Source organism: Oncorhynchus clarkii, chromosome 32, assembly GCF_045791955.1.
Source record: "Oncorhynchus clarkii lewisi isolate Uvic-CL-2024 chromosome 32, UVic_Ocla_1.0, whole genome shotgun sequence".
NCBI lineage: Eukaryota > Metazoa > Chordata > Actinopteri > Salmoniformes > Salmonidae > Oncorhynchus > Oncorhynchus clarkii.
This window is the reverse complement of record NC_092178.1, coordinates 26,946,940-27,090,436: the sequence shown is the minus strand read 5'-3', so window position 1 is coordinate 27,090,436 and position 143,497 is coordinate 26,946,940. Positions and strand designations below refer to the sequence as shown.

Below are 143,497 nucleotides of genomic sequence, written 5' to 3'. Positions count from 1 at the left end.
CTGCTCGGCCTCTGACCGTAAGGCACTACAGAGGGTAGTGCGAACAGCCCAGTACATCACTGGGGCCAAGCTTCCTGCCATCCAGGACCTCTATACCAGGTGATGTCAGAGGAAGACCCTGAAAATTGTCAAAGACTCCAGTCATAGACTGTTCTCTTTGCAACCACACGGCAAGCGGTACCGGAACGTCAAGTCTATGTCCAAGAGGCTTCTAAACAGCTTCTTCCCCCAAGCCATAAGACTCCTGAACATAGATGGCTACCTAGACTTTTCACATTGCCCCCCCCCCCTCCCCTCTTCACACCACTGTCACTCTCTGTTGTCAGCTATGCATAGTCACTTTAATTAACTCTACCTACATGTACATACTACCTCAACTAACCGGCACCCCCCTGTATATATATATATTTTTTAAACTGCTCTGTTGGTTAGAGGCTCGTAAGTAAGCATTTCACTGTAAGGTCTACTACACCTGTTGTATTCGGCGCATGTGACTAATAACATTTGATTTGATTTGAATGCAGTTTTTCCCGCATGGCTGCTGTTTTATTACATCAGTTGGCATTTTTTTCAAGGCATAGCGCTAAACCTCAGGAATGCTCAAACAATTCATTTGAGCAGAGTAGAGCCAGCAGAGCTATCTGACACGCTTTTTGAAGAGCCTCATCCGAATTCCATGGCACTCGCTGGAGTGTTCCACACATGGATGGGGGGGTGATGTCAGAGGGAAAGAAACAGAGGAGAGAGGAGGAGGGGTGGGAGGAGGGGGGAGAATAGGGGGGTGATGTCAGAGGGAAAGAAACAGAGGAGAGAGGAGGAGGGGTGGGAGGAGGGGGGAGGATAGGGGGGCTTTATATGGTTTTGGGGATTCTGTTGCTTTTAGATCTTGAATTATGTTACAATTAATTTGACTCATTTAACCCCTAGGATTATGAAAAATTGTGCATGAGCTGACTAAATTAGGATTAAGGTTTACATCCCTTTAAAGATTAGATTGAGGAAAGCCATCAAATCACACTAGACAAATCCAGGGCTGAATATCTACATCATTAATACCAATGCAAACCATTTAAATAACAAGTAAACACGGCTAGGATACATGGTTAGGGCTATATATCCTCCCACCTGGGTAAAGAGACTGTGTTGATCTGGGTTGAGCTGTAGGCTTTCAGGTTCAGAATGCTCTGGTTAGGACTTGGAGAGGCCTGTAGGGTGTAGGTCTGTAGGGTATATTAGGTTTAATAAAGATTACACGTGTCATCACATAAAGCACTGACTGCTATTCTACATCTAGTAATGCAGGGCAACATAAATATTAGGTTAGTTCTAACACACGACTACAGCGCCAGGTTTGACACTTAATTTATCCATGGACAGATATAATTAGCTACTCTATGTCTAAAAGGTTCATTATTTTCTCTTTCCCTCTCTTGCTCCCCCTCTCTCTCATTCTCTCCCTCCCTCTCTCTCATTCTCTCTCTCCCTCCCTCCCTCCCTCCCTCCCTCCCTCCCTCCCTCCCTCCCTCCCTCCCTCCCTCCCTCCCTCCCTCCCGCCTCTTTTCCTCCCTCTCCCCCGCCTCTTTTCCTCCCTCTCCCCCTGCCTCTCTCTCTCTAATAGTAAATGTTTATTTGCATTTCAAAGTGCAAGTGTTGTGCATTTGTTCAAATTATTTACATTGATATATTTCTGTACAGGCAAGATACACACACACGCACACACACGCACACACGCACACACGCACACGCACACACACACACACACACACACACACACACACACACACACACACACACACACACACACACACACACACACACACAGTATGGTTACGTCAGTGTGTTAAGTGCAGATGATTAGTACTAGGGTCTGAACGGCCTGGGGTTAATGATGATTAATTAACATTAATTAACTTTGATCTTTTAAATCACCTCCAGATGGATAAATGAGTATTAATGTAGTACTAAATGATCAACATATGCATAAAGAAGCATATATATTTAGTAGTGAAAGATTGCTCTGCACATACATAGAATGGATAGAATTCTGCCTCCTACTGCAGCTCTTGTTTGCCTCAGCTAAGAAAAGCTCTGGTTTCAATGGATGAGAAAGGGTAAGCCTTCAAAAAATAACCACATTTATATAGAAAACAGATTCATTCAATTTATAGAACTCATAATAAGCCACTGACGTATGCACCTTCAAAGGAAAGGTGGGAGTGTTCCTCTCTAGGAAAGGTGGAGTGTTCCTCTCTAGGAAAGACTGGGAAGTGTTCCTCTCTAGGAGAGACTGGGAAGTGTTCCGCTCTACGGGAGACTGGGAAGTGTTCCTCTCTAGGAGAGACTGGGAAGTGTTCCTCTCTAGGAGAGACTGGGAAGTGTTCCTCTCTAGGAGAGACTGGGAAGTGTTCCTCTCTAGGAGAGACTGTGGAGTGTTCCTCTCTAGGAGAGACTGGGGAGTGTTCCTCTCTAGGAAAGACTGGGAAGTGTTCCTCTCTAGGTGAGACTGGGGAGTGTTCCTCTCTAGGAGAGACTGGGAAGTGTTCCTCTCTAGGAGAGACTGGGGAGTGTTCCTCTCTAGGAGAGACTGGGAAGTGTTCCGCTCTAGGGGAGACTGGGAAGTGTTCCTCTCTAGGAGATACTGGGAAGTGTTCCTCTCTGGGAGAGACTGGGAAGTGTTCCTCTCTAGGAGAGACTGGGAAGTGTTCCTCTCTAGGAGAGACTGGGAAGTGTCCCTCTCTAGAAGAGACTGGGAAGTGTTCCTCTCTAGGAAAGACTGGGAAGTGTTCCTCACTACGGAGAGACTGGGGAGTGTTCCTCTCTAGGAGAGGCTGGGGAGTGTTCCTCTCTAGGAAAGGTGGAGTGTTCCTCTCTAGGAGAGACTGGGAAGTGTTCCTCTCTAGGAAAGACTGGGAAGTGTTCCTCTCTAGGAGAGACTGGGGAGTGTTCCTCTCTAGGAGAGACTGGAAAATGTTCCTCTCTAGGAAAGGTGGGAGTGTTCCTCTCTAGGAGAGACTGGGAAGTGTTCCTCTCTAGGAGAGACTGGAAAGTGTCCCTCTCTAGGAGAGACTGGGAAGTGTTCCTCTCTAGGAGAGACTGGGAAGTGTTCCTCTCTAGGAGAGACTGGGAAGTGTTCCTCTCTAGGAAAGACTGGGAAGTGTTCCTCTCTAGGAGAGACTGGGAAGTGTTCCTCTCTAGGAGAGACTGGGAAGTGTCCTTCTCTAGAAGAGACTGGGAAGTGTTCCTCTCTAGGAAAGACTGGGAAGTGTTCCTCACTACGGAGAGACTGGGGAGTGTTCCTCTCTAGGAGAGGCTGGGGAGTGTTCCTCTCTAGGAAAGGTGGAGTGTTCCTCTCTAGGAGAGACTGGGAAGTGTTCCTCTCTAGGAAAGACTGGGAAGTGTTCCTCTCTAGGAGAGACTGGGGAGTGTTCCTCTCTAGGAGAGACTGGGAAGTGTTCCTCTCTAGGAGAGACTGGGAAGTGTTCCTCTCTAGGAAAGACTGGGAAGTGTCCCTCTCTAGGAGAGACTGGGAAGTGTTCCTCTCTAGGAGAGACTGGGAAGTGTTCCTCTCTAGGAGAGACTGGGAAGTGTTCCTCTCTAGGAAAGACTGGGAAGTGTTCCTCTCTAGGAGAGACTGGGAAGTGTTCCTCTCTAGGAGAGACTGGGAAGTGTCCTTCTCTAGAAGAGACTGGGAAGTGTTCCTCTCTAGGAAAGACTGGGAAGTGTTCCTCTCTAGGCGAGACTGGAGAGTGTTCCTCTCTAGGAGAGACTGGGGAGTGTTCCTCTCTAGGAAAGGTGGAGTGTTCCTCTCTAGGAGAGACTGGGGAGTGTACCTCTCTAGGAGAGACTGAGAAGTGTTCCTCTCTAGGAGAGACTGGGAAGTGTTCCTCTCTAGGAGAGACTGGGAAGTGTTCCTCTCTAGGAGAGACTGGAAAGTGTTCCTCTCTAGGAAAGGTGGGAGTGTTCCTCTCTAGGAGAGACTGGGAAGTGTTCCTCTCTAGGAGAGACTGGGGAGTGTTCCTCTCTAGGAGAGACTGGGAAGTGTTCCTCTCTAGGAGAGACTGGGAAGTGTTCCTCTCTAGGAGAGACTGGGAAGTGTTCCTCTCTAGGAGAGACTGGGAAGTGTTCATCTCTAGGAGAGACTGGGAAGTGTTCCTCTCTAGGAAAGACTGGGAAGTGTTCCTCTCTAGGAGAGACTGGGAATTGTTCCTCTCTAGGAGAGACTGGGAAGTGTCCCTCTCTAGAAGAGACTGGGAAGTGTTCCTCTCTAGGAAAGACTGGTAAGTGTTCCTCTCTAGGATAGACTGAGGAGTGTTCCTCTCTAGGAGAGACTGGGGAGTGTTCCTCTCTAGGAAAGGTGGAGTGTTCCTCTCTAGGAGAGACTGGGGAGTGTTCCTCTCTAGGAGAGACTGGGAAGTGTTCCTCTCTAGGAGAGACTGGGAAGTGTTCCTCTCTAGGATAGACTGGGAAGTGTTCCTCTCTAGGAGAGACTGGGAAGTGTTCCTCTCTAGGAGAGACTGGGGAGTGTTCCTCTCTAGGAGAGACTGGGAAGTGTCCATCTCTAGGAGAGACTGGGAAGTGTCCCTCTCTAGAAGAGACTGGGAAGTGTTCCTCTCTAGGAAAGACTGGGAAGTGTTCCTCTCTAGGAGAGACTGGGGAGTGTTCCTCTCTAGGAGAGACTGGGGAGTGTTCCTCTCTAGGAAAGGTGGAGTGTTCCTCTCTAGGAGAGACTGGGGAGTGTTCCTCTCTAGGAGAGACTGGGAAGTGTTCCTCTCTAGGAGAGACTGGGAAGTGTTCCTCTCTAGGAGAGACTGGGAAGTGTTCCTCTCTAGGAGAGACTGGGAAGTGTTCCTCTCTAGGAGAGACTGGGAAGTGTTCCTCTCTAGGAAAGGTGGGAGTTTGCCTCTCTAGGAGAGACTAGGAAGTGTTCCTCTCTAGGAGAGACTGCGGAGTGTTCCTCTCTAGGAAAGGTGGGTGTTCCTCTCTAGGAGAGACTGGGGAGTGTTCCTCTCTAGGAGAGACTGGGAAGTGTTCCTCTCTAGGAGAGACTGGGGAGTGTTCCTCTCTAGGAAAGGTGGAAGTGTTCCTCTCTAGGAGAGACTGGGGAGTGTTCCTCTCTAGGAGAGACTGGGAAGTGTTCCTCTCTAGGAGAGACTGTGGAGTGTTCCCCTCTAGGAGAGACTGGGGAGTGTTCCTCTCTAGGAGAGACTGGGGAGTGTTTCTCTCTAGGAGAGACTGGGGAGTGTTTCTTTCTAGGAGAGACTGGGAAGTGTTCCTCTCTAGGAGAGACTGGGGAGTGTTCCCCTCTAGGAGAGACTGGGGAGTGTTCCTCTCTAGGAGAGGCTGGGGAGTGTTCCTCTCTAGGAGAGACTGGGGAGTGTTTTTGGTTCTAGGTAGAACCGTTTCGAGTTCCATGTCAAACCCTCTGTGGAAAGGGTTGTACATGGAGCCCAAAAGGGTTCGACCTGGAACCAAAAAGGGTTCGACCTGGAACCAAAAAGGGTTCTTCAAAGGGTTCTCTTATGGGGACAGCCAAATAACCCTTTTAGGCTTTAGATGTCACTTTTTTTCTAAGAGTGCAGAATGGAAGGGGGAGTGTGCCTCTAGGTTTGAGTCCATCAGTCTCTTTCCATGTGTCTTTGGCGAAGCCTCCTGCCGGCTCAGTGAACACGCTGTGTCGGATTATTACAAATCAATATGGCTGCTCTCTGTGTTTAAACCGGACCATGTGTGAATTAGAAATGGGGAGGGGACCCTGACCTCCTGTGCTAAGCCCTAAGTCACATGCGGTTTGTCAAGCTTTGTCAGGAATAGAGAAAAAGCAGAAAGTTGAGGGGATGTGTGTTGCATAGCGGTTCTGTCTCCATGGTGATGATGCTAGTTTGGCAGAGAAGGCCTTGAGAGACGTGACAATACAAGCTCTGTGTGTGTGTGTGTGTGTGTGTGTGTGTGTGTGTGTGTGTGTGTGTGTGTGTGTGTGTGTGTGTGTGTGTGTGTGTGTGTGTGTGTGTGTGTGTGTGTGTGTGTGTGTGTGTGTGTGTGTGTGTGTGTGCGTGCGTTTGTGTCAATTGAAGGACTTAGAGACTGATCTGAAGAGGATGAATTAATTACATGTTTTACAGTTATTATCCCGGCCCATTGCAGTGAGCACACACACACACACACACACACACACACACACACACACACATGCTTATGCACTTCATAAACAAACAAATAAACAAAGACACAGAAAGATGATGACCCTTAGATCTAAGCCTCCAGTAAGAGCTGTTGTTGTGGATGTGATTTAACTGTATTGTTCATTCTCTCCTCCTCCCTACTCCACGTCCTTGCTTCCCCATTCTCTCCCCCTCCCTACTCCACGTCCACCCACACTACTCCGTACCCTCCTACCCCTTAAACCCTCCTACCCCCTATTCACTCCTACCCCCTATACCCTCCTACCTCCTATACCCTCCTGCCTCCTATACCCTCCTACCTCCTATACACTGCTACCCACTATACACTCCTACCCCCTATATACTCCTACCGCCTATACCCTCCTACCTCCTATACCTTCCTACCTCCTATACCCTCCAACCTCCTACCCCCTATACCCTCCTATACCCTCCTACTGCCTAACCCCTCCTACCCCCATATCATCCTACATCCTAAACCTTCCTACCTCCTATACCCTCCTACCTTCTATACCCTCCTACCCCCTATACCCTCTGACCTCCCATACCCTCCTACCTCCTATACCCTCCTAACTCCTATACCCTTCTACCCCCTATACCCTACTACCTCCTATACCCTACTACCTCCTATACCCACATACCCCCTATACCCTCCTACCCCCTATACCCTCCTACCTCCTATACCCTCCTACCCCCTATACCCTCCGACCTCCTATACCCTCCTACCCCCATACCCTTCTACCTCCTATACCCTCCTACCCCATACCCTCCTACCTCCTATACCCTCCTACCCTCCTAACTCCTATACCATCCTACCCCCTATACCCTACTACCTCCTATACCCTCCTACCCCCTATACCCTACTACCTCCTATACCCTCCTCCCTGCTCCATCCATTTTCATCAGTCCATTTCTTGTAAAACAGGGAGTTTGGGTCCTTTAGGCCTCTCTGACATTACATGACCCCTGGAGGCTAGAGAGGGCAAAGGGCACAACCCCTGTCGCCGTGACAACGTTGTTCCCAGGGAGAAAATTCCCACCAGTGTGGGTTTACAGAGCTGCTGTGTATTAACCCCCTAGAGTCTATTGACGCACTGATGCGTCAATCTAAGTAACATAATAAAATAATCCCCATCAAAATTGGTCAATTTAAATCCCATAGGGCGGCGCACAATGGCCCAGTGTCGTCCGGGTTAGGGGAGGGTTTGGCTCGGGGGGCTTTACTTGGCCCATCATGCTCTAGTGACTCCTTGTGGCGGGACGGGCGCCTGCAGGCTGACTTTGGTCGTCAGTTGAACAGTGTTTCCTCCGACACATTGGTGTGGCTGGCTTCCGAGTTAAGTGGGCGGGTGTTAAACAAACAAAAAAAAGGTACATTTAATCTAGAGATATCTGCGGTGGAAGGTGGCTGAGCTACAGCCGTGGTTGTCAGACTTTGAGACATCCTGAGAATCTGTCTTCTCATGAAAATGTTAGTAGTGGCCAAACAGTTTGGCCTACAAAATAATATGACCACTCTATGGAAAGCTGACACATTCACGATGGTGGTCTCAATTTTGCTTGTCTGAAGGTAACCAGTACCGGTTAAGAAAATGTATGGAAGAGTGGAGGAAGGTGCTTCTAAATTTCATGATCTGAAACACTTTAAACAAATTCAAACTAATGAAGGCTTGATAAAGCATACATAAAGTCTTCATAAGCTCTAGTTTCTTCACAAATCATCTATAAGCATATCATACTCTATAAGGGGTGACATAACAGCACCCTGCATATGGTGCATTGCATGCTAGTCAGGTGGTCAGGGGGGACTCTCGCAATCATCCTGTCCCTGTTTGATGATGTATCATATCTCCGTAACCTGTCACAGCCAATCAGTGGCCAGCAGTAACAACCACACTGTGCCATGATGAATGTTCTTCTTTCATGTCAGCCTTTTGAACATAGATATCAACTCTAAGAAATTAAATGATGAATTGTTCTGGAATATTAAAAACCCATGTCAGTCTGAAAGTCTAGAACTATTCATGCTGTATAGGACTAAAGAAACATATTAAACAAACTCCTCCTCCACCTCTTCCTCTTCCCCCACCTCCTCCCCCTCCTCTTCCTCTCAGCACTTGGGTCTGGAGTGAGGGGAACAGAGGGAGAGAAAATAGCCTCACAACAGTCCCGTTCCGCCGTCTCTCTCCTCTCCTCCCTCCCTCAGCTCAGACGGGGCACCACATCGTGCCTCAGACACAGTACAGACATGTTAGACACAGAGGTGACATAAAGGTGAACCCTGAACTGTACAGAGGCAGAGAGAAACCTAAAACCCAACGCTGTTGAAACAGGTCAAACCAGAGGAGAATGAGAGGAGGGGCTGTGGTTCTGTTTTTGTTTCTTACACTGTAAATTCTAGAGGAGAATATAGCAAATGGCTACACTGTCAACTGCGATTTATCATGTTTGTTTTGACTCATCGGGAGCTGAGTGGAGTCAGAAAGAGCAGCACAGTGGTGAAACAATATGGCTCTGAGTGGAGGAGGTTAAGAGAAGCACCAGCATGACTGCCACGGGCACCAGCATGCCCGATCACTGATAAAGACTGATGCAACCCAGCACTGAGAGGGCAGAGGGATCCGGCTCCAGCACAATGAAACACAGCTCCAACATAACTGCACTGGATCCTTTGTGAAAAAAGGACAGTCTGTGACTCTGAATCCAGTTGTCAATCATTATGAATCCTGTTGTTGGTGCTGGTCCATGTTCCATGATGCATTGTGAGAGTCCTCCCACAGATAACCCTCCTTTTTTCCCATCTATTCTTGGTTTCTTCCTTGTTTTCTCTCTCACCTCAGGCCAGAGGAACAGTGTAGCAGGGCAATAGTAACAATGTGGATTGTGTAAATCCGTTTATGTTTTCTATCCGGTATGTTCTGTCGTGGATTGATCGGTGGAGTGATCTGCTGCCGATAACAATAAATGAATTGCACTGAGAATGTTCCGTCAGGGAGTATTATATTGTCATACAGATTAGTGGTGTGTGTCTGCTCTGTCTGCTGCCTGGTACATGGAATGATATATCCTGTTGGTTTGTCGAAGGCAAGCAAGAAGCAGCTCTGATGGGTTGCTCCTCTGACTTTCTCTTTTCCTCCATCCATCAGAAAGTATTCGATTTACCTCTGTTCCTCAGCCTCTAGTCCTCTGGCTATAGCACTGCTACATCACTGCTGAGGAAGATCACATTTGACAGGAGAAGCAACGGTAATACGAACTGAGATTCATCATTCTGAACTTTCGGTTGCTGAGGCGAGAGTTTGTGTTGATAGTGTTATGACAAAGCTTAAAATCGGGGGAAGAAAATACTTCCGTGACCTGAAGGTTTGGTAGTAAATGGATGGGGATGAAGCTTGGGTGGTTTAAAGACAGTGAAGAGACATTCATATTTACTGTTTAGTGATAAAAGTGTGTTCTGTCAGGGCTGATGTCAGTAACCTCTAACCCAGTTAAAAAGAAAACGGATGTCCTTACCATCACAGGACGAGGGGAACAACACACACACAGCTTCTGTCTCCAAACAGATCCGCTTTCATATCAGTCTGTCTACAAGGCTGTTCTTATCTTGTTGGTTCAGAAGGAACTGAATATTTCAGCTAGGCTGCTGCATTAGTTATATCTCTGCAGTGATGAGTGAAGTAAAACTCTGTGGTTGACAGTCAGTCTGCTTCTTCTCCCAGGTATCTATCTACACCAGGGCTCTCCAACCCTGTTCCTGTATAGCTACCTGCCTGTAGGTTTTCGCTCCAAACCCCTGAAAGCTTGGCCCCTGAAAACCCACAGGAGGGTATTTCTCCAGAAACAGGGTTGGAGAGCCCTGACCTATACATTACCTGCAGGTATGTCAGTGATGCATCTGATGTCATCCAACCATTGGACACCAAAAGGGTTGGGTAGGTTACTTTATAAATGTAATCCACTACAGTTACTAGTTACCTGTCCAAAATCTTAATCACTAACGTAACTTTTGGACTACCCAAACTAAGTAACGTAATCTGATTACATTCAGTTACTTTTAGATTACTTTCTATCAGGTATGAAGGTAAGACCCAGATGCAGACAACATCGAATTAACAATGGTTTAATAATACAACAGGGGCAGGCAATAGACAGGTCAAGTTAGGGGTCAGTAAACCAGAGGTGGGGCAAGGGTACAGGTTGGCAGGCAGGCTCAGGGTCAGGCAGAGTGGTCAGGCAGGTGGGCTCAGTCAGGACAGGCAAGGAACAAAACCAAGAGGGCGAGAAAAAGAGAGACTGGGAAAAGCAGGAGCTGAGACACAAACAAGCTGGTTGACTTGACAAACAAGATGAACTGACAACGGACAAACAGAGAACACAGGTATAAATACACAGGGAATAATGGGGAAGATGGGTGACACCTGGATGGGGGTGGAGACAATCACAAAGACAGGTGAAACAGATCAGGGTGTGACACTTTCCCCTTAAGAGCCATTAGAAGAAGACAACAATGTATGTTACCAATTGAACAAGATCTATTGCAGGATAAATCAATGTTAAAGTTCACATAGCTGGCCATATATGGATGTTAAATTTTACTTTATGGCTTGGTTATGTAGGCTTCTTCTAACCCATTGCTTTCTACTACATATAACAATATGATTAAATATATTTACATTAACATGTATGTAGTAACTACAGATTGCCCCTTTAAGTCTGTCAAAAGTGTGCGAGTCAGCACAACGCAGCTGTTGCAAGAGCACATTTTTCACTGGCTGTCCACTGGTTTCAAAAACAATGATGGATAGGCAGCTTAAACTTCTTGAATTCAACCATTATTTGGTTCAAATACACATTTAGATTTCTGAACAGCCATTCACAACAACCACAATCCGTAAGTAGCTAAATGAGAGAGCAGCAGTGTGATTCACATCAATGCGCTAACGTTATGTAGATATCAATAATGAGTGATATCCGTATCACCGTAGACTACACCACTGCTGTCGTCCTTACTTCCCAGCGTTTATTCAAGTTGGATAATCTTTGGATGCCGACAGCAGTCGTACCATTGGAAGACATAGCTTGGACTGGAGCCTACAAAAGAATATTCCTGCTCTTTTCCCGCGATCCATCAAACACATTTGGTGTGTCATCATAGTGGTCTCTGACTTGTGGTCTGACTCGCTCAGGTGGAACAAACTTAAATTTGCGCCTTTTTTCAATGCTGATTTGAATGTCATTGATAAAACAGAGTGTATTTTTGCTGGTAACATAACTGATTACAGTTACTGTTTTTTTGTAGGCCTAATCCCTTACATGTAATTACATGTAATCTGGATTTCAACATATCTACTGTACATCCCTTTTTCTCCCCAATTTCGTAGTATCCAATTGGTAGTTAGTCTTGTCTCATCGCTGCAACTCCCGTACGGACTCGGGAGAGGCGAATGTCGAGAACCTTGCGTCCTCTGAAACACAACCCAACCAAGCCGCACACATTCTTGACACTTAACCCGGAAGCCAGCCGCACCAATGTGTTGGAGGAAACACCGTACAACTGGCGACCTTGTCAGCGTGCACTGCGCCTGGCCCGCCACAGGAGTGGCAAGTGCATGATGGGACAAGGACATCCATGCCGGTCAAACACTCCCTTAAACCGGACGACTCTGGGTCAATGGGTCTCCCGGTCATGGCCGGCTGTGACAGAGCCTGGACTCATTTGTCCTGCCCAGCAACCAACAAGCAGAAGCCACCTGATAAATGTGTTGAATATTCTATTGGAGGTTAAATGTACAAATCAATATGTAGGAAATAGGAAACGGTGTTGCTAATTTATGCACATTTCAACAGATGTCACACTTAGGGGGGGAAAAAGAAAGAAAAATAGTAAATGTGTTGTAATTGTATTATAATTATAGAAGGAGGTAGAAGAATAATCTGTCTATTTGCGGTGCGGCTCTAAAAGGAGTGTCTGAAAGGTGATAGATTTGAGCGTGGTCACAGGGGCCAGACAGACACAGAGCAGAAGGAACCAATGATCAATGTTTGCCTCCCAGCCAGCCAGGCTGTAGGTATTAACATCTTAATCTCCACCCTGAACCAAATGAACTCTACTCTAATGCGGATGAATGGAGCTGGATGGAAGACTTGAAACAGACAGACAGAAACAGAGCATGGAGAAAGGGCAAAGCTCACCCAGAACCCACAAAATGGCCCCCTGATTTGTATGCACTATTCTTTACCATGAATCTTTTTTTTTTAAATGTTGAACATTTTAAAGATTTGAAACAACAATGACCATTGGCCTTCTCAGTGTTTGGGGTGCCTGGACATTGTCTTTGGCATTTTTAAGTATTTTCTCAGCAGTTCATTGTCTGCTCAGCATTGACAGATAAACGTGTTACTTTCATGACTGTTTCAGGTTTATGTCTGTGGGTAAAACTGGTGTGTGTTGTTGTTGATGTTTTTGTTGTTGTTGTTACACAGGGTGCTTCCAAGGCACTGTGATCAACCAAGGTCCCCTTGGAGGAACAGTAAGCTGAGAGAGTTTTTATGGGACCAACTGACTTATGTTAATACCATAATAACGTATTAATTCCATTGAATAGTGTCGACCAGATCAACTGAGGGTATAAGGGTTACACAATAGAATCTCACAGCCTAAGCTGTTGTCTTACTGTGTATGAAATGGGCTAATGGACATACAGTATATGACAGGGCTAATTGAAGTGTAGTGTAGGTAGGTTTTTATTCCTATAGTAACTAATGATGGCAAATGAAATCATTAAGCCCCAGAGCATACAGTTTCATGTGTACAGCATCTAAAGACCTGCATCACTATACTGAGAGCTTTTCTGTTTCTAAAAGGGCATATTTGTTGTTTTTTTAGCTTTTGTTCATGTTCTTTTCAGAGCCCCCGTACTGCACAACGAGGATAAGGAAGTGAATCGCTGGTTGGGGTAAGTTTCTCAAAGACAAGTGAAATCAACACAAAAAACTTCTGGACACTTCTATAACATTCCATTTACATAACAACTAGAGATGTGGTTGTAAAAAAGCTACATTCTAATTTAAGACAAGCACTTTCTTTGCACCAGTTAGAACTGCTAACCACAGTTTTTTGTTTTGTTTTAACGACAAAAGCATTAAATTGACTAAAATAACTTTCTGTGTGCCTTTAAGATGAGATTGTGTGTTTGTGTGTGTGTGCGCGTGTGTGTGTGTGCATGCGTGTGCATGTGTGTGCGTGCTGCATGCGTGCGTGCGTGCGTGCGTGCGTGTGTGTGTGTGTGTGTGTGTGTGCATGCAAGAGAATGCAGTATAGGTGCAGCAGAGAGAAGTAGAGAAGAGAGGGAAACCTCACTCACTGTCTGCATTTATCTTTTACCTTGTAGTGGGCCTCTCTCAACAGTGTCTTTAGCACATACAAGCGCACACACACACACACATACGTACACACGAACACACACACATATGAAAACATAAAGCCTCAGAAGCAGCCACATCCTGAGGCCGGGTGGGAGGTGAGCTGGTCTACAGAGGCTCTGTGAATGTCAGGCGTAGGAAGACACTGCGGTGTGTGTGTGTGCGTGCATGTGTGTGTGTGTGCGTGCATGCGTGTGCGAGCGTGCGTGCGTGTGTGTGTGTGTGCGTGTGCGTGTGAAAACCGAGCCTCACAGAGACTGAGCGGCTGTAGGCTTCAAAGGCTGCAGACAGAGACAACCTGAGAAACAGACATACAGAGCAGAGCCAGTGAGAATGCTGGACCTCACAACAACCAACACCCCAACCAGACAACATCCTGTTGACACTAACAAACCTCTCTACAGTATAGGACTGAAACCAGAAAACTAAACCTACAGACGTCACTTCTCTACAGTATAGGACTGAAACCAGAAAACTAAACCTACAGACATCACTTCTCTACAGTATAGGACTGAAATCAGAAAACTAAACCTACAGATGTCACTTCTCTATAGTATAGGACTGAAACCAGAAAACTAAACCTACAGACATCACTTCTCTACAGTATAGGACTGAAATCAGAAAACTAAACCTACAGACGTCACTTCTCTACAGTATAGGACTGAAATCAGAAAACTAAACCTACAGACGTCACTTCTCTACAGTATAGGACTGAAACCAGAAAACTAAACCTACAGACGTCACTTCTCTACAGTATAGGACTGAAACCAGAAAACTAAACCTACAGACGTCACTTCTCTACAGTATAGGACTGAAACCAGAAAACTAAACCTACAGACGTCACTTCTCTACAGTATAGGACTGAAACCAGAAAACGAAACCTACAGACATCACTTCTCTACAGTATAGGACTGAAACCAGAAAACTAAACCTACAGACATCACTTCTCTACAGTATAGGACTGAAACCAGAAAACTAAACCTACAGACATCACTTCTCTACAGTATAGGACTGAAACCAGAAAATTAAACCTAACCCAGCTGTCTGTACTGTAGAGAAGCTCCGTACTAATCTAGGCTGGCACTGGTCCACCTCCGGACGTGCCTAGATGTGATGAAGACGCTTTGTCATGGTAGCGTCAGGGTAACGTCAGGATAACACCTCACTAACAACCACTGTCTCCACTGGAACCTGCCCTGGACTCAGTCACAGCACTCAATACTGCCTCGATAGCTAATAGCACATATTTCCACAGCACCTTGTTCTGCCTGTGCTGAATAATCCAGACCAGCAGATGGTGAAATGGAGACCTGGGGGATTCTGTCCAGGACCCACACAGTTATATGACAATCCAGGACCAGGACAGATCCAGGGATGGAAGGCTAGAGGACTGGGGCTGGGAGGAGTGGTGCTCTGGGCGTCTGGGTTGACTTACTTTGTGCTGCTGCTGCTAATGTGAACCAGATCTGCCTCATCCGTCTTCAACCGCTGACACCTTGTAACACTGGAGGGTTTCAGGTGGAGGGGGTGTGAGGGAGGTGTGTGTGTGTGTGGGGGGGGGGGTGAGGAGAGGGGAGTGAAGGGGGGGGGGCGAGTCCATATGTTCCTGCAGGAGACAGGGGGGAAGGAGGAGAGGAGAGCTGAGTCGGCAGGCTCTCCTCTTCCTGGGCTGGTCTAAACCCGGTGCCATATCAAATCAAATCAAGTGTAGACCTTACCATGAGATGCTTACTTACAAGCCCTTAACCAACAGTGCAGTTCAAGAAGAGTTTAAAAAATAAACGAAAGTAAAAAATAATAAAGAGTAACACAATAACAACAATAACGAGGCTATATACAGGAGATACCGGTACCAAGTCAGTGTGCGGGGGTACAGGTTAGAGGTAATTTATACATGTAGGTCGGGGTGAAGTGAATATGCATAGATAATAAAAAGCAAGTAGCAGCAGTATACAAAACAAATGGAGGGGGGGGGGGGGGTCAATGTAATAGTCCAGTGGCCATTTGATTCATTGTTCAGCAGTCTTGTGGCTTGGGCGTAGAAGCTGTTAAGGAGCCACTTGGTCCTAGACTTGGCGCTCCAGGTACCGCTTGCCGTGCAGTAGCAGAGAAAACAGTCTATAAGTTGGGTGACTGGAGTCTTTGACAATTTTATGGGCTTTCCTCTGACACCGCCTATTATATAGGTCCTGGATTGCAGGAAGCTTGGACCCAGTGATGTACAGAGGGCTGTACGTACTACCCTCTGTAGGGCCTTACGGTCAGATGCCTAGCAGCTGCCATACCAGGTGGTGATGCAGCCAGTCAGGATGCTCTCGATGGTGCAGCTGTAGAACTTTTTGAGGATCTGGGGACCCATGCCAAATCTTTTCTGTCTTCTGAGGGGGAAAGGTTTAGTCGTGCCCTCTTCACGACTGTCTAGTGTGTTTGGACAATGATAAATCGTTGGTGATGTGGACACCAAGGAACTTGAAACTCTCGACCCGCTCCACTACAGCCCTTTTCCTGTAGTACACGATCAGCTCCTTTGTCTTGCTCACATTGAGGGAGAGGTTGTTGTCCTGGCACCACGCTGCCAGTTCTCTGACCTCCTCCTTATAGGCTGTCTCATCTTTGTCGGTGATCAGGCCTACCACTGTTATGTAATCAGCTAACTTAATGATGTTGTTGGAGTTTGGCCACGCAGTCGTGGGTGAACATGGAGTACAGGAGGGGATCAGCGTGGCAGATGTGTTGTTACCTACCCTCACCACCTGGGGGCTGCCCGTCAGGAAGTCCAGGATCCAGTTGCAGAGGGAGGTGTTTAGTCCCAGGGTCCTTAGCTTAGTGATGAGCTTTGTGGGCACTATATTGTTGAACGTGGAGCTGTAGTCAATGAACAGCATTCTCTCATAGGTGTTCCTTTTGTCCAGGTGGGAAAGGGCAGTGTGGAGTACGGGTGAGATTGTGTCATCTGTGGATCTGTTGGAGCGGTATGCGAATTGGAGTGGGTCTAGGGTATGAAGGAGGATGATGTGAGCCATGACCAGCCTTTCAAAGCACTTCATGGCTACTGACGTGAGTGCTACGTGGTGGTAATCGTTTAGGCAGGTTACCATTGCTTTCTTGGGCACAGGCACTATGGTGGTCTGCTTGAAACATGTAGGTATTTCAGACTCAATCAGGGAGAGGTTGAAAATGTCAGTGAAGACACTTGCCAGTTGGTCCGCGCATGCTTTGAGTACAGGTCCTGGTAATCTATCTGGCCCACAGCCTTGTGAATGTTGACCTGTTTAAAGGTCTTGCACACATCGGCTACCGAGAGCGGTACCACACAGTCATCCAGAACAGCTGGTGCTCTCGTGCATGCTTCATTGTTGCTTGCCTCGAAGCGAGCACAGAAGGCATTTAGCTCGTCTGGTAGGCTTGTGTCACTGGGCAGCTCGCGTCTGGGTTTCCCTTTGTAGTCCGTAATAGTTTTCAAAACCTGCCACATCCGACGAGCTTCAGGGCTGGTGTAGTAGCATTCAATCTTAATCCTTTATTGACGCTTTGCTTATTTGATGGTTCGTCTGAGGGCATAGCAGGATTTTTTATAGGCATCCGGATTAGTTTCTCGCAACTTGAAAGTGGCAGCTCTAGCCTTTAGCTCCATGGCTTCTGGTTGGGATACTGTGGGGAACACGTCGTCGATGCACTTATTAATGAAGCCGATGACTGAGGCAGTATACTCCTCAATGCCATTGGATGAATCCCGGGACATATTCCTGTCTGTGCTTGCCAAACAGTTTGGTAGCGTAGCATCCGCAACATCTGACCACTGACCACATATGGACTGTTACTCCAGTGGACCCAGCGGACTGGTCTACAGCCTGACAGAGACAGAGATGCACACATAGCCAGGCCTCATACTCCTCCTCCATGCAGATATGCTGCAGATGGTTTGAATATATTGATATACCATTTCTATCTCGTTGAATGCTTTATGACAAAATTCAAGTCGGGTAACACCTAAATTCCTAGCAAAGTTGGGTAACATTTTCAATGAGGTCCTGAAGTGTTAATTCAGGAATAAAAAGGGATTATGTTGTTTTGGAGAGCCCTGTCCCCTGCGGCCCCCTGCTACCAGCTCTTTGATGGAGTGTTTGTGTGTGTGTGTGTGTGTGTGTGTGTGTGTGTGTGTGTGTGTGTGTGTGTGTGTGTGTGTGTGTGTGTGTGTGTGTGTGTGTGTGCCTGCGTGCGTGCGTGCGTGAAGGCATGAGTGCATGCATGTGTGCAAGTGTGTGATGGAGTGTGTTTGGGCCTGCATAATGAAAGAAAATCAGCCAGCAGCCTTTTTAAATGAAGGCAGCACTGCACTGAGAGTGAAAGAGAGGAGAGAGAGAAAGAGAGAGAGCGAGAGTGAACGAGAGAGAGAGGGCGAGAGAGAGAAAGAGAAAAGGGGATAAGAGAAAGAGAGGAAAGAATAGGGAGAAAAGCGGCAGAAGAAATGGGGGCATGTTCTCTAGAGGCCTCTGCTCAGTGCCCTTACTTGGTGGGAGTAAGGAGGGATGAGAGGCGGGTGAGGAGGGGTGAGGGGATTTTCAGCTCGTCTCCCCAGGCCTGTTGTGTTCAGCAGGGTTTTCCGTAAAACACATTAAGAGAAGCCAGATCAGTCCCCAGTCAGAGAAAAAAAACACACTGCACCCTTCTGCCCCCACCAGCCTCCTCCTTTCACTCACTTCTACCCCTAGCCCCCCCCCCCCCCCCCCCCCCCCCTCCTTTACACACACACCCAAAAACCCCTGCCAACAATGAGGGGTGAGGGGAGGGGTAACAAAAAAAGCACGATAGAAGGAGAAGAAGGAAAACTCACGCTTTACTAAGTCCTGCATTCAGACTCTGTGGTTCTTTCTCTTTTCTCTAGTTTGGAATGAAAGCAGCATTACTTCTCTGAACAGGACCACTCTCTGACCTTGACATCAACAGCACACACACACACACAGGGGTCTGAGAGGACAGAGGGCAGTGAAAGGTTCACTGGCCCTGGGCTGCTGATCAGAGATTGATGTTGTTTTGGTTTAATCAGAGAGTCAGAGAGCTCCAGTCTGCAGATAAACACTGACTGCTGAGGGCCTGCTGCAACATACACACAGCACCTCTGTCTGTCTGTCTCTCGCTCTCTGTCTCTCTCTATCTCCCTGCCTCTCTCTCTGCCTCTCTCTCTCTCTCTCTCTCTCTCTCTCTCTCTCTCTCTCTCTCTGCCTCTCTCTATCTCCCTGCCTCTCTCTCTGCCTCTCTCTATCTCCCTGCCTCTCTCTCTCTGCCTCTCTTTCTGCCTCTCTCTTTCTCCCTGCCTCTCTCTATCTCCCTGCCTCTCTCTCTGCCTCTTTCTCTTTCTCCCTGCCTCTCTCTCTCTCTCTCTCTCTCTTTCTCCCTACCTCTCTCTCTCTCTCTCTCTTTCTCCCTGCCTCTCTCTCTATCTCCCTGCCTCACTCTCTCTGCCTCTTTCTCTTTCTCCCTGCCTCTCTCTCTCTCTCTTTCTCCCTGCCTCTCTCTCTGCCTCGCTCTCTCTCTCTCTCTTTCTCCCTGCCTCTCTCCCTGCCTCTCTCTCTGCCTCTTTCTCGCTCTCTCCATCTTCCTGTCTCTCAATTCAATTCAATTTGCTTTATTGGCATAATGTAACAATGTACATATTGCAAAAGCTTACTTTGGAGATTTACAATATAATTAAAATAATAATAATCACTATTGTCAACGGGACAAAAGTAACAACAAAAATATATGTTTCAAAATAACCATACATTGAACAATAACAATAAGCATAGAGGACATGTGCAGGTTGATTGGTCTGTCAGACACTGTCCCTCAACTTATGGCAGCAGCAGTGTAGTGCGCTGCCTACCCACAGCTCTCTGCGTCCTCCCCCAACAGGATGGGTAGCCTACTCTCATCAGAGAGGTCTTTGAAACCTTTAATAAGGGTTTCAAATTTGGGGAAATGACACTCTCTAGTTGTTTTATATTTTTTACATTTTGCCAGGAAATGCTGCTCTGGTTCTGCTGTGGTGCAGTGGTTGCACAGCCTTTCCTCTACAGGGAGACCGGTTTTCCTTGCCTATGGCAAGGCTGTGCTCACTGAGCCTGTACTTTGTCAAGGTTTTTCTAAGGTTTTGATCAGTAACCATGGTCAAAGAGTTAGCCACAGTGTACTGCCCATTTAGGGCCAGATAGCACTGCATTTTGCTTTGTGTTTGTGCTTGTGTTTCCCAATAAGTAATGTAGTTTTGTTTTGACTGTGTTGTAATTTGGTTTATTCTGATTGATTGGATGTTCTGGTCCTGAGGCTTCAGTGTGTTAGTAGAACAAGTTTGTGAACTCAGCCCCAGGACCAGCTGGATGAGGGGACTGAGGCTTCAGTGTGTTCGTAGAACATGTTTGTGAACTCAGCCCCAGGACAAGCTCAATGAGGGGACTTTTTTCTTTGCTCAGCTCTTGGCATTGCAGGTAGCCTAGTGGCTAGAGCATAAGGTCAGTAACCGAAAGGTTGCTGGATCGAATTCCTGAGCCAACAAGGTAAACATCTGTCGTCCTGCCCCTGAGCAAGGCAGTTAACCCACTGTTCCCTGGGCGCCGAAGACGTGGATGTTGATTAAGGCAGCCCCCCGCACCTCTCTGATTCAGAGGGGTTGGGTTAAATGTGGAAGACACATTTCAGTTGAATGCATTCAGTTGTACAACTGACTAGTTATCCCCCTTTCCCGTAATGATATGAGAGGAGGTCACTGTATTTTAGATGTTTCCAAAACTTAATTGCTCTTTTTTGTGTTGTTATTATTAGTGGATATTGGCCTAATTCTGTCCTGCATATATTTTTTGTAGTTTTCCTCTGGACATGTAGGACAATCTTACAGAACTCTGCATGTATGGTTTCAATTGGGTGTTTGTCCCATTGGGTGAAATCTTGTTTTGCAAGTGGACCCCACACCTCGCTGCCATAAAGTGCAATTGGTTCAATGACACATTCAATTAATTTCAGCCAAATTTGAATAGGTATTTCAATTTGAATAGTTTTTTTAATGGCGCAGAATGCCCTGCGTGCTTTCTCTCTCAGTTCATTCACTGTCTCATTAAGGTGTCCAGTTGAGCTTATTTTGAAACCTAAGTAATTGTAGTGTGCGCTGTACTCAGTATATTTTGTACCAATTGAGGACTTTGGTCTAATTCCCTGAGATCTGGATCTTCTCTGCCAGGGCCCAGGTCTGGCAGTACTGTTCTAGCAGTTCCAGGCTCTGCTGTAGGCCATGTGCTGTGGGTGACAGCAGGCACAGGTCATCTGCAAAGAGTAGGCATTTAACCTCTGAATTATGGAGGTGAACACCAGGGGCTGAGGATTTTTCTGGACTTGTGGCCAATTCATTGATGAAAATATTCAAGAGTGCAGGGCTCAGATTGCAACCCTGGCGAAGGGTTATGTTATTTTCTTGCCAATTTTGATGCTGCACGTATTACCAGTAAACATTGATTTAATTATGTCATGGGTTTAACCCCTTACACCACTTTCAATAACTTTGTAGAACAGTCCTGTATGCCAAATAGAATCAAATGCTTTTTGGAAGTCAATAAAGCAAGCGTACATTTTGGTATTATTTTGGTGGACATGTTTATCTATCAGGGTGTGTAGGGTGTAAATATGATCGGTTGTGCAATGTTTTGGTATAAATCCAATTTGGCTTTTACTCAAGACATTGTGCTTACTAAGGAAGTTTAGAACTCTTACATTTATAATACTACAGAAAACCTTCCCCAAGTTACTGTTCACACAAATGCCTCTGTAATTGTTAGGGTCAAATTTGTCTCCGTTCTTAAAGATTAGGGTTATGTCCTTTGTTCCAGATGTCAGGGAAATAACCTACACTCAGGATCAAATTAAACAGATTTAAAATAGCCAATTGACATTTTGTACTAGTGAGTTTGAGCATCTCATTTAGGATGCCATCAGGTCCACATGCTTTTTTTTTTTTACATTTGAGAGCCTGTATTTTCTTATAGAGCTCCTGGTCAGTAATGGATTTGGATTGTCCTTTATCGTTTTTTCTAATCCATTCAACTTCTCATGAATTTGGCCTTGTTCTGTGTTTGCATCCATTTGAATGGTGTTGTAGATTGTTTTAAAATGGGCTGTCCATATGTCACCATTTTGTATCGCTAATTCCAATTTTGCCAGAAGTTGTTTGTGTTTATGGACTCCTTAATTAGTGTCAGCTGCTTGCTGTTGCCCTGTGCTATTTTTGGTTCGGAGTGTATGTTTATAGAGTTTTAAAGTCTCACAGTAATTAAGGCGTAATTCACCATTATTTGGGTCTCTGTGCTTTTGGTTTGATAGTGTTCTACATTTTGTCCTTATCATTTTACAATCTGCGTCAAACCAGTGGATGTGGATGTGGTGGTGGTGGATGTGGTGTCCAGAAGAGTGTTTGGATTTGTTGGTTCCAGGTTGCTTTCTGGTATTCTTCTGTGCTATTTTGGGCCCATCTGTATGAATTTATGATGTTGTACAGCTTACTGGGCTGTGAATGTGTGTTTTTTCCATGTCTGTTATTTTGAGGAACAAGGTAATTTGGTTGTGATCAGACAATGGTGTTAGTGGCTTGACGGTGAATGATCTGAGAGAGAAAGGGTTAATGTCTGCAATGTCTCCCTCCCGCTATCTCTCTCTGCCTCTTTCTCTCTCTCTCTCTCTCTCTCTCTGCCTCTTTCTCCCCCCTCTCTCTCCATATATCTCTCTTTCCCTGCCCCTCTCGCTCTCTATCTCTCTCACACACACAAATGTAAACACAGAATGACACAGTGTAACAGTTCCTGGCTGGTTCTCCAGCTAACTTTTCATGCTATATTCAGATATCGGTCTAACCCAAACACTCCAACCATCTGTGACTCTACCTCTTGGTGCAGTAAGCCTGCTGTGAGGCAGCAGGCATATCTACCCCTAACCATCGTATCTTCCACCTCTAACCAAACTGCTGTCAGTCCCTATCCAGATGACTGAGCTCTTTGATTGCTTTTCATACACTTTCAGCAAGTCTCTCCACTTAGGGGAGCAGTCTGGTATAGGTCTGGTGTGTGTGTAAAGACAGAGGACATTTTTTTTTTGCAGTACACTGAGTAGATCAGGGGATCTGTGTCTAGCCCTGGAGATGTTTGTTGTCATGTTTACCATTGTGCTCAGCCCTGTTTGCTCTGTGTGCCCACACCACCCTGTAGAGGGCTGCTCAGACATCTTCCTCTCATCTGTCCCGGCTGTGATGCGCTCAGCAGGATGTGTTTGCTCTGCACTCTGTGTCGGCTCCTCTCGGGCTGCGCTCGCCGCTTTGAATGAGGGAGTCCGTTGAACAAATGAGGCTGTAGCAATAATGACGATGATTATTATGGGACGCAGAGAGAGAGAGAGAGGACGAGATAGATAACCGAGTCGAAGCAAGGAGGGAGCGGGTTCCCGGGGTTATATAGCTGTATAGGGAGAGGCAGGATCCTCCAGTCTGGTAGTAATTTACATGAGAGCAGGTAGACAGACAATTAACCTCACTTCCTGATGATGTCACTTCCTGACAATGTCCGAACCTGCCCTCCGGAGTCCTGAGAAGGAAGAGTAGGAAATGATCAACTTAAAAAACACAGGCGAGGTGAGGATGGACTTCCTCTGTGTTTTAATGTTGCAATTTTTCTCCTAACTCTGCTGTGGTCTCAGAGAGGAGAGACAGAGAGACAGACAGACAAACAGACTGACAGATGGGTGACAGAGCTGGCCAGAAACACGGACGCTGTAACTTCAGAGGGTTCCCATCCAGCGGCGCACAGACGATGTCTCACGTGACCATGAGTCTCACGCCACCATGCCTGCTCCCATTTCATCTCCGTCCCGACCAGGACCCGGAAACCACAACACAGCGGTATAAAAGTCGACAGTGAAGCACTAGAAATGTGTTCTCAATCACTGCCGCCTCTGGAGGAGGCCGTAATAGTATAGCTTTGCTTACGTTGAGCATGTTCACTCTGTCGCTCCCTCTATGAGATCATCCTCATGACTTCCACACAGAGACAGTATCACATACGGCAGAAAGCCTTAATCAGAGAAACAGAGATTCAGAGGGTAGTGGGGCGGAGTGTTAGAGGGGTTAATTTGGGAGGTCCCCCCTCGTTCTCATGACTAGCTGGCAGCGGAGTCATCTAAATTCATACTAACCATTTCCGGATGTTCCTTTGTGATTCAACATAGCTGGATTAGATCTCTTCAGATCAGTTTAATCTTCTGGGATCCCGTTTCACCCAGAGGACCAACTGACTCTGACATGTGGGCCAGAAATGGAGAAAATAAAAGTGGCTTTAAGACTCAGGCTGTTGCCTGCCTTCAGGGGCTACGCCTTTGTGTAACCCTGAAACCATTTAGAGGGAAGAAGAAGAAAAACAACTATCCTCTACGAAAAGGGAAAGAGTTACTGTACTGCTGCTTTCAGGGAACTTGGATGCGTTCTTTCCTGCAGTCGGACTGAGCTCGAGCTCCAGTAGCAGTTAATGATGTGTTTAGTCTTGGCCAGAACATTGTTGTTATCTTTCCCGCTGGAAACAGACAGCTGGATAATGTGGATGATGTGCAACACGTTTGCTGTGTAAAAATTGTCCATGTTTGTTCTCTATCAGAGCGTCTGCAGAGCAAATAAATCATGTTTTTTTAATAATGCAATCATGTAATAATGCAGGCTGGTCGTGTAATATGTGATTGTAAACACCTCAGGGCAATGCTTCGTCTCTTTCTCCCCCTCTCCATTCATCCCTCCCTCCCCCTCTCTCAACATCACTATGTTTCTCTGCCTCACTCCCATGAATGTAAACATTGTTCGGGCTACTGATTTCTAATGTCAGGGGGAGAGAAGAGAGTTGTTACGCTAATATTGTCTTGTCAGACAGTAGAACGCTCTCAGCAGCTGCTACAGTCACAGCAGCATTCTCAGAACAGAGAGAATAGTATCTTTGAGTGATGACCGTTTGGGCCGGCAGAGACACGCGCCTCCAGACTCTCTAAATTAGTCTGACCTCTATTTATGTTTCTTGGCTGGAAAATAGGCTTTTATGAAACAGATGTTAAGTTTTGCTAGTCTTTAAGTCTTTAAACTGAAGTGAACTCTCCGCGTTGGTGTTATTGGAGCCTTATCAGGACTGAGCAAGCACGCTTCAGGATTAATCAATTAAAAATGGCTGGAATAATCTGTATAAGCTTGTTCTGTGTTGAGCGGTCCGTTTTCATGCCTCATTATCTGTGGTTATAGGGACCTCTGTTGGCCTTGTGATATATTGTGGTGCTGTATCTTTCAGAAAATATTTTTAGTTTTGAAAACAGCTAGTTTTAGTCCATTCACTTTATAGTTTTTTTTATACATCAGTGAAAACGTGTGGCGCCGTGAGTTTAGCATGCCAGGTTGGTTGAATCCCTGTCCTGCAACAACAGACTTCCATACAAACATATGAAGTAGGGTACATTTTTGCTCATAAAATGCAATACTGAAATAAAAAAACAGTGGACTTAACGGTATGGGTAGTTTTTGTAGATCAAACCCCTAATTGCACCTACAGTGACCACTGCTGCTATTGCCACGAGAGCAGGGGATGTAACGGAGCAAATTGCTGCTTTTCCGGAATCACTAGCGACTGCAACAGACACAAATCATCTGGAGAGAAAAAAAGATACTTGATTTAACTTTGCAACATTGTTTCATTTGAACACTTTCCCTTCATAACCCATCAGTAAACTATCAGACTTCATACAACGGGTGGTTTGGAGTTCCCATTGTTAGAGCCTCTACGACCCATGATATATAAGACAATATACACATTGCCATGTTCATATAAAGTGGCCATGTGGCTATGACCACATCACAGCCATGATATAAATGTCATAACACATGGCCTCTCGTGTATTATTGCTTAAATATTCAGGCAGGCAGACAGACAGAAGGCAGCTCTAAGTAAGATTGATGAATAGATAGAACTGACATCAGGCAAAGGCATATGATTCTATTGTCATTGTAAAATAATAATTTCACAGGCAAGAGTAGTCTAACGCAACAGAGATTATGGAACAAATTACACACTCGTCCATTTTTTGTTCAGTTAAGTTTCGTTTTGTGTCTAGATAAGTGTTCTAGGTCAGTGTTTTTCAACCCTGGTCCTCCAGTACCCCCAACAGAACATATTTTTATTGTAACCCTGGACAAACACACCTGATTTAACTTGTCAACTAATCATCAGGACCTCAATGCGTTGAATGAGGTGTGGTTGTCCAGGGTTACAACAGAAATGTGTGCTGTTAGGGGTCCTGGAGGACCAGGGTTGGGAAACATGGTTCTAGGTGACAGCTCTGACAGTGCTCCCTCCTAACAATTGTGTCTAGATCAATTTCAATTGCTAAACATTTGTCTCAGGTGTGATGCATGAACCTGGCGTTGAACCAAGGTCCCAGTGGTGCTACGTGACTTGGGCCCACAGCTGGACTGCTGGGGTTGCTGCGGGGAACAGAAGATTGCAGGTTTGAGGGTAGAAAGGAAGGAAGACACTCTCTTCCCTGTTACACACACTTCTAGGAACGTATTCCCGCAAATGTATCTTTATACTATAAATATAATATTGTACTGAAACTCTCTGACTTTGACTGTCTGTCCTTAGTGTGATCTGTTTTTTTACTATTTAGTAAGGACTCTGTATTTTATTATGTTACCCCTGCTTGCAAACCAAAAAAAGTTTGTTTGATTAACGTGATTAGTGTAACGGAATGAAATTGCTACATGATGTCAGCGACGTGATTGTAAACACCTCGGGGCAATGCCACATCTCTAGCTCTCCATCTCTCCCTCAGACTCCCTCTCTCTCTCATAATATCTGTTTCTCTGCCTCAATCCCATGAATGTAAACATTGTTCGGGCTACTGATTTCTAGTGTCAGGGGGAGAGAAGAGAGTTGTTACTCTAATCTTGTCCTGTCAGACAGTAGAACGCTCTCAGCAGCTGCTAGTCACAGTAACATTCTCAGAAATAGAGAGAATAGTATCTTTGAGTGATGACCGTTTGGCCCGGCAGAGACACGCGCCTCCAGACAATCTAAATTAGTCTGACGCTCCCTGATGACCTGTTTCTGGAAAACAAGATTTTATAAAACAGATATTTTGTTTTTCTCCTCTTTAACCCTAAGTGAACTCTCCATGGTGGTGTTATTAGAACTTAAATCAGGACCGAGTCAGCTTGCTTTGTGTTTAATCAATTAAAGGTTGCTGGACTAAACTGTAACTGGGTATTTCCTTGGCCTGTTGGGTTGAGACCAGCCTTCATCCCTCATCATCTGTGGTTATAGTGACCTCTGCTGGCCATGTGATATATTCTAGTTACAGTGGGGCAAAAAAGTATTTAGTCAGCCACCAATTGTGCAAGTTCTCCCACTTAAAAAGATGAGAGAGGCCTGTAATTTTCATCATATGAAAATATGCACACTTCAACTATGACAGACAAAATTAGAAAAATAAATCCAGAAAATCACATTGTAGGATTTTTTATGAATTTATTTGCAAATTATGGTGGAAAATAAGTATTTGATCACCTACAAACAAGCAAGATTTCTGGTTCTCACAGACCTGTAACTTCTTCTTTAAGAGGCTCCTCTGTCCTCCACTCGTTACCTGTATTAATGGCACCTGTTTGAACTTGTTATCAGTATAAAAGACACCTGTCCACAACCTCAAACAGTCACACTCCAAACTCCACTATGGCCAAGACCAAAGAGCTGTCAAAGGACACCAGAAACAAAATTGTAGACCTGCACCAGGCTGGGAAGACTGAATCTGCAATAGGTAAGCAGCTTGGTTTGAAGAAATCAACTGTGGAAGCAATTATTAGGAAATGGAAGACATACAAGACCACTGATAATCTCCCTCGATCTGGGGCTCCACGCAAGATCTCACCCCGTGGGGTCAAAATTATCACAAGAACGGTGAGCAAAAACCCCAGAACCACACGGGGGGACCCAGTGAATGACCTGCAGAGAGCTGGGACCAAAGTAGCAAAGCCTACCATCAGTAACACACTACGCCGCCAGGGACTCAAATCCTGCAGTGCCAGGCGTGTCCCCCTGCTTAAGCCAGTACATGTCCAGGCCCGTCTGAAGTTTGCTAGAGAGCATGTTCCAGAAGAAGATTGGGAGAATGTCATATGGTCAGATTAAACCAAAATAAAACATTTTGGTAAAAACTCAACTCATCGTGTTTGGAGGACAAAGAATGCTGAGTTGCATCCAAAGAACACCATACCTACTGTGAAGCATGGGGGTGGAAACATCATGCTTTGGGGCTGTTTTTCTGCAAAGGGACCAGGACGACTGATCCGTGTAAAGGAAAGAATGAATGGGGCCAAGTATCGTGAGATTTTGAGTGAAAACCTCCTTCCATCAGCAAGGGCATTGAAGATGAAACGTGGCTGGGTCTTTCAGCATGACAATGATCCCAAACACACCGCCCGGGCAACGAAGGAATGGCTTCGTAAGAAGCATTTCAAGGTCCTGGAGTGGCCTAGCCAGTCTCCAGATCTCAACCCCATAGAACATCTTTGGAGGGAGTTGAAAGTCCGTGTTGCCCAGCAACAGCCCCAAAACATCACTGCTCTAGAGGAGATCTGCATGGAGAAATGGGCCAAAATACCAGCAACAGTGTGTGAAAACCTTGTGAAGACTTACAGAAAACGTTTGACCTCTGTCATTGCCAACAAAGGGTATATAACAAAGTATTGAGAAACTTTTGTTATTGACCAAATACTTATTTTCCACCATAATTTGCAAATAAATTCATTAAAAATCCTACAATGTGATTTTCTGGATTTTTTTCCCCATTTTGTCTGTCATCGCTGAAGGGTACGTATGATGAAAATTACAGGCCTCTCTCATCTTTTTAAGTGGGAGAACTTGCACAATTGGTGGCTGACTAAATACTTTTTTGCCCCACTGTATGTCAAATCAAATGTTTGTTTCGATTGCAGAAATGCATTTGTATTTTTAAAAAGGTGCAACAACAATAACCACAAAACACGAAGAACAGCAAAACGCCTAGTTTTAGTCAAATGTCTTTATTTACTTTTGAATGCATCAGGGCAAAAGTGGAGCCTAGAGTTTTGCATGGACTCAAAGGAGAGCTGGAAATGTCATTTCAGTTGATCTGGCTTTATCCCTATCAAATCAGTGGTTAGGCTGGTTAAATGCAGGTTAGGCTGGTTAAAATCCCCTTTCTGAAACAACATTTATTCATCAACAATCAATACACATATACCGTGAGCTCCAAACGTTTTGGGACAGGGAACATTTTTGTGGTTTTGGCTCTGTACTCCAGCACTTTGGATTTGAAATGATACAATGACTGTGAGGTTAAAGTGCAGACTGTCAGCTTTAATTTGAGGGTATTTTAATCCATGTACAAAAAGTCTATGTACCCGATACGGATGAAAATATCCTCAAATGAAAGCTAGCAGTCTGCACTTTAACCTCATAGTCATCATATCATTTCAAATCCAAAGTTCTGGAGTACAGAGCCAAAACAACAACAGACACGGTCACTGTCCAAATAGATTTGGAGCTCACTGTAAGTACTGTCTATTTCCCCTCGTTTCATGTTCAGGTATCCACTGTCTCCGGTGCATTGACAAAAGTATCTTGCAGAACATTCTGAAATAATGTCATTTAAATGTTGTCCAGTAGGCTGCATCGTGTACTGTGTACGCTAACTAGTTCCATGCTTAATACGTAACTTACATCAGCATGCTTCAGTTCTGCTGGCGCCAAACCGAACTCGGCTAGCGAACCGAACGAGTGTGCTCGCATACTTCACGGTGGGACAGAGAATCTGAGCCCACTATAATTCTAACAGGTTGTACGTCCTCCACCCACTGGAGGGCAACTACAATCAGTATACTGACAGTTCATCTGTTAGTCTTTTACATATCTGTACATCAAATTCAGGAACGTAAACGCCTGTTCCTGTGCGCCCACTATCTGGGTCCTTGGATCCATCTGTGAAAAGTGGTCAAAATTAATAAAAACTTTTACCAATGTAATTGTCAACCAGTTTCCCTATATCACCGACTTCTGATCGATCTTTCCTTTTTTCTTACCAAGGTTAGATCAACATCCGGATCTGGGAGTAACCATGGAGGAACATTCCCTATCATCACAGAAGGGCCAACCTCCAACTCCCTCAAACCACTCTCATCAGCAAGCTTTCCAACTGTCCAGCCAAAACCACTGCCTTGTTTACTAGTATATCCCAACAGTCCTCTAGAACAGTAGCAGTGAGATGCTCAACCTCACAGCTTTTCAACCCAATAAGCTAATGACAATTGTTTACACCGTATAGGCATCTCACCTGCCTGTAAGGCACATAAAGATGTTGATTTAAATGCACCAGTACATATCCTTAAAGCTATATACTGGATGCTGTCCAGCCTCTGAAGCCAAGCCTTAGCCGCTGTTCCATAAACTATACAACCATAATCAATTGTTGTCCTGATCAGAGCTCTATAAATATCCATCAACGATGGTCTGTCAGCTCCTCATTCACATCCAGAGACCGAGCGCATAAGATTCACCACCTTCTTACACTTTGTTTCAACATTGATGACCTGATCTTTCCATGCACAGTACCAGTCAGACGTTAATACACACCTACTCATTCAAGGGTTTTTCTTTATTTTTGCTATTTTCTACAGTGTAGAATAATAGTGAAGACATCAGAACTATGAAATAACACATATGGAATAATGTAGTGACCAAAAAAAGTGTTAAACAAATCTTAATATATTTTTGATTATTCAAAGTAGCCCCCCCTTTGCCTTGATGACAGCTTTGCGCTCTCTTTTAATTCTCTCAACCAGTTTAATGCTTTTCCAACAGTCTTGAAAGAGTTCACACATATTCTGAGCACTTGTTGGCTGCTTTTCCTTCACTCTGCGGTCCAACTCATCCCAAACCATCTCAAATGGGTTGAGGTCATGTGATTGTGGAGGCCAGGTCATCTGATGCAGCACTCCATCACTCTCCTTGGTCAAATCGCCCTTACACAGCTTGGAGGTGTGTTTTGAGTCATTGTCCTGTTGAAAAACAAATGATAGTCCCACTAAGGAAAAAACAGATGAAATGGTGTATCACTGCAGAATGCTGTGGTAGCCATGCTGGGTAAGTGTGCCTTGAATTCTAAATAAATCACAGACAGTGTCACCAGCAAAGCACCCCCACACCATCACACCTCCTCCTCCATGCTTCACGGTGGGAACCACACATGCAGACATAATCCGTTCACCTTCTCTGCGTCTCACAAAGACACAGTGGTTGGAACCAAAAATGGAATCTCAAATTTGGACTCATCAGACCAAAAGACAGATTTCCACCGGTCTAATGTCCATTGCTCGTGTCTCTTGGCCCAAGCAAGTGTCTTCTTATTATTATTGGTGTCCTTTAGTAGTGGTTTCTTTTCAGCAAGTCGACCTGATTCACACAGTCTCCTCTGAACAGCTGATGTTGAGATGTGTCTGTTACTTGAACTCTGTGAGGTGCAATCTGAGGTGCAGTTAACTGACAATTTCTGAGGCTGGTAACTCTAATGAACTTATCCTCTGCAGCTGAGGTAACTCTGGGTCTTAATTTCCTGTGGCGGTCCTCATGAGAGTCAGTTTCATCATAGCGATTGATGGTTTTTGCAACTGCACTTGAAGAAACTTTCAAAGTTCTTGAAATTTTCCGTATTGACTGACCATGTTTTAAAGTAATGATGGACTGTCATTTCTCTTTGCTTATTTGCCATAATATGGACTTGGTCATTTACCAAATAGAAGATAGCCCTATATACCACCTCTACCTTGTCACAACATAACATTGGTTCAACATTGGTTCAAATGCATTAAGGAAAGAAAATCCACAAATTTTTTAACAAGGCACACCAGTTAATTGAAATGCATTCCAGGTGAATACCTCATGAAGATGGTTAAGAGAATGCCAAAAGTGTGCAAAGCTATCATCAAGGCAAAGGGTGTTGAGGATCAGCGTGTCAGATGTGTTGTTACCTACCCTCACCACCTGGGGGCAGCCCATCAGGTAGTCCAGGATCCAATTGCAGAGGGAGGTGTTTAGTCCCAGGGTCCTTAGCTTAGTGATGAGCTTCGTGGGCACCATGGTGTTAAACGCTGAGCTGTAGTCAATGAATAGCATTATCACATAGGTGTTACTTTTCTCCAGGTGGGAAAGGGCCGTGTGGAGTGCAATAGAGATTGCATCATCTGTGGATCTGTTAGGGCAGTAGGCAAATTGGAGTGGGTCTAGGGTTTCTGAGATGATGGTGTTGATTACATAGCATAACTGATCATGACCCGGGGCTATATATCCACAGCCTTTTAAGACTGAACACATCTCATTCATGGTAAAAACAGCATCCAACGAAGAGTCAGCAATATCCCTTTTCTTATGCACATTAACATGAGCATTTAGAATCTCACACCTGGGTTGCTTATATACTTCATCCAAAGTAGCGCCACCATGTACCCTAACAAATGTCCCCCCCCCCCCCCCCCCAACAAGTCAGCTTTTTCTTGATCAGTTACGGACATTTTATTGACAATCCAAAACTTGAATTCGAGTGGACTTGCTTATTCCAATCATCTTCTTCAACATAGCCCGTACATCCCCCAGCTCAGTACCGCTGCCTATTGTAGAGCAGAAGTGTCTCCATGCGTTTCTCTTGACAGACTTAATGACCCTGCGTACTGACGCTCTTTCCCCTTGGAAATCAACTAGATCCTCCGGAGTCATATTCCTACACTCTGTGAGCCCTATTTCTTTCTCCAGTAGTGCACTTTTCATTCCATTAAGGAACCACTTTCCTCTTGTCACTCACTGGTACATAGAAATTCACAGCACTCAAAATCAGAGAGGTCACAAGAGGCAGCACGTACATCAACCCGGCCTCTCTAAAGACAACTCTCCAACAGACTTTAAGCAATGATCCCCAAACTGTTCCCAGTCTGCTTTATGACAGACCCCTCTGATGAACGGTACCCTATCTGGAATAGTGACATCATATCTTCCACAATAGTACCATTAGCATCTGTATGTGTGCTTCCCCATAAACGGTTATGTGTATTAAAGTCACCTCACCATATCTCTCTAGAGCCCATTTCTCCTGATATTTCATCAAACGTCGCGACAGGTAGTTGACGACCAGGGTTGTAAAGATGCTGTAACTTAATGTTACTACCTGCGCCGTATATATCTACCATCGCACATTCATATTAAGATGGGACAGGTATTTGACGATGTATACCAGATCTTCCCTTATGAACGTAGCACCACCACCCTGTCCAATTGATCTGACAGATCTGATTGAGCAATAACCAGGAATAATATAATCAAGACGTGGTCTAAGCCATGTTACTTAAAACACATATCACATCAGGTTTGATCTCTAAATCAATTACATATTTCTTAAACTCCTGGCCGTTAGCAATAAGGCTTCTGGCATTCCACTGAAGGATAACAAAAACCATAAGTCTAATTGTCATCATACTGATACATTCCATCATTAGTGTTATTAGGAGTCAACATATCCACAATCATGGCGACAGTCACATCTGTTACTCCTAAAAACTCTGTTGCTGCTTCCACAATGATCATCAACTTGGCAGTTTGCACAAACGCAGTCAGGTTGATAACCTTTCCAATGAAGGCCATAAAGTCAATCTGATTAACTATTAAGGTGTCCTTTGAAATTACATTTGTGTGAGCATGATTTCTGAGCAGGTCTCGTATCCATGTCTGGACCCTATTATCTCCATCGCTCTGCCTAATAGTTCCACCAATCTGCCTTGCAGCCTCTGCATAAGAGACATTATGAGTGATTTTATATATTTGGGCCTCTCTAGCCTCTTTCTGCACCTGGCATCCATCAAATGCTTCACTGTGTCTCCCCCACCCAACACAATTACAACCGCTAACCTTGACATTGTGGGACAAACTCTCAAACAGTGAAAGCCAGGAAGCCCATCTGTACTTTCTTAGGTAAAACCTTCTCAAACATTAATAGTTGGCCACTTACGGGCTTTTACTTCTATGCCCCTCTTTCATCATCTCCACCCATACCATCAGTACTATCATCCATGTCGGCCACAGTCCAGCTGTTGCTATACCGCCAACTATAGATTCTATTTCGCTTCTCCCTATAGCTTCCTTCTCGTGCTCGTCGTCGCTTGTGCTACACGTTTGAAACGAAACTTTTCCCCCCCGAAACGTCCTCTGTCGTTGAAACACAACAGGTACTTGGTTGAATAATTCCTACTGTCGACCAATCGCCGAATAGGGGGCGTAGACTTCGGCAACCGACTTCGGTTCCCTTAGGAAAAATGTTTGTGTGCCAGGTCAGCCGAAAAAAACCTTACCGAAGTCCAAACCCCCAAAACACGTCATAAAATGTCTTCATGTACGTACTGTCCCGAACTGTTTCACCTGGGAAGCATACGTCGAGGGCTAGGGGCAGGTGTGCTGACGTAATATAGCCCAACAGCCTGGTGTCATAGACTACACGTAATATAACAAACGTAAATCCGGCACACTTACATTAGCTTAATACAGTATGTTATGTAGTGTATGGTTACATAAGACAAATGGTCATTTAAGGCAATAACACAAACATCTAGCAATCCAAAGGTTGCGATTTTAGCAACTTTTCCACTACTTCCTACTTTGCAACTACTTGGCATCTAACCTAACCCTTCCCTAACCTTAGCCCTTTTAGCTAACCCTTCCCCTAACCCTAACCTTAAGCATTTTAGCTAACCCTTCCCTAACCTTAACCCTTTAACCTAACTCCTAAACTTAACCGATAACCCTAACCCCTTAACCCTAGTTAACGTTAGTCACCTAGCTAGAATTCATAACATATTATTAACTTTTTTTTTTTGCAATATCGGAACATATAGTACGCTTACCAAATTCCTAACATATAATATGAATTGTAATTCATAACATATGATACAAAATGGATGAATCAAAATCAAATCAAATTGGTTTATATACCCCTTCTTACATCAGCTGATATATCAAAGTGCTGTACAGAAACCGAGCCTAAAACCCCAAACAGCAAGCAATGCAGGTGTAGAAGCACGGTAGCTAGGAAAAACTCCCTAGAAAGGAAAAAACTAGGAAGAAACCTAGAGAGGAACCAGGCTATGTGGGGTGGCCAGTCCTCTTCTGGCTGTGCCGGGTGGAGATTATAACAGAACATGGCCAAGATGTTCAAATGTTCATAAATGACCAGCATGGTCAAATAATAGTAATCACAGTGAACGGGTCAGGGTTCCATAGCCACAGACAGAACAGTTGAAACTGGAGCAGCAGCACGGCCAGGTGGACTAGGGACAACAAGGAGTCATCATGCCAGGTAGTCCTGAGGCATAGTCCTCGAGCTCAGGTCCTCCGAAAGAGAGAATGAGAGAATTAGAGAGAGCATACTTAAATTCACACAGGACACCGGATAAGACAGGAGAAATACTCTAGATATAACAGACTCTCCCTAGCACCCCGACACATAAACTACTGCAGCATAAATCATGGAGGCTGAGACAGGAGGGGTCAGGAGACACTGTGGCCCCATCCGATGATACCCCCGGACAGGGCCAAACAGGCCCACCCACTTTGCCAAAGCACAGCCCCCCACCACTAGAGGGATATCTTCAACCACCAACTTACCATCCTAAGACAAGGCCGAGTATAGCCCACTGAAGACCCAATGAATACATTGACAAATTGATACATACCATACCAAACGTAACATAAATAGAGCGTCTCTGATTTACATACATAATAATACGAAATGCTCTGAGACTAGGTTGCAGCCAGTCCAATTTCAACCAAGAGCAGACTTTGTGACAAATACTACCGTAAAAACAATACTTTAGAGTCCAGTGGTGAGAGCAACTTTGTTGCCTTTTCAGGTGAGAAAGAATACTTGATTGAACTTTTAAACATTGATTTAGTTGAGCACTCTACCTTGGTAAACAGATACACAGACAGACAAGCAATTACTCAGATTGTTTGTTTGATTGATAAATAGATAAACTGGAGAGGAGAGTTCAGTAAGAAGAGAACATAAAGCAGAAGCAGAAGTAGAAGTGAAGGGAAATAGAATACAGAACAAGAGATAAAGAGACAAACACTACCAGTTTAGATGATTACAGGTCTGGTCCTCCATTTTGAATTGCTTTGTATTTCTTTAGAAGTAACAAGAAAAGTGCTGGTCCTGACCGACAAGGTTATACCATAACACTTTAAAATAATACGTTCATATTCAAAGTAGACTAATGCAGCAGAAATGATGCAACAAAATACTCAAGTTTCCATCGTTAGTTTAGTTAAGTCTTATCTAGATACCTGCTCCTAATAGTATAGTGTCTAGCTCTGTTTCACTTTCCTTTAGATACATTTATAAAGGTGTGGCACGTAGTTGAACAGACAGCATTATTAATAATCATTGGACCCGCCATTGGACTCTACCGACTGCATGGGGTTATTGCAGGGACCAGAAGATTGCTAGTTGGAGCCCAGTCAAACACGGACAGAATCTACTCTGTTACAAAACACCTACAAGAAAAGTCATCAAATATTCCTGCAAATTAATCTTTATACTAAACTGAGCAAAAAAAGAAACGTCCCTTTCTCAGGACACTGTCTTTCAAAGATAATCCGTAAAAATCATAATACCTTCACAGATCTTCATTGTAAAGGGTTTAAACACTGTTTCCCAAGCTTGTTCAATGAACCATAAACAATTAATGAACATGCATCTGTGGAATGGCCGTTAACACACTAACAGCTTACAGACGGTAGGCATTTAAGGTCACAGTTATGAAAACTTAGGACACTAAAGAGGCCTTTCTAATGACTCAGGGTCCCTGCTCATCTGCGTGAACGTGCCTTAGGAATGCTGCAAGGAGGCATGCGGACTGCAGATGTGGCCAGGGCAATAAATTGCAATGCCTGTACTGTGAGACACCTAAGACAGCGCTACAGGGAGACAAGACAGACAGCTGATCCTCCTCGCAGTGGCAGACCACGTGTAACAACACCTGCACAGGATCGGTACATCCGAACATCACACCTGCGGCACAGGTGCAAGATGGCAACAACAACTACCCGAGTTACACCAGGAACACACAATCCCTCCATCAGTGCTCAGGCTGTCCACAATAGGCTGAGAGAGGGTGGACTGAGGGCTTGTAGGCCTGTTGTAAGGCAGGTCCTCACCAGACATCACAGGCAACAACGTCACCTATGGGCACAAACCCACTGTCGCTGGACCAGACAGGACTGGCAAAAAGTGCTCTTCGCTAACGAGTCACGGTTTTTCTCACCGGGGATGATGGTCGGATTTGCATTTATCGTCGAAGGAATGAGTGTTACACCGAGGCCTGTACTCGGAGGGTCCGTCATGGTCTGGGGCGGTGTGTCACAGCATCATCGGACTGAGCTTGTTGTCATTGCAGGCAATCTCAACGCTGTGCGTTACAGGGAAGAGATCCTCATGTGGTACCCTTCCTGCAGGCTCATCCTGACATGACCCTCCAGCATGACAATGCCACCAGCCATACTTCTCGTTCTGTGTGTGATTTTCTGCAAGACAGGAATGTCAGTGTTCTGTCATGACCAGCGAAGAGCCCGGATCTCAATCCCATTGAGCACGTCTGAGACCTGTTGGATAGGAGGGAGAGGGCTAGTGCCATTCCCCCCAGAAATGTCCAGGAACTTGCAGGTGCCTTGGTGGAAGAGTGGGGTAACATCTCATATCAAGAACTGGCAAATCTGGTGCAGTCCACGAGGAGGAGATGCACTGCAGTACTTAATGCAGCTGGTGGCCACACCAGATACTGACTGTTACTTTTGATTTTGACCCCTCCTTTGTTCAGGGACACATTATTCAATTTCTGTTAGTCACATGTCTGTGGAACTTGTTCAGTTTATGTCTCAGTTGTTGAATCTTGTTATGATCATACAAATATTTACACATGTTAGGTTTGCTGAAAATAAATGCAGTTGACAGTGAGAGGACGTTTCTTTTTTTGCTGAGTTTATATAGAATATCATACTGATACCGTCTGTAGTGTATAGGTTATTTTATCAATGTCTATGTGCGTCCTCATGCCAACAGTGCCAACGTAAAAAAAAAACTCTATGGGCACATGTGCAATGACATCCACAGGCCACTGGAGGGCAGTCTAAGCTGGGTACACGTAGTTCTTGATTACATCGTCGAGTAGTATGTAAATTGGTTCAATACGAGACAGATATGAACTACATTACATAATATCTGATTTATTTATTTCTGATCAGTCCATAATACTGTATTTTTTCTTTTAAACGGTTATGATCTCAAAAAATGATATTCACTTTTGGTCTAGAGTAGGCCTAGAGTAGGTCTAGAGTAGGTCTAGAGTAGGCCTAGAGTAGGCAAATATTGTGTTTAGAGTAATGTTTACAGTGTGAGGGGAGGAGGTAGTGTCATACGCAGAGAGTCAACAGACTCCTCGGTCTCCTCGGTAAGAAAAGCACCACTTATTTTTAAAATTAGGAATCCAATGTGCCATTTGTTTATTTCTGTGTTTACGTGACTAATGCTACTACTTTTTGGAAAATGTGTTGGAATTTCTACACACACACACACACACACACACTACACACACACACACACACGCACACACACACAGCTACACACACACACACACACAGCTACACACACACACACACACACACACACACACACACACACACACCAGTGTGGCGCAGTGGTCTGGGGCACAGCATCTCAGTGCTAGGGATGTCACTACAGACCCTGATTCGATTCCAGGCTGTATCACAACCGCCTGTGTTTGGGAGTCCCATAGGGTGGCACACAATTGTCCCAGTGTCGTTAGGGTTTGGCCGGGGTAGGCCATCATTTTAAATAAGAATTTGTTTTTAATGGACTTGCCTAGTTAAATAAATAAAATAAAATGAACACACAAACCCCATAACCATATTGCTTCTCAATCCTCATGGCCCTGAACAACTTGGTGTCTTTCTTGGCTTATTGTATGGATCTCTACTAACTTTACATCTATAAATAATTTCTAGTGAGGAAACAGGACAACGGGATGTAAACCAGCTTGTATTATTCAGTGAGTGAATGCTGCATGATTTATAAACTAGGTTATTGTCAGAGATTGCTCTCAGTCAGATTGAATCGTTTCAAAATACTAGGCCTGACGCAAAAGTGCCTGTACACAGCCCTTAGTCATGGTATATTGTCCATATACCACAAACCCACAATGCGCCTTATTGGTATTATAAACTGATTACCAACATAAATGGAACAGTAAAACTAGCATTTTTACATCATAGCCCTGGTATATTTAAGCTATAAGGCCTGGGGGGTATATGGCCAATGTATGAAGGCTGAGAGGTGTTCTTAGGGATGATGCAACTCGTCCCTGAATGCTGATTGGCTGAAAGCCATGGAATATCAGTCCATGTACCATGGGTATGACAAACCATTACTTTTTACTGTTCTTACTGTTCTAATGACGTTGGTAACCAGTTTATATTAGCAATATGGTACCTCAAGGGTTTGCGGTATATGGCCAATATTCCACTGCTAATGGCGCACTCCACATTGCATCCTGCTAAGATCAGCCCTTAGCTAAGCTATATTGGCCATTTACCACAAACACCTGAGGTGCCTTATTGCTATTATAAAGTGGTTTCTAACGTTTGCCACACCTCCTCGAGCATTATTGCATAATAATAATGAGATGTTTTTTTTTCCTCATTGACAGTATTTTTATGGATTTCTATACACTGTGATGGCCTCGCGTCCCTGGCGTCTCGGAGGGTTGGTGTTTTGGGAGGGTTGAACGCTGAAAACATTCACGGAGGAGCTCGATGATGTCATCTGAAAACTCACTCCCCCAAGTCAAAGGCGCCGATTTGTTCTCTTCTTTTTTATTTTCACCCTAGAGTTTCTCCAATGCGTCGCGGGCCACAGCACAAAAGGTAGTCAAATAACGAGGTAGTCAAGTAACTCAAGTAAACTTAGCTGTCTAAACGACGCGGGACTAAGGGGGTTTGGCGACTGGACATAGAACCAAACAGCCCCTTTTCTGTGGGCGAGCGGGTCAACTTTTATTCGAACCCCAAAAATGAATCGGAGTTTCAATAAATCCCAATCTTCCCTGCAATACTTGGACTGCATCGCGGTTGAAGTGAAAAGCAAGGTAAGCAGACTACCCTATCGATGGCACCCATTTAGGCATTTTTAAAAATATGTTTTAGGCTAAATCAGCCTAAACTACTTCACATACTCTGGAATGGGGTTTGTGGCAAAAGGGACTCGGGGGTGGTGGAGACTGCAGACCATACAACTAACTACTTGTCTAGATTTGACCTGGCACATGCTATGGGAACTTGCACTCTCAACAATTAAGCCAGTTGTCTAAATGAAGTATTGGTTGTAAACTGTTTTCACAAGGCAACTTCTAGGGAAAACCCGCTGAAGACTAATCATGTAAATCCTTATGCTATGGCAGCAGGATTTTTCACTACTGTCACGATTTTCTAGAAAAACTGGTTTTGCAATGAGAAAAGTCATTTTTAAACGTGTTAATTATTAGAACGAAAGACTCCTGTTAATTTGCAAGAGAGTAAGTAGAGTCAAGACATGGATACTTTCTGAAACTACACTTTTTTTGTTGTTGCTACTAAGTAACCCAGTTGACACTGACAGCGTGTGGATTTCAATAGCACCACGGCAATACACAGACCGACTTTACAATATATATCATAGCTGTGCTTTCTCAAACAAATAACATTCCAATACAAGTCCTAACATCAGTTAATTCAGTTATTTTAACAAATCTGTTCTCATTGTTGCAAAACAACAATCTAGTCATCTATCGATTTGGGCCAGAAACACGTGTGTGTATGTGAAGAATTCACAAAGGTAGTGTACTGGGCTTTAATGGTCTTGTATTAGTGGACCGACTATAGCCATCTGCAGCTCCGTCACCAAACTACTTCCCGCAGCAATGCCAGAAACCCCAGACATGGAGTGTTTTAGTTATTAGGACAAGCATCTCTTGACCTGCTGGGGATCTGACTCTGTGAAGCAACCTCTTCCCCTCACCCTGTAAACATCACTCTAAGTCTAGAGTATGTGCCAGCTGCCTGCCTGCCTACCAACCAACCAACCAACCAACAGACAGACTAGTGATAAGATGAAAAGGTGCTGTTGAAACTGTTTGAGTATAATAGATAAGTTCAGATACCTGATCTCTAAACTACTGGCCCATGTCTTGCCTTTCCTCCATCCTGACATGTCAAGATATTCTACTGATAGTGTGCTCTTTTACTACTATGGTATGTTGCTCAGGTTCCTCCATCATTCCTCTCTGTCCTCCTCTCGAATAAAGCAAGGTTTAAGATGGAACTGGAGTCTAGTGCATTTGCAGGTGTCTTTCACAGCCTGTCCATTTAGGCAGGTTGTATCATTTTTGTTGTGCGGTATTGGAATTTGTGGCTGGTTGTGTTTTGCTGAAGGCTCAAGGCTCTTGTTGGTGAAGTGCATCATGGCACCATGCCCGCTGCAGAGCCAAGCCCCTCCATTGTCTCAGAGGGCTGAGTGAGTATTCAGCCTAATTCAGAGTTAGTATTCAGCCTCACTCTAATTCATACCAGGGCTGGAATGCTGCTGACCCACTGTCTCTCTGTCTGTGGTGAAAGGAGGCCCTGTTTCAGGAGCCCTGGGAGAGAGTTAGGCCCCCCCTTCTGGGCTCTCTCTCCTGGGAACCCCTTAAGGATCAAGCAGTTTAAAGTTTTGTTTTTGGGTGTTGTGTGTTGAAAACACAACCTCGGACAGGTTGAGGGGGAAACTTTAGGAGAAATGTGTCATCGAGAGCCGTAGTGGGATGGGCTAGGTTGGGCAGGACTAAACGTGTCATCACAGAACTGTCTGTCGTAGTGATAGTGAGTCAACCAGTGTCCTCTAGTGACACAACATCCATACTCACCGTCACCACTCTATTCAGGCCTGTTGGAGTGTTACATCAGCCAGGCACCATCTCTCACCACTATCTGATGGAGAGAGTCGGTATCAGTCTCCTGGTGATGTCATAAAGGGTTTTAGTTCCTGCTTCTCACTGACCCAGGATGAGAACCTGTTCTCAGGGGAATTGTTTTGTTTCTGATAACCCCGGACTACAACAGAACAGACTAGAACAACAGGGCTTCTCAAAGGCGAGCTGTGTTGCAGCGGGCTGGTTTGTCTCTGCAGCAGGTGTTATCTGCAGAGGTGTAAGATGATACTGTTAGCATGTCTTTTCTCACCCGACAGTATCTACCTCACCCTCTTCCCTCCCTCCCTCACCCATCATGGTTCATCTCTCAACCACTGGCGTTTTCATCTCCATGCAAAACTGTCCATAGGTCAGCCGAGCAGTTTAGACTGACTCACACGGCTAGAAACGTGATAAGACCGAAGCCGTTGGCGAGCTTAGTCTAGCCTCCATGTCAGTCAGTGTGTTGGCCTAATGGCTAAGCAGTGCAGTCTGTACCTGTATGGACCCGTTGACATTCTCCTGTGTGTGTGTGTTTGTGGGGGGGGGGGCTTTGTCAGTGTGTTGTATTACTTTCAGGTTTTGATTCAAATTTAGCTCATGGCCTTGTCTAGACTTGTCTAGGCTGATACCCTTTAGGGCCTGTTCTGCTTTAATACACAGGCTGTTCCAACAGCTCAGTCACATGGATGACACAGTAACCTACAAAAATACCAGTGACCACCTACTTTTCAACGACTAACACATTCTAACACTTCTTCTAGATTTCTGATTTACATTTTTCATAACCGTTGAGTCATGTGAGTTTCCCCCCCCCCCCCCCCACAAGACCTCATTAGCCCAGAAGCTGAGAGGGAACAGTCACAAACTCATCACTTATTGCTTAATGGAAGGATCCATTTCTGATTTATTGTAGTGTGTGCTCGTATGCGACTTTGCCTGTGTGTATGTTTATCTGTGTTTGGCATCGGTATGAGTTGGATGGCACACCTGGCATTGCACTGCCTCACCAACATGCTCCGATGATATTTCACATAGTAATGGCAGCCTTCATGACAGGCCCAGTCTAACAAAGATCTCCCAGCAGTCTAACCCAGGCCTCCCTCTAGGACAAACTGCCATTCAGACCTTCGTCTCTGAGCAAATAATTACCGGGCCACAGCAGAGTGCAGCACATCGCGCCACCATTCACAAATGACTGAGGTTGTAATGTGACAGTGCTATGTTGTAACGTGACAGTGCTATTGTCAGAGACAAAGCCTAGCTTGTGTTGTGCAGGCCCAGTGCCCACGCATACAGTGCTAGAGTTTCTACTGGCCGTGTCAGTCACATGACCACAGCTGTGACCCCTAGGTCAACCCAGCTGCTCTCCGTGGTGGTCCAGTCACACACAATGACAGGCCAGTGTAGACAATCACGCCTCTAGGCATCCTGTCTGAGCAAACGTGTGTGTGTGTGTGTGTGTGTGTGTGTGTCTGTGTGCAGTCAGTTTGTCCATATAATATTGCCCAGACAGAAGACGGTGTAAACGTCAGAACAAAATTGAACTGTGTTTGCGTCTTCTCATCCAGATAGGCCGGTTGACTGCTGACTCATTCACCTGCATTGTTCCTTTGTCGAAGTCTGTTCCCTGCTCCCCTATATAGTGCAAGTGCACTACATTTGACCTGGGACCTTGGTCAACAGTAGTGGACTATATAGGGGAAAGGGTGCATTTGGGACAAGCCTAAACCTCCACTTCCCTCTGTTGCTTCAGTGGGATAAATCAAAGACCTGGGCGTCGCAGTCACATTGTAACAATCTGGCTCTGGTTTTTACCCGTGTCATCACTTGTGTTACAATGTGTAGACAGTTTTATATTGGTCAGACTGTCTGTGAAGGTCAGAATCACCATGTTGTTTCGACGTCCTGAATGAATATTGTGTCTCTGCCAATTCTGTTTTGTCAGTCTGCCATTTCAATTCTGAACGTCATAACCTTGGTGGTAGTAGATTGTTCTCCAACTTGAATCCGTTGTAAATCACTTCTCTTCATACCCGCAGTATGTTAAGTGTGCCCCGAAAATCTTTTCCACCCAGGTTTATTTATGTCTTACTATAAGTTTATAGGCCAGATCGATGAGATTGAGCCGACCTTATACTTGAGTCTCAAACGGGGTTCAGTGCTGTGCTCTGTCACCCATAGCAACTCTTGCTAAGTCATCCCTGTGTGTCGTCCTTGTGTGTCGTCCCTGTGTGTTGTCCCTGCAGTATGGAGCAGAGTTCCGGCGGTTCTCTGTGGACCGTTTCAAACCGGGGAAGTTCGAGGACTTCTATAAGCTCATCATGCACGTTCACCGCATCTCCAACATGGAGGTCATGATTGGCTACGCTGACATCCACGGAGACCTGCTGCCAATCAACAACGACGACAACTTCTGCAAGGCGGTGTCTACGGCCCACCCACTGCTCCGGGTCTTCATACAGAGACAAGGTGAGGAGCAGCTCCACTAGACCTGTATGGTGTTGCACTTTTCTCTATCAGCAACAATCCTTTTTCTTTTACTTCGTCAGTGGTTATGTAATGAATTGGGTGTGTTTTCTCACCACTAGCTGTCGGAAGCCTTTTGTTTGCCTCACACTGGAGGGGTGGCTGTCCTGTACTGCTGGCCCTCTGTGTGTGTGTGTGTGTGTGTGTGTGTGTGTGGGGTGGTTTAGTCCTGTGTGTGTGTGTGGGGTGGTTTAGTCCTGTGTGTGTGGGGGGGGTGGTTTAGTCCTGTGTGTGTGGGGGGGGTGGTTTAGTCCTGTGTGTGTGGGGGGGGTGGTTTAGTCCTGTGTGTGTGTGTGGGGTGGTTTAGTCCTGTGTGTGTGTGTGGGGTGGTTTAGTCCTGTGTGTGTGTGTGGGGTGGTTTAGTCCTGTGTGTGTGGGGGGGGTGGTTTTATCCTGTGTGTGTGGGGGGGGGGGGGGGTGGTGGTTTAGTCCTGTGTGCGTGTGGGGGGGTGGTTTAGTCCTGTGTGCGTTTGGGGGGGGGGGGGTCCTGTGTGCTATCTTAAAGGGAAATTCTTGCAGGCGAATGCAGCCAATAGAAAGAAGTTGATGGGAGCCAGTGTGCTGACATACCAGACATTACTGAGAACAAAAGCCCCGCTTGAATGAGAGGTTTCTCACTGTGTAGGGCTGAGCGGAGCCAAATGCAACACTCCTAAACACTGAATGGGAGCCCACCCCCCGTATACACAAGGCATGTGGAGGCCGCTTCCCCCTGTATACCAGGCATGGGGAGCCCACTGCAGCGGGCCCCAGCATACAAGTGACTCCATCATTCATGTTTCATGTGAAATCCTAAGTGGAATGTTCACGTCATTGGCTGTGTTGTGTTTCCTGGTGTGCTGTCTCACGACATACTGCTACAGTCCGTGTTATGACAATACTCCCACTGATTGTAATACAAGAGGCTGAACAAAGCGGGGTGTTATCATAGCACATTGCTGACACAAAGGATTTGTCTGTTGAAATGATGCCTCTCCAGTAGTCTATAATTTTATACAGAATGAAGAAACCACAGGAAGATTATACACAGCCTCTGCTAATAAAGAATGAAGGTTTAATCAGATGGTTTGAAGAGTTAAGGAAAGATTGTGAAGTATTCGTATGTGTGTGGCAGGGTAAGGTGAACTTATTGCATTAGAACTCATGGTGTAAGCATGAGTAGTATTTAGGGGATTTTGCTCTGTAGTTTCTTTGGGGATGAGTTAACATTCAGGAGCTATGTATTGAGGCCATTGTTCTACTAACTTCTAGTCATACTGAGGTGTATTCCTGCCTGTGTAACTGTGAGTAAATGGTCCCTGTGGCGACTAGCGCTGGGTCGTACCAGCAGTGCAACGGGGGCACCGTGTTAACCAGCACCACAGGTTTCCCGTCAGTCACGCTGTCCAAGCGTCTCCGGACCACCGGAGAACAATCCAGGCCTCTGTCAGAGACGGTCAGTAGTTGGAACAGGCCTCTCACAGGGCCTCTCACAGAGACATGACTCCGTCACTCTGATCCTATTCTAATGCAGTATGGGTCATCTGGACCCGCACACTGACTGAACAAACATTTAACTTGACCGTAACCTCTGAGACAACAATGCTGCTCACAACAGCAACAGTCTTAAACATTCTTCTTCACTCGGTTTTGCGTGACCTCACACTTGGAGAAAGCTGGAAAGGAACTTATTTATGCAAAACACTCCTCCTGAGTGAAACTCTGGAATCGGTTTATAAGACTGAACAGAGCAGGTTAATGTCCCTGACGATGGAGTTCCACAGCCCAGAACCCTTCACTGCCTGTCAGTTTATAGAGACTTCTCTCTCACCACATGAAATCTGACCCAGCCAATCAGAGTAGACAAAGTCAGACAAGGCCCCAAGGGCCAGGTTAGGGGGGGGGGGGGGGGGGGGGGGGATAACTAGATCGCCTCCATGGTCCACTGCCATGAGAAGGACCCATTGATGTGCTACAGGTGCACATCACCCCTCCTCCTGGGATCCACTAAGACCCTCAGATCTCTGGGTAGTGACTAGTCCACGGGGGGGAACTGAACCTGGAAGAGCCCCGCAGAGGTACAGTTCCTCCTGGTTTACATTAGATTTAAAAAAAAAAAAAACACACTGCTCGTTTAACCCGGAAGCCAGCCCCACCAATGTGTCGGATGAAACGGTGCAACTTGCGACCGGCCCGCCGCTAGAGCGCGATGGGACAAGGACATCCCGGTCGGCAAAACCCTCACCTTACCCGGACGACGCTGGACCAATTGTGCACCACCTCATGGGTTTTTTAGTCCCAGCCGGCTGTGAGATAGCCGGGGATCAAACCCGGGTCTGTAGTGATGCCTCCAGCACTGCGATGCAGTGCCTCAAACCGCTGCACCACTCGGGAGGCCCCTCCTGATTTAATTCACTCTCCCCCAACTACCTTTCCCAACCCCCCCTCCCTGTGTGAGTGTGGGGACCTTGCTGCTTTTACAAGGGTGTCTCTCTCTCTGACCGGTAACAAGGCCTGTTGTTGGTGTAGAGGGATCAGTCAGTAGCCACATTCATCGGTGCAGCTGGCTTTCACCCGTCCTGCCTGTGCTGTCCATTGTTCAGTGAGTTATGAGGCTGTAGGATGATCAACTCAGACTGAGGGGGAGAGGATTAAGGATCTTTCTCCACCTGCTGTTATACAATATTTTCCTGTAAAACAGGGAGATCCAGGAAGTGGGAATAATTCCCTAATGTCATTTCCTAGCTCATCCTGTTACTGGAGCCACGTCTGTTTTGCAAACTAATGATCAATGAACTGCCGAGATGCTGAAGCTGTGGGCTCGACTGGTCACGGAGCTGGTCACGGAGCTGGTCACGGAGGAAGAACAGTATTAGGACTGTCCTGTAGATGTATAGAGCAGAGACAGTGGGGAACTCTGGAACAGTCTATTCTAGTGTATGACTGTTACAGTTCGGGAGCTGGGAAAGATACAAGCGGAGTATAAGGACAGAGGGGAAAAAGAGTGGTGCTGGTCACTCACATTAGCTGTGGGTCAAAGAGCTGTAGTGGGCGAGCTTTGTGTGGCCTCCATGGCACTGCAGTGGTGGAGCTTTAGTTTGGGTCTGAAATGTCACCCTTTTCACTATATAGTGCACTGCTTTTGAAGAGGGTCATATAGGGTCACAGGCTTTAGTCTTTGGACCAGCTCTGGCCTGACAACTTCTAATGTAAACCAAGCTGAGGGTAATGGCTGCATAGGGTTAAGGTTCGACTTGTGAATTGTAACTTTTCATTGAAATTGATTCTAATTGCGTTATAAATACAGAATGAAATAGCTGGCACACATGGTTTTCGTCAGGGGTAGGCAATAGATTCAGCCGCAGGCCGATTTTTATTTATTATTTTTTAAATATGTATTTATTTATATATTTTTTTCAGAGGGAGTTGTATGGGGGCCAGAACGTAATTAGAATTATACAGTTCCTTCAGAAAATATTCACACTCCTTGACCTTTTCCACATTTTGTTGTGTTGGAAAGTGGGATTAAAATGGATTTAATTGTCACTTTTTGTCAATGATCTACACAAAATACTCATTGTCCAAGTGGAAGAGACATTAAAACAGAACACTATTTTCATTAGATAAGTATTCAACCTCCTCAGTCAATACATGTTAGAATATTTTTTTGACGGTGATTACAGCTGTGAGTCTTTCTGGGTAAGTCTAAGAACGTTTCACTCCTGCATTGTGCAACATTTGCCCATTTTATTATTTTCAAAATCGCTAGATTGCTAGATAACCATTTTCAGGTTTTGCCATAGATTTTCAAGCAGATTCTCAAACGGATCGGTAACTCGGCCACTCAAGAACATTCACTGTCTTCTTGGTAAGCTCCAGTGTAGATTTGGCCTTGTGTTTTAGGTTGTTGTCCTGCTGAAAATTGAATTCATCTCCCGGTGTCTGGTGGTAAGACTGAACCAGGTTTTCCTCTAGGATTTTGCCTGTGCTTAGCTCCATTCTGTTTTATCCTGAAAAACTCCCCAGTCATTAACGATTACAAGCATACCCATAACATGATGAAGTCACCACAGTTGATGACAATATGGAGAGTGGTACTCAGTAATGTGTTGTATTGAATTTGACCCAAACATAACATGATGTATGCAGGACAAAACCTTAATTGCTTTGCCATATTTTTTGCAGTATTACTTTTGGTGCCTTGTTGCAAACAGAATGCATGTTTTGTAGTATTTATATTCAGTACAGGCTTCCTTTTCAATGTCATTTAGTATTGTGAAGTAACTACAATGTTGTTGATCCATCCTCCTATCACAGCCATTAAACTATGTAACTGTTTTAAAGTCACCATTGGCCTCATGAGTTAGGAAGGACGCCTGTATCTTTGTAGTGACGGGGTGTATTGATACACCATCCAAAGTGTAATTAATAACTTCACCTTGCTCCAAGGGATATTCAATGTCTGTTTTGACATTTTTACCCATCTACCAATAGATGCCCTTCTTTCTTTGCGAGCCATTGGAAAAGCTCCCTAGTCTTTGTGGTTGAATCTCTGTTTGAAGTTCACTACTTAACTGAGGGACCTTACACTTATCTGTGGAGTACAGAGATGAGTCATACAAAATTCATGTTAAATCACTATTGTTGCACACACTGTCCATGCAATTTATGTGGCTTTTTATGGAAATGTTTAATCCTGAACTTATTTCAGCTTGCCATAACAAAGGGTTTAGTACAGTTATATTCAAGATATTTCAGATTTTCATTTTCTATAAATTTGTAAAATTTTGGATAAACATAATTCCTCTGACATTATGGGGTATTGTGTGTGTGTGTGTGTGTGTGTGTGTGTGTGTGTGTGTAGGCCAGTGACACTATCTCAATCCATTTTTATATTCAAACAAAATGTGGGAAAAGACCAGGGGTATGAATACTTTCTGAAGGCACTTTACCTTGATCACATAGACACGATCATGTCTAGTTTTTTTTTATTTGTGTGAAACAGATTTCCTGATTTTTAAACTGTTGATATTTTTGGGGGACCAAAATAAAAATAACTTGTAGGCCGTTTTTGGCGCATGGGCCACCTGTTGCCAACCACTGATATACAAACAAAGCATAGATGGGTTTTTATTGTTTTGTGTTGGGACAATTCCACGGTGACGGAATTACGCATTGACTCAGTTCTTTCACTCAAATGTATGCCAAACAAAAACCCTTGATTTCAAGGTTTAACAAACCATACAACTCTATGCACAAGGACTACTTGTTACAATTTCCACAAACATTTATAAAACACATTTTAATGGAAGAACTGTGCAGATAACTTAGGTCACAGAATTACGGTATAGTCTCCCTCAGGTTTTTGTTTGACATACATTTTAAGGGAAAAGTCTGAGTCTCATCCCAAGTCTGTAACTGTGGAATTACCCATACCTTTTTTTAAGATGGAAAATGCTTCAAAAATGTATTTGTGCCTTAATTTCCCCAAACTATAGACTTTTGCTTTCATTTGTCACCCAATTTGACATGCTCCTATGAACTTCTCATGTTGGTGCTCATGGGTCCTTTCAGATGGAATGCCCATAGGCAAAAATTAGAAACGCATTTCACTTAAGATGTTACTGGGGTGCCACACAGTCAACATAAGTTTACCTTAGGGGACTCATTAACCAACCTCAATTTTCAGGTAGCCAAATGTTGTTGTTTTTTCTGGTTGAAAGCACTGTTTGTTTATTTTACCTGAATTCCCCCCCCCCCCCCCCCCCCCGTGCACATAATTAATTAATTAAAACAAACAGTCATATAGAGTTAAAAAATGTAATGTTGAATGTGCCCCATCAGAATCCTTCCTTCAACTACACTAATGTAGCAGACTTCCTGCCTCTAACCAAGCAAAATACATTACTTATTATTTTTTCACGTTTTGGGAGGAAATGTTGTTTTTGAAGACAATGCCAGCGCCGAACACCGACTAAACTTTAAACAGACGACGACAGCCCCTCTTTCGCAAAACCCCCAGTTGAAATAAATACTGGGAAGTTGGGAACGAGGAGGTGGGTGATTTAGGCCAAGGTCGTCGCAATGTGGCCCGTGTTAACGTGGTGTTGTGTACATAACCTCAATAACCTTCTGTACACTCACCTGTGACAACTAGAGACAGGTAACGGCGTTAGCCAAAACAGTGGCTCTGTTACTTAGTACAAACCCACAGGACCGGCTGTCAGAAGGAAACGGCTTGGTCCAAGTTTGTCTCTTAGTTTATCACTTAATTTGGCAAGGACCATAGTGAACAAATTGGTATTATTGTTTTTACTCCTTTGACTTGGAATCGAGTTTTCACAACAGACGTTCAGGGGAAGTGTTATTGTAATTGTAGACTCTATTTGAAGTATAAATCTGTTGAGGAATAAAACTTGGCATGGTCTGAATAGAGGAATGTCATTCACACTGTAACAGAACCCTGCCGTGGGGCACTGTCTGGACTGGACTGATTATATAGTGAACCGGCAGCTTTGTTATATTTCTGTCGTTACTAAACAAAGTGGGGTGGTGCTTTTACTAAGCATTGAAACAAACAACCCTCTCCAGTAAGTATAAGTTAATTCCCCAGAGAGGATGTGACTCCAGACCAGAGTATTGAAGAGAGCCAGTCAGTCAATTCTGAAGTCCCTACAGAAAGCTGAGCCCAGACGGCGGACTGTATAGAGACGTAGAGAAGGCCCAGGCTGACTCGATTAGATTTCATCTGAAAGACTGAGTCGAAGTCATAACGAGCTAGAACTTTCATCAGTATTGCCATTGTAGATTGGAATTGTATCCAAAGTTAATCTTCTGTGAAATGTTTCTTAAATCCATAACGTTCTCCCTCTCATCATGCTGATGGGTTGTTGGAGGAGAGACCATTTAGCATGTCTGTTAACAAGCGTCTCTTTTGGCAACATGCACCTCCTTTCCCCCAGGTGTAGCCCCCCCCCCCCCTCCAGGTATGTGACTAATGGTCATTGGCTGCAACTTACAAAACATCCCAACCAACTCCTTAAGACTTGTCTGTAGCTTCGCTGCACTATTAGTCGGTCATTGCATCCCTCCTGTGGGTGTTTGTTTGTCTACCACAGCAGCCAGCCACGGGGTACTGTCTGAACCTCTGGTCCACCCAGACCCCTTATTACCACAGGGCTTCTGAGAACTCCCCCCTGGAACAGGAACACGTTGTGTTGCCACTCATTGCACTGCAGACTCCTCCTGAAGAGAGACCCACATGACAGATGTTTCACCTCTCCACCAGTGTTGTGTAAAAAGCTGTGTCCCCTGAGCATTTTAAACCGGGGTGTAGAGTCATTTTAGCGACAGCCCTTTATCCCCTCCAGTCAGAACAGTGACAGCAGAGCAGGCTTAGGGATGTCACTCTCGTGCTGAGATCGGACTAGATGTCTGATTTTAGTTTAATGTAATATTTATTCATGCGAGAATATGGCCTTATGTAAGTATACAACCTTGATGCTGCTTGGTCAGAGGAGAGGACTGCTTCATCCCTTGTATTATCGGCCATGGGAATGCATTAACTGTGCAGGTGACTTGTCTTATTGTCCATCTCTTGCTCAGATTTCAGGGATAAACGCCTGGTTCTGTTTGGGATGGTGGTTATGAAACGGGAAATGTATTTGCTGGTCCACATGTTGCTCTGGACAAACAGACAGGCTCTTGAAATGGGAGGAAGAGAACCAGCTGTCAGTAACCCCTCTGCCCCTCTACTTCCACCACTCTATTCCCCAGTGTGGGGTTTCTTTCCTCTCACTTTGGTGAAAGCGCTGAAGCTGACAGAATGACAGTTCAGAGAAATGGCAGGCTACCCTGGGGCGGCAGGGTAGCCTAGTGGTTAGAGCGGAAGGTTGCAAGTTCAAACCCCCGATCTGACAAGGTACAAATCTGTCGTTCTGCCCCTGAACAGGCAGTTAACCCACTGTTCCTAGGCCGTCATTGAAAATAGGAATTTGTTATTAACTGACTTGCCTAGTTAAAGGTAAAATTAAAAAAAGAAAGTCTGAAAGATGGAGAACATAAAGGGAGAGAAAGGCGTCTGCAGGTTTAGGCTAGTCCAGTCTGCTGTGGTTCTGTTATTCAGACATCAGACAGCCCTGTCTGGGTAATCCCAGTCATATCCAGTGTGGAGACAGTGCTGTGCTGCTCAGGCTATGCTGGACCATTACCTCCCAGAGAGGGGGGGACACTGGTGGGCTGTTCATAGAAATAGCTTCTGCCTTCCTGTAGGTTGTTATAGCAGTTGTTTTGAAGGGGGATGATTGGCCTGGCTGGCTGGTCTGTGTTTGGCTTCCCTCTGCAGTTTATTTGGTTATCCTGCCTGCTTCCCGTAGTAGACTGTCCTGTGTGTGTTCCTGGACCATGCCAAGTGTATCTACACTACGGTGGTATGCTGGCCTGACCAGAGCAGTTAAAAGTGGTGTGTGTGTGGTCGTTTCCTCCTTTGGTCCTCACAGAGAGTGCAGTAGTTGGAGTGTGATGGAGCTGTGGCTGCCTGCTAGGAGCAGCATGAAAGGTTAGCACCATGCCTGATTGGGGCTGGCCCTCTGTCTGCCTCAGGCTGCCTGTTCTCTTGAAGCAGGACTATTATGAACAGTTTTTAGATGGGCCCTAAATGAAGCCACTTGTTTGGGTGTCAGTAATGCCACACCACCCCCTCCTCCACCCACGCTCTTCCCATTAACAGGGCCAGATACAGTAGTTTAGTTTACCCAAGCAAGCTTTTTCCATGACTTCCCCTGTTTGTGTCTTGGTGTTTGGTGGTGTTTTTAATTTCGTGGTTGTTTGTGGAGTCAGTATACGGTCATGGCAAACACACAGCAGCTTGTTGTTTAGGAGCTTCACAGGAGCAGAGGATGGTTGGGAGGAGAGCAGAGGATGGTTGGAGGAGGAGAGTAATCTGCACTCTTTCCTTTTATTAATCTCCCCCTCCTTGGATCCCTCCTTCCTGGTCTCCTCTGTCTGCTCTAGAGATCACACACACCTCTTTCCGTCCTCTCTCTAAACTAGAGTGGAGGAGTCGTCTGTTCCCTTTAATTAAACTCTAAACGTCAGGTTTTTTTCTCCCTCGCCTTGCTTCATTTTGCTTTACGACCTGCTTTGAAAAGGCCTCGGCTGAGTCGGCCCCCACAACCTAAGTTTCCAGACACACTGCCATGGTTCCTGTGTGAGTTTCTCTCCGACATGATCTGAGACTGTGTCTGTACCACTGCATGTTAGCTTACATTACCTGTTGTGATTCTGATAGCTGTAGTTCTCCAGAGACTTAACAACCAGCTCCTCACAAAAACAACTTGCAAGTACATCTGTTTGCCCAGCCCATTCCTGCAGCAGCCTGAACCTTGAGTGTGTTTTTAGACCAGGTAAAGGAGGGGAGGTTTAGCCTAGTGCAAGGCTATCGTTATTTATAGTCCCACCCAGGCGGTGTTTAGTGAATTTTGGACCCAACCCAGTCACGTGGTTTTGGAGAGAACTATCCCTGTGCTGGGCGGGACCCTGGAAGAGGTTAATTGTGGGTGCTGGTCGGGTAGGGAAGCATTTAGCCTACTTTATGTCCGCAGGCTGTTTGAGGAGAGGTTAGGGTTGGGAGCAGGCAATGTCTCTATGCAAACCAGAAACCATCTCTCTCCAGTTCCTCTAAATACTGATCTAATGTAGGACAAGGCCAGACATGTGGGGTGTGTGTGTGTGTCACAGCGGTGAACACCAGTGCATGATTGTGTTGGGAATTATGATGCCCTTTGAGAAGGAAATAGGTTACCTTGTTTTAAAGCCTCGCTGCTTGCTGCATTCACTGTAAATTGTGCGGGACATGCCTCGCCTCCTGTCGAGTGGTGAAACGGCATCCTTTATTCTACACTGAACAAAAATATAAATGCAACATTTTACTGAGTTACAGTTCATATAAGGAAATCAGTCAATTGAAATGAATAAATTAGGCCCTAATCTGGATTTCACATGACTGGGACTACAGATATGCATCTGTTGGTCAGAGGCCTTTTAAAAAATTAAAAAATGAGGGATGTGGATCAGAAAACCAGTCAGTATCTGGTGTGACCACCATTTGCCTCATGCAGCGCAAGACATCTCCTTTAGAGTTGATCAGGCTGTTGATTGTGGCCTATGGAATGTTGTCCCACTCCTCTTCAATGGCTGTGTGAAGTTGCTGGATATTGGCATGAACTGGAACATGTCGTACACATCCATCCAGAGTAGAGGTCGACCGATTAATCGGAATGGCCGATTTAATTAGGGCCGATTTCAAGTTTGGTGTTTTAGGACACCGATTTGGACTATTTAAAAAAAAAAAAATTTTTACACCTTTTAACTAGGCAAGTCCGTTAAGAACACATTCTTATTTCCAATGACGGCCTAGGAACAGTGGGTTAACTGCCTCGTTCAGGGGCAGAACGACAGATCTTTACCTTGTCAGCTCGGGGATTCAGTCTTGCAACCTTACGGTTAACTAGTTCAACGCTCTAACCACCTGCTTTACATTGTACTCCACGAGGAGCCTGCCTGTTACGCAAATGCAGTAAGAAGCCAAGGTAAACTGCTAGCTTGCATTGAACTTATATTATAAAAAACAATCAATCATAATCACTAGTTAACTACACATGGTTGATGATAATACTAGTTTATCTAGCGTGTCCTGCGTTGCATATAATCAATGCAGTGCGCATTCGTGAAAAAGGACTGTCGTTGCTCCAACGTGTACCTAACCATAAACATCAATGCCTTTCTTAAAATCAGTACACAGAAGTATATATTTTTAAACCTGCATATTTAGCTAAAAGAAATCCAGGTTAGCAGGCAATATTAACCAAGTGAAATTGTGTCACTTCTCTTGCGTTCATTGCACGCAGAGTCAGGATATATGCAACAGTTTGGGCTGCCTGGCTCGTTGCGAACTAATTTGCCAGACATATGTAATTATGACATAACATTGAAGGTTGTGCAATGTAACAGGAATATTTAGACTTATGGATGCCACCCGTTAGAAAATACGGAACGGTTCTGAATTTCACTGAAAGAATAAACGTTTTGTTTTTGAGATGATAGTTTCCGGATTCGACCATATTAATGACCAAAGGCTCGTATTTCTGTGTATTATTATGTTATAATTAAGTCTATGATTTGATAGAGCAGTCTGACTGAGTGATGGTAGGCACCAGCAGGCTCGTAAGCATTCATTCAAACAGCACTTTTGTGCGTTTTGCCAGCAACTCTTCGCAGTTTATAATTTCAAGCCTATCAACTCCTGAGATTAAGCTGGTGTAACCTATGTGAAATGGCTAGCTAGTTAGCGGGGTGAGCTCTGAAACTTGGAGTAGTTGTTCCCCGTGGCTTTTGTGGAGTGATGGGTAACGCTGCTTCGAGGGAGGCTGTTGTCGATGTGTTCCTGGTTCGAGCCCAGGAACAGGAGCAAGGAGAGGGACGGAAGCTATACTGTTACACTGGCAATACTAAAGTGCCTATAAGAACATCCAATGGTCAAAGGTATATGAAATACAAATCGTATAGAGAGAAGTAGTCCTATAATTCCTATAATATCTACGACCTAAAACTTCTTACCTGGGAATATTGAAGACTCATGTTAAAAGGAACCACCAGCTTTCTCATGTTCTGAGCACGGAACTTAAATGTTAACTTTTTTACATGGCACATATTGCACTTTTACTTTCTTCTCCAAAACTTTGTTTTTGCATTATTTAAACCAAATTGAACCTGTTTCATTATCTATTTGAGGCTAAATTGATTTTATTGATGTATTATATTAAGTGAAAATAAGTGTTCATTCACTATTGTTGTAATTGTCATTATTACAAATACATTAAAATGTCTGATTAATCGTATCGGCTTTTTTTGGTCCTCCAATAATCGGTATCGGCGTTGAAAAATCATAATCGCTCGACCTCCAATCCAGAGCATCCCAAACGTGCTCAACTGGTGAGTATGTAGGCCGTAGAAGAACATTTTCAGCTTCCAGGAATTGTGTACAGATCCTTGCTACATGGGGCCGTGCATTATCATGCTGAAACATGAGGTGATGGCGGCGGGGATATGGCACAACAATGGACCTCAGGGTCTTGTCACAGTATCTGTGCATTCAAATTGCCATCGATAAAATGCAGGTGTGTTCGTTGTCTGTAGCCTATGCCTACCCATACCATAACCCCACTGCCACCATGGGGCACTCTGTTCACAAGGTTGACATCAGCAAAACGCTCGCTCACACTTGGGTATATATTTAGTCTGCAGTTGTTAGGCCGGTGGGACGTACTGACAAATTCTCTAAAAAGACGGAGGCGGCTTATGGTAGAGAAATTAACAGTCAATTCTCTGGTAACAGCTCTGGTGGACATTCCTGCAGTCAGAATGCCAATTGCATGAGCCCTCAACTTGAGACGTGGCATTGTGTTGTGGGACAACTGCACATTTTAGTGGCCTTTTATTGTCCCCAGCATAAGGTGCGTGCACCTGTGTAATGAGCATGCTCTTTAATCAGCTTCTTGATATGTCACATCTGCCAGGTATGTGGATTGTCTTGGCAAAGGAGAAATGCTCACTAACAGGGATGTAAACAAATTTGTGTGCACAATTTGAGAGAAATAAGCTTTGTGTGTATGGAACATTTTCTACAGTCTTATTTCAGCTCATGAAACATGGGATCAACCAACACATGTTGTGTTTATATTTTTTGGTCAATATTTTTGCTCTGTGTAGTTCACTCACATAAAAATAATTGTTTATTTATTTGAGAGTTTTACTCTCATACATTGTGTATGTTAACTTTTTACTTTTAGCAGTTGTCTTTCACATAATACAATTTTTTGTATCTCTAAACAATTCTGGAATGCCATAAACATTCAAAACTCTAGAATCCTGTAGAGTTGTGGTGGTTGATGACCAGGGATCAGAGAATAGAGTTTCTGTAGCAGTCGTAATCAGCCCCATCTCTCCCTCTCAGGCAACACATGGCACACTATCTGGGCCCTTTAATAGTCCCGGCCGCTTGTGAGCACATGGGGTTGAGCCGCGAGGAAAGAGCAGTGAGAGAGTGAATGGAGCGGTGCAGGGAACGTTGTGTTCTGAACATCTCCACTGCCGCCTCTGCCAGCGTTTTATTTCTGGACTCCATAATTACTGAGGAGGGCCTCTCCTCCTCAGCTACTCACCACCTCTACACACTGGTCTATCTGGGAAGCCATGTTACAAACAGGACTACGTGGACAAAGACATTTCTGCTTTGGACCTAACTGTAAACACCCCCGATGAAGTACGGACCGTGACGCAAGTATTTAGAAGAACCATAATTGCTCTAGGAAAGTTTTTTTTGTTTTTGTACTTGGTTCTCTCCTATTTAGGGATATCCACATGTATTGGTTGCAGTATTGCCCACTACCTAGCATGTAGGGATCCACAAATCCCGTCGCCTGAAGGCCATCAGATCTTAATCCACGAGATCAGCCACCCTGCCGAAATGTTGGCGGCAGTCATTATCTAGTCCATGACCTTTTGACCTCTTTCATAAGTTCATCATCATTGAAGCAAAAAACTCTCTGCATGGTCCCAAATTCACTTTGCCTGATAAAGCCCTGCCAGCTGGTGTGTGTGTGTGTGTGTGTCTGTCTGTCTGTCTTGTGGAAGCCAACCAAGAGACAGGCTCTCTGCTCTGGCCAAACTCTCGCTACTCCTCCCCCTCTCAGTGAACTAACACAATTAGCCCCGATGCAGCGGTTCGGTGGGCACACAAGGGCATCACTCGTTGTCTGTGTTTTTATACTTGCACATCAGGCTCAGTTGTGACTCGTGTTCTGCAGGGTGTTTCACTATTGTTTAAGTACTCTGTCATTCCCCCTGTGAAAGAACACAGCACTGAATGTGACATTATTTTGTGGCTTTTATGTTTAGGGTGGGAATGTTCATCTGCTTTATTCTCATCACCATGGCGACAGCATGTTAAATTCTAATTCTCTGATCTCCAAATGGTGCTTTGTGTTGATAAAATATGAACAGGCTAAAACGCAACACTCTTCTGACTGTGGTAGGACTTCCAGTCCACAGTTGGTGTTTGGGGGTGGTGGTGGTTGGGGTGTGCTGAATCTGCTGAAGGGGATTAAAGGAACAATTCATCTGAGTTGAGAATGTGTTCAGAGAAGAGGCAGATATAGGTCATGTAAAACAGTGAGACAGCCTGCCGTGCCCCACCTCTTAAATCTAACATCCACTACCCCACTAGGACCAGGGAAGCGCTTGGTCAATGTTAACTGACAGTGGAGTGTTTGATTGGCTGCAGAGGATCAGGAGAGCTGTCAATCACAAAATTATGGGACATGCAGGCAGGCTACAGACCTGAGCATGAACTTATTATGTTTTTGTTTTAACTATAATGCCCTACCTCATTGCAGAAGATGTTTTTTTGAGGAAAGCAATTTCAATAGGTTAGGCCTAATCCCGTCTCTTGTTTACCTAATATAAGCATCCCCCATGCCTCTCTGTGGTCCTTTGCTCATAGAGGGTATGTGGTCTGATTTTAGTTCTCTTATTGGCTTTGTAACTGCAGTGCAATAACTGACAGCAGACAGACACAGGGAGGGAGAAAGAGATGATGGAGGAGACAGGCCCCTCAACAAACATGTGGGCTGTCGGCCAATCAGGCCAGCTCAGCAGTTCAACAGTTCAGGGCGGTGGGATGGGAGGAGGAGCAAAGGAGTTCCAACTCTTCTCAGATGACTAGTGGAGACTAGACTATAAATAGTTTCGTTTTGTAGACTATAGATACTGACAGCTAGAGTGGAAGCACTTCAGTTCACCAGACACAAGTTTGGCTCAGCGGTCAATCTATAGTATAATACTGCAATTTATTGAAAATGGTTTGTGTTCCTACCTTATCACTGTTGTAAGCAGTCCTGACTTTAAAGTATTTGTGCATTATCTCAGGGGGCCCATTGTAATTAAATAGTTTTATTTCACTTTGATTTTTTGCTTTGTTTGAGAAATTGAGTTGTGGGCAGGGTATGAGGTACTCGTTATGTGTCACCGTCTGAAAACGGAGTTCGTGGAGAACCTGACACGCATGTCAGCAACACACAGGAAGCAGTTTGGTTGTGTGGATGGTTCAGGTGTAGCAGCAGAGATTCAGACCAGGCCTTTTGTTGTTTCAGGTGTAGTTCCAGCCCGGGCCTGTCCCAGCCTGCCTAACAATTACCCAACAACACCCAAGGACAGAGGTTCTACTTGGGGAGGAGAGGGGCTGACACTGCCCCGTGTGGACAGAACCAGCCTCTCGCTGGCTCTTACACAATGTGAAAAAGGAATTTCACAATGTGAAATAATATTATGGCTAAGGCACATTATAAAATATGTGCCCTGCACATTGATGTAACATGTGCAGGATATTATCAAATTATCTCACATTGTTATGTAGATCTGATTTATGTAGAGTAAGCAAAAATTCACATTATTCTTGCCAACCACAAAATAAGATATGTCTCTCTGAGGGAACCACAGTGAAGACAGTTTTACTGTGGTTGAGTGAAACCCTCCAAAGCATTAGCTTACTGTGAGACTCTCTCGGCCTCTCTCTGTTTTGTCTTTCTCTAATGGTGGATGAAACCATGACGATTTGTCCCCATTAGTCTGCAGTTACCTGTCCTAATCACTTCTTTCCCATTCCACCGACACCAACCATCATTTAATGATGTGTAGCTCGCTCACTTCTCCCTGTGCCTGACAGGAAAACCTCAAGGCTGCAATCCCAACTCCACTTGGCCACTGGTGTAATTCTCACTAGTACGTGAGTTTGTTTGCCAGTGTGAGTCGTGTGTGTGTGTGTAAGTTGAGGGCTGGTGTGTGAATGTCAACCTGGACTGTTGTGATTGGACAGGCTGGGTATTAGGGGTAACTGGGCTCCTGGGAAAAGACCTGAGAAATTAGAAACATTTCCCCCAATGTTGCACTAATGAAATTCCACACAAATACACAACATGTGTAGCAGCAGACCTGCAAAATATAAAATGGCACATTATCCAAACAGGTTGTAGCATAGAAGCCAAAACGTAGCTTATTTGCCATAAATTTAAAGCACGCGCACAATGGACACTGCCGTAGGGCACACGTATGCAGTTAATAAACCCTACAGGAAACCCCTACATTATAGCCTATAAAATAACACGTGACTCTTCAAGCACTCACAAATTTGATAGCCATATGCACAATTCACTACATGGGCATCTGTCAGACCATGAAGTCTGTTAACAATTCAGAGGCATGATAGGAGAAGATGGAATTGTCCATCTTTAGAGCCTAGGCTATTTTCATATCCAGTCCCAATCCCACTGACACCCAAAATCCTGACTCCTGTCTCGCATTAAAGTTCCTACCTTTATTCTGTACTCCATAGGTAGCATTCTCAAAGCACGTCTCTCGTTTATGCATGTCAAAATACCACAAAATACCACTACAAACATAGTCAGACTCCCCGGATCCTCTCTAATGAGGAGAAGTGAGGTCAGGAGATGTGGGATGGGGATAAAGAGATATGGTGAAGGTACAGTCCTTATCCTTCTCTCAGGGCCTGTTAGTTGTCACCCAGAACCTGGGGAGATTAGAGCGAGGGTTAGGAGGAGGAGGTTATGTTTAGGAGGTCTGGCTCTGCTCACTGACAGGCAGGCTGGTGAGGGGGTGGAGAGATACCCGGCTAGACCAGACCAGGCCAGGGAGAGGCTGTATCTAGTGTCCAGGCAGGGATGGGTACACCCTCATTCACCACGACACAGTTTATCAGCAAACCCCCCTCTGCTGCCAATGTAGATGTCTTGTCTATATTGGTCTCACTGGGACAGTGGTGGATAGTCTTCTCTCTGGAGTTCAGAAACTCTTGGGCTTTAATCAAATGTCACCCTCTCACCACCACCACCCCCCTGCACTAATAAAGCCTTCTGATATTTCACCATTACTGGAACATCCAATGATGCACTTGGTTTACAGCCTGAGACTGTCTATGACTCATATAGCTCTGACTCCTCCAGGCTTTGTGAGTGTAATGTATTAGGCCAGGGGTTCCCAAACATTTTCACTCGGGGACCCCCCCCGTCCAGCACACGCCATGTTTTTTTCTATGTGCACAAGAACTGCTCATGAGACAAACTGTTCACACCCCTCTTGGTGGTGGAGAGAATTTCAGGTTTAAAGCATATTAAAGCATATTTCCTGCAATTCTACACATTTTGTCATATCTAAATCGAATCAAATTTTATTGGTCTCACACACACTACCGGTCAAAAGTTTTAGGACACCTACTCATTCAAGGATTTTTCTTTATTTGGACTATTTTCTATGGAGTAACCAAAAAGTGTTAAACAAAACAAAATATACTTGAGATTCTTCAAATACCCACCATTTGTCTTTATGACAGCTTTGCACAATCTTGGCAAAAATAAAGAAAAACCCTTGAATGAGAGGTGCTCTAAAACTTTTGACCCGGGAGTGTACATGTGTTTAGCAAATATTATTGCGAGTGTAGCGAAATGCTTGTGCTTCTAGTTCCGACAGCGCAGCAATATCTAACAAGTAATATCTAACAATTTCACACCTAATACACACACATCTAAGTAAAGGAATTGAATAAGAATATACAAATATATGGATGAGCAATTTCAGAGCGGTATAGGCTAAGATGCAATATAGGCTAAGATTTGTATTTCATATACCTTTGACTATTGGTTCTTATAGGCACTTTAGTATTGCCAGTGTAACGGTATAGCTTCCGTCCCTCCCCTCGCCCCTACCTGGGCTCGAACCAGGAACACATCGACAACAGCCTCCCTCGAAGCAGCGTTACCCATGCAGAGCAAGGGGAACAACTACTCCAAGTCTCCGAGCGAGTGACGTTTAAAACGCTATTAGCGTGTACCCTGCTAGCCATTTCACATCGGTTACACCAGCCTAATCTCAGGAGTTGATAGGTTTGAAGTCATAAACAGCTCAATGCTTGAAGCATTGAGAAGAGCTGCTGTCAAAACGCACGAAAGGGCTGTTTGAATTAATGCTTACGAGCCTGCTGGTGCCTACCATCACTCAGTCAGACTGCTCTATCAAATCATAGACTTAATTATAACATAATAATACACAGAGATACGAGCCTTAGGTCATTAATATGGTCGAAACTGGGAACTATCATCTCAAAAACAAAATGTTTATTCTTTCAGTGAAATACGGAACCGCTCCTCTGTCATTGTGCTATGTCTGTGTCCTCCTACTCTGTAGTGCAGTCTGTCTCTTCCTAAAGCTAAAAGCTGTATTGTCGCAGGCGGTATCAGGCTAAAAACGGCAGCAGTCTCCTGCTGTTGTGGTTGAAATAACATCTGTCCCTAATCCACCATGTCTCCCCTAACTCCTACTCTCTAGTGGACTACAATGACAATGGGCTTTAAATAAGGCTGCTTTTTTTCAGACTATTTGGGCCACGCTTTTTGGACGCTATTAAATCACTTTTCTCCCATTTTGGAAAGTAGGGGGTCGGTTGAGTGAGCCATTTGACATGAAGTGGCCTTCAGATAAATTCCCACCCTGGAGAGTTTCAGACTCTGAGGGATGTCTATTAGGAGAGATGTATTCCTGTGTTTTCTCTCCGTGTCCCCCTCTCTTCTCTCTCTCCTTCCAGTCTCTCACTCCCTATCCCTCTTTCCTATTTCTCTTTCTCTCTCTCCATCCTCTTCCTCTTGTTTGTTAAGACAGGTGGCCTGTGGCCCTGACTCCCCAGCATACCGCTGTGATTACGCCACCCTGCTCCGATACGCTGCCACAATCCGCGCTGTCGCACAATCCCCTCTAAAATCTGCTGTGTCTGGCTGCTGCTGTAAATGTGAGGTGGACAAAACAGGAAAGCTCTGGCCTCTATTCACAGAGCGCCTCAGATCTAGGATCAGTCCCCCCCCCTTCTCTTATTCGTTATGATCTAAAAGGCTAATTGAGAACCTTTATAAATATGGGGCCCTGAACTTCCAATTTACTGCTGAAAGACTTTCCTTCCGTACTTTTGGGACATATGGATGTCGGTGTTCTGAGTGACCATTTATCAGAGCGGTTGGAAGATGGCTGAATTACAAACAGTAGTAGTATGTAGTGCTCAGTCTACTCATCTCTCTCTTGTGATGTGTCTGAAGAGGAGGAGGAGAAAAGGCTAATCCTCTGTCGTAGTGTTCCTGTTCTCCACCTAACTGGTCCCAGATGTCTGGTGGTAACAGGCAGGGGGGAGGAGGGCCGTGCTGCTGAGTGTGCACTCTCAGGGAGCTAGAGCTCCTCCTCTCTTCCTTGCCCTGTCTCAGTTTTATGAGAGTATTTGAATATAGTCCCATCTCCAGAGGCTTTCCTCTGTCTTCCCCTGCCTCTAGCTCTGCTCCCTGTTATAGAGGAGCAGTGGTTGTAAGGGCTCAGACTAATAGTTCTCGGAGGAGTTGTGTGAGGAGACGGGATGTTTGTGTGTTTATTGGGGTTGGTTTGGGGGGGGGGGCTTTAAGGGTTTCTTTCCCCCACCAGCCACTGACTATGTATGTTCTTAGGCCCCTAAACATTCCTCCCTGACCCTGCTACCCTGGCAAGAATGACAACTGTTTCAATAAATAAAAACAACTTAAATGCTCCTTTTATTCTAGGTGATTCCCTTTTTCCATGTTGGTGTTAGAGGAATCAGGCATGTCCTCTGCTGCAACTCAGACCTTCCTGATGCGGTACAGACAGATGTGATCACACAGGTTTTAAAACCTCTAACTGGCCCTCTCCCTGCAGGTGATGCACAACCTCTGGTGGCTGGTGTTGAGCTTTCTGGAGATGTGGATGGGGGATTTCTCCAGTAATCTCTGACCAGGGCCAGGCTAACCACAGCAGCCAGGGACATAACGGGAAAGGCAGCTGTGTGCCGTGCCCTCTATACCCTCTATACATGCTCTGTGGTGTTTCTAATCTGTACTGGCAGTAAGTGCAGTTAGTCACTGTGTAGTCACTTTGTTCCTGTGGTGTTGGAAGAAAGAACCCTTGTATTGTCTCTCTGGCAGATCGATAGCCTAGCTGTGTTTTGCGTGAGCAGTCTTTGCAGTAGCCGGAGTACAGCCGGAGTAGTGGTTACCCATGCTGTTTATAGAGGAGGCTCTTGATCTTTGGGGTCATGTGTTTCTCAGTGAGCTGGCTGTTCAGGCCTAGCAGGGGTCTGTAGCAAGGTCCCATCTAAATACTAACATTTCTTCAGGGTCTGGATCCCGTAGGCTACACATGGTGAGCAGAGGACATCCTAGAGGACTACAGCATACCTGGTGAGCAGAGGACATCCTAGAGGACTACAGCATACCTGGTGAGCAGAGGACATCCTAGAGGACTACAGTATACCTGGGGAACAGAGGACATCCTAGAGGACTACAGCATACCTGGTGAGCAGAGGACATCCTAGAGGACTACAGTATACCTGGTAAACAGAGGACATCCTAGAGGACTACAGTATACCTGGTGAACAGAGGACATCCTAGAGGACTACAGTATAGCTGGGGAACAGAGGAGATCCTAGAGGACTACAGTATACCTGGTGAGCAGAGGACATCCTAGAAGACTACAGTATACCTGGGGAACAGAGGAGATCCTAGAGGACTACAGTATACCTGGTGAGCAGAGGAGATCCTATAGGACTACAGTACACCTGGGGAACAGAGGACTACAGTATACCTGGTGAGCAGAGGAGATCCTAGAGGACTACAGTATACCTGGTGAGCAGAGGACATCCTAGAGGACTACAGCATACCTGGTGAGCAGAGGACATCCTAGAGGACTACAGTATACCTGGGGAACAGAGGACATCCTAGAGGACTACAGCATACCTGGTGAGCAGAGGACATCCTAGAGGACTACAGTATACCTGGTAAACAGAGGACATCCTAGAGGACTACAGTATACCTGGTGAACAGAGGACATCCTAGAGGACTACAGTATACCTGGTAAACAGAGGACATCCTAGAGGACTACAGTATACCTGGTGAACAGAGGACATCCTAGAGGACTACAGTATAGCTGGGGAACAGAGGAGATCCTAGAGGACTACAGTATACCTGGTGAGCAGAGGACATCCTAGAAGACTACAGTATACCTGGGGAACAGAGGAGATCCTAGAGGACTACAGTATACCTGGTGAGCAGAGGAGATCCTAGAGGACTACAGTATACCTGGTGAGCAGAGGACATCCTAGAGGACTACAGTATACCTGGTGAGCAGAGGAGATCCTAGAGGACTACAGTATACCTGGGGAACAGAGGACATCCTAGAGGACTACAGTATACCTGGGGAACAGAGGAGATCCTAGAGGACTACAGTATACCTGGTGAGCAGAGGACATCCTAGAAGACTACAGTATACCTGGTGAACAGAGGAGATCCTAGAGGACTACAGTATACCTGGGGAACAGAGGACATCCTAGAGGACTACAGTATACCTGGTGAGCAGAGGAGATCCTAGAGGACTACAGTATACCTGGGGAACAGAGGAGATCCTAGAGGACTACAGTATACCTGGTGAGCAGAGGAGATCCTAGAGGACTACAGTATACCTGGGGAACAGAGGAGATCCTAGAGGACTACAGTATACCTGGGGAACAGAGGACATCCTAGAGGACTACAGTATACCTGGTGAGCAGAGGAGATCCTAGAGGACTACAGTATACCTGGGGAACAGAGGAGATCCTAGAGGACTACAGTATACCTGGTGAGCAGAGGACATCCTAGAAGACTACAGTATACCTGGTGAACAGAGGAGATCCTAGAGGACTACAGTATACCTGGGGAACAGAGGACATCCTAGAGGACTACAGTATACCTGGTGAGCAGAGGAGATCCTAGAGGACTACAGTATACCTGGGGAACAGAGGACATCCTAGAGGACTACAGTATACCTGGTGAGCAGAGGACATCCTAGAAGACTACAGTATACCTGGTGAACAGAGGAGATCCTAGAGAACTACAGTATACCTGGGGAACAGAGGACATCCTAGAGGACTACAGCATACCTGGTGAGCAGAGGACATCCTAGAGGACTACAGTATACCTGGTAAACAGAGGACATCCTAGAGGACTACAGTATACCTGGTGAACAGAGGACATCCTAGAGGACTACAGTATACCTGGGGAACAGAGGACATCCTAGAGGACTACAGTATACCTGGTGAACAGAGGACATCCTAGAGGACTACAGTATACCTGGGGAACAGAGGACATCCTAGAGGACTACAGTATGCCTGGTGAGCAGAGGACATCCTAGAAGACTACAGTATACCTGGTGAACAGAGGAGATCCTAGAGAACTACAGTATACCTGGGGAACAGAGGACATCCTAGAGGACTACAGCATACCTGGTGAGCAGAGGACATCCTAGAGGACTACAGTATACCTGGTAAACAGAGGACATCCTAGAGGACTACAGTATACCTGGTGAACAGAGGACATCCTAGAGGACTACAGTATACCTGGGGAACAGAGGACATCCTAGAGGACTACAGTATACCTGGTGAACAGAGGACATCCTAGAGGACTACAGTATACCTGGGGAACAGAGGACATCCTAGAGGACTACAGTATACCTGGTGAGCAGAGGACATCCTAGAAGACTACAGTATACCTGGTGAACAGAGGAGATCCTAGAGAACTACAGTATACCTGGGGAACAGAGGACATCCTAGAGGACTACAGTGTTTGATGTTTATTAAAAGCTAGTGTTTGATGTTTATTAATGTTCTGTAAAGCTAGTGTTTGGTGTTTATTAATGCTCTGTAAAGCTAGTGTTTGGTGTTTAGTAATGCTCTGTAAAGCCAGGCTAATGATTGGTTTGTCAGAGGTGTAGAATGTTCCCATTTATAAACCAGTCTTTGTGTCATCTGTACTAGTCTGTACCAGTCTTTATTATCACATGTCAACAACACTGCATCACACAATAAGCACTGTTCCTAGATTTGAACTGAAAAAAAGGGCTTAAAAATAGTGGCTCAAATGGAGACTGTTTTCTACTTTGTTTTTCATTGTGCTCTGTGCTGCCCAGTTGGCTACATTCACCTTGCTGGTGAAAACATACATTCAGTACTAAACTTACTACAAGATGTTTGAGATCAAAGCACATGGTGAGGCCTAATGACAGATCATAAAACTCTTTAGATTCCTGCTTTTATTGGACTTAGTAAAAACCCAGTAGGACTTGAAAGGAGGCTCTTTTTCACAGGTCCAGTTAACAAGAGGAGAGAAATGTAGGGAATAGGGTGCCATTTGGGATTCAGCCCACCCTATAGAGAGGATGGAGGATTAGGACTAGCTGACAGACAGTCAAGGCTAAAGTAGCTAGAGTAGCTACAGACACTGAGTTAAGTTAAACCTGTCCAGAGATATCTCCATATCCATCAGGCGCCACATTCCTGTCTGGTGAAACTCCACCGAGCCAGCCTGCAGTCTGACCGGACCGTGGGTGGAGGGCCTTCTCGGCCCTCTTACACACAGAGGAATGTAGGCACTTTACTTTTCACCCCTAACCCCTGACCTGTACTGGGATGGGAGAGCCACGTCAGGTGACTGGCCAGCATCGCACGGCTTCGTTGAGGCTGTTATTCTTTTTGTACCTTAGCACTTCATTCACTGTGACTCCATCTGAAATGGTACCCTATTCCCTACATAGTTCACTACTTTTGACCAGAGCCTATGGGGATGCCAATTCAGATGCCTCCCAGTTTGTTTTCAGACTAGTTCTCATGAGGAAGATGTTCAAGTTTATTGGGTTCATGTCATTGTGTTCAGTTCCATGCCCAACTATTCAGCTGTGTTCTCTTCACTCAGCATTAGTACCATTATTACATGTTTTGTGGCGCATCAGTCAACATCGAGCTGAAGTTTATTGACTCTAGAAGCATTCAGACTTTTTCTAAATTCCTTTGACCCCCGACGCTCTAGAAGCCACATCATCCTGCTCTGATCATTCGATTTCATCCAACAGTGCTGCAGCTCTCACATTACTGGGCTAATTCTCCTTCCATCTTACCCTCCCAAGTATTTGGGTTTGAATGAATTGTCTTTCCATTCTAGTCAGCAGTCTGTTCCTCCGTCCTGGAACTTGGTGAGACGCCACCCTTTTCTGCTCTCGCTCTCTCTCGTGTGTTTCTTAGAATGTTCATAAACTCTTTCTTGACCCTCAACGTTCTGTTAGTTCGGAAAGGACATTGGGAGTCAGTTAGTTCTGATGTCTGGTAACGACCGGCGAGCCTTTGATCAATGAGTTCACATTTGCTTTCCCATCATGCCTCAGTGCAGCGGGATTATTCTTGTCAGGAGTTGTTACGGCAGCCTGCGTGACTGGGCACGTTGGGCAGATGAAACACAGACTGAGACCACAAGCCCAGCATCCTCTGCCTGTTTCTCTCCATGCCAGTCAGACAGTACTGGGCCTAGTCAAGGGGAAAGAATTCTGTTTTGATCCACTCTTGGCACAACAGGCAGTCCCTGGTCTGGTCAGGTGTTGTCTGGTCCAAACTGGCCTCTACCACGGCATGCAGTCCTGGGATGGAAACTCCAGCCGGCTGGTTGTGGGGCCAGCCAGCCAGGAGGCAAGCTGACAGAATAACGTCCTCCGATAAATCCTGGTTCTAGTGCCAGGACTCGGATCCCAATAGATCTGCTGCCAACTTCTCTTATTAGGAATAGGTCTCTCTTTTTAGGAATATTGGATCCTGGGGCGGTCTGGGTCAAGGGGTTTCCTTACCGGGGGAATGTAGTTCCATCAGAGCGTGTCGCATGAGGTATGCCTGGGACACAGGCCTGCCCAGGGGCGAGGTGTGCCAATAATTTTGGGACGGAAGGGACATGTTGGTAGACCAGTCCACCATGGTAATGAGATGGCTCGGTGCAGCCTCAATGTGTTTCCCATCAGCAGACTTGCACTTGTGGCATACATTCCTCCCCATAATAAAATCCTGTCTGGCTTCAATCTAAATGATCAAGCTCCCTGCTACCTCGATCCACAACTAAGAATAACTTCTGCACCATACTTTGATATTCAGAAGCTTTGGGAAGCATTCATAAATACAACCGTTGAAAGCAGCAGTGAAACAGGAACAGGTGTCTTCAGGTATTTTTCAGCCTCTCTCTGACTGGTTGTGCAGGGCTGGGGCTGGCAGTGTGGGTTCTATGTGAAAATCAACATTAGAGCTGGCCAGACTGGCTTCTGTGGTTCCGTACCTTCGATAGCTGTGGCCATCTGTATCTGTAGCACGGAGTGCAGCAGTTTGCTTTCAGAACAGCCTTATTAAAACGGTGTGTTGTGTCCTGTCATTAGATTCCTTCATTAGTGGGGAAAGTCATTAGTCAACAGTCTGCATGGGAGTTCTGGTTCAGTACAGTAGTGCATAAAACACTCCCACTGCGGTGCTGCTACACATTCCTACTGAAACTATTAGCACAGAGAGAATTGGCCCCCAAAAATACTTTAGCAAAGGAAGTGGCACACTTTTCCAGCAGATGGAACACATCCATACCATGTGACTATATGGTTATCCCACATCCATATGCTATATTGTTACACGCACACGCTCACACACACCCATATACTGAGTTCCCAGGCAGGTGTCCACCCCAGTAGGAACTATGACTCGTGACCCATTGTGCCATGGAAGTGGCAAGTGTGTGTGTCGTCCCATCCCCCCTAGTAGGACCTCTAGTTCCTGTAGCACGGTGCTTCACACTGTACAGACAAACTTCATCCCTGGCTGTGGCTCAACACACAACAGACATGTCCTGAGAGGAAGGTCGCAGGATGAGTTTATTATGCCTGAACAGTCCTCTCACTATCATACTGTATCCATCTCTCTCTTTGTCTCTTCCTGTCTTTGTGAATGCATGGTCTGAGAAAAGTGGTGACCTATTTCGGCTTGGGCGGTATCCAGATTGTCATACAGTCATACTGGGATTTCTGGAATTACCGTTTAGCCCACAAGGGGCGCTAAAACGCAACAGCAAAAAAACATTGGCCCTATATTACCAGAATGCTAACAAAATGTAGTACAAGTAATAGCGAAATCACATTATTAGCTAAATGCTAACGAGCGAAAACGAACAAACTAAATGGAAATCCAGCTCGTTAAGTTATTGAAGCATAGCTTATAGCTAACTGTATGTAATTTTAAAAGCTAAAGTGAATGAGAGAGTGTTCATTTGCACAAAGTTGTGATGCAGGCTTTTCTGAAGGAAGGAGCAGAGGGGAGAACGGAGGAAGGGGAAAAAATGCTAGTAGGAAGTACAAGGAAAATATGATAGCTGTACAGAACTCATCCAGAGCTCTTTGACTGCGCCAACATGTCAGAAGGTCATTTATAAGATGTCTCATACCAAACCTTAAGTAGTGAATTGCTTACAAGTGTAAATTCATCACCTCGTGCGCTGCACAACAGCGCACACTTTCTCCCGTTGTGCTATTTACAAACAAACACGTGACTGGCGCAACTGTTCTTGAACTACTGTAAGCTTCCTAATGTAAGACAATGTGACGGGTGAAATGATCTCTGAATGTATTGCACAAGTTGACTGCAGGTATTAACTTAAAAAGCATCTATAAATATTCACATTTATTGAAAAACTTCAAATAGTTTCGACGGTATTGAAAAACCAAATACCCCGGGATACAGCCTTGACATATTGGGTTGGTTTAAATACATGTTTATTTAAAAAATCATTTTGCATTATCACACTTGCTTGCAGACTGTGTTGTGTACAACTGAAGATCAGAATGATTTGGTATTCCAGCTGTAATCACATCCTGGTGTTTGGTTTGTTTACAATTGTTCCTCCTATGGCTCTGTGTTCCACCCCACTGACTGCAGAGCCACACCAGACCAGCACCAATCAGGCTTTCTCTATTGCGCAGAGTGCAACAGGTTCAGCTACAAGTTCAGCCCAGTTAAATCTTTGTTCTGGAGTGGAAGGAAAGGATTTCACCGTAAACAAACGGAGGGGTTTTAATGAGAAACTTCCCATTGTACTCCTTGTGTGGGTGTTTTTTTAGAGTGGGACTGGTAAACTTATTTTACCCAGGGGTAGAGTTAGAGGAGTTTGAACTAAGGCCTGTTTATGTGTATGGTAATGAGAGCTGCATAAATGTCTTGCTGCAAATAAAATCTTATGTATGATGTGTTCTTTCAAAGGCAACATCTGCTCACCATTTGAGGCTCACATGCTTCCAGTTAAATGTAGTGTTCCTGAGAGCTAAGCAGTTCTGTTCAGTGTTTCAGACAAGGTTCTGAGCAGTTTTCTCCTGTCTTCCAGGGGAGGTCTTAATGGGTTCTATATTTTCTGTGTTTTTAGAAGAGATTCTAAGCAGTTCTGTTTCTCCTGTTCTGTGTTTCAGTTTTTAGCAGTTCTGTTCTGTGTTTCAGAAAAGGTTCTAACCAGTTCTATTTCTCATGTTATGTGTTTCAGAGGAGGTCGACTACAGCAGCTACGGGACCCACTCTCTGACCCGGAAGAAGAAGGCTGTGGTGGCGCTGAGGAACGACGTCAACAGGAAGCGACCTCACATCCGCATCGGAATGCCGCAGGACTTCCGGCCAGTCTCCTCCATCATCGATGTGGACATCTTGCCGGAGTCCCACCGCCGCGTTCGTCTCTACCGTCACGGCTCTGACAAACCCCTGGGGTTCTACATCCGGGACGGGACCAGCGTACGGGTGACGCCCCATGGCCTGGAGAAGGTTCCTGGGATCTTCATCTCCCGCATGGTGCCTGGCGGCCTGGCTGAGAGCACAGGCCTGCTAGCTGTTAACGACGAGGTCCTGGAGGTCAACGGCATCGAGGTTACTGGGAAGACACTGGACCAGGTGACTGACATGATGATTGCCAACAGCCACAACCTGATTGTCACAGTGAAGCCGGTGAACCAGCGGAACAACGTGGTGCGAGCCAGCCGGATCTCCGGCAGCTCCGGTCAGTCATCAGACAGCAGCGGTTCCACTGGCTACCCCAGCCTGTCCACCACAGCCATGGCGACCGGTGCCCACGGCTACGCCGACGAGCTGGAGAGCGACGAGGAGTCAGACATCGTCATCGAGAGCAGCCTGAAGCGGCCGTCGCGGCGCTCCAACACATCAGTGGTGTCTGTGGCATCAACATCACGCTCCCACACCCAAGCCCCTCCCCCGGCACCCGTGGAACACCCCAGCCCCCCTACCCGACCTCTCTCTGTGGTTTCCACCGCCTCCTTCCACTCCCAGCCCAGCCTCAATGGCCTCTCCCACATGCTGCACAGGGACCTGAACCTCCAGCACCCCCAGTACCAGCCCCACACCCTCCAGCACCACCATTCCCAGCACCACAGCAGCAACCCAGCCCTCCGGGAGAGCAACGGCAGCCTGCACAAAATCCTCAGCACCATGAGGACGGACCCTCGACACAGCCTGGCCCTGCCCCGGGGAGGGGTGGAAGAGGACGGCACCGTCATCACCCTATAATACACACACCTTCACTTTTATAACGCAGACACACACACTTGGATGTGAGCTGGAGCATCCCCTGTCCAGTCCACCATGAGAATGAACGTTGTTCCTCAAACCTTCTACTAATTTTGTTCGTTTTTCTAAGACAAATAATCCAGGAAACAAGGAGAGTTTATTCTGTATTGTTTGTTTGAAAGTTTTCTATGTCTTGTAAATGTCTTGATGGGATTCACCTGCTATTCTTTAGTGACCACTTTTAATCTGAACCGCCATCATTTTGGGACCAACCCTGAGCTTTTGTTTTTAAGAACAATTATATGTCTGTAAAATGCTGCCTGTCTGTACTGATTCTCTCTGTATTTTAACTGGAGATTCTCATCAATCATCTGTATCTATTCCAATAAATTATTCTAAGCTTTAATGAGAAGTGTTGGATCATCACATGTACTAAAACTCTTACTTCCATTACCAGCAGTCATTTATACCTGGTACGTTTTAAACCGCTATCAATGAATACTTCCTACACTGAATATGGGCCTAGTCTATATCCTGTTTCCTCTTCTCCACCAGTTCTGTTTGTGAAGCTCCTAAAATGGACTCCAGGAAGTCGACGTGCTCTTTGGGAAAAAATACTCTTATCTTTACTGTTTACTCAAAACACCTCGGCTCAGCTGTGAGCCCTGTTAGTTACAGCAGGGAGGGGGATGTGAACCCTGTTACAACAGGGAGGGGGATGTGAACCCTGTTACACCAGGCAGGACTGCTGGAGTGTGAAGATGATAACACCTGAATTTGCGTCTGCTTAACCTCACTCATTCACTTTCCTACACTATTGGGCACACACATTGAGATCCATATTAGGATCCTGTGGTACTTTCGTTTACAAGCACAATCTATCCATCCATCCATGATATGGTAAACTTTGAAGTATATGGATTATGTGGGACACTAAACCATCCATCTGTGGTTTGATATTTGTATGGGATTTTTCTCACCATTATTCACATTGTAGTTCAAAGCTTTTAAGCTGTCAAGGTTTGCACATTTTTTGTTGTTAAACAGTCTTGTTGTTTCAACTCTTTAAATTGCCATGTTAGTACTCCCAGGTTTAACATAGGATTATAACCCTATTTTGGTTCACAAACATGTCATTTTTGTTGCTCTTTCCTTTTCCTCTCACCAAAGGCTGCTCCGGTTACCTTGACAATGTGGTGTTCTGACCATATTGAGGTTATTCCCTGCATTTCTTCACTGTGGACAGTCAGTTTAACCCTGTTGAGTAGTGCTATAATGTATTGGTCACTGCCCCCTCCTGGTAGTACCATCGACTCAGTGTGGGCCCACATATTCACACCTAAGAAATATTACAGGTTTTATATTTATTACAGAAACGTCTAGATTTTTTCTGGAATAATGTCTATTGTTTTTTACTGTCTTTTTAATGTACATAAGGATTTTATAATAGATTTTTACAAGGGAAAACAATGACCTATGAACAAGTGATTCCATTAGGTATAATGGTACGAGGATAATTATGATTGGGAATATTTCTGCATATCATGTAAACTGGACTGTTTTTATTCTATGTTATGATGATGTACAGATATTTCAATACATTCTCCACACATACATTGGAGAAAAGGTTTGTAAAACACTTGGTGCCTTTTTTAAAAATTAATTTTAGCCCAGATATGTACTGAGCACTCAAATGTAAACAATAGTTGAATGGATATTAGGGCTTGATCTGTAATTGCTCAATCATTATTTAGTAGGCCTAGTTGCTCTTTCAATGTAGTAAACTAAGTATAAATTCAACTAATTCCCACAATTGAAATTCAAACCCTTTATGCAATTAATTTGAAATGTATTGTGAATATTGTGTTCATATTATTTTCTTACTGTTTTTACATTTTGGGGGGAGAATTTTTGGAAATAAAGGTTTTAACTGCACTTGCTTTCCTGTTATTCATATTGTAGAACATTGTTGCAGTTGACTGATATAGAAAGAAAATGAATGTTTCCTGTGTGATTAAATGTTTCTAATGGAGATTTTGAGTTATCAGACTGAGTTCAGCGATCAATTTGAGGGAGAAACGGCCCTGATTTTAAAATTGCGCCTTTTCACGTAGTTCTACTTGACCCTTGTAAGCCGCCATCCACAGTTTCAACTACGTGATTTAATCATCTGACTATCATAACACTGTAGCAGAAAGCGACATCAGGAAACTGGGCAGAGATGGAGCCTAGGATGGAAAATAGGGTAGGTTTTCTCTCCCCGCTGGAGGAGTCCAGTGCCGAGGTGAGTCGGGACAGTGGCTTCGTGTCGCAGAGTGCGAGCAGTTTATCCATGTTGAGCGAGGCCCTAAGCAGTGGCACCGTGTCGCAAAGTCCCAGCTTCGGCGCAGCAGTCTCGCAGAGTGCGAGCTTCAACTCCGCGGAGCCCGACCCAGACCACAACCAGGAGGATGAGATCCTGAGACACACTGCTCACAGTTACTCCTCTTACATCAGAGCTACTGCTGGAGATGAGGTTAGAATTGATCAATCTTTCCGATCGCGGTGAAATACAGCATCCTATCTATGCTGAGGTGCAATATAGCAACATGCTAGCTATAACTGGATACGCGTGAACCAAGTTAAATGTCACTTGACTGTGGTTATAACCATGTCCTTTCCATACCCCAGATCCTGTGTTTGGAGAAAAGTCTGGAGGAAATGCTGACTAGGGTGGATGAATTTGTAGGAATGCTTGACATGGTACGTGTTAAGAGATGTGTAGTATTTCTGTTAAATGTATTTGAAATATGCATTTCAATTAATTCTGTGCATTTTGTAATTTGTATTACACTGGGCTGAACTACATGCAAATAGATTTTTTAAGAAGATACTTTCGAGAGCTGTAATTTGTATTTTCAAAATACATTAATACTTTTCTAGGTATCCATTTTTTTTATTTTTTATAGCGGTTCACAATTGTGTGGCTCCTTCTCACCCTGCATTGGTGTCTGACGGCACTATGGTGTGATAAGAGCATCTGCTAAATTAACGAAATATAATTGTAGATATAAAAATGTACAATTGCAAAGCATGCTGATTATTATTCTAATGAGCCAATAGTATCCAGTGTGCTTTGCAGTTCATTTTGGTATGTTCATTTTCATATTTACCTTTATAATTTAGCAGACACTCTTATCCAGAGTGACTTAGTCAGTGCGTTCAACTAAGGGAGATAAATAACATCATATCACAGTTATAGCAAGTAAAAAGTTACAGGCATTTCGCTACACTCGCAATAACATCTAACCATGTGTGTGTGACCAATTAAAATTGATTGAATGTTTCTGTAACCATTACTGGGAATGTTGTTGCTGTTCGGGCCAGCTACTTGCAAATGTATTTCTGTATTTTAAAATACAAAATATATGCATTTGAATTAAATACATTTCAAATTACAAGTATTTTGTCGTTTATTTTGACACATTGATCTTTATGGTATTTTGTAATTGTATTTGGTCATTTTTGCCTAACCCTGTATGTGCTGTTCATGTCCTCGTCTGTGAAAAGGGGTGAGAAATTAATAACTTTTCTTCCTCTGGTTATAGATCCGCAACGACACATCACAGATTGTCAACGAGAACTTACCTCAAATACATAGAAAATCAGAAGAGATGAGACAAATATACAGAAAGATTGACAAGTTGGATGTAAGTGTGATTTAATTCATGTAATTGATAATGACCAGGATGTTTTCATTGACATGACATGATCTGTGTGCCAAATGGCACCCTATGTACTATGTTTGGGACACTGATATGGTAGTACTGTATCTGACCCTATTCCCTGGTGTTGTGTCTAGGCATTTGTGAAGATTGTAGGTGCCAATGTGAATGTCATGGAGGAACAGGTCACTCAGGCAGAGAGGGAACAAGGAACCCTGCCGGGCGCTTTCAGAAAGATGTTCCGCACCATGAATGTCCCAGGCTTTCTAAATGTGAGGATTTAATCAACCAATCAATCTGCATCTCAGTCAACAATTAAGGCATTTTCTATTTGAAGTGTGAAATCTGTATTCCTATACTTAATCACCATCTCCCCTGAACACAGGAGGCTGCTGAGGGGAGGGCGGCTCATAATAATGTCTGAAACTGAGTGAATGGAATGGCATCAAACAGATGGAAACGATGTATTTGATACCATTCCACTATTCCGTTCCAGCCATTATCACGAACCCGTCCTCCCAAATTAAGGTGCTACCAACCTCCTTTGCCCCTGAACCAGTATCTGTGTGTTAGAGACCTCTCTAACGCCCAGAAAGCTCAGATTCAAACTCCCATTTATCAGCTCTGCAAGTGTTATGTCAAAATACATTTGTTGATCACCAAAAATTGAGTTTTGCTGAGCAACTACTATCTTAATTTGCTCCATACGTATGTACGTCCAAAAAAAGGTCTAAATAAAAATGTACAAGCAACTGAAAAAATGCCTATTCGGCACATCCAACCACTCATTACTGCCACACACAGGTCGGAAATATACAACAGCTCAACCGGCTGTAACTTAAGATTTTCTTCAACAAGCAGGACGCACAGGATGTACTTCAGACACCCGACAAGGCCAAAATCCCCGTCATTGGCAAGAGAAGGAGACGCAGGTACAGAGGACACAGAGCGGGGTGCCTTGTAAGGATCCGCCGACTGCCTTTTCCGTCAGTATTACTTTCCAACGTACAATCATTGGACAATAAATTAGACGAGGTACGATCACAAATATCCTACCAACGGGACATCGAAAACTCATGTTTCACCGAATCGTGGCTGAATGGATATTCAGCTTGTGGGATATACGCTGCACCAGCTAGATAGAACAGCACACTAAGACGAGGGGGGGGAAGTCTGTGCATATTTGTAAACACCAGCTGGTGCACGATATCTAAGGAAGTCTCTAGATTTTGCTTGCCTGAAGAAGAGTATCTCATGATAAGCTGTAGACCACACTATTTGCCAAGAGAGTTTTCATCTATATTTGTCGTGGCTGTTTATTTACCACCACAGACGGATGCTGGCACTAAGACTATATAAGGAAATAAGCAAACAGGAAACCACTCACCCAGTGGCCGGGGACTTTAATGCAGGGAAACAAATCAGCTTTACCTAATTTCTATCAGCATGTTAAATGCGCAACCAGAAGGGAAACAAATCTAGATCCCCTGTACTCCACACACAGAGACGCATACAAAGCTCTCCCTCACCCTCCATTTGGCAAATCTGACCACAATTATATCCTCCTGATTCCTGCTTACAAACACAAAATATAACAGGAAGCACCAGTGACTCGGTCTATAAAAAAAGTGGTCAGATGAAGCAGATGCTAAACTGCAGGACTGTTTTGCTAGCACAGACTGGATTATGTTCCGGGATTCTGCCGATGGCATTGAGGAGTACACCACATCAGTCACTGGCTTTATCGATAAGTGCATCAAGGACGTCGTCCCCACAGTGACTGTACGTACATACCCCAACCAGAAACCATGGATTACAGGCAACATTCGCACTGAGCTAAAGGGTAGAGCCGCCGCTTTCAGGGTGCTGGACTCTAACCCGGAAGCTTATAAGAAATCCTGCTATGCCCTCCGACAAACCATCAAACAGGCAAAGCGTCAATACAGGACTAAGATTGAATCGTACTACACCGGCTCCAACACTCGTCTTGTGTGGTAGGGCCTGCAAACTATTCCAGACTACAAAGGAAAGCACAGCCGCGAGCTGCCCAGTGACACGAGCTTACCAGACGAGCTAAATCACTTCTATGCTCACTTCGAGGCAAGCAACACTGAGGCATGCATGAGAGCATTAGCTGTTCCGGACGACTGTGATCACGCTCTCCGTAGCCGATGTGAGTAAAACCTTTACACAGGTCAACATTCACAAGGCCGGGGGGCCAGACGGATTACCAGGACGTGTGCTCCGTGCATGTGCTGACCAACTGGCAGGTGTCTTCACTGACATTTTCAACATGTTCCTGATTGAGTCTGTAATACCAACATGTTTCAAGCAGACCATCATAGTCCCTGTGCCCAAAAACACTAAGGTAATCTGCCTTCACGTCCGTAGTCATGAAGTGCTTTGAAGGGCTGGTAATGGCGCACATTAACACCATTATTCCAGAAACCCTAGACCCACTCCAATTTGCACACCACCCAAACAGATCCACAGATGATGCAATCTCTATTGCACTCCACACTGCCCTTTCCCACCTTTCCCCTTTCCCCGTAGAAACACCTACGTGAGAATGCTATTCATTGACTACAGCTCAGCGTTCAACACCATAGTGCCCTTAAAGCTCATCACTAAGCTAAGGATCCTGGGACTAAACACCTCCCTCTGCAACTGGATCCTGGACTTCCTGACGGGCCGCCCCCAGGTGGTGAGGGTAGGTAGCAACACATCAGCCACGCTGATCCTCAACACTGGAGCCCTTCAGGGGTGCGTGCTCAGTCCCCTCCTGTACTCCCTGTTCACCCACGACTGCGTGGCCAGGCACGACTCCAACACCGTCACTGTCATTAAATCAATTGACACAACAGATGACACAACCGTGGTAGGCCTGATCGCCGACAACGACGAGACAACCTATATGGAAGAGGTCAGAGACCTGACCGTGTGGTGCCAGAATAATATCCCTCAACGTAATCAAGACAAAGGAGATGATTGTGGACTAAAGGAAAAGGAGGACCGAGCACGCCCCCATTCTCATCGACGGGGCTGTAGGTTGAGAGCTTCAAGTTCCTTGGTGTCCACATCACCAACAAACTAGAATGGTCTAAACACACCAAGACAGTCGTGATGAGGGCACGACAAGGCCTATTCCACCTCAGGACACTAAAAAAGATTTGTCAAGGGTCCTCAGATCCTCAAAAGGTTCTACAGCTGCAACATCGAGAGCATCCTGATTGGTTGCATCAGTGCCTGGTACGGCAACTGTTCGGCCTCCGACCACAAGGCACTACAGAGGGTAGTGCGTACGGCCCAGTACATCACTGGGGCTAAGCTGCCTGCCATCCAGGACCTCTACACCAGGTGGTGTCAGAGGAAGGCCCTAAATATTGTCAAAGACCCCAGCCACCCCAGTCATAGACTGTTCTCTCTGCTACCACATGGCAAGTGGTACCGGAGCGCCAAGTTTAGGACCAAAAGGCTTCTCAACAGCTTTTACCCCCAAGCCATAAGACTCCTGAATTAGTAATGAAATGGCTACCCAGACTATTTGTATTGTCCACCACCCCCCCACCCCCTTTTTACGCTGCTGCTACTCTCTGTTTATCATCTATGCATAGTCACTTTAACTATATACTCATATACATAAACTCAGCAAAAAAAGAAACGTCCTCTCACTGTCAACTGCGTTTATTTTCATCAAACTTAACGTGTAAATATTTGTATGAACATAAAAAGATTCAACAACTGAGACATAAACTGAACAAGTTCCACAGACATGTGACTAACAGAAATTCAATAATGTGTCCCTGAACAAAGGGGGGGTTCAAATCAAAAGTAACAGTCAGTATCTGGTGTGGCCACCAGCTGCATTAAGTACTGCAGTGCATCTCCTCTTCATGGACTGCACCAGATTTGCCAGTTCTTGCTGTGAGATGTTACCCCACCCTTCCACCAAGGCACCTGCAAGTTCACTGACATTTCTGGGGGGAATGGCCCTAGCCCTCACCCTCCAATCCAACAGGTCCCAGACGTGCTCAATGAGATTGCAGAACACTGACATTCCTGTCCTGCAGGAAATCATTCACAGAACGAGCAGAATGGCTGGTGGCATTGTCATGCTGGAGAGTCATGTCAGGATGTGCCTGCAGGAAGGGTACCACATGAGAGAGGAGGATGTCTGCCCTGTAACGCACAGCGTTGAGATTGCCTGCAATGACAACAAGCTCAGTCCGATGATGGTGTGACACACCGTCCCAGAACATGACGGACCCTCCACCTCCAAATCGATCCTGCTCCAGAGTACAGGCCTCGGTGTAACGCTCATTCCTTTAACAATAAACGCGAATCCGACTATTACCCCTGGTGAGACAAAACCGCGACTCGTCAGTGAAGTGCTTTTTTTTACAGTCATGTCTGGTCCACCTACGGTGGGTTTGTGCCAATAGGCGTCGTTGTTGCCGGTGATGTCTGGGCAAGACCTGCCTGACAACAGGCCTACAAGCCCTCAGTACAGCCTCTCAGTCTATTGCGGACAGTCTGAGCACTGATTGTGTGTTCCTGGTGTAACTCGGGTAGTTGTTGTTGCCATCCTGTACCTGTCCCGCAAGTGTGATGTTCGGATGTACCGATCCTGTGCAGGTGTTGTTACACGTGGTCTGCCACTGTGAGGACGATCAGCTGTCTGTCTTGTCTCCCTGTAGAGCTGTCTTAGGCGTCTCACAGTACAGACATTGCAATTTATTGCCCTGGCCACATCTGCAGTCCTCGTGCCTCCTTGCAGCATGCCTAAGGCACGTTCACGCAGATGAGCAGGGACCCTGGGCCTCTTTCTTTTGGTGTTTTTCAGGGTCAGTAGAAAGGTCTCTTTAGTGTCCTAAGTTTTCATAACTGTGACCTTAATTGCCTACCGTCTGTAAGCTGTCAGTGTCTAAACGTCCATTCCACAGGTGCATGTTCATTAATTGTTTATGGTTCATTGAACAAGCTTGGGAAACAGTGTTTAAACACTTTTCAATGAAGATCTGTGAAGTTATTTGGATTTTTACGGATTATCTTTGAAAGACAGGGTCCTGGTTTTCCTTTTTTGCTGAGCACATTGGCTACCCCGGACTATCTGCATTGTGTCCCACCACCCTCCAATTTCTCTTTTACACTGTTGCTACTCTGTTTTTCATATATGCATAGTCACTTTAACTATACCTATATGAACTCTTATTAGCCCGACTAACCGGTGCCTGTATATAGCCTCACTACTGTACATAGTCTAGCTACTGTTATTTTGTCTTTTTATGTTTTTTATTTCTTTACTTATCTATTGTTCACCTAATACTTATTTTTTTACTTAAAAATTGCATTATTGGTTAGGGCCTGTAAGTAACGACGACCTGTTGTTATCGTCGCACGTGACAAATAAAATTTGATTTGAAGGTGCCGAAGAGGCATTTTCTTCGATTGCTTGTCATTAAAAAAAAATACCGGCCGTAACTTTAGTACATGGAATTGGTTGCTCAGCTAATCTCCATATATGGTGATCAACGAACGTATTTTGACATTATAATGCTTGCAGAGCTTGTGAATGTGAGTTTGTAATGCCCAGAAGGCTCTGGTTCAGAGGTCTCTAACACACAGATACTCGTTCATATCTCCCTATTATCATCTGCTATTCATGATTTATTTTAGAACTTTTTAATTGCTTTAGTAATGTTTTTTTTTTGTATTAAATGGTAGGTCTCCTGGCCTATACATTGCTCTCAGTGGATATAAATTATGAACCATATTATTTATCTCTGCAGAAACCAGCCAGCCCCAGAAGGCATCAGCAGCATGATCAGGAGCTTCCCCCAGTGTTCAAAACAGATGATTATTTCACCCAACACCCAGGACACTGAAAGTTTGTCTAAAATTACACCCTATTCCTTTATAGTATTGACCAGGTCCCACAGGGCTCTTGTCAACAAGGGTGCCATTTAGAAGGTAACTTGAAACAGGCCTGCAGCTCCCACACATCACACATGCAATGGTCAGCCTAACTCCTTCTCTAGGCCAGGGGACTTCAGTCTTCATGGCTGTCTGAACTGGACCAGAGCCATAGATTGAGATGGATATGGCTCTGGACCTGACTATCGGGACAATAATTATAATGTGCTCTGGACTGGAGGATCTGAGGTGCAACAATTTCAACTAGCAATATAGTGTTGGCTCTGTCTCTTTCTCTCTCACAAGTGGCTGTGAAGATGCTGAAGAAATCAGACTCTTATTGGACACGTGAAATAGGAAAATTATGTTATTGATCTAAAGACTTATTTTTTAAGACAGTTTTTCAAGTTCCTCCAAGTGTTCCCCTTTTCTGATCTTGTGGTCACATGTTGAATTGAATTACTGTCAGAAAAATTATATTAATCATCACACTTGTACTCTCACCAACAGTATGATTTGGAGTATATGATGTTCAAGCTTGGCTAAACATTAACATGATATGGTAGTTTTAGTGACATTCTGTCTGTAGACATCTTTTAGAATGCTATTGTTTCCTGTTTGTATGGCCTAATGCTGGAGTGGAATTGGCTATTTGTAATTCTCCACACTGCACCAAGCAACATTTATTTGTTTAACATACTCTTTTGTGATAATTGTATATTATTTTTTACTTTTGTCACTAATGATCATCATACCAAATAATTACAAATAAAGTGGTTTCTTTCTTCTTGATTGACTTTCAGTAAACCCTCATCTGGAAAGATGTTATTGAGTGTCACTACAGATATCAAAATATATAAGAGGTAATAGTTATACACAGCTAGATGTAACATAAATCACCATTTTGTCACTTTACCTTTCTTGGCTCCAAAAATCTTTGAAAAATAACTTCAAATTATTGTTTTTGAAAAGTATACATTGTCATATCCATTAACTCACAATTGTCCACATTTACTGGCATAATATTGAACACAACTAATTTAATATTGATATACATTTTATTATCAATGGCCTGAAAATAATTGACTACCAAGGTTGGTTGCACTGAAGTAAAACGCCCTTTCGGGGGGCATTCAAGCTCTTAGGTACCCGTCAATCGAACCAAGGCGCAAACACTATTGGTCGTTTAGTCCAGTATATGACAACACAACCTGTATTCCGGATGAAGCGGGAAAGGCGTGCATCCACACTGGATTGCTAGCTAGTTGCATATTAAGGTAAGTTTCATATTAAGTTTTAAACAACCATTAAGGAATAATCGCGTTTACCTTATAAAGGGAAATTATTCATTGCAAAGCAAAGTGAAAGTTTATCTGTCATTTTCTGAGTGGAATGATGTACTGACTTTAAATGAGTTTAGCGAGCTAGCTATTTAGCTACGTTAACTTGCTAGCTAAGTAGCTAGCGTTTCCATTTTAGTAATTTAGCAGACGCTCTTATCCAGAGATACGTATATGTGCCATTAGGGTTAAGTGCCTTGCTCAAGGGGCACATCGACAGATTATTCACCTAGTCGGCTCGGGGATTTGAACCAGCAACCTTTTGGTTACTGGTCCAATGCGCTTTTCCTATATATTTTCGAGATATAGGAAGCCATTCTCGTGCTGATGTTCTCTTGATAAGTGCCTAACTTCCATTGATTGATTCTAATTCCAATAATTCAGAGTGATTCTGAAACACGTGGGGTGTGCTCATCACCAGGTATATCAGGGATAAAAAATAAATAAAGGATGTGCTGCTGGCTACCTCATATTCATGGCGCGTTTTCCTCTCCAGATTCCAACCTGCACTTTGAACCATGGCAAGCAAACCGGTGTGGGAGCAGATAGGTGCAGGCTTTGTGCAACATTATTACCAACAGTTTGATTCTGATAGAACCAAACTTGCTGACCTCTATGTGAGTATTTTAATTTCAACACATTTAGAGATGTTCAATGGTTTTTCGTGGACCAACTTTGTCATCTGGAAACCTTTGGGTGAATCTCAAGTCTATTCCTTGGCTCCTCCCCTTGGACTCTTCTCCAAATAGCTCTTAAACTCTAGAAGGCATTCTGCTTTCTCCCTACAGTTTTCAGCCATTAGCTTCGCCCACGACTGGCTCATGTGAACTACTATCCGACGCCGTTTTAACGTCTAGAAATGTCAATCATCGCCTGCGATACATTTTTTTGAAACATATGAACATAGGGCCCTTATCTTTAATCAAGAGAGCATCCTTCAAATAAAAAATATACACTTACTGAAGCATTTTTTTTTCTCGCAGATCCATAAAGCTATGGGTGCTTCCATCTGGCCAAACTACAGTTCTGCTACACTTACACACAGGTGTTTGTGGCATGCTAGGTAGCACAGGTGGTCGGTCACCTCTTGTCATTCGTCTATTTTCTGTAAACAAGCACAGTAACATGGTGATAACCCTATCAAAGGTGTACATTTTTAGTTTTTTGAAAATTATATGGTACTTATGCTTGCGAAACTGTACTGCAAGCGATGCGTTTTAATGTTCAGATTAAGCGTCTGGACTCTTAACAAAATTCCCCCGTATAGAAGACGACTTCGTCCAATGACTCTTGTGTAATGGAACTGAGAGATGATCAAGGTCTATCCTTCAAACGGCTTTGATAAAGTGGCATGGATGAAGAGGACACAAGGACTCAAGAAAATACTTGAGGTGGACGCCTGGGGTGTATTCATTAGTCAGATTCCGTTGTAAACGTTTTCCAATAGTAACTATTTCTTCCAAACAGAAAATGTTTTGCAACGAAAACAAGAGTTTCTATTTGACAAATTTAGGTAGGTTCGGTTCCTAGAGTAAATGCTAAATGGTTTCTGTTGCAAAACTAATGGATACACCCCTGCTCATGTTGTTCAGTGTGTAACTGATGAGTTCAGTGAGAGCTCACTGTCTTAATAAATGACTGTGCGTGTTTCCAGACTGATGCGTCATGTTTAACATGGGAAGGAGTTGGTTTCCAGGGGCACAAAGCCATTATGGAGAAGATCACTGTAAGTGACATCTTCATTTAAGCTTCACTTCATCAAACTAATTATAATGCATAACTTAATTATTTCACATGGTACAGACATATAGACCTTATTGTCTCCCTTACTGCAGAGTTTACCGTTCCAGTCGATCCAGCACAGCATCACCGCACAGGACCACCAGCCCACACCAGACAGCTGTGTGATGAGCATGGTGATGGGACAGCTCAAGGTAGGTTGTTTCAAAAGTAGTGGACGCACGTCCAGTGACTTGCTGGCTTAACAGAGTTCATACCAGAATCTCACCCACAGCTTGAGATGGCCCCAGTGATTTTTGCATCCTTTTCAGTGACACAACTGGGGTATACGTTTTAGAGTTGGCGGTCACGTGTGTTAACTGTTTTTGCGAGGCAGAGGACCGTAGTTCAAACGAAGTCGTTGGCAAGTTGAGGGAAGTAATGAAGCTGCTAAGCTAGCACAGTGACACCTGTTCCACTGGGTATTGCTATCTGCATGCTGGGGCTGAAACGGTGCACGTTGAATTGCGGGAGCTTTTCATGGAAGGAGCTGCTCCTGTTTTAATTTCAATAGCACCTGAAGACGCTTGAGTTTAAAGGGATACTTTGGGATTTTGGCAATGAGGCTATTTACTTCCGTAGTGTCAGATGAATTCGTGGATACCATTTTTGTCTGCGTGCACTATGAAGTTGCTAACTAGCGTTAGTAAAATGATTGGACGTCTGGTATCTGCTAGCAGAAAGATAAAAATGGTATCCACAAGTTAATCTGACTCTGGGGAAGTAAAGGGCCTCATTGCTATATTCCCGAAATATCCCTTTTAACTATAATAAACTTGAAAGTAATCAAATCGATGGGGCCTATTATGGCTAATTTCTACTGTATGTAATGTAGTTGAGTAAACTATTTATAGAGGATGATGATCATCTGTTCTCTTTTCTTTAAAAGGCTGACACGGACCAGGTGATGGGATTTCAACAAACTTTCCTGCTGAAGAACGTGGACAACAAATGGATCTGCACCAACGACATGTTCAGATTGGCACTACATAACTTTGGAGCGTAGGAGGAAATGGAAGGATCACGTACATTCCACAGAGAGAGTTAGCTTTTTATATTACATTTCAACTTTACATGTATGTGTTTTGTTAGAGAATGCTTGTCAGATTCTTTTGTCTTCAATAAACTCATGTTAAGCAATTTTAAGACTGTTCTGGACAGTTCACTGCAAACTGTTACAGCGGTGGTGAATGATGCACAGGAACACATCAGAATAAATTCATTCCCAAATACGTTTGGTACAATTTGCCTTATTGTTATTCAAACTATCATTATTAGTTCCCAATATTGGCCAACATTTCATCCATACATGCCTTGTTATTAGGACCATAATGTTGATGTTTCTTAAGGGAATGGATGATCCTCTTAGTGATGCTTTTGGCATAATGCTACCCTTCTGTGAACAATAAATTGCATATCTGAAATGGCACCTTATTCCCTGTATACTTTGTGTATAGTGTACATTTGACCAGAGCTAATGCATCCAAAATGGCACCCTATTCCCTATTAAAGAGTGCCATTTCAGACGCAGGCTAAACTAGGGACTTGCTCAATTGCATACTCCTTGTGTCCTCGTCTCCTCAAAACCCATTGGATGAGAAAGCGAGAGGTCCTTCTGACCTCTAATGGGAAGACGAGGAAAGCGGACGTGAGGCTTGTGCAATTGAGATTTTCCCATAGGGAAGTCTCCAGCCAGGTACAGACTCAAAAATGGCTGCTTTCTCATAGCGGTTTAATGCTGATCCAGGAGGCACATGTTCAAATGAAGGCCAGCCTGCTTCATCCTTGCTGTTTTGTTTATGAAGAGCCCTTGACCCTTATACACTAGTATAGTAAGGTATGTCATTCATCATGTAAACTCCTATATTTACCAGGCTGTGTGTCTGTTGTCCTGCAAGACAAAATGTCTGCTTATGAAATGGCAGCCTATATACCTCTATATAGTGCATGACTTTGACTAGGGCTAGTGCCCTATAATAGGGAATAGGGTGTCACATGCAGACAAGCAAATGACAGCAGGCCCTCTAGCTTGAGACCAAGTCTAAAAACCCAGATGACCTATTGACCCTGATAGAAAAGGCAACCCAAACACCAAATCCTCTCACAGAAAGATGTGCAAAGCTTTGTGATCGCATTCTGCTACAGTACTTAGTTTCTCTTCTAAAACAATGTACACCGTATTCTCGCTATCTTCACTGGCACCTCGTTCACATAAGGTGCATATTGAGTAATTTCACGCTCAAGGCCATTGTTCTGTGTGTTGCTCTTGAAAATATATTTCCATCATGGGGAATATAATAATGAGTAAAGAATACTGACAGTTTTTATTTGAGAGGATAACAAGCCTGTAACAGTTTTAGGATAGGTCTGCAATATTACTGTTGGCCTCCAGGGGGCGATCACAGTTTGGCGACAATTCGTCAGAAGTTATTTATTTTCACCTGAAGGTGGTGATTTGAAGAGACAATGTCTGTGTCCGAATACTCAAACTAGCGTACTAAATAGTACGTGAAAAAAAAGTTTTATAGCATGTGAAAATAGTACTCCGAATGCGTTTTCTAATGCGCGATTGCGTTGACTCCCACCATTCATATTTTGTGTGTGTGTGTGAGTGTGTGTGTGAGTGTGACAATTTATCTGATTATCAGCTGTTGTCAAATGTTATTCAATAAAGACAAGTGAATTGTAAATAGATCAAACGCCGAAATGAGTATGCAATTTAAGTATGTAGTACGCTAGTATGGGTATTCGGACACGGCTACTGTCACGATGCAAACCTGACTATAGGAGTGAAAGTTGAGGAAAGTTCAGCTTTAATAAGAAATGTATTGGCAACGGGCTTTCAAGAGATGGTCACTAGCCAGCCACTAGTAGACCAAGGCGTTAGGGCACCAATCAATACATTTTTATTTTTTTTAACCTTTTTTTAACTAGGCAAGTCAGTTGTGTTCATGCCTCGTTCCTGAAGATAGTTTATAGTTTTACAGAATGAAGTTGATTGATTAGCTTTAGCTGGCTAGCCAAATTTCTCTGTGGCTACACCTTTGGCCACAATTAGTAGATGTATTTGTTTTTGCGTAACATATCAAATATAACAATAATAAGAAATATTGTTATTCTTGATTTGTACCTTTCAAATTCCATTGCAATATTATTTTAGACATTTCTAACACACTAATGTATTGTAATAAAAGGTAGCATGTACTAAAATTCTTATGTTTTTTTCATCAAATAATGGACTGGAAGGGTAGTCTACCATTGGCTGATGAACAGTGGCATGATATGAGGTCACCATAAAATCTTTTTGGCCCTCCCCTTTGCCTCAATTTCCTGACAGCCTATTGGTTGTTTTGAATTGTACCATGTGACTAGCTAGCTTTTTCCAGAGTCTTGATTCTGTCTGCAGCCACACCCACACCTCTTTTGTGCTCTTATATAATGTTTATTCGCCCAATTAACTCACCAATTAAGATTGAAATGGAAGGAAATCACTACGAAACTTCAATTATGTTTGGAAAGTTCCCCAATTTAGTCCACAGCTAACTTCAATCTCATTGGTCATCCTCCATATATGCTAATTAGGACCCAAACGTCATGTCCTGAACACAAGCGCCATTTTTTACTTCAGGAGGAGGGTGAAACAGCACAATACATCAATTATTTCACTTTAATGTGAATCATTATTTCCTGAATTAACTTTGGCGGTTGCATCTTGTCCGGGGAGGTGAGTGTCAGAGTATCGTCCAGGTGGATTGATTGCACACTTCCGTGACACCGAGACTGAAGCGCTGGCGGATTGGTGAAACTATCCATACACGGTAAAAAAAAAAAAAAAAAAAAGGACGCGACAGCCATCCTTTTATAACCGGAGAAGCAAAGGTAATTAATTGTACGTAGCCCGGTCAGTCAACATCTTCAACAGTTCATCACAAATCTACACCTATTGTTGCCATTGTCGACATTTGCGCAGATCCACTTTCATAAATCAGCCAACCAGACATGTTTGTATGCAGTTCAACCAATGATTGATCATTGAGTTCAACACAGCTAGCTAGCTAGCATTTTAGCTTATATTTTTTATTCCCGCCAATGCATACAATTAGATGGTTTTAGCTATATTTTTGCTCTCGGGTCCACCGGCCGCTTTTGGTGACCCTTCGTGGCATAGGCGTCCCATTCAAATGACTGCCCTTTCAACTTCGATTGTAATTTCTGTGGCTACCATGGGGCATTGTGACCACGGGTGAGGGGGGATTCAGGATTTGTTTCCGGAGAGGGAATCTGTGAAACGGCTGCCACATCCAAGGAAGGCACGCAAATGTTCAACTCCTGTGTCGGGGATCTACTTAGCTAGCCAGCTAACGTTAGCTAGCTCGTGACGAAAAAGAACAATACAGGACTCTTTCGAGTGCCTGTAATTTGAACGAGTACACTCCGGGCTGGCAACTTTTAAAGAAAGTTTAGAGTGAGATTTGCTATGTGAATTTCATTTTTCCCTGGCACAACCCCTAGACATTAAAACAGTAAAATGTCCCGAAAGTTAATTTCCTGCCATTCTACGTATTTTGACATGGCTTGGGCCTATGACCAGGGTGGAAAATAAAACAATAAAAACCACAGGTCCGGTGTATTAAGGATACTTTGAACATGAAATTAATTCAATTTGTCGACTTTAACATTTCACCCCTCCAAATCTCAAAGTATGCCTATTTTTGTGAAACCTTATTTAGGTGGATTGACACTTTATTCAGACAGTAAATAAATAAGATGGTGGAAACAGTATAAAGGTTGGAAACGGGGTTTGATCCTTATTCTCAGATGGAAAGTATGTGACACATGCAAGGTAGTGTTACCACTACACCAAGGCTCTGCACAGAAAATACTAACACTTTTTAGTGGTTGATAGCAGTGGGTCACCAAATCATAGATTGCAGTCTCCTTGTCCATAGACTGCTTTTAAGGTAAATACAAACATTTTGTAATTTGGGTGAACTCTTTAAAATAAGTCTTGAAAAAATACTGCTTGCTCTACGGGAGGGTTCACCATCCCTGATCTATGTTTCCCAAGTGCTGGGTGTCTTGAAAATGTTCTTGTTATAACAATTCATTTCCCAATCATCCACAATTGCCTGAATATCAATATTCAGGTGGTTTACGTCTACTAGTTGAAGATCCTTGCTATAATCTTACTCTACCGAGATGAAATATGATGCATTTGAGTTGTGAGTCCCCCTACCATCTGCCTAGAATGTGCACAATACAATATATAAAAATAAAAACATGTTTAGGCTTGGAGTGTTTAATATCCAATGCTTATTTGTATGGTTTATGTAAAACTGTCCATGGAATGGCTGCAAAAATACATAGCCTCATAAGTCATTTTCAAAGACACGTAGGCATATCGGATTTCAAATATGTGATTACACTGGCAAAATTGGGAAGAAGTGGAATAATAAAATACGTTTGGGGAATAAGTGTTCTTGCACACAAATTACCCTATATTTTAGCCCATTGTTAAGAATGAGAATTGTTCCACTGATCAGGCTAAATAAAGTCGATAAAATCTCCTGAATACAAGATGCCATAAATCTACCCCTACACCCTAACCAAAAAATATATAAATATTCATTGTCCCTGCTCCAGAATCAAACTTAGACTTTTGGGGTCACAATCTTGACAAAATTATTTTCAGTTTCAAATCATGTCACCCTACCAAACTAGGTCTGTCTGCTGCCTTTTTGTTGTCACAGCCTAATGCCAATCGCCAAATGAGGAGATTTAATGCAAGTGTGGATTAAATTGATTTAAATACATGTCAAAAGGCTGCATTCTGCAATGGGGACGGGAGTAACAGCAACCTAGTTTGGGCAAAATTGTACATAAAACAGCTACTGTGCTGCTCTTTTAACAGTTTTATAAACGCAGTGGAGTACATTCTCTCTTTCTCTATTCAGCTCCACTCTAATCTTGAGGGACGCAAAAAAAAAAAAATTGCGCCTGCATCCAATCCCGTTGATCCCTTACATTAGTGGTTCCCAAACTGTGTTGTGCCTCCTAGGGAGGGGGGCAGGTTTATAAATATTTAAAAAACACACTTAAGGCGCTCAGTCTGGCTTTAAACTTACTCTTGAAAGTTGTAATGATAGAATGCACAAGGTGCAATTTCAAAAGTGGGTAGTGCACCATCAGTTCCTCTTGTCATGTTAGTCATTGTATAGCTTAGAGCTATTTATAACTTGTCAGAAATGTCCAGATCAACTAGCCTATGTCAGCTGGGTTTTTTTTGCCCATAGATGTTGTAATATGTCACTCAAGTCACATGCATACACATTAGATGTGGCAAAATGTATAGAATTGCAAGAAAATTAGCTTTAAAACTGCAAAATGTTCTTTGCACCACATGACAAAATGTGTAGAATTGCAGGTAATAAGCTTTAAACCTGCACCAAGAAGAGGGGTGTGAATAGTTATTGTGCCCATAGAAATAGATGTGTGTGTGCAGGGGTGGCGTGGAATGTTCCAAAGCTTGGAGGGGGGACCCAGAGTGGAAAAAGTTTGGGAACCCCTGCCTCACATAACTAGACCAATCATATGCTTCAATGTGCCGCGGTTCACAGTGCTGTTGCAAGACAGGTCAATGATAGAGGTTCTGCTCGTGATAAGTTGCAGGCGCAGATGGTCTGATTTTCAAAAACGATTTGGAGCACGGTTTAAAAGTTAACACACTTACTATACAATGGACTAATTCTACAAATAACAGCAGTACTTTTCAATGCGTGAGATATAAGATCTGGTGTGAGGGTCAAATGCGTGAGTTGGCAGCTCCTGTACACTTAAAATAGTTTAATGAGGATCCATTACTGATGTTTAGAAGCATTTTTTTCAGTGGTCAGAAACTTGTGAAAGTGCTATTAATGATGTTTTAGCGGTCAAATTTGACTGCCAGTTGAATATTGTCCATCGGTGTGACGTAATGTCCCGCCTCATGCTTAACAAATAATTGTTAAGCATGAGGCAGGTAACATTCGATCAATACACAAGTAAAAATGGCTTTTTAAATTTTTTTATTTATTGAGGTTTAGTGAGATCACTGAATCTTACCCAAAATGTAATAGCGAGACACTTGGTTATCATCGTTATACATGCAAATTGTTTTTTAATTGAAATGCAAGAATATGATTACTGATTTTAAAGACATAAGTAACAAAATAGTCAATTATTTTAACATTCAACATTTGTTAACATGTATTGTAATGTCACACCAGAGGACATGTTCAAGGCACTAATGCATGAAATGGTTCCTTAAATTGGATAAACTTAAAAATAAAGGGTGGCCGTATAACATTGAGTTGTTTATTACAGCTATATGTTTAGCTTTAAATCTTTAAATTTTTTACTTTTGTTTTGGCCGTATGGCAACTACCAAAATGTTCTTGTTATCTTGCTGTGTGGCGCATGGTGCTAGATTTTGAAATAGTAGCAGTATTGGGTGAGGGTAACATGACAATGGCATTTCTATATCTTGTCACTAAATCACATTTTACTGGTCGCACGCATATATATTGCGGATTTAGAAAAATGCTTGTGTTCCTAGCTCCAAAAGTAATATCTAACAATACACACATCTAAAAGTAAAATACTTAGACCATAAATGTAAACCAATAACCTATGAGCCATAAACACATTAATCCATAGGCTACATTCATGGATGTCAAAGCATGATCTTTAACCAGAGATCACTATATATACTGTAAAACTATTTTGTGGAATGTGCTTTGTGGCTGCCGGAACGGACAAGTGAAATTGTCCCGTAAAAAATGAAGACCACGTTCATTTGCTTTGACTCTAGTGCTCCATTTGTACATGTGCATTTGCGGGGCACAACAAAAAAGAAACCAAACCAAGCATCACACAGTTCTTCTCCTTAAATTCCCTTTTCCCTCTGTGTATCACTCACTCAATTGCGTTCCGACTGCCTCCTCTACACACGCTAAGGGGGCACACAAACTCCTGTTAGGCCTACAGAAATAAATGCCTATAAAAACGTATCTAAATGATGGGATACACAAGCCACATTCTTGGCAAAATGACAATTTTGTCACATTTCAAAATGGACTGGTTGATTAAAGTAGGAAATGTGTTCCAACAGAGAGCTGCAGTTTTGGAATAATAATAATATTCCAGTCTATTTTCCATTTAGGCTACTTTGTGGACTGCTAGTGCCCCTCCCCCCCTTAAACAAAAAATACACAAAAACATTAGTTTGATAAAGTTTGATAAAGACAGAAGCTTCTACTGCATTCGCTTAACAGGTAGGCTCCTCGTGGAGTGCAATGAGAGGCAGGTGGTTAGACCGTTGGACTAGTTAACTGTAAGGTTGCAAGATTGGATCCCCCGGGGTGACAAGGTGAAAATCTGTCGTTCTGCCCCTGAACAAGGCAGTTAACCCACCGTTCCTAGGCCGTCATTGAAAATTGCCTAGTTAAATAAAGGTAGAAAAAAATATGCGCCCAAAAATACCGATTTCCGATTGTTATGAAAACTTGAAATCGGCCCTAATTAATCGCCCATTCCGATTAATCGGTCGACCTCAAATTTAGACCCATTTCTCCACATTTTGTTACATTACAGCTTTATTCAAAAATAATCTACACACATAATGACAAAGCAAAAACCGATTTGAATACATATGTATTCAGACCCTTTGCTATGAGACTTGAGCTCAGGTGCATCCTGTTTTCATTGATCATTCTTCAGATGTTTCTACAACTTGATTGGAGTGAATATTTCAATTGATTGGACCTTATTTAGAAAAGCACACACCTGGTTATGTAAGGTCCCACAGTTGACAGTGCTGGGATACTTTAAAACATTGTTTTACTCAGTACTTTGTTGAATGTTTATCAAGGATCTCTCTGTACTTTGCTCTGTTCATATTTGCCTCGATCCTGACTAGTCTCTCAGTCCCTGCCGCTGAAGAACATCCTCACTGCATGATTCTTCCACCACCATGCTTCATCATAGGGATGGTGCCAGGTTTCCACCAGATGTGACGCTTGGCATTCAGGCCAAAGAGTTCAATCTTGGTTTCATCAGACCAGAGAATCTTGTTTTTCATGGTCAGTCCTTTAAGTGGCTTTTCGCAAACTCCAAGCGGGCTGTCATGTGCCGTTTACTGAGGAGTGGCTTCCGTCTGGCCACTCTACTATAAAGGCCTGATTGGTGGAGTGCTGCAGAGATGGTTGTCCTTCTGGGAGGTTCTCCCATCTGCACAGAGGAACTCTTGTGCTCTGCCAGAATGATCATCGGGTTCTTGGTCACCTCCCTGACCAAGGCCCATCTCCCCCAATTGCTCTGCTTGGCTGGGCGGCCAGCTCTAGGAAGAGTCTTGGTGGTTCCAAACTTCTTCCATTTAAGAATAATGGAGGCCAACTGTGTTCTTGGGAACCTTCAATGCTGCAGACATTTTTTGGTACCCTTCCCCAGATCTGTGCCTCGACACAGACCTGTCTCAGAGCTCTACAGACAATTCCTTCGTCCTCATGGCCTGGTTTTTGTCTGACTTGCACCGTCAACTGTGGGACCTTATATTGACAGGTGTGTGCCTTTCCAAATCATGTCCAATGAATTGAATTTACCCCAGGTGGACTCCAAGTTGTAGAAACATCTTAAGGATGATCATTGGAAACAGGATGCACCTGAGCTCAATTTCAAGTCTCGTAGCAAAGGGTATGAATACTTGTGTAAATTAGGAGTGGCAGGTCGCCTAGTGGTTAGAGCGTTGGGCCAGTAACCGAAAGGTTGCTGGATTGAATCATCGAGCTGACTAGGTAAAAACCTGTCGTTCGGCCCCTGAGCTAGTTATAACTCCCTGGGCGCCAAAGACATGGGATGTCGATTATGGCAGCCCCCCACAACTCTGATTCAGAGGGGTTGGGTTAAATGTGGAAGACTCATTCAGTTGTTCAACTGACAGTTGTACCCCCCCAAACAAAAATCCAAAATGTACGACCAGTTTTCGCTTTGTCATTATTATGTCAAGTGTGTAGATTGCTTAGGAATGGTTTATATTTAGTCCATTTTAGAATAACGTAACAAAATGCAGAAAAGGTCAAGGGGTCTCAATACTTTCTGAAGGCACAATATATTTATTAGGTCAAATTAGGATTTGTTATATGTACTGGATATGATAAATTAGTCATCGTTACTCTTGGCATAGACATATGTGCACATAGGCCTATTTCTTTGTTTTTTTATATTTTGAGTACTAGGAAAAATAATCATGCAAGTACTCAGTCAAATCCCATCCCTCGTTTGGATGTGTATAATATTACCTGGCCTAACATGGCTCTCTCTTTCAGGAAGCTGAGGAACAATGTATCAGGTCCCGGTTGGAAACTTGGAGAACATCCGAAAAACAAGGAGAAGAGTGAAACACATTTTGAGTGATTTTGGACTGGAGGATTGCAAAAACCTTCTGGAAGTATGTTTTTGTTGTGCAATTTTTATGTTTAAAACTATCTGTTTTATAGGTATCAGAGCATTGTAGGAACTTTTGTTTGGGGGCTAGATGAGGCCTAATTATTGCCATATTACCCGTTGTTTATAGGCATGGATAGTACTTTTCCCATAACTCTGTACCAAATGGCACCCTATTCCCGATGGTCAAAGGTAGTGCACTGTAAAGGGAATAAGGTGCCATTTGGTACACAGGATAGTGAATGTTCAGAGATCATTGATCAGTGTTTTCTTCCCATGATACTTAGCTGTTTGTTGTCCTTAACTGTATGTTGTCTGTCACCAACTTCCAGGAGCTGCAAAAGAAGGAGAAGAACTCTGATGAAGAGTCTGATTCTGATGAGGCATTCCAGGAGACTGAGTGGGTGGACCTCAGTGAGCCCTTCCCAGGCAAGAGGAAGAAAAAGGTAAAATGGCACCTAGAAAGATGCGCTAGTCTGATAGGGATGTCAACAAAAAAATATAACATGCATTCCTTAGTGAAGTGACAGATCAATTTAAAATGGTCTTATTTTGCTAATCATGCTTGTTATCGATGTGTCTCCTTCCCCCAGTGGCCGTACCGCACGCGGCTGTTGTGCTGCTCCCTCTGTAAGTACTCCACCCGGAACTGGTACTCCTACAAGAGTCATCTACAGCGGAGCCATGAGTATGAGAGGAAACTGTGTGTCCTGGCTCCCTGCCAGATCTGCTCCTTTGTCGCCCACCCCCGACTCCTCAAGAAGCACCTTCTCCTCTTTCATGGCTCTCCAAATGTGGACCAAGATGCAGCATCTCTGCATTCAACTACCAAGAAAGGAGACCGGTTTAAGTGTCGTAAGTGCCGATATGTGGACTCAAACCTCTTCTCAATGAAGAAGCACGTCCTGCTGAACCACCTGGAGAAACTGTGGCACCACTTCTCAGGACGGATACCAGACACTAAGTTCCCCCATACAGCCTCCAGGCAGTTCTGTAAGGTGTGTAAGATGGCTATTGAAAGCACGGAGCACATGCTGCACCACATCCTGGCCTCTCCCACTCACCAGTGGGCCTGCGCTCAGATCAGGACCTGGATCTTGGAGAACACTCAGTACGCCAAGCCCACAAATTACCAAACACTGGCCCCTAAAAAACAGATGCCACAGGTGTCCAGTCCTGAGCAGCTGGCAGGGCCCAACCAGAGCTTCCTCCCCCCTCAGGCCCTGGTTCAGCTGGCCGGTGCTGAGGCAAAGGGCCTCGTCCAGCCTGGGGCTACTGTCAAGCTGCAGAGTGCTCTGCCACAGGGGGCCATCTCAGCCACCATGCCCATTGGCCAGACCATGGTCAGACTGCCCTCTGGCGCCTCACTACCTGGTGCTCCTCACAACCAGGTGCCTTTCACCATAGGGGTCCAAAGTCAGCAGCAGCAGCCCCAGCAGGTCTTCCTGCCCCCGAGGGTGCAGATCAGCATTCCAGGGATGTCCCAGGCCCTCATGGTGACTCAGCGCCTCCCCTTGAACCAGGGGACCCCCCAGGGTACAATGCTCCAGAGCAACCCCCAGGGCACCATGCTGACCTCCCAGTCCCTCCTTAGCCACCTCTTCCCCACTGGCAACAAGGTCAACGGCATGCCCACCTACACCTTCGCCACGCCGGTAGGCATGCCCAGCCAGACAAGTAACATCCAGCTGATCAGCAAGGCTCCTCAACCAATCAAACCAGCAGGTAATCCTGCTCTCAACTCCAAAGCCAAGAAGTGGATCACCTGTCCCATCTGTAATGAACTGCTCCCTTCCAATGTCTATGAGGCTCATCAACAGGCTGCCCACAAGGCCCAGCCCAGAACAGCTAAGCAGCAGGGCCTGGCTGCCCGTGCTCCCTTCCTCAGGAAGATGCCTGACAAGACAGTCAAGTGTTTGAAGTGTAAGATCCTGCTGTCTGAAAAGGGCCTCTTTGAACACCTACTGCACGGGCTTAACTGCCTCTACTGTCCTGGGATGTTCTACTCCATCCAACAACTGGTTGAACACACAAACACACAACACAACCCCACACAGAAGGCCAACTGTGACTTCATGAGGCGAGAGTATAGACTGTACACAGACGACAGCGGTAACCTTCTGTTCCCCTACTTTGACATCAACACCATGGCCCCCAAAGAGATCCTGGGAGACGCAGAGCTGAAACTGGCTCTGGTCACCAACTCCCTAGACCTGATCTTCCTCAAGATGCAGCCTGGTGGAAAACAGGAAGTGTGTCGGAACCCCAGTAAAACGATGCGGACCGACTGCCCCTTCTGTGAAGAGAAGTGTGTCACAGTGGAGAACTACCAGGCCCATCTGAGTGGGAAGCACTGCATCGCACCCACCGTCCACGCCATCCTTAAGACTGCAGCATTCAAATGCATCTACTGCAACGGCGTCTACACAGGCAAGACCACGCAGAGAGCTATAGTAATCCATCTACAGCGCTGCCGTCGTGCCCCCAAGACCCCTAAAGATGCAGACAGACTCCAGCCCGCCCCCACCAACGGACGCCAACAGCAAGTCATGGCCTTTAAGCAGATGGTCCAGGTGCCAGGTCTGTACTCTGCCCAGCTCCCTCCAGTCCCCATGGCAGCGCAGGCCTCCGTCCCTGTTCCTGTCCCCCAGCCCTCTGAGTCCCCTGCTGAGCTACAGAGCAAGCTGAGGCTGGAGGCGGCCTTCAGGGAGGCCATGGAGGCCAACAAGAAAGAGAGGGATGCGCGGGCAGCTTTCCGTAAGCAACGAGAGAAGGAAAAACGAGAGCAGGTACCCAAGATGGACCCCTATATTCAGCTGGCCCTGGACCCCAGTGGGATGGAGAAACGACCCTCTGAGGAGCGGAAAGACTTCCTCACCAGATACTTCCACACCAAGCCGTACCCCACCAAGAAGGAGTCTGAAGAGCTCTCCAAGAGACTGTGGCTGACCCGGACTGAGGTGTCCACCCTGTTTGGAATGAAGCGCACGAAGTGCATGAAGGCCATTCAGAAGAACAGCCCTACCATCTTCATGGGCTTCAACATGACAGAGCTGAAAAAACTTAAGCACGACCTCCTCATCCCAGAGGTGGAACCTGCAGAACCAGAAAAGATGGCTGACCAGGAAGTGGAACCCGACGAACCAGAACAGACGGATTCCCCAGAAGGAGAGAAACCAGAAATTTCTGTTCCAAAAGAAGGTCCTTTAGAACCACATCAGATGGATGTTCCAGAGATGGATCCTTTAGAACCACAGGCAATGGCTGTCTAAGTTGTCACTTCAGAGTGCATGTACAGTCTGTATAGATACTTTTACCTGGATGACTGCAACAGACTGCAGTGCCCTGAAATGTATACTTTTATATTGATGTTAGTCTCCCTGCTAGTAATTGTCAACAAAATTTTAGATGTTGACTTATTATTCTCCTTTTCATAGAACTGTAAATCAAATGTTGACATTCTCATAGGCTACATGTTAAAACAAACCTCTGTATACACGTGTAAAAAAATAAATGTAAAGCCAAGTGAGGACTGTATTAGTATTAGACACTGTTTTCAGGGGTTTGTTTCATACAACCACAGCACGGTTAAATCCACCATTTCCACCTAGGCGGCACCTTTAAGACGTGTTTTCAGCCTAACGACCATGATTCAGTTTGAATAATATTTTGAAATGCTGTCAAATGTTAAAGCTATATAAAGACACCTGTATTTGGTATTGTGTAAGTATTCAAACTGGGATCATTGACTGACTTTAAAACAACTACAGCATTTAACTCTCATGTTCAGAATGTTAATGAACAGTATTTGTCAATTTTGTGTTTCTGTATCATAAGACTTATTTTCTGTATGTCTGTATAATAGTTATTGTCCTTTGTTCTCAATAGTAACTCAAATCTATTATGTGATTATATGAATCCATTGACCAGATGAGACTGAGTATATTCATAACTGTAAGACATTGTCCATCTTTTTCTTTTCAGAATGTGTATCGAGTGCTATTCTTCCCTTATTGGAACTATGTAGTGGATTGTTCAGAGTTCGCTAAAAAATACTGATTTTTGCCATAGCCTACATCACTTTCACCCTTGTTGCTTTTTTATGTTGGTCCACTAATTTTGTTGTAAGTTATTTGGTGAAAACAGACAACCTCTCCTGGTGGTTTTACCATTATTTTCATATGCTAATTCCCCTGTGGGTTTTTCTTCCTTGTTTCAACTTCTTCCTGTGTCACTTGCAATTGATTGTCAGGTTTTTATGTACTATATACCTATTGGGTTTTAGATGGGTTCGGTCCTTCAGAAGCTAAAATGTGTATAGACTTGGAAGGTTTGAGCCTTCTGATGCATTGTGGCAGAACTGTGCAGAATAAACTTTTTCCAATAAATATTTCACTGCTGGAACTTGCTCATTAATGGGTGTCTGTCTGAGAGCTTGTCTAACCAAAGTGGGCTACTGTAAAAGAAAGCCATTCCCTGTATTTCGATCTATAAAGATCATAATTATGTTTTTGTGTAACCAGTGCATTGAGCTAGTGGCAGACATATTGACGCGATTGGTATGCGCCGTCCGTTTTTATTGTCGCTTTATAAGTGACAGTGCGCGACCGTAAACAGACGACGTTTTCCTGGTCTTCGTCTTTTCACTACAGACCCAGGCTTCCCGTTTGCCTCAGTTTAAGGCTTTGGAGTTTGAGAATTTCATACGGTAAGTGTGTTTTGAAACCAAATCACATTTTATATTCTTTAATATTAGTTGAGGTCTTTCAACTTTGACTTTCTGTAAATGTCCAAACCAGCCATGCTAGCTTAGCTATCTAGCCAGCTAGCTAGTTAGTAGCTGGGCTTCTAATTTATATCTAAAGAAACGGGGTTTCTGCTGTTCGAGATAGTAACAACATGTAGCTGAGAAAAGGAGTTGTAACAAGTCGTAAACAAACGTGACTCCCAACATTTAATCGTATTATACTTTCCCAAGATACGTGTTGACACTGCAGCGTCAAAATGTCGTACATGCTACCGCATCTCCACAACGGCTGGCAGGTCGACCAAGCCATTCTATCCGAGGAGGACAGAGCCCTGGTCATTAGGTTTGGACACGATTGGGACCCAACATGTATGAAAATGGACGAAGTATTGTACAGTATAGCTGAAAAGGTAAGATGTATGTTATTATACCATTGTTGCTGTTTGCATTTCAGATTTGTGAATAGGGCTGTTGCGTGACCGTATTATCGCGACACAGGCAATCAAATTTCACGTGACCATTTAGTCACGGTAATCAGGCTTTTCCAAGATCTGATGCTGCTGATGGTCATTAGTAGCCTTCCAAACGTGCTAACTGCTTGCTATTCAGTACTCTTGTCCCTCTAATCACTCTGACAATGTAATTGAAAATCTAATCAAACAAGTAATGAGAGCCATGATGCACAACATTTCTATAGGCTATGCAATTGCAGGAGAACGTCTGATGGCCTTTTAAAAAGAGGCGCACGTCAGCTTTCTATAGGCTAGGCCTCCTATATTTATTTCTCAACTGTCCTAATATTAAGCACATTGCTTATATTTACAACAGGAGTATAGCCTACCTGGCTGGCATGAAAATGAACCACGGGAAAAGCGTCCTCCATTTGCTATTTAAGTGCATGGATGTTTTGAGACAGGTGCATGATAATGGTCCATTCTAAATCAAAACAAATGTCACACATGATTTAGTATATGTAAAGACCAGATTAAATCAAGAATAGTTAGATTTTTGACTATTAGCCTATCACTTGTGAATTATATATTTTAACTTGTGAATGATGCCCAGCGTAAGGCAACAAACAATGCCTTTTTGGGGGGTCACTTTTTCGAATCAGTCGCACACCTCATGTAGCCTAGCCCATAGGGCTATATGTTTTGATAAGGTTTGTACAAAACTAAAGTGGCCAAATCACTTCTTAAAATTAAGCACATGAACCCGCTTTACAGGGGGTGTAGAGCCTAACTGGCATAAATAAGCGCCGCGTGAGTTTCCAGTTTGCGGAAGATCATTTTCACCATAGAATTGCACCTTTTATAATAAAAGAATTACATGCATAATCACGTTTGCGGTCACTTTTAATTTTTTTCCCGCTAATGGAACATTTGCGCTTATAGCCTTATAGTCGTGTGTGCATTGCTGAGCTTAAAATGTGAAGAAATAGCCTATTAGCATTTTAGGCTAAACGTTCTGATCTGTTGCATCAGCCACATTTGCGTAAAAAAATATTTTATGCTAGTGGTTGTATTAATTTGGGATCTATCGCATCCCACAACTGTCCCAGACTATGTTTGGAATATTTATTTTTAGCATAGAATAGGTATATTTATGTGCTCTTGGGGTTAGTAGATTGACATAGGCTTGTGCTTTTGGTGTTTGTTAGGCCTACTCATCTTGTTGGCTGACAAACTAAATGTGAACAGTTCATCCAATATTTTCAATATGCACTTCAGAACTGGATAAGGACACGCACAGTTGCGTTACCGATGTGTTACTGTTATCACTTATAGCCTGTGAGAAATACCCATGTGATGGACAGTCATGAGTGAGGGGTGCGTTGGAAATGTGAGGCATTATCAAGTGCTTGTCAAATTGTGAATGAGACTGAAGCGTGTACAGCCTATGCAAAAAAACAAAGCAGAGCTCATGCCTTTTCAAGTTACCTTTTTTTCCAAATCATCTTTAGTCACATCATTAGTCACATCATGCAGCCTTACAATGTATTAAAAATAAAAACATATAGCCCACCATTTGTAGAACTAAAGTTAAATTAATAACTAAATTAAGCGAATAGGAGTACCTATTTTGTTAACCGCTCAACACAGAATAGCTGCTTGTGGCACTCCCTCAAATCATTTGGTGAAAATATCCTTTCTATTTTATTCAGCTTTGTTCAATTGTATTCTTCATACTATAAAATAATGGTACTGTATTTTAAGCAAATCTTGTCTGTTAAATGAACTAGTGTAGCCCACAGCCATTTGGCATAGCCAGATCAGGACCTAACATAAAGACAACTCAGAGTATGCTATTCTGTTCTTCTGAAATAGACATCTCCTTCATATCATGCTTCTTTAGACCTGTCTAAAATAAATTATGGATTTATTGTGAAGGTGTAGACTATATTACACAGATGTATTATACATTTTCAATTGTAGATGTTCCAAAGGTCTGCATCAGTTGCTTGTGGAAACCAGGAGATGCTAAATGTTTGTTAATTAATGGTCAATTACCGTGAGACTGACAGGTAGTTGCTTGACAAACACCAGCTGACAATTTTGTGACTGCCACAGTTCTATTTGTGGAGACATTTAATTGAAAGTTGTGATTTTTACAGTACAAACATCACTATCCCATCCTACAGGTGAAGAACTTTGCAGTCATCTATTTGGTGGACATCACAGAGGTGCCGGACTTCAACAAGATGTACGAGTTGTATGATCCTTGCACCGTCATGTTCTTCTTCAGGTGAGTTTCAAGTTGTCGTCATGTCTGACCTAGCCCTGTAAACCAATTATTTTTGACTTGCTAAATTGTTGCAAATGTTCAACAAAAATGGGTGTAGCAAATACAGGCTCTCATACCATATAGGCTAGCTGTGAAAACGGATGCTTAGCCCTACGAAGCTTGGCGTCATGTATACAGGAAGTACAGTTTAACAGTACAGTAACGTGTTCTGCCTTATGCTTATAGGAGAAGCATGTAAGATTAGTATTCGGCCAATGACTACTTGTTTTAGCAGTATGTGTCCTGTGTTGGACGGTATTTTTAATCAGTAAACATTTCTGATGGAAAACTTATTGTTTGCATCGCCAAGCAGTGCCCAAGAGGGTATTAAATTCAATCTATTTTCAGAAGCATTCCACAACTGTGCCAAATATTTTTTTGAACTAACCCAAGATAGACCACAGCCTGTCATTTCCAATGGGAACAAATGAGTCATAGTGGGCAGAAGAGCGGCAGAGCCAAGCACCAGCTAGCGAGATCCTATTGGCATGTACTGTATTGTATTTGCACATGTATTTGCACATTTCCGGTAGGCAACACCTACCCTGAAGTGCACGTGTACAATAACTCAATTTGCCCTTGCACTCCTAAACAAAAACAAAAAATTAAACTTTGGCAATTGGTAAAGTTTACCAAATGTAGTCCACTCTGTTTCTAACATTCTAGTTTTGGGAACCAAAAACTGTTTGAGCTCAAGTGTTTCATCAATTAAAGAATTTACAAAATGTCTGCCAAAATCCATCTCATTCCATATTTTCCTATTGCCAGTCAGTGCTTCCTCTCATTACTGTATTTGGTAGTGAATGGAAATGCCAAGAAGATACTTCTATCTATATATATATATATAAAATTACTGCTCAAAAAAATAACACATCCTAGATCTGAATGAATGAAATATTCTTATTAAATACTTTTTTCTTTACATAGTTGAATGTGCTGACTTCAAAATCACACAAATTATCAATGTAAATCAAATTTATCAACCCATGGAGGTCTGGATTTGGAGTCGCACTCAAAATTAAAGTGGAAAACCACACTACAGGCTGATCCAACTTTGATGTAATGTCCTTAAAACAAGTCAAAATTAGGCTCAGTAGTGTGTGTGTGGCCTCCACATGCCTGTATGACCTCCCTACAACGCCTGCCTGGGCATGCTCCTGATGAGGTGGCAGATGGTCTCCTGAGGGATCTCCTCCCAGACCTGGACTAAAGCATCCGCCAACTCCTGGACAGTCTGTGGATGGAGCGAGACATGATGTCCCAGATCTGCTCAATTGGATTCAGGTCTGGGGAACGGGCGGGCCAGTCCATAGCATCAATGCCTTCCTCTTGCAGGAACTGCTGACACACTCCAGCCACATGAGGTCTAGCATTGTCTTGCATTAGGAGGAACCCAGGGCCAACCGCACCAGCATATGGTTTCACAAGGGGTCTGAGGATCTCATCTCGGTACCTAATGGCAGTCAGGTTACCTCTGGCGAGCACATGGAGGGATGTGCGGCCCCCCAAAGAAATTCCACCCCACACCATGACTGACCCACCGCCAAACCGGCCATGCTGGAGGATGTTGCAGGCAGCAGAACGTTCTCTACGGCGTCTCCAGACTGTCACGTGCTCAGCGTGAACCTGCTTTCATCTGTGAAGAGCACAGGGCGCCAGTGGCGAATTTGACAATCTTGGTGTTCTCTGGCAAATGCCAAACGTCCTGCACGGTGTTGGGCTGTAAGCACAACCCCCACCTGTGGACGTCGGGCCCTCATACCACCCTCATGGAGTCTGTTTCTGACCGTTTGAGCAGACACATGTACATTTGTGGCCTGCTGGAGGTCATTTTGCAGGGCTCTGGCAGTGCTCCTCCTTGCACAAAGGCGGAAGTAGCGGTCCTGCTGCTGGGTTGTTGCCCTCCTACGGCCTCCTCCACGTCTCCTGATGTACTGTCCTGTCTCCTGGTAGCGCCTCCATGCTCTGGACACTACGCTGACACACAGCAAACCTTCTTGCCACAGCTCGCATTGATGTTCCATCCTGGATAAGCTGCACTACCTGAGCCACTTGTGTGGGTTGTAGACTCCTTCTCATGCTACCACTAGAGTGAAAGCACCGCCAGCATTCAAAAGTGACCAAAACATCAGCCAGGAAGCATAGGAACTGAGAAGTGGTCTGAGGCCACCACCTGCAGAACCACTGCTTTATTGGGTGTGTCTTGCTAATTGCCTATAATTTCCACCTGTTGTCTATTCCATTTGCACAACAGCATGTGAAATTTATTGTCAATCAGTGTTGCTTCCTAAATGGACAGTTTGATTTCACAGAAGTGTGATTGACTTGGAGTTACATTGTGTTGTTTAAGTGTTCCCTTTATTTTTTTGAGCAGTATATATATATATATAAATAAATAAATAAATAATCTGGCTCATTGTTCCATCTGTGACTGCACACGGATGGCATGCTTTCGCCTTTAGACAAGTAAACAGACTGTTCGCAGTCATGCCACTTCCTGTCTGTGGTTCACATGCAGTAGCCACACAAAATGGGCACAGTGCTGCCACGTACTGGTCAACAAAATAACATCAATGTATATTGCAGCTAGATTTGAGTGGGTGGTGGTAGCATCAAACAATTGGATTTAATACTTTCTTGGGCACTGCTTGGCAATACAAACAATTGCTTTTCCATCAAAACCATCTACCAATTATGAATACCATCCAACACGGGACACATGCTGCTCAACAGGTACAGCAAAGGGTCGGGCGAAATCTCGCAAGCTGTTGCTATGGATTGCCCTTAGACCCGGCTTATTAATAAATTCAATGATTAATTAAGTTGTCTAAGGGATGCGAAAACAACTGCCCAATGCTACTTCAGTTGACTGAGAACTCCCCTCTTTTAGTCCTGCATGACTCTGTGAAACATATCCCTTTTCCTCTGCACTGTTCCAGGAACAAGCACATCATGATAGATCTGGGGACTGGTAACAACAACAAGATCAACTGGACCATGGAGGACAAGCAGGAGATGATTGACATTGTTGAGACCGTTTACCGAGGGGCGAGAAAAGGACGAGGTCTGGTCGTATCTCCTAAGGACTACTCCACAAAATACAGATACTGATTGGTTCTTCCCTTTCCATTGCTTTGTGTGAAGCCCAATGGGAGCAAATCTGTCCTTTCATTATGAGACTTTCTAGACAGCTGGACTACAAAAAGGCTCAGATCGAGGTGTCCTGCTCTTTTTTTTTTGTATTTAAAAAAATAATAATTTTACAGCCATGTCATATTTTTTCAACAGCAGTTATGAAAACCAACATTTAGTTCTTTGATTTAATAAATGTCATGTTCATATTTGATATCACTTCATAGGCCAGTTTCCTAGAATAAGGCTAGTCCTTTATTAAAAATAATTATCAATGAAAAATCTCCATTGAATGTGTTTTTTTTTTTTTTCAAGACGGCATCACCCACCACCCCTCTGAGCTGCAGTCAGTTTGCATGTTTAAAACATATACTTAATTTTTGTAAAACTGGATGTTTTACCTGATATTATGAGGCATGTCTTGCATTGCTTAAAAGTAGCCGTGCCAAAATCCGACCATTGGAATTATTTTATAAAGGCTTACTCATTGAAACCAGCATTTCTCTCCTGTTTTGTTTTTCATATTAACTTTATTTCGTTGTCCACAAACTAAAACCACAATCCTAGTCATAATAGCAACCCTTATCCTAGTTGTTGCATCTTTATATTTCCCCTCTTTCTAAATTTCTAACAGGGATTGTCATCTGTCACATAAACCGCTTGCATCAGGTTCGCTTTTAGAACGGTGTTTTCCCGCAAATTGCGTTTTGGCAAATGTGAAATGATTGTGCTGCGTAATTACAGTAGCTGTATGTTCATTAATATAGCCTATTGGCTGTGAGACGATAGGCTTCCTATTGTTGCTAGGCCTGTGACAGTCATAGAATTTTGGATAATGGTAATTGGCCAGCCAAATGACCACGGTCACCGTAATAACCGTTTGAATAACAAAACAATATATTGATGTACATTTTCTCCTCCCCGCCGCTCCTGACTGCATGTGCTGCCAATAAAATATAATGAATATAACTGCCGTCCGCATTCATGTCTATAGGCAGGTTTCCATTGACTCGGGTTTATTCAACAAAAGCAATGCTGCAGAAACAAAAATTGTTACGTGTAATGGGAACAGCCAATAAAGGATACAATTTCGAAAGATCGACAACAAAAAATGTATCAGTTCGACACTTTCCTTATTGTGACAAATTATGATGGAAACCAGTGTTTTTTTTTTCTTTAGAATAAATGATTGCAGGATAATGTTGAAGGTACGCGAGGAACGTAATGTCATGGCCCTAGTTGCATTTGCAAACACTTTTTCTGTACGAAATCCATAACCTATATGTTAACAGGGTGACTGTGAGCTAAATAACCAGATGGAAGTAAAAACATGACTTGGGCATAAATAAATCATGTATGGTTGCAGTCCTCATAGATTGTATGGAATCGGATCCAATGATTTACCTCCCGTGGGGTGCCGCCATGTCCATTCTAAATGCCTACTGCTTGTGAAGTTGTTTTTTTTTTTTCAATTTAAAAATGTTTATTTGCAGTTCAAGAATGCCTGAATTGCTTCACCTTGCTTGAGTGGATGCAATTTTCACCATCCAATTATTTCAGATCTACAGGAGTGCAGATTTCACCGTGGCGATTTGTTCGCACATGATAATTATGGCAAATTGGCATATGAATTGATTCTGGCTTTCACTGGATACCGGAGACATGAAACAGATACTGTATGTGGGAGGGCATACAGACTGTAGCTAATTTATTAATGCAGAATTTGCCTAAAAGGATATAAAAAAAAATAATAATTGCAACAACGTTTTATTTGTTGGTGTGATGTCATTGAGTCCAGCTGTTTTTATCGACACAATTGTTCAATGGAAACTCACAGTAGGCAATTGTATCTATTTTCTATGCTAACTTTTAAAATGTTGACAAATCACTGGGAAAATTCATTGAAACGTAGCTAGTGATGGCATAATGGTTGGACTAGCAGCCATTGCACGAAGTAAAAGCAGGAAGTGTATCCATCTGATTTATTTTAACTCCACTGACAGTTCAAAAAATACATTCCATTCCATGAGGCACATCAGTTAACATAATTTGAATGAACATTTTACACTACAATGGAAATTATTGCATCACAAAACCAAGTAGCCATTGCGAGGGTACCCAAGAGTTTACCAGTCTAATTGCCACACGACTGCCCTGCTGTCCAGTCTTAAATCAGCTGTTGGTTCCAACAATTTTTGTAAAAAAAATTTTACGGTTACAATGATTTGATTGTCTTTATTCATAACCGTTGGTTACACAGTTATACGGTAATTGTGCCAGCCCTAATTGTTGCACTCAATTAAGCTCTAAATGAAATGTTGCATGAATAGTATTTACAGAGTTCATACAGTCAAGAAAATCATTGTTTTCCAGACCTGGAAAAGTAATGGAGGATGCTCAATCATAGTGTCGAGGTGCAACTTAAAAATGTTAGAAGTCATTGGAAAGGAAAAGGCGCAACTCTCTCTACATTAAAAATATGTTTTATTAAGCCAGTTTAAAAGATTGATGTTTCGGCCTTCAATACCCTTCAGAATAATTTCATTAAAGGACACCTGTGCTTCACTATGGAACTTGATGAGGGAGGACTAGACTTCCTGGATGTATGCATCACTAAAACAGGTACCTTCCTCTCATCTGATCTATTCAGAAAGAACACTGACAGAAACAATTTCCTCCACACTCAGAACTGATGTTCCTAGAGCACAACTACTGAGTAAGCCCACAAGCCCTAGAGATAAGACATTCCATCCAACTGGTCACTACCTACACTCTATAAAGTCCAGAACTACTAGGCATCACAAAAAAACATTGGCATATTTTACACTCATTCAGCACTAGCTAGTTCATTTCAACAGCCTCCTGCGGCCGCTTACCATAGAGCTAAAGACAAAGCTGGCTGATCCGCCGCCAGCCAAAGCGCAAACAAGACCAGTCTCCTCGTTATTCCCCCTGCTAACTACATGTGGCAATTGTATGCAATGCCAGTACACCAAACGTATAAAAGTTTCTCGCACCCCAGATTGGGTCGAGACATAAAAATCAAAAGTACCATCAATTTCAATTCTCGCAATGTGATCTATGCGATTCGTTGCCCGTGTGAGCAATCGAAGTGTCGGCCATTCGATGTGCTGACCCCAACAGCCCAGTGGCCCTCCATTTCAAAGACCGAGGACACTTGCTTTGTGAGTTATTTTATTTTGGAAAGTCACAGACGTTCTGGATCAATTTCTTAGATATTTTAGTTCCCAGAGGTTTTAACCTAGAGAGGACTATAGTATGCTTTTGTGAAGGGCCCCATATGTTTGTTGTTCCAGTGCCACACATGGAGGAAGCTTAGTCGTGCACTAACTAAACCAGTTAGACCTATTTGCCTAATCTTTTGATATTTGTTGCTATCTCTAGTTTTGCTTAGCACTGTTTATTTTTTTCAATACCCAACATATTCAATATGTATTATATAGTAATGGTTGTATATCAATTACACCTGTATTTGAAAAAAGCTTGCCCAGTTTTCAAATGGCTTTTTACTGGTTCCACTTCTGTATTTCATCACTAGGTGGAGACATTGACCATAGTACACCACACCCTGAGTACCAACGTGTATGGTCTACCACACCGTCTCAGCACCACCAGATGAAGAGTTTTCTCTCTAATTGTCTTCCCTCTATGATTATTCTGAAGGCCGAAACGTCAATGTTTTTAAACTTGCTTAATAAAACTAAGAATGTTAAATGGTGAGCGAACATTTGACAGCCAAACTGTCTTCATCAGGGTACATCAGGATAAATATGACCAAACTAGATTTCCCGAATAAATAGTAACATTCACCTTTGCTTTCCTCACCCTTGTTATGTTGCGTTTTGTTTCTTTCTTTTGTCGAGTCATTTTGTGAAATATTATTTTTGATTTTTAACTTGATTTTAATATGCTAATTTCTCTCTGGATTTGTTATTTCTGTTATTTTTTCACCTTCTTCCTGTGTCACTTGATTGTCAGTTTTCGTACGTACTATACCTGTTGGGTTTTATTTTGGTTCAGTCCTTGCGAAACAAAACATTTATTTAGACTTGAAGGTTTGAGCCTACGTTGTTGCTGAATTGTGCAGAATACTTGATTTCTTATGGATGAATATTTCCCTGCTGTAACTTATATTTTAAAAAAAGTATCTGTGAGTTAGGTGGTCTCTAACCAAAGTGTGCTATTGTAAAAAAGACTGATGCATACTTATCTGTTTAGCCAGCTAGCGGTATGTTATGCACCGTCTTTTCGTTTTGTCGCTTTTTAGTGACGTAATGCGCAGGCGTAAACAACAGAAGTGGTTTTTATTTCGTTAATCTTTTCACACACACACTTCTGTTAGCGGCATTTGTTACTTTTTGTTGAGAACAACGTTGTACACAGTATATGTAGCTTACGTTAGTAAACATTGTTGACAAGATCCAGCCCAGATAAAGTATTTCGCTATAACGTTAGCTAGCTAGCTAACCAAACGTGTTACTTCCCAACATGACTCTCCCAGGATACATGTTAACACTGCAGCATCAAGATATCGTGCATGCTGCCGCATCTCCACCAAGCCATTCTATCCGAGGAGGATAGAGCCCTGGTCATTAGGTTTGGACACGATTGGGACCCAACATGTATGAAAATGGACGAGGTGTTGTACAGCGTAGCTGAAAAGGTAATATGCATTTTACTGTACCATTGTTGATGTTTGGATTTCACATTTGTGAAGACATTTAACTGAACGTTGCTATTTTTACTGTACAAACATCACTATTCTTCCCAACAGGTGAAAAACTTTGCAGTCATCTATTTGGTGGACATCACAGCGGTGCCGGACTTCAACAAGATGTACGAGTTGTATGATCCTTGCACCGTCATGTTCTTCTTCAGGTGAGTTTCACGTTGTCATCAGGTTGCACCTCCAATCTCTAGTTTTGATCTAAACATTTACCAGGTTCCAAAAATGGGTTTGGTAAACACAGACCCTGTTGGCCGTGACCGGGAGACCAATGAGGCGGCGCACAATTGGGTTAGGGAGGAGGGTTTGGCTGGCTGGGATTTCTTTGTCCCGTTACTACGTCGCGTATATGCACTGTCATTTCTCTGCTGTGTGCATCCTGTTAGCTGTCACTCAAATGACGAGGGACTGAAGCTCATTGGCTAGAACTCAAATTGCTAGGGGGCTGGCCCACGTGTGGTAAAATGTAGGTGGAAATTGCTTTCAAACTAGGGATTTCATAGCTAATTGAGGTAAAAACAGTCATTCTGCTCCTAGATTATACAGTATGGAAAAAGTACAAAAACATATCCACTCACTACTGTAAGTCACTCAGGATGAGAGTGTCTGCTAAATTATTAAAATGTAAAAATCTATTGCATGTATGAGCTACACATTGACACATCCAACCCAAATTGTGAGGTTTAAAAAATACTAGTCGCCCAGGTTCCTGATCATGTCTTTAATACAACCAGCTCCAAGCTGCTTCAGTGGACAGCCTGCTCCCATCTTTGCTGCCCTCTTTTTGTGAAAACTGAAATATTCTTTCTGTACTCTTCCAGGAACAAGCACATCATGATAGATCTGGGGACTGGTAACAACAACAAGATCAACTGGACCATGGAGGACAAGCAGGAGATGATTGACATTGTTGAGACCGTTTACCGAGGGGCGAGAAAAGGACGAGGTCTGGTTGTATCTCCTAAGGACTACTCCACAAAATACAGATACTGATTGGTTCTTCCCTTTCCATTGCTTTGTGTGAAGCCCAATGGGAGCAAATCTGTCCTTTCATTATGAGACTTTCTAGACAGCTGGACTACAAAAAGGCTCAGATCGAGGTGTCCTGCTCTCTTTTATGTTATAGCCAAGTCATCTTTTATCAACAGCAGTTATAAAAACCATCATTTGGTGTCTTTGATTTAATAAATGTTATGCTCATATTTTATATTGCCATTTAGTTATCACTTCACAGCCTGTATTCTTGGACCCAGATTGATTATTAAGTCAAGGACTAGCTTCTTTCTCAATAAGGAATCTCCATTGAAAGTGTGTTTTTAGTGTAGGACTAGGCTTAATCTGGGTCTGGAAAATTGGCTCATATGTTTAATCTGTATGTATATGTGACTTGTTTCTTCTGAAATGCTATGGGTAGTGCTGCGATGACAGGAAGATCGAGAAAAGACTTGGAATTCTTTTGTATTATAGTTTTTTCTATGTATTGTGTTTACATGGTAAAATCCCCCACAAATTACATCCCGTTAAATGAGAAAGCAAATGCCATAGGCTGTTACATAACAATAGATCAGTAATAACCTGCCTATGTGTGGCCTTTTGTCATGCCACATCTGTCTTTAGTGGAACCTCAAAAATCAAGTGAAGTTAGCTGATCTGATATGTGTTAACCTGATGGCTTGGTCACTTAGGAGTCTGCTGCTCATCCATACCAGCCTGGGTCATGAGGTCGGCAACATTCTTCTCCAGGTCATCAATTCGAGTCCCCATGTCATCCAGTGGGTTGGTTAAGGGCAGTCTTGAAATATATGTAGTTATTATTTATTATACACTGTGTCTAGGTTGTACATTAAACATTTATTTATAGAGAAAATAAATTAAATTCATATTTTATTCTCAAATCCACTAGATTAGGACTTTCATATAAATCCTTTTTAATCTGATTAAAAAAATAGCTGCAATTTTGAGATTTGGTCTTGCTTGAATACGTGATTTCTGTTTATAATCTCAACTGGTAGCTATTAGATACCGTTCTTCAATAGCAGCTTCAATTCAATAAAACGGTTGCTAGTAGTAGGGTGTGATAAAGGATATTTTTTGAAACAATCTGGTCAGACATGCTTTGAAATTTACTGTGAAGATTCTGCATAGTTGCTTCCATCTGTGGGAGAGACAACACAAACGATTATTTCTCAGATACCAATGTTACCATCAGCGTAAGAAAAAAGCTATACAGAAAATAAACGTACAATTTCTGTCAATTCTTTTGCAGCTTTTGAGTTGGATTCCGTCATCCTGATTCAGCTGTCGTTTCAAAATCAATGGGATTTGTCTTTGAAGCTGTGCGTCCCTGACGCTGCGGGTCGTGCTTGGCAACAGTTTCAACTGAAATGCACAAGTGGGTGTGAAACAATACTTTCGGAGAACTTTACTAAAGAGTGTGTGTAGCCTCCATAAAAACTACAGTGTATACCTTTTTCATAAATCATTAAGTAGGCTAACAATCAGATCAATCAGATGTTTTTAGACGAAAGACATGTATAATTTAGACACTTTAAGGCATTGTGTAATCCTAATAGGCGTGGTTAAATAGCACAGAATGGTAGTCAAATTTAAACTAAGTTTTATGAGAATGGACTACAGAACGGTAGGCTGAACTTACTGTTTCACGACATGTCTGCTACTGTTTGTATAGTTTAAAACTCCAATTAGTTTCTGTTGCTGAATTTTCTGACTTTTCCCGAGATGTTCTAGCTTTGAGCTGTAGGCGTTTCCCTCATTGACACCTAGTTAATTAACCCATGATGCACCTTTCTGTGTTGAACTGAGCTCAATGGGTATCAGATCCTTTGGGACTCTCCATGACATTTCTTTATGTAAGAGACCATCCATTTGGAACGTTGTTTTCTGACAAACAGATTACAGTCATCACGATTATGTAACCTCGGCAAAATGTTTTAATCCGGACTCACTGCAATCATCCCTTATTCTCAGAATGTCAACTGTTCATCATGATAATGATGGAATAAAATAAAAATACAAAAAAACATATATAGGCCTATGTTCAATGTCTCAATATAGAACAAGTACAATAGGATATACATAAATACACTAAGTGGTTGATGCCCCCTTTAAACCTGATTCTGTCTAGGACCATGCAGCCAAACTCAGATGTTGCCAAAGCAGGGAGCGACGATTTTGACGTAGAAGGAAGTGCTGCTCTAGCTTTCTGTTTGTGTGGCGGGGAGAGAGCAGTGGACGTAGGCTTTTTTGCACTTTCCGGTAAATTCACGCTCTTTCGATTTTTGCTGGAATTATATTTTTCAGACAAACGGGATTTGTTTTGTAAATGACAATCATGTGACGCACAGATTTATGCTGCTGTCCAGTTGTAACTACAAACCCATCCGGAAGACTGGGGATTTGAGTCGCTTCGATTAGACTGGGGACAACTGGAAAGCAAATGTCGAGGGTTGACTATTTTAGTTTTCTTTACAAATCGCGAAAAATTCAGTCAATTGAAACTGTTATTGAATAATATTGCATTAATTTGATTGGTCGACCGACGAGCTAGATTTATCTGGCGGACTGTTGATGTTCTCAATTGTAGCCTAACATTCAACTTGTTACATTGTACATCTCATATAGTTACAGTAGTATGAAACAGAGGCGCCGCAACTCGGGATTTCTGCTAAGGTAGAACCTCTGGAGTCTACTGTAAACAGTTCAATAGAACATCATTGATGGACATAGTTATTTCTGCTTTACATCCGGTTTGAAAGAAGGAACTTTTTTTCTATGGCAGGAACACATCATTCTGTCCCCTTCATTGGTTATTGATCCAATAGTTGACTGTCAATAAGCATACGAAGGCACTGGTCTGTTCACATTCTCTGACTAGGCTGCACCACATTATTGAAAGGCAAGTGCAGCTCACTAGAACTTTGCGCAGCCCCTTTGGGACTTCCCATGATTTGCTGTGTGCCCTGGTAGACTAGATAACCGATAGAGAACATGGAAGATGAGATGTTTGAGCAGCTCATGTATGTCCTGAACCAACTGGTGACATGGATCGCTGCGGGGGCTATGGTGTTTGGTGGAGTGGTGCCTTACATCCCCCAGTACAGGGACATCAGACGGACACAGAATGCAGAGGGATTCTCCACCTATGTCTGCCTAGTCCTACTGGTGGCCAACATTCTACGTATACTGTTCAGGTAAGTTTTGCCATAGGTGCAGTAATCTTGAGGTTTCAGGTTATTTAAATGTGCATTGATGCATGTGAAGGCTGTAGCCTAAGTGCATTTGGAGAACAGACAGACTTCAACTATTTGGCCCTTCAGATTTTACAGTGTTTGAAAATGATACTGCCTCTCACGGGAATCCTTGTATTGGTTTGCATAGCAAGGTTTTGTTTGGTTCCAACAGAAGCCTATTGTCTCCATGCAGAATAGTATTGCCACCCTGGAGCCTGTACCCTGACTACTCACTGTCTCCTCTTTCCAGGTTTGGGCGCTACTTTGAGACGCCACTCATGTGGCAGAGCATTGTCATGATAGCCACCATGTTGATCATGCTCAACCTGTGTACCAACGTCCGCGTAGCCACCGAACTCCAGACTAAGCGACGTTCATTCACAGGTCGGTATCCTCCTCCCTGGCCTGTCCCTACTCTTTATAGCTTTATATAATCAGTTTATAACCTCTTGTTCACATCATGGTGTGAACTACTGATAGTGCTTGGTTGTATCACCAACCTCTGGAGTGTGTGTGTGTTACACATTCCTTAGTTGCCCAATTGTCCTTCCTCACAAAGGAACTCCTTCATGTTCATGATATACTTTACAGCTTAAACACACAACTCAAATCTGACTGCACACCCACTCACAGAGATACACACCCAGCTAACCTCAAGTTGGTGCACAAATCTCCAAATCATTGTATGACAATCTAAACCAACCCAGTGCTATGGGGTGCATTCAGCAGGGCATAATGTTGTGGAACGGTCAGATAGAAATGGGTTATGTCGATCAAACATGCCTCTCTGACATGTAGAATAATGAATCATGTTGGCTCTTCATGACATTTATGAGCTTCTGAGTGGCACAGCGGTCTAAGGCACTGCATCTCAGTGTCAGAGGCCTCACTACAGATCCTGGTTCGATTCCAGGCTGTATCACAACCGGCCGTGATTGGGTGACCCATAGGGCGGCGCTAAATTGTCCCAGCGTCGTCCGGGTTTGGGTTTGGCCGGGGTAGGCTGTCATTGTAAATAAGAATTTGTTATTAACTTACATGCCTAGTTAAATAAAGGTTAAATAAGTAAAACATTTGTATCTGCAACATTTGCCTACTGAATGTGGCCCTGTACTGTACAACTCTAGTTTGTCTTTGTAATTTCCATGCGAATAAAAGAGTCTGAAAAAAGGAGAACAATATCCCACACAGGAGCAGAGAGAATGGCTAACTGCCCTTATTAATATACTTATCAGACAGCACTGACCACATGTTCTGTAATCACCAGCCCGAGAGGCTTGTAGGAAAACATAGAGCCAGTGACTTTGTCAGCGCCTACATAATCACACAGTGTCACAGAATACAGTAATAATCAGTGTGTCCTCGGTCCTTGCGCCTCCAGTCTGGCGTCAAACACGATCAACAGATATGAGAACAATCCATAATATTCACACTGATGGGAAATTTAAGTGTTTTGACCACTAGTTGCACCACACTTTCCCAAATAATCTTGCTGTTCAATGTGTAAATGTATGTATATGTATATAAACTCTAGTGCTTTGTGTTTTAAGTTGTCAATGTGTCTGCAACTTTGTGTGCTGCTATTTTGGCCAGGTCTCTCTTGTAAAAGAGATTATTAATCTCTAATTCAACCCACACCTTGCACAAACAGAACACTGGCAGAATCACGTGTATTAAACAAAGTGAAACATGTAGCATGCTAAACATGAACTTTATTCAGCCTAAATATTCCCATTGCAGTCATAACAGGATGTTGATCATCTGTTTACGGAACTAGAGTGGGCTGGCTGCTGAATCTGGTTCATAACTCCCTTCCTCAGCCTGTTGATTGACTGACCGACACCAGTTTCCTTGCCAACGGAATAATAGAACATTGAATGCTCAGTGCTGCCATCATGTGGCCTCAATTTAGAGTTTGGTAGCCAATCAAATTGACAGGATCAAGGTAGGCGGGTCAGATGATTTGAGAAAACAGGCTGTTTACATTAGTCAAGCGTTGAGATTTCAACTCTGTCTGATGTAAAACAAATGTTGAAGTTTCAACTCTGGCCAAACGTTGAGGTCTCTACTCTGTACAACAGTTTAGGTTTCAACTCTGTCCGACCCAAACGTTGATGTTTCAACTATGTTAATTCCCACAGGGTAGTTATTGGGTTGTCCATTTGAAATCACTAACCTTATGTCAAAAATAAACTTCTCTTGACTTCAAACTGTGGGTCAGTTCTGGTCTGTAGCACAAGAGAAACCAAGCTCTCTTTCTCTGTTCCCTCTTCTTATTTTGTGTCTGTAGCAACAGACAGTAAGGACGAGGAGATCAAAGTCCCTAAGAAGTTCTTTCTGGGTAGGTACTGTCTCTCTCGCTCTCTGCCTTCCTCGCTTCATCTCTCTCTCTTTCCTTACCGCATGGTCTTGTGTGGCTCTCCCTCTCGTATTGCTCCATTCACAGTGCTAACTGCCACTAACTCATCAGCATCATTATGCCTTAACCTGGCATGCCTTAACCTGGCATGCCTTAACCTGGCATGGATCCTCCTGCATCGCATGTGATCCTTCCTCGTTATATCTCCATTTGTGATTCCTAAAGAACCAATATAGTTGTTATAGTGTTCGCATGGAAGTTCACAATGCGTGTTAGCTATAGTCAATAGCTTGAATTGTTTCCGTTTGTAAAAGGCTTTTTTTTCCTTCTTAATATCTACTGATATTAGTTTACTATAGCATGCATCTACTGTATTGCAGTGATTGTGCATGGACATTTAATTTTGCTTCAGTTCTTTGAGTTGTCTGATTGTGATGACTATCAGATTCTTACTCAGAAAATGAAAGTGCATGTATTCTAGACTCCTATATATTGATTAACCTTTGCATTAAGACTTTTGATTTGTTGCGATTTACTTGCTATGTTATTGACCTTGATAGACTTATTGCTCGGCGATGTTTTTTTTTTTGGTTTGAAATTAACTATGCTCAGTGTTATTTTGTTAGCGCTACAGCAACAATTCTATTAAATGCTGCACGTGAAAGCTAATGTGGTCCTGTCTGGTAAAACAACAATGATGGCTTGGATTCACACCAGCTTGCTAAAGATGCACAGACAGCTCACAGATGTGACGGTGTGTGAGACTGTAGTCTTCCTAACTCTGTCCTGGCTATTCAACTTCTATCTTTTCCCTTTTGTTTCAACTCCCTCTTCTTGTTACTGTACGGAGCCCCTCACCCAGCCAGTTGACAGAGGCTGATGACCAGCAATCAATTGTACCTATTTCATTGTGCTGAGAACTTTGTTTTTGTGAATCGCGTGTGATGCCCATCATAAGTATTTATTTACTAACAATGGATCTCAATGTTGTGGTTAGTTCTGGTTAACACTGCTGCTTTGTAGATGGGAAGGAGTTGCTATCCTCCGTGTGGACAGTAGGTGGTGCTGGGAAATAACAAAGGCCTACAGTACCTCTAATGCTCTGTGTTGTATATTGTCCAGAGTCCTCACTGACAGTGATGTAGTTTACCTTCTCAGAACTGCCGTCCATCACACACTTTATTGGGTTCAATTGTCGTCTCTCTTAAAAATCCATGCTTCATTCTGAGTAACATAATTCCAAAATCCCCATCAAAATCTGTTTGTTTAATTTGATTGTGCATTGTAGAATCCAATTATAGTTGTAGAGAAAGGCACAGACTGTTGAAGATATTCATTTCAGCAATCAAAGTGATTTTTTTTTGCCTCCCTTTTATTAATCCGCTGTGTTTGGAATTGAGTGTTGTGTGTTTGTGTCATTGGGAACTGGGAGTTGACTGGTGGAGTTGCTGCCAACTTCTTACAACTTATCAAATTGTTTCCACCCAGCGTGATGTTCTACAGCACAACTCCAGTGGTATGGTAAGCTGGCTTTCTTCTCATCACAGTAGAAAAAGCTTAATTCTGTCTTCAACTTACCTCATCAAAAGCTGGCATTTTGTGTCCCACATGTACGTTCACTGTTCTGGCCTGTACATGAAACAGTTGGTACTTGGCAGCGGAACCAGAGTTCAGTTGTCATGTTTCTTGGCATTTGAGCTGGAACCAGAGCCAGGGTGTGTTCTCCTCAGCCTCTTCCTGGCTTTGGGCAGCACAGGTCTGGATCTGGAGCTCTGCCTCCCTGGCTCTCTGGTTCTTTGTCTCCCAGACCCTATTACTCTCCTCCCTGGCTCCGTCTCCCTCAGCCTCACTATTTGCCCCTGCCTGTTCCATAGCCATACTTTTGTATGTGGACACCCCTTCAAATGAGTTGATTCGGCTATTTCAGCCACACCCATTGCTGACCGGTGTATAAAATCAAGCACACAGCCATGCAGTCTACATAGACAAACATTGGCAGTAGAATGACCTTACAGAAGAGCTCAGTAACTTTTTCAACGTGGCACCGTCATAGGATGCCATCTTTCCATCAAGTCAGTCAGAAGTCTGCCCTACTAGAGCTGCGCTTGGTCATCTGTAAGTGCTGTTATGGTGAAGTGGAAACATCTAGGAGCAACAACGACTCAGCAGAGAAGTGGTAGGCCACACAAGCGCACAGAACGGGAACCTCGAATGCAACAGTTTGGAGAAGGCCCTTCCCTGTTTCAGCATGACAATATGTCCCTGTGCGCAAAGCGAGGTTCATACAGAAATGGTTTGTTGAGATCGGTGTGAAAGAACTTGACTGGCCTGCGCAGAACCCCGACCTCAACCCCGTTGAACACCTTTGGGATGAATTGGAACGCCGACTGCGAGCCAGGCCTAATCGCCCAGCATCAGTACCCGGCCTCACTAATGCTCTTGTGGCTCAATGGAAGCAAGTCCCCGCAGCAATGTTCCAACATCTAGTGGGAAGCCTTCCCAGAAGAGTGGAGGCTGTTATAGCAGCAAAGGGGGGACCAGCTCCATATTAATGCCCATGATTTTGGAATGAGATGTTCAACGAACACTTTTGGCCATGTAGTGTATGTGTCTGTTGCTCGTCTGTCTGTTGCATAGACATGGGTCTGTTCCTCTATTGATTCATCCAGGAGGATATAAGAAGGAGAGGCATGTTGTAATCCACTATTGTTGGAAGGATGAAAGAGTACAGCTGGAATTAAAGAAATAAAACAGGGAAGGAAAGTGTATGTATGGGATGTAAAAAAAGGAATTCATCAACAAACTACTCTTTGGCGAACTCCCTAAAGGGCGGTTTGTCTGAATGTAGTTTGGGAGTAACAAATAGTTCTGACGTCTCCTTATCTTTGTTGGGGTTTCAGGCTTTGCTGTGGTTGGTTACAATGGAATATTTCAAAAATAATTTCACTTGCTTTCACTGAAGTTGTAAACATGAGTGTCAAACTGAGACAGACGAAACAACAGTATTCTGACACCTTATCATCGGACTGTCACACGGACCTGTTGAACCAGTAGATTTCTGTATATTCCTGAGACTGTTGTGTGTGTGTGTGTGTGTGTGTGTCCTGTGCTTGTACCGAACAGTTTAATGTTCTGTGATGTTCAGAGCTGGCTTCCCTCCCTGGCTTCCTTCTCTCTATGGCACCTCATCATGAATCCATTATGACAGCAGGTTCCCAATCACTCTGGAGAAATAACCACGGAGTGCAGGTGCGTTAAGCTCCCTCCCTGTGAGTTCAAACAAAGAACGTTGAGCAGTATTTAGCAGTACCAGATATGTGAGGGGTGTTGGTTGTTAGGCCTGTACTGTTAAAGGGACAGTCAGGGAGGATAGGGGAACTGGGCATTGGGAATAGTCTATATTCTTCTTTCGATGCTTATTAGTCATCACAGTCTCTCCTGTATGGCGTGAATCTGACCGGTTCCAACGAGTCAACTCCTACTCTCCTCACACTTCTAGCTTTGAATTTACCCCCAAAAAGCAGGTTATTTTTTCTGGACCATTTTTATTTTAGGTGGCTTTTGTTTTCCCTGCATGATTATGGACTATGAATGACAACATGTAACTGTCAGACCTGACAGGCTAAATGACAGCTTCTAAACTAATGTTCTTAGGAGACCAACACATGCAAAACAATATGACATGATTCCATCTCTCTCTCTCTCCCACACACACACACACACACACACACAGTGGCCCCATGTCAGATTTAACAGAGAGATGAACTAGGAGAGGGGACGAGGGAAGCGATGGAACGAGAGCGCCCCAGAGTAGATGAATAGTACAGAGGTGGCGAGGCACAGTGTGATGTAGCATGTAAACGTGCTGCTGTAAACACCCTGTAGCAACACTCTTCAACCATTACAATAAGCTGTGTGTGTGCCTCTTTGAGATATCCTCACCCCCCTCAAGGCATTGCTGTTATCAGTGAGGGCAAGACGGACTCCCCACACTCCGTGATTTAGCTGCAGACCGTAGACATGATAATCCATCATACACACCCTGACTTCCACACATACTCTCACATACACACATACACCTGTCTGCCATGCGTATTAGAAATGCCATCTAAATCTCAGATCCGGTGAACATCAATATTTCAGTAAAATACATTCCATTGTAATTTAGAATGCACTTCAGAATTCAATCTCAGTAAGTCAGCAGGACACGTCAGGTAATGTGTCATACCTCTTCTTGTGGTTTCTCAAAAGGAAATGTGATTATGTAGAATGGTAGGAAACCCAACCAACCATGTTATTCTAGATGAGATGTATGAGTTTGCGCCCTCTTTTTATTTGATTCAGTTTAAGTGTGTTTGAGTCGCGAGGTTCACCAGTAGCTCCTGAAACTGTTTTTCTCCATAATCCTTCTGACGCTCTCGTCCCACACTCTGTTCCACAGGCCTCCTCAGAGGAGCTTGATGTTCCAATGTGTCTTTTTAGATGAGTAGACTCTCATTTCAACGTGACCCTGTACAATGTAGAGGTTTGTGTAAAATCCTATTGAAGATGCTGCACAGCGTGTTTCCCCTCCACCTCTTCTCCCCCTCCTTTCAGTGGTGATTTAATTTCCTCCTTTTCTTCTTCTCTCCCCTAACGTCATTTAGAGCGGGGTCAGGCTCCGTGTATTGTTGTCTCAGTGAAGTTTTAAAACGCATTACGTGCAGCTCAGTGGTGACTTCATTGATTTACCGCAGGGAAAGGGAATGAATCAATAAGAGTAACATTTTGACAGTTTAACGTAACATAATCGTCAACATGCCAAAGGAGGAGGCATCCACATCACTAACCTTCTTATTCATAAACTGATCGGTTGTCTTAGCTACTCCAATAGGTTAGAGATGACCGGTAGTAGCAGCACAATGTATTGTGGAAGTGCCAGTCTCCTAGCTGAGATGTTGTCAGATCACTAGAGATTGTATTGCAGGCCTGTAGTTGTCATGACTTCATGTGGCTCCTTCTTCAGTAAACTTGAACTGCACTTGTTTTTGTTTATTTCCCTGATGAAAAAAACCATTCAACCTTTTTAGGAAACATTTGGGAAGTCAGTGAGGCAGGAACATTAGAGTAAATCATTCTGCATTTTCCAAATTAATTTTCCATGCAGCTATGCCTCCTCGTTTCCCGTCACATGCAATGCTTTTTATTGCAGCCTTCTCGAGCCAACGTATCATGATGGAGAAAGATCGACCTCGAAAAGGTAAGAACCGTCAGTCTGTCGGTGTTAGTATTGTGTCTTACTTTCTCTCCGCATGTCTGTCTGCCTCAGACTTTGACTGGAGCCACTTCTGGTCGTGGAGTCGTTTCGTGGACTACCTGCAGTGTGTGGTGGCGTTCACCCTGCTGGCGGCCTACGTCACCTACCTGCTGCTGGACTCGTCTGTGTTCGTAGAGAGCCTGGGCTTCCTGGCTGTCTTCACGGAGGCCATGCTGGGGACGCCGCAGCTCTACTGTAACTACCAGAACAAGAGTACTGAGGGGATGAGGTGAGGGCGTCACACATACACACAGAAGTCACCACAGTGGCCATTCAATTGTCTCCTCTTTCTCTCACTTGACATTCGCTGTCCTTCATCCCATCTCTTGCTTCCATACTACTCATAGCCCAGCTGCTGACCTTCAGTGGTTTATTATGAGACCTATGACTTCGAACTGTTTTTTTCATTTGCACACCTGTGTATAAATTCATTCTAATTTATGGAACACATAAATACTTGGATATGTAATTCAGACGCCTAACTGGTACTGACTTTAGTTCATTCAGTGAAAGGATTTTCTACTAGAAGTGAACATGTTCTTTAGTTTATACACTACATGACCAAAAGTATGTGGACGCATGTTTGTCGATCATCTCATTCCAAAATCATGGGCATTAATATGGAGTTGGTCCCCCTTTTTGCTGCTATAACAGCCTCCACTCTTCTGGGAAGGCTTTCCACTAGATGTAGGAACATTGCTGCTATAACAGCCTCTACTCTTCTGGGAAGGCTTCCCACTAGATGTTGGAACATTGCTGCTATAACAGCCTCTACTCTTCTGGGAAGGCTTCCCACTAGATGTTGGAACATTGCTGCTATAACAGCCTCCACTCTTCTGGGAAGGCTTTCCACTAGATGTTGGAACATTGCTGCTATAACAGCCTCAACTCTTCTGGGAAGGCTTTCCACTAGATGTTGGAACATTGCTGCTATAACAGTCTCCACTCTTCTGGGAAGGCTTTCCACTAGATGTAGGAACATTGCTGCTATAACAGCCTCCACTCTTCTGGGAAGGCTTCCCACTAGATGTTGGAACATTGCTGCTATAACAGCCTCTACTCTTCTGGGAAGGCTTTCCACTAGATGTTGGAACATTGCTGCGGTGCTTGATTCCATTCAGCCACGAACATTAGTGAGGTCCGGCACTGGTGTTGGGCGATTAGGCCTGGCTCGCAGTCGGTGTTCCCTTTTCATCCCAAAGGCGTTCAGTGGGGTTGAGGTCAGGGCTCTGTGCAGGCCAGTCAAGTTCTTCCACAAAGATCTCGACAAAGCATTTCTGACAGGACCTCGCTTTGTGCACAGGGACATATTGTCATGCTGAAACAGGAAAAGGCCTTCCCCAAACTGCTGCCACAAAGTTGGAAGCACAGAATCGTCTAGGATATAATTGTATGCGGTAGCGTTACAATTTCCCTTCACTGGAACTAAGGGGCCTAGCCCGGACCATAAAAACATCCCCAGACCATTATTCCTCCTTTGCCTAACTTTACAGTTGGCACTATGCATTCGGTCAGGTAGCGTTCTCCTGGCATCCGCCAAACCCAGATTCGTCCGTCGGACTACCAGATGGTGAAGCGTGATTCATCACTCCGGAGAACCCGTTTCCACTGCTCCAGAGTCCAATAGCAGCGAGCTTTACACCACTTCAGTCGACGCTTGGCATTGCGCATGGTGATCTTAGGCTTGTGTGGCTGCTCAGCCATGGAAAACCATTTCATAAAGCTCCCAACGAACAGTTGTTGTGCTGACGTTGCTTCCAGAGGCAGTTTGGAACTCGGTAGTGAGTGTTGCAACCAAGGACAGATGATTTTTACATGCTTCAGCACTCGGCGGTCCCGTTCTGTGAGCTTGTGTGGCCTACCACTTCGTGGCTGAGCCCTTGTTGCTCCTAGACATTTCCAGTTCGTGATAACAGCACTTACAGTTGACCAGGGCAGCTCTAGCAGGGCAGAAATTTGACTAACTGACTTGTTGGAAAAGTGGCATCCTATGACGGTGCCACGTTGAAAGTCACTGAGCTCTTCAGTAAGGCCATTCTACTGACAATGTTTGTCCGTAGAGATTGTATGGCTGTGTGCTCGATTTTATACACCTGTCAGCAACGGGTGTGGCTGAAATTGACAAATCAACTAATTTGAAGGGGTGCCCACATACCTTTGTGAATATATAGTGTATTATTTAAACTGAGACCTTATTTTGAACAGGATGCCTCCTTAGATTGTCTTTTAATTTAACTTATTGGCTTTTTACTGCATTCTCCCTAGCGATTAAATCTTTAGGCAGGATTCGCACAGACAATTAAATGTATATAAAACATGACGCTTCATTGTTAACGCTCCATTCTAATGCTGTTATTATGATGATGATGATTATATTATACCCATTTAGTGCCGTTGCTGTCATCGTCATGGAGTTTTAATCGAGGATCTTCAGAAGTGTTCCGAGTTCCTACTATTAGTCACGCAGTTGTGACCGAGTCATGACCAACGCACACACGCGTGTACACACTCACACACACACACACACACACACACACACAGTGCCTTCAGAAACGGTTCACTTCCCTTTACTGGTTCCACATTTTGTGTTACAGCCTGAATTGAAAATGTGTTACATATATTTTCTTTCTCACCCTTCTACACACAACCCCCATAATGACAAAGTGAAAACATGTGTTTTGACATTTTTCCAAATGTATTGAAAATGAAGTCACATTTGCATTAGAGCTCACGAACCCTGAGTCAATACATGTTAGAATCACCTTTGGTAGGGATTACAGCTGTGTCTTTTTGGGTATGTCTCTAAGAGCTTTACACACCTGAATATAAATAGTCAAGTAGAGTACAGATACCCCCCCAAAAAACACTTAAGTAGTACTCTAAAGTATTACTCTACTTTACACCACCGCTTTCCACTCTGTCATTTAGGTTAATATTGTGGAGGAACTACAATGTTTTAAAGTCACCGTTGGCCTCATGGTGAAATCCCTGAGCGGTTTCCTTCCTCTCTGGCAACTGAGTTAGGAAGGACGCCTGCGTCTTTGTGGTGACTGAGTTTATTAATACACCATCCAAAGTGTAATTAATAACTTCACCATGCTCAAAGGGATATTTTTTAACCATCTACCAGTAGGAGCCCTTCTTTGCGAGACATTGGAAAACCTCCCTGGTATTTGGTTGAGTCTGTTTTGAAATTCACTTCGAATGAGGGACCTTACAGATTATTGTATGTGTGGGGTACAGAGATAAAATAGTCATTTAAAAATGATGTTAAACACTTATTGGGGACAGTCCATGCAATTTATTATGTAACTTGTTAAAAACTTATTAGGGCTGCAATCCCGTTACCGGGATCGATATGACAACAGCCAGTGAAAGTGCAGAGCGCCAAATTTAAACAACAGAAATCTCATAATTAAAATTACTCAAACATACATGTATCTCATACCATTTTAAAGGTAATCTTGTTGTTAATCCCACCAAAGTGTCCGATTTCAAATAGGCTTTACAGTGAAAGCACAACAAACAATTTAGGTCACCACCAAGTCACAGAAAAATTCTGGCATTTTTCCAGCCAAAGAGAGGAGTCACAAAAAGCACAAATAGAGATAAAATGAATCACTAACCTTTGATCTTCATCAGATGACACTCATAGGACTTCATGTTACACAATACATATACAGTGCCTTGCGAAAGTATTCGGCCCCCTTGAACTTTGCGACCTTTTGCCACATTTCAGGCTTCAAACATAAAGATATAAAACTGTATTTTTTTGTGAAGAATCAACAACAAGTGGGACACAATCATGAAGTGGAACGACATTTATTGGATATTTCAAACTTTTTTAACAAATCAAAAACTGAAAAATTGGGCGTGCAAAATTATTCAGCCCCCTTAAGTTAATACTTTGTAGCGCCACCTTTTGCTGCGATTACAGCTGTAAGTCGCTTGGGGTATGTCTCTATCAGTTTTGCACATCGAGAGACTGACATTTTTTCCCATTCCTCCTTGCAAAACAGCTCGAGCTCAGTGAGGTTGGATGGAGAGCATTTGTGAACAGCAGTTTTCAGTTCTTTCCACAGATTCTCGATTGGATTCAGGTCTGGACTTTGACTTGGCCATTCTAACACCTGGATATGTTTATTTTTGAACCATTCCATTGTAGATTTTGCTTTATGTTTTGGATCATTGTCTTGTTGGAAGACAAATCTCCGTCCCAGTCTCAGGTCTTTTGCAGACTCCATCAGGTTTTCTTCCAGAATGGTCCTGTATTTGGCTCCATCCATCTTCCCATCAATTTTAACCATCTTCCCTGTCCCTGCTGAAGAAAAGCAGGCCCAAACCATGATGCTGCCACCAACATGTTTGACAGTGGGGATGGTGTGTTCAGCTGTGTTGCTTTTACGCCAAACATAACGTATTGCATTGTTGCCAAAAAGTTCAATTTTGGTTTCATCTGACCAGAGCACCTTCTTCCACATGTTTGGTGTGTCTCCCAGGTGGCTTGTGGCAAACTTTAAACGACACTTTTTATGGATATCTTTAAGAAATGGCTTTCTTCTTGCCACTCTTCCATAAAGGCCAGATTTGTGCAATATACGACTGATTGTTGTCCTATGGACAGAGTCTCCCACCTCAGCTGTAGATCTCTGCAGTTCATCCAGAGTGATCATGGGCCTCTTGGCTGCATCTCTGATCAGTCTTGTATGAGCTGAAAGTTTAGAGGGACGGCCAGGTCTTGGTAGATTTGCAGTGGTCTGATACTCCTTCCATTTCAATATTATCGCTTGCACAGTGCTCCTTGGGATGTTTAAAGCTTGGGAAATCTTTTTGTATCCAAATCCGGCTTTAAACTTCTTCACAACAGTATCTCGGACCTGCCTGGTATGTGCTTGTTCATCATGATGCTCTCTGCGCTTTTAACGGACCTCTGAGACTATCACAGTGCAGGTGCATTTATACGGAGACTTGATTACACACAGGTGGATTGTATTTATCATCATTAGTCATTTAGGTCAACATTGGATCATTCAGAGATCCTCACTGAACTTCTGGAGAGAGTTTGCTGCACTGAAAGTAAAGGGGCTGAATAATTTTGCACGCCCAATTTTTCAGTTTTTGATTTGTTAAAAAAGTTTGAAATATCCAATAAATGTCGTTCCACTTCATGATTGTGTCCCACTTGTTGTTGATTCTTCACAAAAAAATACAGTTTTATATCTTTATGTTTGAAGCCTAAAATGTGACAAAAGGTCGCAAAGTTCAAGGGGGCCGAAAACTTTCGCAAGGCACTGTATCTTTTGTTCAATAAAAGCATATTTATATAAAAAAATCTCAGTATACATTGGCTCGTTACGTTCACTAGTTCCAAAAACATGAGGTGATATTGCAGAGAGCCACATCATTTTACAGAAATACTCATTATAAATGTCGATGAAAATACAATTGTTAGACATGGAAATATAGATACACTTCTCCTTAATGCAACCGCTGTGTCAGATTTCAAAAAAACTTTACGGAAAAAGTAAACCATGCAATAATCTGAGTACAGCTTTCAGACAACAAAGCAGCCAAAAAGATATCCGCCATATTGGGTAGTCAACATTATTCATAAATAGCATTATCCATATTCCCTTACCTTTTGATGATCTTCATCAGAATGCACTCCCAGGAATCCCAGTTCCACATTAAATGTTTGATTTAGTTCGATAATGTCCATCATTTATGTCCAAAGAGCTACTTTTGTTAGCACGTTTGGTAAACAAATCTAAAGTCATGAAGCGGGTTCCCTAGTTGACGAAATGTCAAAAAGTTCCATTCCTGTCCGTAGGAACATGTCAAACGATGTATGGAATCAATCTTTAGGATGTTTTTAACATAAAACGTCAATAATGTTCCAACCGGAGAATTCCATTGTCTTCAGAAGTGCGATGGAACAGAGCTCCCTCTCATGTGAACGCGCATGGTCAGAGCATGGTCAGCTCATGGCAGACCTTACTCATTCCCTTCTCATTCGGTCCCACTTCACAGTAGAATCCTCAAACAAGTTTCTAAAGATGGTTGACATCTAGTGGAAGCCTTAGGAAGTGCAACATAACCAATATCCCACTGTGTATTCAATAGGGGCTGGGTTGAAAATCGACCAACTTCAGATTTCCCACTTCCTGTTTGGATTTCTTCTCGGGTTTTTGCCTGCCATATGAGTTCTGTTATACTCACAGACATCATTCAAACAGTTTTAGAAACTTCAGAGTGTTAATAATATGCATATAATAATATGCATATATTAGCAACTGGGACTGAGGAGCAGGCCGTTTACTCTGGGCACATCTGGGCACCTTTCATCCAAGCTACTCAATACTGCCCCTGCAGCCATAAGAAGTTAAGGACATTTTTACTTCTGAACTTATTTAGGCTTGCCATAACAAAGGGGTTAAATACTTATTCACTTAAGACATTTCATCTTTTCATTTTTAATTAATTAGTTAAAGTTTCCAAAAACATAATTCCACTTATTTGACACTATGGGGCATTGTGTGTAGGCCCGTAACACAACATCTCAATGTAATTAATTTTAAATTCAGGCTGTAATAAAAAAAAATATGGAAAATGTCAAGGGGTGCGAATACTTTCTGTACACACACAACACAACACAATGTAAGTAGTCTCTGAATGATCATGCAACAGACTAAAAATAGAAGGATTGAGAAGCTCATTATCATATTGATTATCAAAGACTCATAATTAAAAAATATGCCTTCATAAAATAATGAATGTGTTAAGCCAAACCCCAGAACATGCCATTGCCATGCCAGTCAGGTCCAGAGATGGTTAATGGCAACAGATCTGCATCCCAAATTGCACCCTATTCCCTATATTCAGTGCATTCGGAAAGTATTCAGACCCTTTGACTTTGTCCACATTTTGTTAAGTTACAGCCTTATTCTAAAATCGATTAAATAAAATATAAAATCCTCATCAATCTATGCATACTACCCCATGATGACAAAGCAAAAACAGGTTTTTAGAAAAACAGAGATACCTTAAGTATTCAGACCCTTTGCTATGAAACTCGAATTTGAGCTCAGGTGCATCCTGTTTCCATTGATCATTGAGATGTTTCTACAACTTGATTGGAGTCCACCTGTGAGAGGATTGTTTTGAGGCACAGATCTAGGGAAGGGTACCAAAAAATGTCTGTAGCATTGAAGGTCCCCAAGAACGCCTCCATTCTTAAATGGAAGAAGTTTGAAACCACCAAGACTCTTCCTAGAGCTGGCTACCTAGCCAAACTCAGCAATCGGGGAGAAGGGCCTTGGCCAGGGAGGTCACCAAGAACCCGATGGTCGCTCTGACAGAGTTCCTCTGTGGAGATGGGAGAACCTTCCAGAAGGACAACCATCTCTGCAGCACTCCACCAATCAGGCCTTTATGGTAGAGTGGTCAGACAGAAGCCATTCCTCAGTAAAAAGCACATGATAGCCCACTTGGAGTTTGCCAAAAGGCACCTAAAGGACTCTTAGACCATGAGAAACAAGATTATCTGATCTGATGAAACCAAGATTGAACTCTTTGGCATGAATGCCAAGCGTCACATCTGGAGGAAACCTGGCACCCCCGTGAAGCATGGTGGTGGAAGCATCATGCTGTGGGGATATTTTTCAGCGGCAGGGACTGGGAGACTAGTCAGGATCAAGGGAAATATGAATGTAGCAAAGTACAGAGAGATCCTTGATGAAAACCTGCTCTAGAGTCCTTCCAACAGGACAACGACCCTAAGCACAGCCAAGACAATGCAGGAGTGGCTTCGGGACAAGTCTCTGAATGCCCTTGAGTGACCCAGCCAGAGCCCGGACTTGAACCCCATCTTACATCTCTGGAGAGAACTGAAAATAGCTGTGCAGCAACGCTCCCCATCCAACATGACAGAGCTTGAAAGAATCTGCAGAGAAAAATGGGAGACACTCCCCCAATACAGGTGTGCCAAGCTTGTAGCGTCATACCCAAGAAGACTCAAGGCTGTAATCACTGCCAAATGTGCTTCAACAAAGTACTGAGTAAAGGGTCTGAATACTTATGTAAATGTAATATTTCCTTTTATTTTTAACACATTTGCTAAAATTCCTAAAAACCTGTTTTTGCTTTGTGTGTGTGTAGATTATTTAATTTTTTGACGTTTTTGAATAAGGCTGTAATGTAACAAAATGTGGAACAAGTCAAGGGGTCCGAATACTTTCCGAATGCACTATAGTGCATTACTTTTGATCAGGGCCTATTAGGGAAAGGGTGCCATTTGGGACACTTGATGCTAATTTTTTATTTTATTTATGTCACTTTTATTTAACCAGGTAGGCCAGTAGAGAACAAGTTCTCATTTACCACTGTGACCTGGCCAAGACAAAGCAAAGCAGTGCAACCAAAAACAACACAGAGTTACATGTGTGATAAACAAAAGTACAGTCAATAACACAACAGAAAAATCTATATACAGTGTGTGCAAATGGAGTAAGGAGGTAAGGCAATAAATTGGCCATAGTACCGAAGTAATTACAATTTAGCATTAACACTGGAGGGATGGATGTGCAGATGATGATGTAGAAGTACTGGTATGCAAAAAAGCAAATCATAACAATATGGGGATGAGGCAGGTAGTTGGATGGGCTATTTACAGATGGACTATGTACAGCTGCAGCGATCGGTAAGCTGCTCAGATAGCTGATGCTTAAATTTAGTGAGGGAGATATAAGTCTCCAACTTCAGCGATTTTTGCAATTCGTTCCAGTCATTGGCAGCAGAGAACTGGAAGGAAAGGCGGCCAAATGGGGTGTTGGCTTTGGGAATGACCAGTGAGAGATACCTGCTGGAGCGCGTGCTACGGGTGGGTGCTGAGATAAGTAGGTGCTTTACCTAGCAAAGACTTATAGATGACCTGGAGCCAGTGGGTCTGGCGACGAATATGTTGCGAGGGCCAGCCGACGAGAGCATACAGGTTGCAGTGGTGGGTGGTATATGGGTCTTTGGTGACAAAACAGATGGCACTGTGATAGACTGCATCCAGTTTGCTGTGTAGAGTGTTGGAGGCTATTTTGTAAATGACATCGCCGAAGTCAAGGATCGGTAAGATACCCTCGTAAAACGGACTATGTCATCAGCCTGCTAATGACAGGCTGAAGGCATGCGTTTGCTTTTCCATCACTTCCTGTTTATATTGACCTGTCAGAGCCAGGCGCAAGACCCCTCTAGCAGACAGTTACCAAACAGAACATTACTACAGCACAAAGAGGAGTGTGACTGGGGGCTGTGGGTGACACAACATGTTTACTCTAATGTTGGGTGGGGGAGGAGAGGATGGGGGAAGTGTATTCTGATCTGTCTTGTCATGGTTTGATGGGAAATGATTTCCAAAGTGGATGTAAATGTAGTCCTCCTGTTCTATAGTTACAGTACAGCTCCAAATCACACATTTACTTCAAGGATGTCAAGTCAACCTCAGTAAAGAACAGATCTCTGTCTCTGTCTCTGTCTCTCTCTAATGTAGCTCCATGGTCAAAACAAGATACATTGTCAAACATAGCTCTATGGTCAAAGACAATTCATTTGAATGTGAGGCTTAATTATAGGGCTGTTTGAAGTTGAAAGCTTACGAAACACACATTATGTAATCCTGCTGAATTTATTGTGAATATTTCCTGGTGTGGTGATTTTGCGTGGGGTTGGTTTGCCCAGTGGTTTTGGAGATGGATGTACTTAGTTATTGTGGTCTTCCCTCCTTTCCTTTCTGTGTGTGGCTTCCCCCCTATTAGCCTCTCTGTGTGCAGAATTAATGGCACTTTGGTCTAGGTGTGCTGGCATGATGTCAGGTCTCCAGCCGTGTGTGGGCGTGCGTCTGTGTGTGTAGCAGGGCAGCAATGAACATAAACCGACAGAAGCAGTCAAACTAATGACTGGGGTGGGAGGCGGGGGAGGTTAGCTAGGCGGGGGATACCTGGGGTGCTGGCTTTGATGTCTGGGCCCCTGGCCTGAGATAAAGGTAATGGAACATGGAGAGACAGGCTCTGCAGACCGCCTACTGACTGACTGTCCTTATAAGTCCTCTCTGTGTGAGCTGTTTCCCATGGACAGATAACACGCTCAGAGGGAGTGCCTTATTTAGCCTGCCATCTAACTGTTGTTTGACCATTAAATTCAGTCAGTATACAAGTCTGTCTCTGCATTCACAACACTGCATCACTACCTTGTCAGACAAGTCTATGACAACTTGCCCACCCACCTGGGCTGTGGAGCTGCTGATTACCTGATGAAATGCAGAGGGTCTTCCATCCTCCACCACCACCGATGCATACAGGCTTTTTTTACCTCTCAGTTAGTCTTCTGTAAGTGGCTGGGGACTTAGAATCATCTCCCAGGCATGTTCTGACCCCATCCCTGACCTCCCAGCATTCTCTGACGCTGCGTCCCAAATGGCACCCTATTCCCTATAGAGATGGGCCTTGGTCAAAAGTAGTGCAGTATAGGGGGCCATTGGAGACGCAGACTGAGTTCTCAGGAGGGCTGATCAAATCCTCAATCCTGCTCTCACGTCATTACACACAGAGCTGGCCCAAACTCTACGTCAGCACTCAGAGAGAAAGAAAGAAATGTTTCTCCTCTTCTCCAGGATTAACAAGCTTCCTACCTTGGATGGATTTGGAGGGAGAGGGGGAGGATGGAGGGAGAGAAAGATGCAAGGAGGGAGGTAGTATGAGTAGGTGCATGGGAAGGTTATTAAAAAGGGTGGTACAAATTAAATGAGTAAAGGGGTGTGAGGTGAAGGTGGAGACATGAATAATGTAGAAGGTTTGACAGGTCTCACCCCTTCCTCTTTCCTCCCCTCATCCTGTGGGTGCTACAGTTGAAGTCGGAAGTTTACATACACTTAAGTTGGAGTCATTAAAACTCGTTTTTCAACCACTCCACACATTTCTTGTTAACAAACTATAGTTTGGGCAAGCCGGTTAGGACATCTACTTTGTGCATGACACAAGTAATTTTTCCAACAATTGTTTACAGACAGATTAGTTCACTCATAATTCAATTCCAGTGGGTCAGAAGTTTATATACACTAAGTTTACTGTGCCTTTAAACAGCTTGGAAAATTCCCGAAAATGATGTCATGTCTTTAGAAGATTCTGATAGGTTAATTGACAGCATTTCAGTCAATTGGAGGTGTGCCTATGGATGTATTTCAGGGCCTACCGTCTAACTCGGTGCCTCTTTGCTTGGCATCATGGTAAACTCAAAAACAATCAGCCAAGACCACAGAAAAAAATTGTAGACCTCCACAAGTCTGGTTCATCCTTGGGAGCAATTTCCAAATGCCTGAAGGTACCACGTTCATCTGTACAAACAGTAGTGCGCAAGTACAAACACCACGCAGCCATCATACCGCTCAGGAAGGAGACGCGTTATGTCTCCTAGAAATGAACGTACTTTGGTGCGAAAAGTGCAAATCAATCCCAGAACAACAGCAAAGGTCCTTGTGAAGATGCTGGAGGAAACAGGTACAAAAGTATCTATATCCACAGTAAAACAAGTCTTATATCAACATAACCTGAAAGGCCGCTCAGCAAGGAAGAAGCCACTGCTCCAAAGCCACCATAAAAAAGCCAGACTAAGGTTTGCAACTGCACATGGGGACAAAGATCGTACTTTATGGAGAAATGCCCTCTGGTCTGATGAAACAAAAATAGAACTGTTTGGCCATAATGACCATCGTTGTGTTTGGAGAAAAAATGGGGAGGCTTGCAAGCCAAAGAACACCATCCCAAAGGACAACAAAGTCAAGGTATTGGAGTGACCATCACAAAGCCCTGACCTCCATCCCATAGAAAATATGTGGGCAGAACTGAAAAAGCGTGGGCGAGCCAGGAGGCCTACAAACCTGACTCAGTTACACCAGCTCTGTCAGGAGGAATGGGCGGAATCAGGAGGAATCACCCAACCTATTGTGGGAAGCTTGTGGAAGGCTACCCGAAACGTTTATCCCAAGTTAAACAATTTAAAGGCAATGCTACCAAATACTAATTGAGTGTATGTAAACTTCTGACTCACTGGGAATGTGATGAAAGAATTAAAAGCTGAAATAAATCATTCTCTCTACTATTATTCTGACATTTCACATTCTTAAAATAAAGTGGTGATCCTAACTGACCTGAGATAGGAAATTTATACGAGGATTAAATGTCAGGAATTGTGAAAAACTGAGTTTAATGTATTTGGCTAAGGTGTATGTAAACTTCCAACTTCCACTTTACCTAGCAGACAGCCTGAGACAGGATGAACCTGTACCCTGTAATCAGCCTGAAGACAATTACCTCTGCCTAGTGGCTTCAGCTAGACGGTAGTCTTCGTACTTTGAAGCCACCATTTGTAGCCTCAATGCAGTAAATCTTCATCAGTTCACTTGTATGGATCATTGAACATGTTGCCTTGCCAATATCATTGATACAGGGTCAGACAAATGACATAGGGAGAGTGGTACCATATTAGAGGTATTGGCAGTGTAGTCAATACTTGACAGTACTGTATGGTTATGAACCAATCGTAACGTCACGGATGCAGTATAATATTCATAGGATATGTGTTGTATTTATCATGGATTAGTTTATTGGGCCTACTACTGCATACCATATGACATCAGTGTATTTGCTTAGTGCAAAAAAAACCCATTCCCTGAAACACCTAGAAAATCTTGTCTGAATAATTATTTGGAATTTTCAACGTACACCGCAACCATACAAAGCCCTATACAGGGACTACATAGAGAAACTCAGCCACGAGCTGCCCAGTGACGTGAGCCTAGCAGGCGAGTTATATGCCTTTTTATGCCTGCTTTGAGGCAAGCAACATTGAAGCATGCGTGAGAGCACCAGCTGTTCCGGACGACTGTGTGATCACGCTCTCCGTAACCGATGTGAGCAAGACCTTTTTAAACAGGTCAACATTTCACAAAGATTACCAGGATGTGAACTCAGAGCATGCGTGAACCGACTGGTGTCTTCACTGACATTTTCAACCTCTCCCTGGCCGAGTCTGTAATACATGTACAAATTACCACGACTAACCTGTACCCCCGCACATTCACTAGGTACTTTTACCCCCTGTATATAGCCTCGTTATTGTTATTTTATAGTGTTACTTTTTATTTTATTTTAAACTTTTATTTTATTTAGTAAATATTTTCTTTACTTTATTTCTTGAACCACATTGTCGATTAAGAGCTTGTTATTCGGCGCATGTGACAAATAAAATGTGAATGATTTGACAGGTCTTCCCTTGACACCAATTAGATGAGGCATCTCCCCCACCCTCACCCTTTAAATGTGTTTATATTCAGATTAGCATTCTGTCCTTTGACTAACCTGTGTTGTTTACACGTGAATGGAAAGTGCTGACATGTCAGGATTGGCTCTGGCACTCGGAGCAGGGGTCCCTACTCCAAAATGTCACGACACGAGGCAGGTAGTGTGAAGAACAGCAGATAGAGGATGCCTCTTCGTTCAGAAGGGAGTGTTGTTGTGGGAATGTTGTTGTGGTAGGCGATTTATTGTAAACACTTCTGAATGCTGTTTGCTAACTGTGTTTGTGCCTCAGTCCTTCCTTTGTCAGCGTTTACCTTCCGTCCTTGGCTTCAGTACAAAGCCTGGGGAGAAAAACAAAGAGTCCCAAAGATGAGAGGGAGGTTGGAGGAGAGGGATAGCAGTAGCTGGGGAGACTGTTTGTCTGTTGTGATTTATCCATAATCACCAACACTGTCAAGACTTTTCTCATTATAAAAACTAACTTGGATGTTTTAGAAACATGGAGCGGAGATCCTGGGAGCCCAGCATGCCAAGAAACCTTGCATATACCCATTTATAATAAGCAATGCTGTTTTCTCCATCTAAAAAGTTGAGGCCTTTCAAAGCTCGGTCTTTGTACAGTAGACAACATACCTAGAGACCTCCTACTGTACTGCCCTTCTACTGTTACTGTTAGTGGGTTACTTCCCTATTGGCTCATTATAGTTCACAATGCTGCAGAGTAACACAGAGAGGGGCCACAGCCTAAAGTAGGGCTCTCCAACACTGTTCCTAGAGAGCTACTGTCCTGTAGGTTTTCGCTCCAACCCTAATCTAGCACACCGGATTCTAACCACAGAGTTGTTCTAAAAGCTACTGCTGAACAACAGAACTATAGTTGTTTATTTACTCTGACTTCCTGAGAAGTCGGCCTAAGCACCTCCACGAGAGAGGAGAAAGGAGGGAGAAGATCTGCTGCAGAGAGCAGACGGGTGAACTCACCGCGCTTCTGAATTTATAAACCTCCCTGAGAGAGGAGAGAGGGAGAAGATCTGCTGCAGAGAGCAGACGGGTGAACTCACCGTGCGTCTGAATTTATAAACCTCCCTGAGAGAGGGAGAAGATCTGCTGCAGAGAGCAGACGGGTGAACTCACCGCGCGTCTGAATTTATAAACCTCCCTGAGAGAGGAGAGAGGGAGAAGATCTGCTGCAGAGAGCAGACGGGTGAACTCACCGTACCGTGCGTCTGAATTTTATAAACCTCCCTGAGAGGAGTTCTAAACTCCAGAAGAGTTGTGGCAAATGAACTTGAATTAATTGCATTTCTTTCCTTTTAATAGTTTTTTTTGGAAATAGTGGGTCAGTATCCCCTACCTCTAACGATGTATTTGGTCTGTTATTGTGTTTCATGATTTCCTAATATCTCTTTTCTGTCTTGACTTAAGGTAGTGTTCAGGTGTGTCACCGGCCTTGTCCGAATACCTGTACTTGCGTTCTAAATAGTAGGCTTTTTGGCAATGCAAAAATATAACTTTTTATAGTGTGAAATTTGTATCCTTTAAATGCCAGAATGTCATACTTGTTTAGACTTTTCATCTAGTATTTACTGCACTCTATGGAGGAAGAGAAACATATTTTCAGACCCACGTGTGTTTTGACAACAGCTGATAAGAGGACAGGCTGTAACAAAAGGAACAGATGGCGGGAAACGACGCAATTGTGCATTAGGTGACGCATTCTTAGTATGGGTGAGCCTAGTATATTGATTTGTTGCTTACTGCATGCATTTATACTAAACAGTACATAATACATAGTACGTAGTATGATTTAGTACACAGTATGTCGTTTTAGTAAGTAGTAGGCAAGACAGATTTTGGACATAACCACTGTCTCTAGCTCTGCTAACATTGAAATGTTTATCCCCCCCCCCCTCTCTTCTTTCTACTCCCTTTCTCCCTGCAGTATAAAAATGGTGATGATGTGGACGAGTGGGGACACCTTTAAGACGGGTTACTTCCTGCTGACCGAGGCTCCTGTCCAGTTCTGGACCTGTGGTCTGCTGCAGGTGGGAGTGGACATTGCCATTCTATTCCAGGTCTACTACTACAGCCGCTACCCGCAGAAACCCGTCTCACACACCGTGTCACACACAACCAGCACCAAGGCACTCTGAGACCCCCTAACACACACACACACACATCGTTACCATTCGGTCGTGAGCACACAAACTAGTTAGTTACTTTGCCTGAAGAATTTTGCTGAATGACACTTGTTACATTTCTTTTCAAAACGGATAGGACCTCCAGTCATATGTATGTATTTGTATGTTGTGCAAATGGTAATACAAGTATATTCCTAAGAATATATCCCTATATATGAATATAGCTGAGCATACACACAGAATCTTATGCACATGCATCAATCTACATTACCAGTCATATGCACTGTGTATGGACGGACACTCGAGGAAGTGTGGACCAGCTTTCCTGTCCATAGATCTGATGATTGTTGCATGGAAAAACCTTAAGACTTTCACAAAGGGCTGGTTACTCAGCCAGTGATCACAATGTACAACCGATCATCAGAGTAACTAACAGAAACCTTACTGAATGTACAATGGAATTATTATTTTGGGGGGAAATTAGATTCCACATTTAATTTAGATAGCTCTTTGTTCTAAGTTCTCCACGGGTCTGGTCTGTCTGATCACTTAGGCCTCTTCTGGTCTGGTTGGAAGACCTCCGACTGCTGCTGCTGCTTGTTGGAAAATTCCCAAGATTAATTCAACTGGAAGCAACAGCAGTTTTACCAAAAATGAAAAAGGCTATCTGGGCCAGAGGCCTGGTTCCTGGGAGCCCAACGCGTGTCCTTCAGATGACTCTGAGGTAAAGCTTAAGGACTCAGTGGTTCAGTGGACCACTGTGTTGCTGGTATTACGGACAGTAAGGGAGTCAGTGGAGAGAGGGAGGTAGGACATTGTGTGAAACAAATATTATGTTTATGTTACTGTTTTCATTTAAGGAATAGCAGCCATGTTTGTAGGCCAGGGAACTGGAAGGACTTTCTATGTTCTGTGTTTTTCATGGTTAATGAAAACCACAACAACGCATCGGGAAGGACATCAAGTACAACGCTCCTGTCTTTAGCACTGTTTATACCTGATTCTAACATGCATCCTTTCTCCTGTCCACATTCTGATGGTGCCTGCATTTTCAGACAGGTGTAGACCATTTAAAGACACATATGTACCATGTGTAGACATATTTCTGAAAATATGGGCACAATCAGAATGTGGACAAGATCAGGACAAAGGTTGCATGTTAGCGCCAGGTATAAACAAGGCTTCTGAGGACCTAGTCTGTTTGCTGGTCTATGAACAACTCAAGTCATCTCCCTGCTCCTCTCAGCCTCAAGCACCCCTAGAAACCTTTTATTTGTTTAAATAGGACCTTTAGAGTTTTATATGAATATTTCTTTCTTCAGCTTTCTTCGAATGTTTTAGATGTGTGCTTTTGGTGGAGACAAATCTTATCCTGCCGAGGGCTGGTGTGAGTGCAGGGTTTTGTTCTTGCCAAGTAGTAGGCATGTCCAGACTCAACCTCTTGGAGTGTTTGACCACATGGTAAATTGAATCTCTCTGGGTGTAACCAAGACGATACCAGCACTACAGCTGTTATATTCACTTCTGAACTGCTTGCTAAAACGTAGTTGGTTGCATCCAAAATGGCGTCCTATTCCCTGTTTATTACACTACTTTTGACCAAGTAGTGCACTCTATAGGGAATAGGGTGCCATTTCAGACGCAGGTATATTTTTTTACGCTGGATACTCTGGGAAACGTTATTTTAATCACTGGCGATGCGGAATATTTGTTTTGTTATGCTATCCATCTTTTTCTAATCCTGAAACGCCTGTATAATCACAAACCTTGTTCACTTGCCCTTTATCAAGCTCTTTATATAATGATGAGGAGGACGGTGACGCATGTCAAATGGTGACCGTTGTTGTCATTGTATGAAGAAGTTGTGCACCTAGTAAACTCTGGTTGTGTAGCATCAACCGGGCCAAAATGACTCACTGTTTCTGATGTGAAGTTGTATTCTTTTGGTGGTTCAGTTTTAGTTGTTCATGGGTAAAACTGCAAAACTATTCCTCTGTTCATGTAGATGCTGATCAAACAATGCCAATCCTTGTGATTTTTTAAATAATTTTTTTTTACATAGATTGAATCCTGACCTAAAACTAAGTTGCATTATCGAACACTGGACTGGACTGCCGACAATGCCCCTTTTTTAAAGGCAATTTACACCTAAACCGGCTTTCGCAGTGTCCATACCATGAATTCTGTCTCCGCGAACTCGGGGGAAATTGACTTTAAAAAGTGCATTGTCGGCTGTCCAGTGCACTGCTCTGTAAGGCGCCTTGGACTGAATCACAGCCTCAGTTTATGTACCCCCAATTTTATTTTATAGTTATCATTTGTGTTATACATTTTTTGGCCATTTTTATATTTGATGACCTTTTTAATACCACATTGTGTATTTTGTTGTGTTTCTGCACAGTACATCACCACATTTCTTTCCATGGAATGGCCAGTTCTTTCTATAGAATTGCCAGTTCATCGTCAATAGACAATTTAAATCAACCTCTGTCTGATATGCTGTTACTTGTTGCCAGTATTCATGAAAGCTCTGTGGCGCTGTCATTAAAGGCCAAAATGAGAACTTGTATTCTACTGTGCTTTGTGTAAATTCATTATGCTAGTGATGTTTGTGTGAAGGGTGTAAGTTACACCAGAACACCCAGGGTGCATCTGAAATAGCACCCTATTCCCTAAATGGTACACTCATTTGGACTAGAGCCCTGGAAAAAGATAGTGTGCAATATAGGGTAGCATTTCTGACGCAGGCCTGTTAGCACCTGTCCTGATAATACTATTCCATCAGCAGCGGAGACCTGGTTAGCATCATCTGTCAGAGGAACCACTGGATCACCAACCACAGTCCATGTTTGGGCTCCAGGCATGTGGCCTCAACAGCTATCAACAACACTTACATGGTAATGCACCTTCGCTGTGTCTTCACAACAAGCACTGTGACCCCTCAATACCAACATTAGTTAAAAGGGTTTATGTAAAGCGTATTCTAAACAAACAGGAATGTGGCGGCCAGCCTCAGCAGAACTAGTCCAGGGGAAATTATACTGGGGTCTGTTCCAAATGGTACCCTATTCCCTACATGGTGCACTTCTTTTCACCAAATTCCTATGGGCCCTGGTCAAACGTAGTGCACCGTGTAGGATATAGTGTTCCCTTTTGGAAAACAACTGGGAGTAACAAAATAACTGCTTCTTCCTCCTATGATGAGATTGGACTAATGCTGCGATCACATCTCGTAATTTTGTAAATACCCGCATACTACTGGGAAAAATCGACTTGAACGCCCCTCCAATTGGTAATTACTAGTGGGTAACTCCTCTGTCATCCATGTGCTCAGTTTCCCACTTGCAGAAGGTAAGCATGGCAGCATCTTTCCTACTTGCAGAACAAACATAACAGCATCTTCAGCAGTTGTTTATGGTAAGAACAGAATACAAATTGTTGATACAAAAAGTATTCTGTTCATCTGCCTTTTAATTTAGAAAGTGAACAGTACTGGATATACTTTTTATGGGCAAAAAAAAGAGCAACACAATCACAAGCCTTCTAATGACCTCTGTATGATGGAATTTCCCAGTACAAAACGTGAATGCACACCAACTCGTATTTACGACTTCACAACTGGCAATTACCACCTACCCACTTGGTTCTGAATACAGCATTATACTGCACAGTCCTAATAAGTTATATTGAACGTGCAAATTAAATTACATTTATTTTGGGAGATGGATGATTTCAATTAGTGTACAGAACCCACTGGGCACACTACGTCATTTTAACGTAGATAATTGGGTAATATTTGATTGCGTTGTTGATAAATGAGATTACGACCTATATTCACCCACTCAAAGAGAGCCAAAAGTTAGTTGAATTTCCTATTTTTTATCATGATATTTTCCACCATCTGAAAGCACAACTAAATTCCAATGGATAAACAATGTCTGATTTTTGGTTTAGTTGTCACCCAAATGTATAGGACTGCGCTTTCAACCATTTAAAAGGTTGAAAGCAGCTAAATTAACATGGGAATACGTAGTATTTATTTATACAACATATTAATGTGATTTCACTGTGCTTCATCTAATAGCAGAAACAAATTACCTGGATTGCATTTTGAGATTACATTAAAAGTACATGGTGCAAGTGATCAGTGCCAAGATTCTGTGCAGATTATTACATAAATTGTGAAGATCTCCACAGATGTGAAGACATACCGATGTCTGATCTTAATTTGATCACCCTGTTTCAGGAGAACTTTCAATGCAGGACATTTTTAAACTTTGAGGTTATAAAAATCCTTCTGAATTTAGTCATTTTCACTTGCGTCTCTATTCAATCAGATCCGCTTTGGCCGACATCCGCATAGCAGTGTCAAGAGGTGGAACTGAGAGCTGTAAAATCCACGAGCGGCTCCTGGCATTCTACCTGAAGCGACATTGCCATTGGCTGCATGGAGTCACATTAACAGAAATCCCATGGAGCCTTGTTTCCAAGTTGGAACACTGGAATGTGAGATGTAATCTACATGATAGAAACCTTCATTATGTTGTTTCTTTTTTTTCATTTGAGCAACATTAGGGGCGGCAGGTAGCCTCGTGGTTAGAGCGTTGGGACAGCAACCGAAAGGAATCCCCGAGCTGCCTAGGTAAAAATCTGTTGTTCTGTCGCCGAACAA

The 143,497-nt window shown here is 43.7% G+C and overlaps 7 protein-coding genes across 9 annotated transcripts; all 7 read left to right on the top strand.

Annotated features, from left to right (window-relative positions):
- The first annotated feature begins 39,591 nt into the window (after positions 1-39,591).
- Positions 39,592-74,749, top strand: LOC139391652 (partitioning defective 6 homolog gamma-like). Its single transcript, XM_071139054.1, has 3 exons — positions 39,592-39,921; positions 44,007-44,229; positions 71,787-74,749. The coding sequence occupies exons 1-3, from the start codon at positions 39,847-39,849 to the stop codon at positions 72,812-72,814; spliced, it is 1,326 nt and encodes a 441-aa protein (XP_070995155.1). The 5' UTR covers positions 39,592-39,846; the 3' UTR covers positions 72,815-74,749.
- A 208-nt stretch (positions 74,750-74,957) lies between these two features.
- On the top strand, positions 74,958-83,218 carry LOC139391653 (biogenesis of lysosomal organelles complex-1, subunit 4, cappuccino). The gene is made up of 5 exons (XM_071139055.1): positions 74,958-75,329; positions 75,485-75,556; positions 76,402-76,503; positions 76,656-76,790; positions 82,308-83,218. Exons 1-5 carry the CDS (start codon positions 75,036-75,038, stop codon positions 82,401-82,403), a joined length of 699 nt encoding a protein of 232 aa, XP_070995156.1. The 5' UTR covers positions 74,958-75,035; the 3' UTR covers positions 82,404-83,218.
- A 380-nt stretch (positions 83,219-83,598) lies between these two features.
- LOC139391975 (nuclear transport factor 2-like) lies at positions 83,599-86,979 on the top strand. The gene is made up of 5 exons (XM_071139584.1): positions 83,599-83,708; positions 84,268-84,388; positions 85,426-85,497; positions 85,607-85,705; positions 86,440-86,979. Exons 2-5 carry the CDS (start codon positions 84,290-84,292, stop codon positions 86,554-86,556), a joined length of 387 nt encoding a protein of 128 aa, XP_070995685.1. The 5' UTR covers positions 83,599-83,708; positions 84,268-84,289; the 3' UTR covers positions 86,557-86,979.
- Positions 86,980-89,148: 2,169 nt separating this feature from the next.
- LOC139392185 (activity-dependent neuroprotective protein 2a-like) lies at positions 89,149-100,445 on the top strand. 2 transcript variants are annotated; one of them, XM_071139968.1, is made up of 4 exons: positions 89,149-89,429; positions 95,912-96,033; positions 96,362-96,475; positions 96,623-100,445. In XM_071139968.1, the coding sequence occupies exons 2-4, from the start codon at positions 95,926-95,928 to the stop codon at positions 99,299-99,301; spliced, it is 2,901 nt and encodes a 966-aa protein (XP_070996069.1). In that variant the 5' UTR covers positions 89,149-89,429; positions 95,912-95,925; the 3' UTR covers positions 99,302-100,445. The 2 variants fall into 2 exon arrangements, with proteins under 2 accessions (XP_070996069.1, XP_070996070.1); XM_071139969.1 differs by having other exon boundaries at positions 89,250-89,274.
- Positions 100,446-100,597: 152 nt separating this feature from the next.
- Positions 100,598-107,188, top strand: LOC139392326 (thioredoxin-like protein 4A). The gene is made up of 4 exons (XM_071140233.1): positions 100,598-100,737; positions 101,008-101,186; positions 103,418-103,521; positions 106,500-107,188. The coding sequence occupies exons 2-4, from the start codon at positions 101,034-101,036 to the stop codon at positions 106,669-106,671; spliced, it is 429 nt and encodes a 142-aa protein (XP_070996334.1). The 5' UTR covers positions 100,598-100,737; positions 101,008-101,033; the 3' UTR covers positions 106,672-107,188.
- A 3,727-nt stretch (positions 107,189-110,915) lies between these two features.
- LOC139392327 (thioredoxin-like protein 4A) lies at positions 110,916-114,482 on the top strand. The gene is made up of 3 exons (XM_071140234.1): positions 110,916-111,376; positions 111,488-111,591; positions 112,261-114,482. The coding sequence occupies exons 1-3, from the start codon at positions 111,251-111,253 to the stop codon at positions 112,430-112,432; spliced, it is 402 nt and encodes a 133-aa protein (XP_070996335.1). The 5' UTR covers positions 110,916-111,250; the 3' UTR covers positions 112,433-114,482.
- A 156-nt stretch (positions 114,483-114,638) lies between these two features.
- LOC139392325 (solute carrier family 66 member 2-like) lies at positions 114,639-141,388 on the top strand. Of its 2 annotated transcripts, XM_071140230.1 has the most exons (5): positions 114,639-115,650; positions 115,940-116,073; positions 117,980-118,030; positions 123,357-123,573; positions 138,627-141,388. In XM_071140230.1, the coding sequence occupies exons 1-5, from the start codon at positions 115,448-115,450 to the stop codon at positions 138,835-138,837; spliced, it is 816 nt and encodes a 271-aa protein (XP_070996331.1). In that variant the 5' UTR covers positions 114,639-115,447; the 3' UTR covers positions 138,838-141,388. The 2 variants fall into 2 exon arrangements, with proteins under 2 accessions (XP_070996331.1, XP_070996333.1); XM_071140232.1 differs by lacking the exon at positions 117,980-118,030 and having other exon boundaries at positions 114,646-115,650.
- The last annotated feature ends 2,109 nt before the right edge of the window (positions 141,389-143,497 follow it).

What these genes read in the sequence shown, in the direction of transcription:
- LOC139391653 (XM_071139055.1), top strand. Translation starts at nt 75,036, where the DNA reads ATGGAGCCTAGGATGGAAAATAGGGTAGGTTTTCTCTCCCCGCTGGAG. An exon ending in GAAAGATTGACAAGTTGGAT is followed by an intron (nt 76,504 to 76,655) that starts GTAAGTGTGATT and finishes TGTTGTGTCTAG; the next exon opens with GCATTTGTGAAGATTGTAGG. An exon ending in ATGTCCCAGGCTTTCTAAAT is followed by an intron (nt 76,791 to 82,307) that starts GTGAGGATTTAA and finishes TTATCTCTGCAG; the next exon opens with AAACCAGCCAGCCCCAGAAG.
- LOC139392185 (XM_071139968.1), top strand. Translation starts at nt 95,926, where the DNA reads ATGTATCAGGTCCCGGTTGGAAACTTGGAGAACATCCGAAAAACAAGG. An exon ending in ATTGCAAAAACCTTCTGGAA is followed by an intron (nt 96,034 to 96,361) that starts GTATGTTTTTGT and finishes ACCAACTTCCAG; the next exon opens with GAGCTGCAAAAGAAGGAGAA. An exon ending in CAGGCAAGAGGAAGAAAAAG is followed by an intron (nt 96,476 to 96,622) that starts GTAAAATGGCAC and finishes TCCTTCCCCCAG; the next exon opens with TGGCCGTACCGCACGCGGCT.
- LOC139391975 (XM_071139584.1), top strand. Translation starts at nt 84,290, where the DNA reads ATGGCAAGCAAACCGGTGTGGGAGCAGATAGGTGCAGGCTTTGTGCAA. An exon ending in CCAAACTTGCTGACCTCTAT is followed by an intron (nt 84,389 to 85,425) that starts GTGAGTATTTTA and finishes GCGTGTTTCCAG; the next exon opens with ACTGATGCGTCATGTTTAAC. An exon ending in CCATTATGGAGAAGATCACT is followed by an intron (nt 85,498 to 85,606) that starts GTAAGTGACATC and finishes CCCTTACTGCAG; the next exon opens with AGTTTACCGTTCCAGTCGAT.
- LOC139392326 (XM_071140233.1), top strand. Translation starts at nt 101,034, where the DNA reads ATGTCGTACATGCTACCGCATCTCCACAACGGCTGGCAGGTCGACCAA. An exon ending in TGTACAGTATAGCTGAAAAG is followed by an intron (nt 101,187 to 103,417) that starts GTAAGATGTATG and finishes CCCATCCTACAG; the next exon opens with GTGAAGAACTTTGCAGTCAT. An exon ending in ACCGTCATGTTCTTCTTCAG is followed by an intron (nt 103,522 to 106,499) that starts GTGAGTTTCAAG and finishes GCACTGTTCCAG; the next exon opens with GAACAAGCACATCATGATAG.
- LOC139392327 (XM_071140234.1), top strand. Translation starts at nt 111,251, where the DNA reads ATGCTGCCGCATCTCCACCAAGCCATTCTATCCGAGGAGGATAGAGCC. An exon ending in TGTACAGCGTAGCTGAAAAG is followed by an intron (nt 111,377 to 111,487) that starts GTAATATGCATT and finishes TCTTCCCAACAG; the next exon opens with GTGAAAAACTTTGCAGTCAT. An exon ending in ACCGTCATGTTCTTCTTCAG is followed by an intron (nt 111,592 to 112,260) that starts GTGAGTTTCACG and finishes GTACTCTTCCAG; the next exon opens with GAACAAGCACATCATGATAG.
- LOC139391652 (XM_071139054.1), top strand. Translation starts at nt 39,847, where the DNA reads ATGAATCGGAGTTTCAATAAATCCCAATCTTCCCTGCAATACTTGGAC. An exon ending in CGGTTGAAGTGAAAAGCAAG is followed by an intron (nt 39,922 to 44,006) that starts GTAAGCAGACTA and finishes TTGTCCCTGCAG; the next exon opens with TATGGAGCAGAGTTCCGGCG. An exon ending in GGTCTTCATACAGAGACAAG is followed by an intron (nt 44,230 to 71,786) that starts GTGAGGAGCAGC and finishes TATGTGTTTCAG; the next exon opens with AGGAGGTCGACTACAGCAGC.
- LOC139392325 (XM_071140230.1), top strand. Translation starts at nt 115,448, where the DNA reads ATGGAAGATGAGATGTTTGAGCAGCTCATGTATGTCCTGAACCAACTG. An exon ending in TAAGCGACGTTCATTCACAG is followed by an intron (nt 116,074 to 117,979) that starts GTCGGTATCCTC and finishes TTGTGTCTGTAG; the next exon opens with CAACAGACAGTAAGGACGAG. An exon ending in CCCTAAGAAGTTCTTTCTGG is followed by an intron (nt 118,031 to 123,356) that starts GTAGGTACTGTC and finishes TGTCTGCCTCAG; the next exon opens with ACTTTGACTGGAGCCACTTC.